We start from the raw sequence: 122,765 nt of genomic DNA, 5'->3' as shown, positions 1-122,765 counted from the left end.
GGGTGGACTCACGTCGCATTCCATTAGGATGTGCTGAGTGGTCTCTGGATCTTTATTGCAGCATACACATGTCTCATCTAGTTCCGAATATTTGTTCCGATATGTTTTCGTCCTTAGGCAACCGGCTCGAGCCTCAAATAGCAAGGCACTGCCCTTTGTGTTATCGTACAGATTTTCCCTTCTAATTTCTTTCTTCTCATTCTTGTAAATCTCCATTGTCCTTTTTGTTTCCATTCTTCTAATCTGGTAGGCACCAGATTCATGGCACCAGCGGGAAGTGCCACCTGGTGAGCAAAATTCAAAACACTTTCGCTACTCTCTGTGGCGTTTCAGGCATAACCGCGTCAAAACAAACAAATGAACTCAATAATGACGACGAAGAGCGAATTAAAATCGAAGCGGGTGGGCTGATTGTTGCCATGTTGTTGCGCAATCACTCTGTCCCCAGCGGAGGCCTCCACGCGGATCATCGCGATGCAAAGGACATTTTCTGACTGATCAAGAAAAGGTGACGGGACAAGCGACTGGGAAGGATCGCCCTCACTAAACCGGTTACTTGTCGCCGTCCCTCGAAAATCGTGCGCATTTGACATGTACGCCACTACATGCAGGCGTGACGATAATATCCTACGGTCCTGTTGGGGCTTGCATCGGAGCCAGCCCGTTCGTGGTGCCCTCATTGAAGTGTTCATCATTGCTTTGTGGAATGGACGCCCTTAGTTTCGTTTCTCTGTTAGCTATGGCATATCTTTAGCCACCTTCCTCTGATTCTACTTGTTCTTGAAGTCCTTTTCAAGCTTCCCAAGCTATTTGACTAGCTTATCTTGCTCCTGCTTTAATTGTGACCCTAGCACATACACGGTACAGATAAAAGCCACCCCGTCCACCTTGCCAACGGGTAGTGACGCTCGCACTCCATCCAACGCACGCCTGGGTCCTCCTACTAATCATTATCTTGTACTAACAAGGCACCGTATAAAATAAGAATTCCAAATAAAATGATAAGAATTCCCATTATTGCATACCTACAACTGACAAACGAAGACCAAGAACCTGAAAACATGAAAAAAAAGAACCGGATTGCTAGTTTCAACCTAACAGCTCTAAACAAAAATATGGAGGTCGCTTAAGCTTCGCCTTCAAGAGTGGAACGCGATAGCATTCAAAGATCCCTGGCTACTTATTGGGCTTTTTTTTCTCGTATATTCAAATTGCAATCCGATGCGATCACGTCTGGAGTATCTGCTTAAGGTGTACTTTAGGATTGTCTGACGAATTTATGGGTAAGAAATTCAGTTTTTGTTGACTAATGCCTTGTGCCACTCGAAGGGCCTGCCCGGTTGGAGTGGTTCGGGATGACGCTGTTCGACATGATTATTTCCCCCAACGACGCTAGCGCTTAGGCCGACGGCGGATTTTCTGTGATACGAGGCCCTTAACACTATCGCGTTGAAATGTGCTAAAAATCAAGTGGGCATGTCAGTTCCCTTCGGCGTCATTCGAGGGAGTCTCCATGGCCTCGGTCATGTCATTCACCGCAAAATTGAAAAGTCGGGCTAAATAAGACCATTTACTATTTATGTTGTGGGAGTTAGTTGAACATGTTATTTATATAACCAGATAGGACAAATAAAACACAAACAGACCCAATTGTATTTACTACTCCATGGTGTTTGTTTCTGGCAGCAATTGGTATAACACCTCAACATGGGTTAGTTCGTCATGTTGTAAACAATTAAATGAAAAAAAAAACACAGAGAGCATATGACATTTCTCAAGGTGAATAAAACCGTGAATTTATTGCTACATATGTACATCATGTTCTCCAACAAACTAACAGAACCAAGTGTGACGTGACGGTTTTCACACTCGCGCACTAGTCACAAGTACGAAATTCGGTGCATTTACAGTCCTCTCGTTGGATTTTGATGGAATGTTCATTTCTTGCCGGACTAGTCGTCGGCCATCGCCATGATCTCATCTATGAACCCGTCCTCCGCGATAGAATGGCGCCATGTTCAGGCTCTGTTGGCACAAGACACCAGGTCGTTGTTGACATGCAGCTTGTCATCACGTGACGACGTCTCGGTGTCGCTTCTGATGCTTTCACCACCAGCAGCGTTGTCGATCCGATGGCATCGCTTGAAGCGCTTGAGAGGAATACCTGCGCATAGCAGATGAAATGGAAGGCAGGTGATTAGCCTTCTAAAAATGCGAATAGTAGAAGTGAAGACAGTAACATACAATTCCAAAGGCACAAGAACTGCACAAAAAAGAAACAAAGAGAACTGTACAGAAAATAAAAGAAAATTGCTTTTCCGTCAGTAGTAACATCCTGTCCATTTTTTCTCTTCGCCCAGTTACGGACAACACGGATGGTTTACCATTATGCACTACCACAATGTTAGGCTGATTAGCAAGAATAACACGAGGAAGCACGTGCTCTGTCCTTAACGAGGATTGTGCGTCGAGTCCAGCACTTCCATCTACAGTTTGTATATTCGGTTACAGGTATAGTAAAAACAATCAGTGAGGCAGACTAGTTTCTTAAACATGAATTATAAAGGCCTCTTGACAACCTTTGAAAAATTATATGTGCCCTATGCCTCGGCTCTGCAGACTGTGTTGGAAGAAACCACAAGCAAGCAATAACCGTCTGTGCATCTTCGAGTAAGCCCTTGTAATGCAAGTGTATAAACTAATTTAAATTCACCCTAAAGTCAGTCGTCGCATTTTTTTAAACCGAAGAAGCAATATAAGTGGCTGAAACAACATGCAAAAATAAAATATTGGCCAACGATTTTGTAAGAAAGAGAATATGATGACAGGAAATACCCCTCGGAATTATTGGAAAGCAAAGGCGATCGCGCTTCATCCCTGCTTGTGGCACAAAACTTGAGGGGGAAATGTAGTGAGTGGACACGAGCTGTTCTTTGAAGAACAGCTTGGCATGGCGACTGACTTGTACGTAGTTTGTACGCGCTTCACTTGTGGCCCAAGTTGGGAGAGTGCTCGCCATTACAAGCTATCTGGCTGTTCGCCGTGTTGATGATTGGAGCTTCCTTTGCGGGTGTTGATCATGCCGTTCTGCGCAATTTTCGGTTGCCATAAAACACTGCCAAGAAGTCAAACTCCACAGAACACGGCACATACATATGCCTCCCCTGTTTACCAAAAGTAATAAAATAAACGACAAACACTGCACATGCACTTTGTGTTTTGGTGATCTTTTCAAAAACATCACCAACATTATTCTGCTCCAACGCTGTACTAGTCGCATAGAAAATTTGTCATACACACATTTCGTAATTTGAGAAAGTGTGCAGTGACTGGGTCGTTAAGGAAATGGCGTCGCTAACGGGCTTAGCGCCGGTGTAAACAGAAGCTCCTGTAAATGCCTGTATTGTGCTTTTACACGCCTGGCCTGACAGCCTTACCTTCGTTTTTTTGGACTTCATTCTTTTTATCGGGGGTTTGCCACGGAGCATAATATTGTTAAATAAACGCACGCATACCAATTGTTGTTAAGGCGGTTCATAAGCGTCGCGTGTAATTTATCGTCCGTAATTAACGGTTCTTATTGAAAAACTGCTTAGTTACTAAAGCTGGAATCGTGAAAAAAGACGTCAATGTTAACATTCACATAACATCCGAAGCGGCGTTGAAAGCCGATAAGCTCAGCCTGGGTTGAACGCCGCTCATTGAGAAAACGTGCTTGACGTCCTCCTCTCTCCCGACCCACTGTGAAACGAGCGGCCATCACGTGATCTACCCCTATAGGGAAATAAAAATACGTCCATGAGGAAATATCATGAACTAAAGGAAAGAACCTTAGGTAATCTTTCTGCTTTCATGAAGCACTACAAGTGGCAGTGAAACCAGCAAACTTTCTCTAACCTTTAGTATAGTTTCAGTACCTTACCTCTCAAGTGACAACTCGCAAGAGCTCTCGCATTCCAGGCTGAGAATTTTCATTCCCTTGTGAAGATTGCACTCGTCGTCGGCCATCGCCATGATCTCGTCCATGAATCCGTCACACGCGGTGGAAGGGTGCGACGTCCCGGAAATGTCGGCGCTTGACACCAGGTGGCGGCAGGCATCCAGCTGGACATCACGTGACGATGTTTCGGGGCCACTTCCGGTGCTGTCTCCACCAGCAGCGTCTTCGATCCGATGGCACCGTTTGAAACGCTTGAGAGGAACGCCTGCGCATAGAACAAGAAACGGCAGACCGTTGGTTAGGCTCCTGGAAGTTGCAAATTTTAGCAACCAAGATAACACGCGATATAACAGGAACAAAATTACGAAGAGTTAAAAGTAAGTTTATCACGGCCAGAAGGTTGCTGGAAATGCAGTAAACCATGCTGCAGCAGTATTTGAAACTATACGACTTGCTGTGCTTCGACATTTGAAAGATATATAGAGAGAGATTCGAATAAAATCAATCTATAGCGTCCTATAATAGAAAAACAGTGTTTCAAGGCGCAGAAAACAAGGCGTATGCAGTTTCTTTTGAATATTAAGTTTATCCCGTATAATTAAACGAGCTTCTAAATAATTCATCAAACTAGGGGGTTTTACTTGTCAAAGCCACGATTTCATTATGGGGCACACCGTAGTGGTATCCTGCGAAGTAATTTCCACCTACAGGGGTGCACATAAATATCCGTACACGATAGTTACTGCGTTTCGCCTCTTGCGAAATACAGCCGCCGCAACGGAGTTTGAACCCGCGTCCTTTAGCTCAGCAACACAATGGCATCGCCACGAAGCTACCGCGGAGGGTCAGCTCGCAACTTCTGTATCGTATATGCTCGCACATAATAGCGCATGGGCAAAGACGTCACGCTAATTATTTCACACGCAAAGGCAAGGACACGGCCGTTTTTGGTAAATGAGTGATGTTCACTATCAGTGTGCGAAAGAAAACGCAAAAATTGTATATTATCAATATAATTAGATAGTTTGGAACATATCAACATCTGAATATTGTGTTTTTTCTTTCTTTATTTTTTTGTCTTGCTATAATAGCAGAACTAGGGGCCATATTTTGTAAAGGTTCATTGCAATTGATGAATGACAGATGATCAACTGTGACGCCGAGACCTTTCAGAAGTGCTGGCAAACATAAGATACGAAATATGCTCACAACAATTAATCTGAATCCACTCAATCACTTCTTACAGTGTTTCGCGGCCAGCTATCGCGTACCAATGGGAAAAATACCAAACACCTCAATAAACGTCAAATATTCTATGTAGATTTGAAAACTATTTATTAGCAAACAAATCTGTAAATCCTAATTAATAATATATGTTTTAGGACAGATGCGGACACATCTTAACACTTTGTGACAAACCGCTTATTGCATGTGTATTTTCTCTGCGTTAAAATGAAAGCCTGCGATAAACAAATGCCCCCGGGACGATCTGAGTAGCTCTCCAAAATAATGCCTGGCAAAATAACACTTGGCTGTTGCATGAATTTTCGGCAGACGTTCGTATAGGCGTGGGCGCCAAATTCCGCCTAGAAAAATCCACGCGTCTATGTGCACGGCTTTTGTTTACAGCGGTATAGCACTCTGCCAAAGCCAAGTCATCCAAAATCGCATCGTAAGCTATTGATTTGAAAAGAAGGCAAGCCGTAACGTGGAGCAATAGAGAAACCACGTTGAAAAATCTGACACGTCGTAATGCTGATAGAAATGTTTCATTACAAGATGAAATTAGATCCTCTATCGCGTGCTTGAGAGAAGCACTCTTCGGCGGGCAAGCGATACACCCGGTGGGCTATTTGTTCCCATTTCGTGGACTTTCACTGATATATTGCATATGATATCTGAGACACCCGGTATAGCACTGGCACGTCTAAAAACACATTATAATAAAAGAAAAAAAAGAAAAATGCGCACTGAATATGCAGCAGAAAATCAAGAAATATCAATGGAAATAAAAGAATGCTCACCACCACGGGATGCATGGCGCTTCTGTGCTACGCGTGCTGGCGAAGTTCCCTGTACGAGAGCAGCGTCCGCCGGTGCAGCTCGCTCGGAGACCGCAACAGCACCGGTAGCCAGGACGACAGCATTCCGTGCAGCCAACTCCGCTATTGCTTGGAACACCACGCGGCCACTGGGCAGGGTGAAACGAACTCGCCGTGATTTTCGAGTGGACGTCGGTTGACCAGCGGTGGCGACAGTTTCCATGGCGGGCCGGAGTTCAGGTGCCGCTGGCATGGCTTGCTTTATCAGAGCAGGGACTGCGGTGCACAACCGTACCGGAGTAAGTCGGGCGTGGAAGTGAAATTACACTGTCGCCCGGGGACCGAGGGGTGTCTTTCTTGCCCTTTCCCTCGCCCACATCACTGACCACTGAGGTGGCTTTTGACCTTGCATGTCAGGTTCGCCATTCATAAAAGCTGTCATCATAGATTCCAAGAAGATCACCTTTAGTAGACGTGGCACTCTTTTTTTCAACCCCTTTGTCCGAAACCTCAAGCTCCTAAACATTGCTTCCTTTGTTCAATTCCCCCTCCATGTCTCGCACTACCACCACCACCTTCAACATCACCTTGCACCGCGCTTTTGTCCTACACTGAAGGATGGTTCTCGCCTCCCCGCACGTTTTTTCTCCCTCCCCGATCTTTATTATTATTATTAATACTACTACTACTACTACTACTACTACTACTACTACTACTACTACTACTACTACTACTACTACTACTACTACTACTACTACTACTACTACTACTACTACTACTACTACTATTATTATTATTATTATTATTATTATTATTATTATTATTATTATTATTATTTCCTATGACTTTATGGGGACGAGGTCCTTGTACGGTCCTGTTAGTGTCTTCTGAATAAAATTAGAGAGATCGTGCGGAATAGACCCTTGCATGTGTCTATGGCAATCCAATAGGCTGTCAATCCAATTGGTCATCTAGTATATTACTTTCTAATATTAGCGCAGAAAAAAATAAAATGTGCGTAAACAGCCGAGGGCAGTAAAAAAAAAGAAAAACACATACATGTGTTTATGTGGGTTTTATTTCGGAGCTTTAATTATAGCAAAAGTACGCTCGACAAACTATATTATGTAATACAGCCATTTATTGAGTTTATTTAGCGTAATATTTTATCTCGTGTTGCGTTTGCTTTACGCCCATGTATTGAGCATCTCGTCCACGATCACTGAGAATAGTTCTGCTATCCTGCTTATGCGACGCAGTTGTTACTTTCCAGGTAAGAGAAACGGCATGCTAAATAATAATAAAGTTACCGTAAGTTTGCTGCTTTCACTGCCACTTGTAGTGCTTCGTCAAAGCAGAGATATTACCTAAGGTTCATTCCTTTTATTTCATGGTATTGGCTCAGGGAATTATTTTTATTTCGCGATCACAGTAGTTAATTTTATGACCGCTCGTTTTACAATTGGTCGGTAAGAGGAGGACGACAAGCCCTCTTCCTGAATCAGCTGCGTTCAACCCAGGCTGATCTTATCGGCTTTCAACGCCACTGCGGATGGTATGTGAATGTAAACATTGACGTATTTTTTCACGATTCCAGCTTTAGTAATTTAGGCAGTTTTACAATTAGAACCGTTAATTATGGACGATAAGTTATACGGGAAACTTACGCACCGTCTTCACAACAATTGGTTTGCGTGCGCTTATATAATAATATTATGCGCGCGGGGCAAAGATTGAGACTAAAAAATATTAATAGAATTAAACGATGGTGAGGCTGTCAGGCCAAGCATGCGAAAGAACAATACAGGCATTGACAGGAGCTAGGGTTTACACGTGCGCTATGCCTGTTAGCGACGCCATTTTTCAGACAACCCTGTCACTGCGCACTTCTCAAATTACCAAATGTGTGTATGACGAATTTTCGTGTGATTTTCTATGCGACTAGTAGAGAGTTGGAGCAGAATATTGTTGGCGATTTTTTGAAAGGATGACCCAAAGACATAAGGAATGCACCGTGTTTGTCGGTTGTTTTATTACTTTGGTAAACTGTGCAGGCATATATATGTGCCGTTTACTGTGGAGTTTGACTTCTTGGCAGTGTTGTGTGGGAACCGAAAATTTCGCAGAACGTCATGATCAACACCAACGAAGGAAGCTCCAATCAGCAACAGGGCGAACAGCCAGGTAGCTTGCTATGGTGGGCACGCTAGCAAGTTGGACCACAAGTGAAGCGCGTACAAACTACGTACAAGTCAGGTGCCATGCCAAGCTGATTTTCCACGAAAATCTCGCGTCGACAGATTACATTTCCCCTTCCGGTTTTATGCCCCAAGCATGGGTGAAGTGAGTTCGCCATTGCTTTCCCATAATTACTAGGAAGATTCCCTGTCATCCTATTTTCCTTCTTATAAAAGCCGTGGCCAATATTTTACCTCTGCATGTTGTCTCAGCCACTCATATTGATTCATCGGCTTAAAAAATTGTGACGACTGACTTTAGGCTAAATTGAAAACCTGTTTATACTATGCAATTACGAGGGCTTGCTAGAGATGCACAGAAGGTTATTCCCTGCTTGTGATCTCTTCCAAGGTAGTCTGCAGAGCCGAGGCATAGGACACATGTAATTTTTCAAAGGTTATCAAGCGGCCGTGCTTATTCAGATTTAAGAAGCTAGACTGCCACACTGGTTGCTTTTACTTTACCTTTATTCGAATGTACAAGCAGCAGATGAATGAATGAACTTTTATTTCCCTTTTTAAGAAAGGGGAGAGGCCGGGGGGGGGGGAGAGGGAGGCCTGTGTTCTCCAGTCTTAGCACTTTCTGCTGTCAGACGTCCGCCTACCAGTCGTGGTAGGCCTCCGCTACCTACTCAGACCACCTCAGGACTCGGTCCTGGAGGGTGGGATCGGAGCTGCGCAGGGCATCTCCCACAGCTCCTCACTACTAATTAATGGTTTGAGTTTGCGGGGGGGATATTTGATGGGGCATTTCCACATGATATGGGAGAGATCTGCTGTCTGGACAGGGCAGAAGCGACACTTGGGTGTCGGGTATGTGTCGGGAAAGAATAAGTGCAAAGTGCGTGGGGTAAGAAATGTGCGAGTTTGTAGTTGGCGCCACAATATTTCTCCCTGGCGCGTGCTCGACACAGACAGAGGTGGATACGTTAGGCGTTGGTGTTTGTAATGTGTGAAAATTTCATGGAATGTGGTCTTTATTGCTCTCTTGTTGGGAGTAAATGGGTTCAAGGGTAAGGCCCAGATTTCCGTCCACTCGGTCCGTGAATCCTCGAGCAGCGGCTTGAGCCATTTCGTTGCCTGGTAGTCCTTGATGTGCTGGAGTCCAGATGAGAGCGATGTCGTTTTTCGGCGGGTGAGTGACAAGTAGAGAGTGCGCGAGGTTTGGGATGTAGCCGCTACTGAAGTTCCCGATAGCAGTCTTCGAGTCACTGATGATGACATCGCAATCAGGTAGCCCCGATGCGAGTGCAATGGCGGCCTCTTCTGCATCGCCCGCTGAGCTGGTCTTGACTGATGCTGAACGAACAGTGTTGCCATGCTTGTCTTCGACCGCTAGAGCATAACGATGTTTAGTTTTATAGGCTGCGGCGTCCACGTAGTAAACTCCTTCCGCCTGTCTATAGCTGCGTTGTAACGCCTTGGCTCGAAGTTCCCGGCGTTCGACGTGAAATTCGGGGTGCATGTTTCTGGGTAGGGGTTGGATGTGGTAGTGGCCGTGTATGTTCAAGGGAAGTTGATGTCGCTTGTTCTCGTTGAGTGGTGGAGCGTAGTGAAGTTGTCTCAGGATCTCACGCCCAGCTTCAGTGGTGGAGAGTCTGTGATATTGCGTTAAACCCTGTGACAAAAAAAAATGAACTGGAAAAAAAAAACGAAATTAAAGCTGTCGGGCCAGGCGTGCGAAAGAATTACACTACAGGCATTGACAGGAGCTAGGGTTTACACGTGGGCTAAACACGTTAGGCGACGTCATTTTTCTAACATCCCTATCACTGCGCTCATCTAAAATTACGAAATGTGTGTATGACCAATTTTCGTGTGATTTTCTATGCCACTTGTACAGTGTTGGAGCGGAATAATGTTGGCAATGTTTTTGAAAGGATGACCCAAAGGCACAGTTTATGTGCCGTGTTTGCCGCTTATTTTAAAACTTTTGGTAAAGAGTGCAGGGTACTGTGTATGTATGTATGTATGTATGTATGTATGTATGTATGTTTGTATGTATGTATGTATGTATGTATGTATGTATGTATGTATGTATGTATGTATGTATGTATGTATGTATGTATGTATGTGTGTGTGTGTGTGTGTATGTATGTATGTATGTATGTATGTATGTATGTATGTATGTATGTAGAGAGAGAGAGAGAGAGAGAGAGAGAGAGAGTGAGAAAAATATTTAATTATTTATTGTATGTATGAGAGAGGGGGAGAAATATTAATTATGTATTGTATGTATGTATGTATGTATGTATGTATGTATGTATGTGTGTGTGTGTGTGTGTGTGTATGTATGTATGTATGTATGTATGTATGTATGTATGTATGTATGTATGTATGTATGTATGTATGTATGTATGTATGTATGTAGTATGTAGAGAGAGAGAGAGAGAGAGAGAAAATATTTAATGAAAGGCAGGGAGGTTAACCAGGACTGAGCCCGTTGGCTACCCTACATGGGGGAAGGAAAAAGGGGAGAGAGAGAGATTAAGAGAAGATATGTATGTAGTATGTATGTATGTATGTATGTATGTGTGGTGGTGTGTGTGTGTGGTGTGTGTGTGTGTATGTATGTATGTACGTATGTATGTTTGTGTGTATATACAGGGTGTTTCAGCGAACACTTTCAAAAATTTTTAAAGGTCGCCTATGGCAGACAGCACAATTGTAGTTCATGAGATGGTCTACTCGAAGAGGCGGACATTACTTGCACAAGAAATTGAAATGCATAATTGAATAATTAACAAAAATTCACTAATTAAATTTTAACTAATTACATGATGGCCTATATTGCAATTTACAAATTGTAGCCGTAGAGTTCACAAGGCGAATCCACTTGGAACGAATTCTCGGGATGACACCAGTTTCAAGATCTTAATTCCCGAACTTTGCGGAGAAATGCATTGGCGTTCCAGTTAGTTTCTTAACAAAACGCCGCTTTATGCATTGAAGCACAAAATTAACTGGAACGCCAATGCATTTCTCCGCAAAGTTCGGGAATTAAGATCTCGAAACTGGTGTAATCCCGAGAATTCGTTCCAAGTGGATTCACCTTGTGAACTCCACGGCTGCAATTTGTAAATTGGAATATGGGCCATCGGGTAATTAGTTCAAAAATTAATTAGTGAATTTTTGTTAATTAGTCGAATATGCATTTCCATTTTCGTGGAAGTAATGTCCGCCTCTTCGAGTAGACCAGCTCATTAACTAGAATTTTGCTATCTGCCACAGGCAACCTTAAATAAATTTTGAAAGTGTTCACTGAAACACCCTGTATGTATGTGCCTGGTACTGTGGATTTTGACTTCTTGGCAGTGTTGTGCGGCAACCGAAAATTGCGCAGAACGTCATGATTTTGGGCAATCGACTATATGGTGTCCAGCACACGAGAGACTGCAGGGAACGCGAGGGCAGATCGTATTGCTCGAGGATGAAACGTCCGAGCAACGGCAGGGCCCAGCGACGACCTTCCACCGAATTCTCGTCACATCCTTTTACAGCAAAGGCATCAGCGGAGACGTTTTGGATGTCCTCACTCGAGTTTGAACAGCCAACAGAAGAGGGACTAGCGTCGTATTCAGACGAATACAGACCGCAACCCTCACCATCTTCACAGAATAAACCCCACAAAGTTCATTGAGTAGTGCGCGTGGTACACAGAAATACCCACACTAAAACGCATCACACGGGAGTGTCCCAAGAGGCCTCCGCACATAGACCGCCCAATAATACCGAAACACTCACTCATGAGGAATAGGCAGTGGGAGGCTTGGCTTGCGGACGAGGGCCGGGAGAGCCAAATGGCTCTTCTGGACCAGGCCCAGCGAGCCGCTCGTGCCATTGGAGCCCTGGAATAGGAGCCCTAACCAGCATGCCTTCTTTTATTTATTTATTTTCAATAAAGTTTTTACTCACTCACTCATGATCAACACCCGCGAAAGATTTTCCAATAAGCAACAGGGCGAACAGCCAGGTAGCTTGCAATGTCGGGCACGCTCGAAACATGGACCACAAGTCAAGCGTGTACAAACTATACGCACAAGTCAGTCGCCATGCGAAGCTGTTCTTCCAAGAAAATCTCGCGTCCACCGACTACATTTACCCTTCCGGTTTTGTGCCCCAAGCACGGGTGAAGCGCGATCGTCATTGCTTTCCAATAATTACGAGGGGTATTTCCTGTTTTATATTTAATTTGTTTCCGAATCAATACAATCGTGCGCTCGTACCATGTTTTTACCGTTGCGCTGTACGCCCTCGAAGATACCACGCCAACTTGCCTAAGCTAAAACAAGTCGCAATATAGAACGAGGCCAACGTTTTAACTAATGATCTAGATTTAAGATGCTGTTATCGCTAGCGAAAATCCATTTCATGGCACCAGCGGGAAGTGCCACGGTGCCACCTGGTGAGCAAAATTCAAAACACTTTCGCTACTCTCTGTGGCGTTTCAGGCATAACCGCGTCAAAACAAACAAATGAACTCAATGATGACGACGAAGAGCGAATTAAAATCGAAGCGGGTGGGCTGATTGTTGCCATGTTGTTGCGCAATCACTCTGTCCCCAGCGGAGGCCTCCACGCGGATCATCGCGATGCAAAGGACATTTTCTGACTGATCAAGAAAAGGTGACGGGACAAGCGACTGGGAAGGATCGCCCTCACTAAACCGGTTACTTGTCGCCGTCCCGCGAAAATCGCGCGCATTTGACGCGCACGCCACTACATGCAGGCGTGACGATAATATCCTACGGTCCTGTTGGGGCTTGCATCGGAGCCAGCCCGTTCGTGGTGCTCGCATTGAAGTGTTCACAATTGCTTTGTGGAATGGACGCCTTTAGCTTTCGTTTCTCTGTTAGCGATGGCATATCTTCAGCCACCTTCCTCTGATTCTGCTTGTTCTTGAAGTCCTTTTCAAGCTTCCAAAGCTATTTGACTAGCTTATCTTACTCCCGCTTTATTGTGACCCTAGCACATACATGGTACAGATAAAAGCCACCCCGTTCACACTGCCAACGGGTAGTGACGCTCGCAATCCGTCCAACGCACGCCTGGGTCCTCCTACTTATCATTATCTTGTGCTAACAAGGCAGCGTATATAATAAGAATTCCAAATAAAATAATAAGAATTCCCATATTTGCATACCTACAACTGACAAAAGAAGATCAAGAACCTGAAAACATGAAAAAAAAAAGAACCGGATTGCTAGTTTCAACCTAACAGCTCTAAACAAAAATATGGAGGTCGCTTAAGCTTCGCCTTTAAGAGTGGAACGCGATAGCTTTCAAAGATCCCTGGCTACTTATCGGTCTTTTTTTCTCGTATATTCAAACTGCAATCCGACGATATCACGTCTGGAGCATGTGGTTAAGCCGTACTTTAGGATTGTCTGACGGATTTATGGGTAAGAAATTCAGTTTTTGTTGACTAATGCCTTGTGCCACTCGAAGGGCCTGCCCGGTTGGAGTGGTTCGGGATGACGCTGTTCGACATGATTATTTCCCCCAACGACGCCAGCGCTTAGGCCGACGGCGGATTTTCTGTGATACGAGGCCCTTAACACTATCGCGTTGAAATGTGCTAAAAATCAAGTGGGCATGTGAGTTCCTTCGGCGTCATTCGAGGGAGTGACCATGGCCTCGGTCATGTCATACACCCAAAATTGAAAAGTGGGCTAAATAAGACCATTTACTATTTATGTTGTGGGAGTTAGTTGAACATTTTATTTCTATAACCAGATAGGACAGATAAAACACACAGAGACCCAATTGTAATTACTACTTCATGGTGTTTGTTTCTGGCAGCAATTAGTATACCACCTCAACATGGGTTAGTTCGTCATGCTGTAAACAACTAAATGAAAAAAAAAAAACTGAGAGCATATGACATTTCTCAAGGTGAATAAAACCGTGAATTTATTGCTACATATGTACATCATGTTCTCCAACGAACTAACAGAACCAAGTGTGACGTGACTGTTTTTACACTCGCGCACTAGTCACAAGTACGAAATTCGGTGCATTTACAGTCCTCTTATTCGACAGAATGTTCATTTCTTGTCGCACTAGTCGTCGGCCATCGCCATGGCCTCCTCCTTGAACCCGTCCTCCACGGTGGAATGGCGCCACGTTCAGGCACTGTTGGCACAAGACACCAGGTCGTGGTTGACATCCAGCTTGTCATCACGTGACGACGTCTCGGGGCCACTTCTGATGCTTTCACCACCAGCAGCGTTGTCGATCTGATGGCATCGCTTGAAGCGCTTGAGAGGAATACCTGCGCATAGCAGAAGAAATGGGAGGCAAGTGGTTAGGCTTCTACAGGATGCGAATAGTAGCTAGCAGTTAAGAGAGTAACATACAATTGCAAACGCACAGGAACTGCACAAAAAAAAAGAACTGTACAGAATAAAAGAAAATTGCTTTTCCGTCAGTAGTAACATCCTGCCCATTTTTTCTCTTTGCTCAGTTACGGACAACACGGATGGTTTACCATTATGCACTGCCACAATGTTAGGCTGATTAGCAAGAATAACACGAGGACGCACGTGCTCTGTCCTTAACAGCGATTGTGCGTCGAGTCTAGCACTTGCAATGTCGATAGCACTTCACCCGTGCTAGGGGAGCAAAACTTGAGGGCGAAATGTGGTCTCTAGACGTGATTTTTTCTTTGAACAGCTTCGCATGGCACCTGACGTGTACGTAGTTTGCACGCGTTTCACTTGAGGTCCAAGTTGCGAGCGTGCCCACCATTGCAAGCAACCTGGCTACTCGCCCTGTGGCTGATTGGAGCTTCCTTCTCGGGTGTTGATCATGCCATTCTGCGCAATTATCTGTTGCCGTACAACACTACCAAGAAGCCAAACTCCACAGAACCCGGCACATGTAGGCTTGTACTGGATACCAAAAACAATAAAATAAACGACAAACCGTATGGGGCGCGCACAATGTCTTTAAGTCATCCTTTCAAAAACATCGCCAACTGTAGTCTGCTGCAACGCTCTACTGGCGGCACAGAAATCACACGAAAATTGGTCATATACACATTTCGTGATTTGAGAAGTGCGCAGTGACAGGGTTGTTCAGGAAAGGGCGTCGCTAACGTGCTTAGCGCACGTGTAAACCCAAACTCCTATACACGGTGTAAGAAGAACAGGTGATCCGACGACTCGAGGGCCGCTGGGGAGAAACGGCTCTCACTAGTGGTGGTGTTTCACGTCTGCACCGCTGCACGGCAGCACATGTTAGAAGGCTGAAAAGCTGGAAATTCAAACGTGTAAGTAATTGTAACTGTACGTAAAGTGAGTTAAAAAATTAAAACAATTGTTTCTTTTTTTACTTTTTGTCTACCACTATAATAATTCAAATCCCTTAGGCACCGAAACAGACGATAATGACTCCGACAGTGCGGTCGCGCCGCATGCTCTAGCTGTCGATCCTTGGCACCGGTCACCGACAAGCGGTGTGGGCAGACGATAAACCCTTAGTTAAACAATGTTCACTTCCTTCAATCTATCGTCGTCGTTCTTGGTAAGCACTTAAATATTGAGAGTCTGAATCTCAAGAGAGGAAAGAGGGGTCTGCATCTCGAGCTGCGAAGTTGCCTGGCGGAGACGGATTGTAGGCAAGAAGTGATTCGCACCAAATTGTAACCGTGGGTCTTGCATGTGGAAAGACTGAGTTTCCATGCTCACTGATTAGAGCCGACTGCATGGTTCGTAGGATGTTCTCAAACGTGGAGACCACGACCTGCGACCAGGAGGGTACGGCAGCCAGAAGCACTTTGACCCGACGTGCGTCAAAGGTTCATGGACAGCAGTGCACAATAAATTTGTTCTCGTAAGCACGTCCAGAGGAGCTAATTTGAGAAATCTGGCTGAGATTGTGTGAAACTATGCTACGAGACGTACTTGTCTTCAGCATATCGATTGACATCTTTTTCTCTTTCGTTTACAAGTTGTATTTTTCTCTAGTCTTTTTTCCGTCGAGAATGTTTAATAACTGTGAGTGAGGCATTGAGAGAAATACTGCTTTTGTTTATAGAAGGCAAAGAGCACTTCAGCAATTAAAAAATATCATTTTATGATTGTGTAATCTAATTACAGTGGCTTAGGGTTTGTCGCTTAAAACAATAGCAGGCACTCTAAAAATGCAGTCTGCAAAGCGCGCTTCCAGCACGGTGGGCAGAGAATGTCTGCAGTAACAGCTGCATTGCATAAGCAGGATAGCAGAACAGTTAATAATGATCGTGGACGAGATGCTCACAACGTGGGCCTAAAGAAACCACCACACAAGATAATAATAGGCTAAATTACCTCAATACCTGGTTGTGCTGTTGAATATAGTTGGTTGAGCGTTCTATTGCTACAAATAAAACTCAAAAATGAAACCCACTTAAGCACATGATTTTTTTTTGTTTTTACTACACTGGGTGTGTTTACGCACGTTTTATATTTTCCCGCGGTAATGTCAGAAAGTATTATACTAAATGACCTAAAATGAGCGAGACTTGCTTTGAAAGGCTATAATGAAGAAAAAGGACACGTATTGCACTGCGGAAACTGAAGGAATGCTCCAATTTATTGGACGATGTACAATATGTCAACATTCAAATCAAACAGTGAAAAAACGCAATACGACACAGGAATCAAACGTGACACTCGCATTTTCATGTCCTAGCACATGGATGACATTGCACGGCCAATGAGTTCCCACAGTCCAGGCTGAGAATTTTCATTTTCTTGTGAAGATTGCACTCGTCGTCGGCCATCGCCATGATCTCCTCCATGAACCCGTCGTACGCGGTGGAAGGGAGCGAGGTCCCGGGAATAACGGCGCTTGACACAAAGTGGCGGCTGGCATCCTGCTGGTTCTGGTTCTCTCTCCACCAGCAGCGTCGTCGATCCGATCGCACCGTTTGAAGCGCTTGAGAGGAACACCTGTGCACAGAGCAAGAAACGGCTGAGCGTTGGTTAGGCTTCTCGAAGATGCGAATTTTAGCAATCAAGATAACACTCGATACTCACCGCACCAAAATAAAGAAGAGATAAAAGTAAGTTTTCATCATGGCCATAAGGTTGCTGGAAATGCATTAAACCACGCTCCAGTTGTTTTTTTAATATTTTGTCTTGCTATAATGGCAGAACTAGGGGCCGTCCTTCCTAAATATTCATTGCAATTGCGTTTGATTTTCGATGGCCATCTGTCAGGCCGAGACCTTTCAGAAGCACTATCAACTCAATCACTTGTTACACTGTATCCCGGCCAGCTATCGCGTACCAATGAAAAAAAAACAAATAAAAACCTTAATAAGCGTCAAGTCATGTATGTATATTTCCTAACTTTTTAGTAGGAAATAAATCCAAAAGTACTAATTATTACACTGTCGGTATATATGGCGACAGTATACGTTTCATAACACATGCGAAAACAATAATTTCTACGCTTTGCGACGAGCCGTTTCGTGAGTGGGTATTTTCTTTCCATTAAAATGAAAGCCTGCGACAAAGAAATGCCCCCGCGACGTTATGAGCAGCTCTCCAAAAATGCATGGCAATATAACACTTGGCAGTTGCACCAATTTTTGACAGATGTTCGGATTGACATGGCCACCAAATTGGAAAGAAGCCACGCGTCTATGTGGGCTACTTTTGTTTACAGTGGTATAGCACACTGCCAAAGCCAACTCATCCAAAATCGCATCATAAGTTGTCGAATTCCATCAAAGGCGAACTTTAACAATAGAGAAACCACGTTGAAGAAACCTGACACGTCGTATTACTGATAGAAATGTGTCATCGCAAGATGCAATTAGTTCCTCCATCGCGTGTTTGATAGAAACACTGATTCGGCGTGCAAGCGGTACACACGGTAGGCTAGCTATTTGTTCACATTTCGTAGACTTTCACTTAAACGCGGTAAAATTGGTCATGCAAGAAATTATCACCGCAAGAACATTTGACATTGAAGCGCTTGAATTTGTTCTGAAACGTAGTACAGACATATCTGTTGTAGGGTAATGTGTATTATTTCAAGAAAATTTCAAACGTATTAATCAGGAAGTATAGATAAATACTCGACGCTTCTTGGGATTTCTGCGAACAAAACACTGTTGGTTTTGCATTATTGATAAATGTTTGCAGATGATATCTGATACATCCGGTATATGACTCGCGCTTCTATCAACACATTATATTAAAAAAATTACGCATTGATTATGTAGCAGAAGATCAAGGAATATGCATAGAAATAAAAAAAATGCTCACCACCACGGGATGCATGGCGCTTCTGGGCTACGCGTCCTGGCGAAGTTCCGTGTCCGAGAACAGCGTCCGCCGGTGCAGCTCGCTTGGAGACCGCAACAGCGCCGGTAGCCAGCACGACAGCATTTCGTGGAGCCATCTCCGCCATTGCTTGGAACACCACGCGGCCACTGGGCAGGGTGAAACGCACTCGCCGTGATTTTCGAGTCGACGTCGGTTGACCAGCGGTGGCGACAGTTTCCATGGCGGGCCGCAATTCAGGTGCCGCAGGCATGGCTTGCTTGATCAGAGCAGGGACTGCGCTACACAACCTTGCCGGAGTAAGTCGGGCGTGGAAGTGAATTCACTGTCGCCCGGGAACCGAGGGGTGTCTTTTTTGCCCTTTCCCTCGCACACAACACTGAGCAATGAGGTGGCTTTCGACTTTGCATGTCAGGTTCGTCATTCATAAAAGCTGTCATGATACATTCCGAGAAGATCATCTTTAGTTGATGGGGTGCTTCTTTTTGCAACCCTTTTGTCCCAAACCTCAAGTTCCTAAACATTGCTTCCTTTGTTCAATTCCCCCTCCATGTCTCGCACTACCGCCACCGCCACTACCATGCAGCCCCCAGCTCAAGTATTACACAAAAGGACGGTTCTCGCCTCTCCGCACATTTTTTTGTCTCCCTATCCGATCTTTTTTATTATTATTTTTTTATGGCTTTTTGGGGAAGAGGTTCTTGTACGGGCCTGGTCGTGTGTCCTGAATAAAGTTAGAGAGGTCGTGCTGAAGAGACCTTTGTACGTGTTTATTTCAATCCAATATGCTGTCAATGCAATTGGTCATTTTGTATCTTACTTTCTGGCATTAGTGCCGAAAGAAATAAAAAAAAATTCATAAACATCAAAGTGAAGTAAAAAAAAGAGAAATAAATATACATGTGTTTAGGTGAGTTTCATTTTTGCGATTTAATTGTAGCAATACAACGTCAACCAACTATATTCTGCAGCACAACCATGTATTGAGTTAATTTAGCCTATTGTTCTCTCTCGTGTAGCGGTTGCTTTAGGTCCACGTCGGGAGCATCTCGTCCGTGATCATTGAGAACACTTCTGGTATCCCGCTTATGCGATGAAGATGTTACTTGACAGGTAAGGGGAAATGGCATGCCTAAACAATACTAAAAGTTGCAGTAACATGGCTGCTTTCAGTGCCACTTGTAGTGCTTCGTCAAAGCAGAGAGATTATCTAAGGTTCATTTGTTTTGTTTCATGGCATTGGCTCAGGGAAGTATTTTTATTTCGCGATCGCAGTAGCTAACTTTATGACCACTCGTTTTACAATTGGTCGGGGGAGAGGAGGACGACAAGCCCTCTTCCTCAATGAGCTGCGTTCTCCCCAATCTGAGCTTATCGGCTTTCAACGCCACTGCAGATGTTATCTGAATGTGAACATTGACGTTTTTATTATGACTCGTGGTTTAGTAATTAGGCAGTTTTCACAAGAAGAACCGATAATTAGGGACGATAAGTTATACGGGACACTTATGCACCATGCATCTTCACAACAATTGCTTTGGGTGCGTTTATATAATGATATTATGCGCGCGGGGCAAAGATTGAGACAAAAAAATTAATCGATAAAATAATGGCGATGCTCTCGGGCCAGGCGTGCGAAAGAACAATACAGGCATTGACAGGAGCTAGGGTTTACATGTGCGCTATGCCCGTTAGGCGACGCCATTTTTCACACAACCCGGTCACTGCGCACTTCTCAAATTACCAAATGTATGTATGACGAATTTGCATGTGATTTTCTATGCGACTAGTAGAGAGTTGAAGCGGAATAATGTTAGCGATGTTTTTGAAAGGATGACCAAAAGAGCCAGGAAATGCGCCGTGTTTGTCGTTTATTTTAAAAGTATTGGTGAATAGTGCAGGCATATGTGTGTGCCGGGTACTGTGGAGTTTCACTTCTTAGCAGTGTTGTGCGGCAACCGAAAATTTCGCAGAACGTCATGATCAACACCCACGAAGGAAGCTCCAATCAGCAACAGGGCGAACAGCTAGGTACATTGCCATGGCGGGCACCCTCGCAAGTTGGACCACAAGTGAAGCGCGTACAAACTACGTCCAAGTGAGTTGCCATGCCAAGCGGTTCTTCCAAGAAAATCTCGCGTCCCCAGACTACATTTCCCCTTCCGGTTTTGTGCCCCAAGCACGGGTGAAGCGCGATCGTCATTGCTTTCCAATAATTGGGAGGGGTATTTTCTGTCATCATATTCTCTTTCTTACAAATTCCGTGGCCGATATTTTATTTCTGCACGTTGGTGAGCCATTTATATTGCTTCTTTGGCTTACAAAAATGCAACGACCTACTTTGGGGTAAATTCAAGTCTGTTTATACTCTGCAGTTACGAGGGCTTAGTAGACATGCGCAGACGATTATTCCCTACTTGTGATTTCTTCCAACGCTGCCTGCACAGCCGTTGCATAGGAAACGTGTAATTTTGCAATGGTTATCAACCGGCCTTGCTTATACATGCCTAAGGAAGCTTTACTGCCTCACTGATTGCTTTTACTATATCTTTGACCGAATGTACAAGCTGTAGATGGAAGTGCTTGACTCGGCGCACCATCCCCGTTAAGCACAGAGCGCATGCGTCCTCTTGTTATTCTTGCCAATCGGTCTAGCATTTCTGTGGTGCATAACGGAAAAAGCCACCGTGTTCTCAGTAACTGAACGAAGAGAAAAAATGGGCAGGATGTCACTACTGTTGGAAAAGCAATACAAAAAAGTTTCTTATGGTGGACGTTTACCCTTTATCGTAACATCGTTACAGTCAAAGAAGATACAACAGTGCATCGAAGTTAGAAACCGTGCTAATGAAGCACATTCACCTTACAGAAAGCAGAAATATACAGTCAGTCAATTACATATGGGACAATAACTCAACTTTCAGAAAACGCTTATATTTACCAGTTTTTTCCTGTATAATGAACAGCCGTCACAGATGATTTAGATGTCATGTGCGTCACGTTATTTTCCACTGCGGTCCTATCGACAAAATCAGAAAAGTTTAACCAGCCACAAACGTTTTCAGAAGATTGGTTTGCTACGTGAGCTCGTATTTTCTTCTTGAGATGAGCAGTGCTGTGTTCGTCTTCCTTGCCTTCGTAATAGGTTCTTATTTTGTACGACTCGCCGGAATAAGCTTTTCAGTGAGGTTAAATCCGGTTTGGTGTCACATTAAAGATTGGCGATTCATGCGGCTATTCCGACAGCGGCATGATGCGTTTTCCACCGTCGACACTGGTGGGAATGCCAGGACCGTGATAATCTAAAACTATCCCGATCAGGTTTATTCTAAATATTCAATCAGCGCTCTGTAATAGGTGAAAATGTCTCGGGCTCGGCCCATATGGCTGCGGCACCCACCCACATGGGCGGAGCCTGAGCCATATTGGCCTATAACGGAGGGCTGATTGCAAAGGGCTGATTGCACACCTCATCACTCGAAGTAATCGCTCAGTTGATCTCATTCTAAAGTCCGGCGTTGTCGCAAATTAATAGGTCATGAAGAGCCGGTAGCTGTTCTTACTCTAACTCCATAGTCGTAGTATACACTTCAACATGCAACATATGCAGTGCGCGTAAGTCGCATGTCGGCAGGTTGCGCATGCTGTTGTGCGACACTGCGACCCCCACTCCTCATCCCCCCTCATAGCACCACAAGGACGCTTTCAATCCGCATTAGCAAACCACATTTTCAATTCTCAGAACCACGTGCAAGAGTGTATTGCACCACACTACCACTATCTTTAGAGAGTAAATAAAAACCGGATTATGCAATATACCTTCCCCCCGAAACACTATTTCAACAGTAGCAAAAAAAATTGGACAGAGATTTGGGGCAAGTGGAAGGTAGAAGCGTTTGAAGGAAGGGTTCTGACGAGCATGAAAAGGAATTGAAAGGGCATGCAAGCAAGCGTGTCTAATTATTTTATTTCTTTATTTATTTACATTTTTTGTGATTAGGCAACACACCTAGGTGGCGCCATTTGCAAAAATGGTAGAGAGAGACTGGTAAAGAACAAGAGGTAGACTGTTTGACGAGCTTCCTGTACAAGGGGTCTTAAAAAATGAGCACTGATTAAAGTAGGAGTGATTCCTTCGTAAGTATCATAAAACCGCGTCCCGAAAATATCATTTAACTTACAACAATAATAATAATAAATTTATGGGAGGGAGAGATAAAATGTGCACTGGAAGGGAGAGCCGTTCTTCCGGGTAAGAATAAGCCGCGGAGTTTGGTGGTGGTGGCGGTAGTGAGGGAGGGGGTGGGTGGCGGGTGGGGGTGGATAAAGAAAGGAATAATTTAGGGGCTTGAGGTTTCAGACAAAGGGGTTCCAAGAAGGAGCGCCACCGGAGGTAAGAGTGGACTCTTTCGAATGTGTCATGAAAGCTTTTATAAACGACGACCCCGAGATCCAAGGTCAAACCACCTGATTGGTTGGTGGAGTGAGAGAGGGAAAGGGAGAAGGCACCCCTTGCCTCTCGGGTGATCGGAGATTTCATTCCGCTCCTGACTTCGTTCGGTACTGACGTGCACCGCAGTCGTTGCACCGAGCAAGGAAGCCATGCTAGCTGCACCGGGACCGGTACCCGCCACGGGAAGTGACATCACCACTGGTCAAGCGACATCCACTCGAAAATCACGGCGAGTGCGTTTCACCCTGCCCAGTGGCCGCGTGGTGTGCCCGAGGATAGTGGAGCTGGCTGCACGAGACACGGTCATTCTTGCTACGGGCGCTGCAGTGGCCTACAAGCGGGCTTCACCCGGCGAAGCTGCTCCCGATCTCGTCCCTTCGTCAGGACCCGAAGCCCTGAAACGGATCGTCTACCGTGGTGGTGAGCATTTTTTTTACATTTCTTCATTTCTGACTGCATTTGCGGCTGCTGTGATATGTTTAGGACTTCCTTTATTCGCGTGGATTGTAATTTGTTGCTGGACGAGCAAATCATAATGTGGATGTATCAGTTATTATGCTTTAAGAAAATTACGTCGCCTTTGATGCGGATAGAACCAACGGTATTTTGTTCGTAGCAGCCTCGAGAAAGTGTACATTATTTTTGGGTGGTTCCTAATTAGTAGATTTGTAATATTTATAAAAATTTTTAAATATTGTACTATGCAATGTCTTTAAATATATTACTGTGCAATGTTTGTGGTGCGCATATCTCGCGCGGCTCTTTGTACCACATTTATAAGAAAGCCCCCGAAAAAAAAAATAAGCTTTCTGCTTGCGTGCCGCCGTGGTGCTGATCTCAAACATGCGGTGAACGAACTAAATTTTAGTAGTGTAGGAACTTAATCGGTTGGTGTAGCATACTTCAATAGTCCAATGTTCGTGTCTTTATTCTCTGCGGGTTTCGTCTAAGCGCTGGTCTCCCACAATTTGAAGTAAATTTTTTTCTGTACTGCAACATTTATATCCGCAATATGACATCCTCCGTTTCTTCAATGTACATCTTCCATTCCAGGCCATGTTCGAGTTCAGTTCACATTAGGTGGAAATGTGTAGCTTCTCACGCTGCGATCTTTTATGTCGTAGCATTGGCATTCTGCTTAAAGCTCTCACAAAACGTTTGCACAAACGCGAGGCTTTCTCGACCACAACAATATTAACAGTCTGCTTTATCGATGCAATAGCCTGGGAAGCATAGAGCGCACAATGCCTTTGAAGCGCCGTTTTGGAGGGCAGCGCTGCTGCGACTCGCAAGCACCTCGTCGCGTTGTTTTTAAGCGAAGCTTTATAAGGCTCACAAGTGTCGGCGGTGGTGGATGCATTTTGACAGTGATAGAAACCTAATTCGGCTAATAAAATTGTTTCCTTCTCTGTTGTTTCTTCTGTTCGATTCCTGTGATTTGCGAATTGTATGTTACTGTCTTGACTGATATTAGTCGCTTCTTTGAGAATCCTAACCACCTGCCTCCCATTTCATCTGCTATGCGCAGGTATTCCTCTCAAGCGCTACAAGCGATGCCATCGGATCGACAACGCTGCTGGTGGGGAAAGCATCAGGAGTGGCCCCGAGACATCGTCACACGATGACATGCTGGATGTCAACCGCGACCTGATGTCTTCTGCCAACTGTGCCAGAACGTTGTACCATTCTACCACGGATGACGGGTTCATGGAGGAGATCATGGCGATGACTGACGACTAGTGCGACAAGAAATGAATATTCTATCAATATCGAATGAGAGGACTGCAAATGCACCGAATTTCGTACATGTGACAAGTACGCGAATGTGAAAATGGTCACATCACACCTGGATTTATCAGTTCGTTTATTGTTTTATTTGTTGAAGAACATGATGTATATGGACCAATAAATTCACGCTTTTATTCACATTGAACAGTGTCGTGTGGTTTCTGTTTATTATTTTAGCAATTCAACACATGCCGAACTCACCCGTGTTTAGGTGGTATACTAATTGACTCCATTACACCAGAAACAAACACCTTGGAACAGTACATTTAACTTTGTCTATGTATGGAGAGGCCTTCGTCCTGCAGTGGACATAAATGTAGGCTGATGATGATGATGATGCGTGTGTTTTATTTCTCTATACTGTTTATAGCAATATTATGCTAAGCAAACTCGTACAACAGAGATATTCAATGAGCTTATTAAGCCTGACTTTTCAATCTTGCGGTGGATGAAATGTATTGACAGCATGCGCATCTCGTGGACATTCATTGGAAGTATATATAGTCAAGCAGTAATGCCATTTGCAATACAGGTTTTACATGACAGGTAAGAGAAAATGACATGTTTACACAATACAAATGATTACGAAATGACTTCCTCACAAGATAGTCGGTTATAGTACTTCGCCAAAGCAGGGAGAGTAGCTCCACTTGGCGCCCTAGAATACATAGCATTCCTTATAGCTGATGGCATGTGACGACAGGCAAATTTCTGATTCCGTGATCACAGCGGTTATCTTGATGGCTACGTGTGTCACAACTGTGAAAAGGCAGGAGGGTGACAGGTACTTTTTCTCAATTAGCTGTGTTCTACTCAGATTAGCTTATTTCCTTTCGACGCCACTGCTGATGTCATATGAAATAAAACACTTGATGTAAGGTAGAAGAAGAAGGAAAAAGGAGAAGAAGAGAAAGAAGTTACAAAAAACAAAAATGGCTCCCTTGTAAGACTGATTATCTCAGTTTTATTACAAATTTGGCGCAGTCAAGGACAGGATAGGAACCTATGTTGTGCACCTCATCCGCGTCGTTTTACCGAGGACCATGTGCTTGGACGTCACCGAAACCTGCGCGGACGACGACAGGCGTGCGAGCGTGGCAAGCTTTTTCCACGGAAGATGGTTCGCTGTTACGGGTGAGCACTGATCCCTTCTTCAGAACGCTCACACACACAACGTTTTGCTATTGGTGGTAGTACGTAACTGTGTACGAGCAGCATGAATGAACAAGACCGGAAATATGAGAGTGCGAAAGACATTTTTCACCATATAATGGAATTAGAGCAGACAAACCGTGAACACCAGCAACAAATACTAGAGCTCCTGACGAAAAGAATCCTCCAGCATTCTCGGAGGCCGTCGTTGGAAACTGTAAAACCGTATGTTTATGACGGTTCATCATCTGCAAACGCTCAAGCCTGGCTGAGTTTCTATGAGTACGCGTGCGACCAAAATGGTTGGCGACAAGACCTTGACAAGGTTATGAATATGCGCTTGTACCTACGAGGCATAGCGAAAACCTGGCATGACTTGAGAATCACGGAAAGAGGGAACCGGCCGTGGGCTGAGTGGAGAGACAGTTTTTTGACGTCTTTCTCCGAGAGTAAGCTCCAGAGTTGGGATAGAGCTATAACCTTCAAATATAGTTCCGGCCCTCTGGTAGAATATTTTTTTGAGAAGAGAAGGCTGCTACATGTTGCTGACTCCACGTCATTGGACTCGTCGCTCATACCTCTTATTATATTAGGACTTCTTAAGAACATGCAACACGATGTCCAACAACGAACTCCGCATACTGTGGATGACTTGCTTAAGATTATGAAAGATTTATGCACTCTGCAGCATCAAGAGAGTGCTTATAATGGCTACAGTACTTCATCTACTGAAGATTGCAGTGTAAAACTGTGACCAAGTTGACATCGGAAGGTCACCCGTTCTCATTTCAAGAGACCATCTTCCTTACCGATCGTGCCAAGCTTGTGTACATTTCTGTGCAAGCAAATGGGAAGGACGTCGAGGCTTTAGTAGATAGTGGAGCTTCGATAACAGTTGTAAACAAGATCGAAATTCCGGACCTAAGCATCGTGGAAGATTGTCCTGTGACAGTGTATGGTTACGACGGCAGGAAACAGTCGTATAATGAGTGGGCAGAAGTGTTAATCACATGCAAAGAAAAAAGCACATTAACTAAGGCTCTCGTACTCGACGGAGTAAAATATCAGTTGCTCTTGTCTCGCCCAGTCATGCAACAGCTGCGACTAAACCTTTACTGGGATGGGGAAGTCACTACTCGAGATGACCGCCAAATGTCTTCGGTTTCACTTGCTGAACTTCAACGGAAGCCTACCACAGCAGCGGACGTTATCAAGTTGTATCCAGAGCTAATATGCGTCGGGGGCTATCCAAAGGCCACATCAAAGTTTGAAGTACCGTTTGAACTTCGCGACCAGACGGTAGTGAAACGCAAGGCCTACAATATGTCACGAGATAAGAAACATTGGTTGAAGGAAGAACTACAGAAGATGCTCGACGCCGGTGTCATCCGCCCATCAACCTCTGCCTTCGCTTCTCCGATCACCATTGCTCCTAAAGGAGATGGCACATTTCGTCTCTGCACTGATTACAGGCAGGTCAACAAGCAGACTGACTTATTTCCGTTTCCAATGCCACTTATCGACGAAATTATCAACGAAACTGGGGGCTGCAAGATTTTTTCTCGCTTGGATCTGTGCACAGGCTTCTGGCAAGTGCCACTGTCAGAGGAGACAAAAAGATTTTCCGCCTTTGTGACGCCATTCGACATATACGAATATAATAGACTACCTTTTGGCTGGAAAAACTCACCTGCTTGGTTTCAAAAGATGATGAACTGTGTTCTTAAGCCATATCTCGGAATTTTTTTGCAATGTTTACATTGATGACATCATCGTGTATTCGAGATCTAAGCAGGAGCACACCGAACATTGGCGAAGGTCTTACAAGCACTCAGCAATGCCGATCTGAAGATTAATGAAAAGAAGAGTGATTTCTTTCAGCCGAAGGTCGTTTTTCTCGGTAGAGTGTTCGACGGTGCTACCAAAAGTACCAAGCAAGAGTCTGTAGATCGAATTTCCACGCTTACGAAGCCGCATGACCTTCATTCGTTGCGAGTTTTCCTTGGACTAGCAGGCCACTTCAGGTCTTTCATTAAGAATTTTGCAAAGATGACAAAGTGCCTGACCGAGCTGACAAAAAAGGATGCTCCTTTTATTTGGTCTGATGAGTGCGAAGAGGTATATCAGGAACTAGTGCGCCGCATCTCGTCTGACCCAGTATTAACTTTACCGGACTTCAGCCTGCCATTCGAGATAAACACTGATGCATCACGCTATGGTACAGGGGCAGTGCTGTATCAGAGGGACTGCAGTTCTTCCCTAAATCGACAGCTCCGAGTCGTTGGGTACTATTCCTACACGTTCAACGCTACTCCGCTGAACTACTCTACTACGGAGGAAGAGGCCCTTGCCGTCCTCATGGCCGTGCGATACTTTAGATCATACATAGAGGGGAGAAAATTGAAACTGTATACAGACCACCAGGCTCTGACCTATCTCCTCAGTCAGTCGGAGCCAAGAGGAAAGCTGGCGCGCTGGATAAACGAACTGCAGCAGCACGATTTTGAGGTTATCCACCGTGCAGGCAGCGGGTTGACGGATGCAGATGCGTTATCAAGACTGGCGGTGGAAGTTCCACATGAAGTGTTAAACGTGACGAAACTATGGGAAGGATGCGAAGCTCTACAGTTTGCCAATGGAAGGTTCGTCGTGCCGGAGACCCTAGTTCCAAAAGTGCTCCACATGTACCATGACACTCCCGACTCTGGTGGTCATGATGGTTTCTGGAGAACCTATAATAAGCTTCTGCAGAGGTTCACGTGGAACAATATGAAGAGAGATGTAGATAACTATGTTCGATCATGCCACTTGTGCCAGGTCAACAAAGCAAAGTACCGCCCACGACCAGACGCACTCGTATTACCGCTTCACTCAGACACACCTTTTAAAGTAGTGCATGTGGACTTTGCCGAGTTGAAAAAGAAGAGCGAAGGTGTGCGCCAAACACAGTCATTTGTAGTGGCAATCGACCAATGCACAAGAATGGTAGCTGCACGCCCTGGAAAAGAAGATACAAATAGTGTCATTGCCCTTCTTGACCGAGCGATGTTTTCGGAGTTGAAGGTCGTAGTCTCTGATAATGGACGTGCATTCATGAGCAACAAGTTTCAGCAGTGGGCAGACAGTCGCGGGGTTGTGCTGTGGCGCTGCTCTACATATCACCCCCAAGCTAATGGATTGGTGGAGAGAGTTATCCGTGACATAAAGCAGTTTATGTCAATGTACCCAAACTTCCGAGAAGGTTGGAAGTGCTGCCTAGAAGCAGCCGTTGCACACCATAACAGGACACATACCACAAGCCTCGGATGTAGCCCACATTTCGCCGCGTATGGAGAAGCGCCGAAACTGTTGCCGACCAGGAGCTTGGAATTTCGCACAACCAGGAGCACCAGGAGCTTGGAATTTCGTCGCACAAACGACCAAAAACCATCGAGGAGCGCAGCAGGTATCGCGCAGCGATGAAACGCCAGTTCGACAAGAGACATCATGGACATATACCGGATATCAAGCTAAACGACTTTGTGCTTGTCAGGAAGGGACTACCAGGAACTGACGTAAAAATCCTTGGTCCATTCCAGGTCGTGAAAACGTGTGTGCAGCAAGGCCTACTCAAGATTGTTGGGTATATGAACAGTGGACAATTAGAGATTGCAGCTGTGAGCAACATCATTCCTTATCACCCCAGGAGGGGTGAGACATAAAAGAGGGGGAGTGTAAGGTAGAAGAAGAAGGAAAAAGGAGAAGAAGAGAAAGAAGTTACAAAAAACAAGGATGGCTCCCTTGTCAGACTGATTATCTCAGTTTTATTACACTTGACTTGCTTCACGATTTCAGCTTGCGTAATTAGGCAGTCTTAGGCTACGAAGATGTATTTATGGATGATGAGTTTCATAAGCCATTTATGCAGCTTTACCTCAAAAAATAATCGCCGGCAAATTTGTACCCATAATATGACGTATGGCAAATGACACAAGATCACTAGAAAGGAAAGGCTCTGAGGCCGGACTTGCGAAAGAACAAAAAAGGCATACACATGATCATTGATTTGAATACGAAGCATTATATAGAAAGCACTCGGCAAGGTCACTTTAAACTTTTTGGCCCAACTAAAAATTAGCTTTCCGCTTACAAACTGACAAAATAATATTACAATCCTAAAATAGATCAGATATTCTCGATAACCCCCAAACATTATGAGGATACGTCAAAGCACGTGGTTGTGCTTTGACGTGTGCGCCATTACTTGTACGCGTGACAATTGTGGCCTCCGGTCTTGACGCCAGCCCCGTTCGTGGTGCTCGCATCGAAGTGTTCACCATTGCTTTGTGAAATGAAAGCCTTAGCTTCGTTTCTATGTCCCTGTCGTCATATACCATCAACTATAAAGAATGACAAATTCTAGGGCGCAATGTGGAGCTAATCTCCCTGCTTTGGCGAAGCCCTATAACCGACTGTGAAGTGAGGAAATCATGTCGCAGTCATTTGTGTTGTGTAAACATGTCATTTTCTCTTGCCTGTCTTGTAAAAGCTGTATTGCAAATGGCAGGACTGCTTCACTATTTCCAATGAATGTCGACGAGATGCGCACGGTGTCAACACATTTCATCCACCGCAAGATTAAAAAATCCGGCCTAATAAGATCAATTATTATTTATGTTGCAGAAGTTGGTTGACAATTTATTGACTATAATCATACAGGAAAAATAAAACGCACACAGACACAGTTGTATTTACTACTCCAGGGTGTTTGGCTCTGGTGCATTGGCAGCAATTAGTATACCTCAACAGGGGTTATTCCTGCATGCTGTCAAGTGATAAATGAAGAAACGGAGACCATATGACACTTTGTAAGGTGAATAAAACCGTGAATTTATTGCTCCTTATACATCATGTTCTCCAGCAAATAAAACAATGAGCGAACTAACAGGACCAAGTGTGACGTGACTATTTTCTCATAATCACACTGGTCACTTGTACGAGATTCGGTGCATTTATAATTCTCTCATTCGATATTGATAGAATGTTCATTTCTTGTCGCACTAGTCCTCGGCGATTGCCATGATCTCCTCCATGAACCCGTCATCCCCGGTAGGATGGTGCAACGTTCCGGCCCTGCTGGCACAGGACACCAGGTCATGGTTGACATCCAGCATGTCATCACGGGACGGTGTCTCGGGGCCACTTCTGATGCTTTCTCCCTCAGCACCGTTGCCGATCCGATGGCATTGCTTGAAGCGCTTGAGAGGAATACCTGCGCATAGCAGATGAAATGGGAGGCAAGTGGTTAGGCTTATCAAAGAAGCGAATATTACTAGTCAAGATAGTAACACACAAGTCACAGGAACAGCACAAAAAAAAAAAACTGTAGAGAACAAAATAAAATTACTCGCCCGAATTAAGTTTCCACCGCTCTCAAAACGCATGCTGGCTATTATGTGAGTGTTCACATATTTTTATAACATTTTTTGTATGCTGCCTTATTGCATATTTACTCAACGTTAATAAACGAGATTCACAAGTATTGTGATTAGAGAAAATTTTTCAATGAGAAAGTTCTAAAGCGTTCTAGAAAAGCTTAAGGTTTTCTTAGCTGACTTCACACTGGTTTGGCGTATCTGGGAAGCTTCTCACCAGTTGCAGAAAAAAAAAGAGACGGTCCTTTCGTGCCCCCAAAGCCTTAGAGCGTGTCGTATAACGTATCAAATATAGGCCTCAACGAGACAAAAAGCGATTATTAATCTCAGGAAAGGTAAAATTAGCGGTACGGGCGTTAATTACCTTAACTATTGTAAAAAAATAGCAACAGCACTCTATATTCCTGTAAAGGGTGACCTGTTATTGATATAGGCATGTTCAGGCAAAGCCACTAAAACGGCACACTTTATGAAATGTAGTGAGTTCGCTTGGACTGAGCAGGGCTTGCGCGAGGCAATGGTGACTGGTAGTTCCCACTAGAAGTGATAATTTGTCGCAGGGTACACAAAAAAGTGCTACGGGTGTAACTACCACCAATATAATCAAATCTTATCCACAATGATATGAACTATATAGTGGACCAGACCACCTGGCCTCATAGTAAAAAAAAAAGTCGATGCTCTGCTTTGATGCTGAAGAATACAAGGCCGCCGTAATTGAGCGTGAATTACAATACAAATACGACTTGAAATGTGTCAATACTGAGCATGAAGATATAGGAAATAGAGACCCAGTCGATATAATGAACATTTAATCACCGAATCATTCGAACCACCATGAACGCATCGACGTTGTCTTCTTTAGTGTCCTCGCTTGGTTGACTCTTTCTTGGAAGTTCTTTACCAGCGGAGTCAAGAACTTCCATCTCCAGTTTGTACATTCGGTTAAAGGTAGAGTAAAAGCAATCAGTGAGGCAGTATAGCTTCTTAAACATGAATTATAAAGGCCTGTTGATAACCTTGGAAAAATTATATGTCTCCCATTTCTCGGCTCTGCGAACTGTGTTGGGAAAAACCACATGCAAGGAATTAGCATTTGTGCATCTTCTAGCAAGCCCCTGTAATGAAAGTGTATAAACTAATTTCAATTTACCCTAAAGGCAGTCTTCGCATTTTTTGACACCGAAGAAGCAATATGGTTGGCCCAAACAACGCGCAGAAATAAAATATTGTCCACGGATTTTGTAAGAAAGAAAAATATGATGACAGGAGATTCTCCTCGTAATTATTGGAAAGCAATGGCGATAGCACTTCACCCGTGCTAGGGGCAGAAAACATGAGGGCGAAATGTAGACTCTAGAGGTGAGTTTTTCTTTGAAAAGCTTCACATGACAACTGACGTGTACGTAGTTTGCACGCGTTTCACTTGAGGTCCAAGTTGCGAGCGTGCCCACCATTGCAAGCAACCTGGCTGCTCGCCCTGTGGCTGATTGGAGCTTCCTTCTCGGGTGTTGATCATGCCGTTCTGCGCAATTATCTGTTGCCGTACAACACCGCCAAGAAATCAAATTCCACAGAACCCGGCACATGTAGGCTTGCACTGGATACCAAAAACAATAAAATAAACGACAAACCGCATGGCGCAAGCACAATGTCTTTAAGTCATCCTTTGAAAAACATCGCCAACAGTAGTCTGCTGCAAAGCTCTACAGACGGCCCAGAAATCACACGAAAATTGGTCATACACACATTTCGTGACTTGAGAAGTGCGCAGTGACAGGGTTGTTCAGGAAATGGCGTCGCTAACGTGCTTAGCGCACCTGTAAACTCAAACACCTATCCACGGTGTAAGAAGAACAGGTGATCCGACGACTCGGGGGCCGCTGGGGAGAAACGGGTCTCACTAATGGTGGCGTTTCACGTCTGCACCGCTGCACGGCAGCACATGTTAGGAGGCTGAAAAGCTGGAAATTCAAACGTGTAAGTAATTGTAACTGTACGTAAAGTGGGTGAAAAAATTAAAACAATTGTTTTTTTTTACTTTTTTTCTACCACTATATTAATTCAAATCCCTTAGGCGCCGAAACAGACGATAATGACCCCGACAGTGCGGTCACGCCGCATGCTCTAGCTGGACCACGTGTGTCGATCCTTGGCACCGGTCACCGGCAAGTGGTGTGGGCAGACGATAAACGCTTAGTTAAACAATGTTCACTTCCTTCAATCTATCGTCGTCTTTCTTGGTAAGCACCTAAATATTGAGAGTCTGAATCTCAAGAAAGGAAAGACGGGTCTGCATCTCGAGCTGCGAAGTTGCCCGGTTGAGACGGATTGTAGGCAAGAAGTGATACTCACCAAATTGCAACCGTGGGTCTTGCATGTGCAAAGATTGAGTTTCCATGCTCACTGAAAAGAGCTGACTGCATGGTTCGTAGGATGCTGTCAAACGTGGAGAACACGACTGGCGACCAGGAGGGTACGGCTGCTAGAAGTACTTTGACACGGCGTACGTCAAAGGTTCATGGACACTAAATTCGGTTCGTGCACAATAAATTTGTTCTCGTAAGCACGTCCAGAGGAGCTAATTTGAGAAATCTGGCTGAGATTGTGTGAAACTATGCTACGAGACGTACGTGTCTTCAGCATATCGATTGACATCTTTTTCTCTTTCGTTTATAAGTTGTATTTTTCTATAGTCTCTTTTCCGTCGTGAATGTTTAATAACTGTGAGTGAGGCATTGAGAGAAATACTATACGCTTTTGTTTATAGAAGGAAAACAGCACCTCAGCAATTAAAAATATCATTTTATGATTTTGTAATCTAATTACAGTGGCTTAGGGTTTGTCGCTTAAAACAATAGGAGGCACTCTAAAAATGAAGTCTGCAAAGCGCGCTTCCAGCACGGTGGGCAGAGAATGTCTGCAGTAACAGCTGCATCGCATAAGTAGGATATCCGAACTGTTATGAATGATCGTGGACGAGATGCTCACCATGTGGGTCTAAAGAAACCACCACACAAAAGAATAATAGGCTAAATTAACTCAATACATGGTTGTGCTGTTGTATATAGTTGGTTGAGCGTTCTATTGCTACAAATAAAGCTCAAAAATGAAACCCACTTAAGCACATGTTTTTTTTTGTTTTTACTGCACTGGGTGTGTTTACGCGCGTTTTATATTTTTCTGCACTAATGTCAGAAAGTCTTATACTAAATGACCTAAAATGAGCGAGACTTGCTTGGAAAGGCTATAATGAAGAAAAAGGACACGTATTGCACTGCGGAAACTGAAGGAATGCTCCAATTTATTGGACGATACACAATATGCTAACACTAAAATCAAACAGTGAAAAAACGCAATACGACACAGGAACCAAACGTGACACTCGCATTTTCATGTCCTCGCACACGGATGACATTGCACGCCCATAGAGTTCCCACAGTCCAAGCTGAGAATTTTCATTTTCTTGTGAAGATTGCACTCGTCATCGGCCATAGCCATGATCTCCTCCATGAACCCGTCGTACACGGTGGAAGGGAGCGAGGTCCCGGAATTGACGGCGCTTGACAGCAGGTGGCGTCTGGCATCCTGCTGGTCGTCACGTGACGATGTTTCGGGGCCACTTCCGGTTCTTTCTCCACCAGCAGCGTCGTCGATCCGATCGCACCGTTTGAAGCGCTTGAGAGGAACACCTGTGCATAGAACAAGAAACGGCAGAGCGTTGGTTAGGCTTCTCGAAGATGCGAATTTTAGCAATCAAGATAACACTCGATACTCAGCGGACCAAAATAAAGAAGAGATAAAAGTAAGTTTTCATCATGGCCAGAAGGTTGCTGGAAATGCATTAAACCACGCTCCAGTTGTTTTTTTAAATATTTTGTCTTGCTATAATGGCAGAACTAGGGGCCGTCCTTCCTAAAGATTCATTGCAATTGCGTTTGTTTTTCGGTGACCATCTGTCAGGCCGAGACCTTTCAGAAGCACTGGCAACTCAATCACTTGTTACACTGTATCAGGGCCAGCTATCGCGTACCAATGAAAAAACAAAAACAAATAAAAACCTGAATAAGCGTCAAGTAATATGTATATTTCCTAACTATTTAGTAGGAAATAAATCCTAAAGTACTAATGATTACACTGTCGGTATATATGGCGACAGTATACGTTTCAGAACACATGCGAAAACAATAATTTCAACGCTTTGCGACGAGCCGTTTCTTGATTGTGTATTTTCTGTGCATTAAAATGAAAGCCTGCGACAAAGAAATGCCCCCGCGACTTTCTGAGCAGCTCTCCAAAATAATGCATGGCAAAATAACACCTGGCAGTTGCACCAATTTTTGACAGATGTTCGGATTGGCATGACCGCCAAATTAGAAAGAAGCCACGCGTGTATGTGGGCTACTTTTGTTTACAGCGGTATAGCACACTGCCAAAGCCAACTCATCCAAAATCGCATCATAAGTTGTCGAATTCCATCAAAGGCGAACTTTAACAATAGAGAAACCACGTTGAAGAAACCTGACACGTCGTATTACCGATAGAAATGTTACATCGCAAGATGCAATTAGTTCCTCCATCGCGTGTTTGATAGAAACACTGATTCGGCGTGCAAGCGGTACACACGGTAGGCTAGCTATTTGTTCACATTTCGTAGACTTTCACTTAAACGCGGTAAAAATGGTCATGCAAGAAATGATCACCGCAAGAACATTTGACATTGATGCGTTTGAATTTGTTCTGAAACGTAGTACAGACATATCTGTTGTAGGGGTAATGTGTATTATTTCAAGAAAATTTCAAACGTATTAATCAGGAAGTATAGATAAATACTCGACGCTTCTTGAGGTTTCTGCGAACAAAATACTGTTGGTTTTGCAATATTGACAAATATTTGCAGATGATATCTGATACACCTGGTATATGACTCGCGCTTCTATCAACACATTATATTAAAAAAATTACGCATTGAATATGTAGCAGAAGATCAAGGAATATGCATAGAAATAAAAAAAATGCTCACCACCACGGGATGCATGGCGCTTCTGGGCTACGCGTCCTGGCGAAGTTCCGTGTCCGAGAACAGCGTCCGCCGGTGCAGCTCGCTCGGAGACCGCAACAGCGCCGGTAGCCAGCACGACAGCATTTCGTGCATCCATCTCCGCCATTGCTTGGAACACCACGCGGCCACTGGGCAGGGTGAAACGCACTCGCCGTGATTTTCGAGTCGACGTCGGTTGACCAGCGGTGGCGACAGTTTCCATGGCGGGCCGCAATTCAGGTGCCGCAGGCATGGCTTGCTTGATCAGAGCAGGGACTGCGCTGCACAACCTTGCCGGAGTAAGTCGGGCGTGGAAGTGAATTCACTGTCGCCCGGGAACCGAGGGGTGTCTTTTTTGCCCTTTCCCTCGCACACAACACTGAGCAATGAGGTGGCTTTTGACCTTGCATGTCAGGTTCGTCATTCATAAAAGCTGTCATGATACATTCCGAGAAGATCATCTTTAGTTGATGGGGTGCTTCTTTTTGCAACCCTTTTGTCCCAAACCTCAAGTTCCTAAACATTGCTTCCTTTGTTCAATTCCCCCTCCATGTCTCGCACTACCGCCACCGCCACTACCGTGTAGCCCCCAGCTCAAGTATTACACAAAAGGACGGTTCTCGCCTCTCCGCACATTTTTTTGTCTCCCTATCCGATCTTTATTATTATTATTTTTTATGGCTTTATGGGGAAGAGGTTCTTGTACGGGCCTGGTCGTGTGTCCTGAATAAAGTTAGAGAGGTCGTGCGGAAGAGACCTTTGTACGTGTTTATTTCAATCCAATATGCTGTCAATGCAATTGGTCATTTTGTATCTTACTTTCTGGCATTAGTGCCGAAAGAAATAAAAAAATTCATAAACATCAAAGTGCAGTAAAAAAAAAGAGAAATAAATATACATGTGTTTAGGTGAGTTTCATTTTTGCGCTTTAATTGTAGCAATACAACGTCAACCAACTATATTCTGCAGCACAACCATGTATTGAGTTAATTTAGCCTATTGTTCTCTCTCGTGTAGCGGTTGCTTTAGGCCCACGTCGTGAGCATCTCGTCCATGATCATTGAGAACACTTCTGCTATCCCGCTTATGCGATGCAGATGTTACTTGACAGGCAAGGGGAAATGGCATGCCTAAACAATACTAAAAGTTGCAGTAACATGGCTGCTTTCAGTGCCACTTGTAGTGCTTCGTCTAAGCAGAGAGATTATCTAAGGTTCATTCCTTTTATTTCATGGTATTTGCTCAGGGAAGTATTTTAATTTCGCGATCGCAGTAGCTAACTTTATGACCGCTCGTTTTACAATTGGTCGGGGGAGAGGAGGACGACAAGCCCTCTTCCTGAATGAGCTGCGTTCTCCCCAATCTGAGCTTATCGGCTTTCAACGCCACTGCAGATGTTATCTGCATTTGAACATTGACGTCTTTATTATGACTCGTGGTTTAGTAATTAGGCAGTTTTTGCAATAAGACCCGGTAATAATGGACGATAAGTTATACGGGACACTTATGCACCATCTTCACAACAATTGCTTTGGGTGCGTTTATATAATGATATTATGCGCGCGGGGCAAAGATTGAGACAAAAAATTTATCGAAAAAATGATGGCGAGGCTCTCGGGCCAGGCGTGCGAAAGAACAATACAGGCATTGACAGGAGCTAGGGTTTACATGTGCGCTAAGCACGTCAGCGACGCCATTTTTCAGACAACCGTGTCATTGAGCTCTTCTCAAATTACCAAATGTATGTATGACGAATTTGCGTGTGATTTTCTATGCGACTAGTAGAGAGTTGGAGCGGAATAATGTTGGCGATGTTTTTGAAAGGATGACCAAAAGAGCCAGGAAATGCGCCGTGTTTGTCGTTTATTTTAAAAGTATTGGTGAATAGTGCAGGCATATGTGTGTGCCGGGTACTGTGGAGTTTCACTTCTTAGCAGTGTTGTGCGGCAACCGAAAATTTCGCAGAACGTCATGATCAACACCCACGAAGGAAGCTCCAATCAGCAACAGGGCGAACTGCTAGGTACATTGCCATGGCGGGCACCCTCGCAAGTTGGACCACAAGTGAAGCGCGTACAAACTACGTACAAGTCAGTTGCCATGCCAAGCTGTTCTTCCAAGAAAATCTCGCGTCCACCGACTACATTTCCCCTTCCGGTTTTGTGCCCCAAGCACGGGTGAAGCGCGATCGTCATTGCTTTCCAATAATTACGAGGGGTATTTCCTGTTATCATAATCTCTTTCTTACAAAATCCGTGGCCAATATTTTATTTCTGCACCATGGTGAGCCATTTATATTGCTTCTTTGGTTTAAAAAAATTCAACGAGCTACTTTGGGGTAAATTGAAGTCTGTTTATACTCTGCAGTTACGAGGGCTTAGTAGACATGCGCAGACGATTATTCCCTACTTGTGATTTCTTCCAACGCAGCCTGCACAGCCGTGGCATAGGAAACGTGTAATTTTGCAATGGTTATCAACCGGCCACGCTAATTCATGCCTAAGGAAGCTTTACTGCCTCACTGATTGCTTTTACTATATCTTTAACCGAATGTACAAGCCGCAGATGAAAGTGCTTGACTCTGCGCGCTATCCCCGTTAAGCACAGAGCACATACGTCCTCGTGTTATTCTTGCCAATCGGTCTTACATTTTTGTGGTTCATAACGGAAAAAGCCACCGTGTTCTCCGTAAATGAGCGAAGAAAAAAAATGGGCAGGATGTCACTACTGTTGGAAAAGCAATACAAAAAGTTGCTTATGATGGACGTTTACGCTTTATAGTAACACCGTTACAGTCAAAGAAGATACAACAGTGCATAGAAGTTAGAAAGCGCGCTAATGAAGCGCCTTTACCTTACGGAAAGCAGAAATAAGCAGTCAGTCAATTTACAAACCGGACAATAACTCAACGTTCAGAACATGCCAATATTTACTCATTTTCCTTTATAGTGAACAGCTGTGACAGCTGATTTAGATGTCATGAGCGTCACGTCATTTTCCTCAGCGGTGCTATCGACAAAGTCAGAAAATTTTAACCAGCCACAAACGTTTAAAGAAGATTGGTTTCCTACGTGAGTTCGTATTCTCTTCTTGAGGTGAGTAGTTCTGTGTTCGTCTTCCTTGCCTTAGGAATAGGTTCTTATTTAGCAATGCTCGCCTGAATAAGCTTTTCAGTAAGGCTCGTAAGCACGAGCCTTAATCTTTAAAGACAGGCTTGGTCTCATCTTAAAAACTGACTATTCATGCGTTTATACCGAGAGCGGCATGATGCGTTTTCGTCTTTGGTCTTGTCAACCGTCGCCACTGGTGGGAATGCCAGGGTCGCGATAATCTAAAACTATTCCGATCTGTTGTTATTTTAAACATTCAATCAGCCTTCCGCGAATAGCTCAACATGTCTTGAGATCCGCCCATATTGGTGCAGCGTCCGCCCACGTGGGCGGAGCCTGAGCCATTTTGACCTATCACGGAGGGCTGATTGCAAACCTCGTCACTCGAAGTCATCGCCAGTTGATTTCATTCTAAAGGTCGGCGTTGTCGCAATTTATGACGTCATGAAGAGCCGGTAGCTGTTGTTACTCTGACTCCACAGTCGTAGTATACACATTAAGATTGAACCTATTGCAGTGCGCGTAAGTCGCTTGTCGGCAGGTTGCGCATGTCGTTGTGCGTCACTGCAACCCCAACTTCCCCTTATAGCGCCACCAGGACGCTTTCAAACCGCAGTAGTAAACAACTTTTTGAATTGCGACAACCGCGTGCAAGAGTACGTGTTTTCCACCACACTACCAGTATCGTTATCGACTTTATAAAACCGGATTATGCAATATGGCTTCCCCCCGAAACACTAATTCAATCGTAGCAAAAAAAAAAAAAAATTGGACAGAGATTTGGGGCAAGTGGAAGGTAGAAGCGTTTGAAGGAAGGGTTCTGCCGAGCATGCAAAGGAATTGAAAGGGCATGCAAGCAAGCGTGTCTAATTATTTTATTTCTTTATTTATTTACATTTTTTGTGACTAGTCAATACACCTAGGTGACGCCATTTGCAAAAATGGTGGAGAGAAACTGGTAGAGAGCAAGAGGTAGACTGTTTGACCAGCTTCATGTACAAGGGGTCTAAATATGAGCACTGATTAAAGTAGGAGTGATTCCTTCGTAAGTATCATAAAACCGCGTCTCGAAAATATCATTTAACTCACAACAATTAATAATAATAAATTTATGGGAGGGAGAGATAAAATATGCACTGGAAGGGAGAGCCGCTCTTCCGGGTAAGAATAAACCACTGAGTTTGGTGGTGGTGGCGGTAGTGAGGGAGGGGGTGGGTGGCGGGTGGGGGTGGATAAAGAAAGGAATGATTTAGGGGCTTGAGGTTTCAGACAAAGGGGTTCCAAGAAGGAGCGCCACCGGAGGTAAGAGTGGCCTCTTTCGAATGTGTCATGAAAGCTTTTATAAACGACGACCCCGACATCCAAGGTCAAACCACCTGATTGGTTGGTGGAGTGAGAGAGGGAAAGGGAGAAGGCACCCCTTGCCTCTCGGGTGACCGGAGATTTCATTCCGCTCCTGACTTCGTTCGGTACTGACGTGCACCGCAGTCGTTGCACCGAGCAAGGAGGCCATGCTAGCTACACCGGGACCGGTACCCGCCACGGGAAGTGACATCACCACTGGTCAACCGACATCAACTCGAAAATCACGGCGAGTGCGTTTCACCCTGCCCAGTGGCCGCGTGGTGTGCCCGAGGATAGTGGAGCTGGCTGCACGAGACACGGTCATCCTGGCTACGGGCGCTGCAGTGGCCTACAAGCGGGCTTCACCCGGCGACGCTGCTCCCGAACCCGGCCCTTCGTCAGGACCCGTAGCCCAGAAACGCATCGTCTACCGTGGAGGTGAGAACTTTTTGCATTTCTGCGTTTCCGGCTGTATTTGCTGCTGCTGTGATATGTTTAGGGCTTCCTTTATTCGCGTGTATTGTAATTTGTTGCTGGACGAGCAAATCATAATGTGGATGCATCAGTTATTATGCTTTAAGAAAATTACGTCGCCTTCGAGTTGGAGAAAACCAACGGTATAAGTTCGCAGCAGCCTCGAGAAAGTGTACATTATTTTTGTGTGGTTCCTAATTAGTAGATTTGTAATATTTATAAAAAATTTAAATATTGTACTCTGCAATGTCTTTAAATATATTACTGTGCAATGTTTGTGGTGCGCATATCTCGCGTGGCTCTTTTTACCACATTTAAAAGAAATCCCCCGAAATATAAAAATAAGCTTTCTGCTTGCGTGCCGCCGCTGTGTTCATCTCAAACATGCGGTGAACGAACTAAAATTTAGTAGTGTAAGAACTGAGTAGGTTGGTGTAGCATACTTCAATAGTCCAATGTTTCTTTCGTTATTCTCTGCGGGTTTCGTCTAAGCACTGGTCTCCCACAACTTGAAGAAATTTTTTTTCTGTACTGCCACATTTATATCCGCAATATGGCATGTGGAATTTCTTCAATGTCGATCTTCCATTGCAGCCCATGTTCGGGTTAAGTTCACATTAGGTGGAAATGTGTAGCTTCTCACGCTGCGATCTTTTATGTCATAGCATTGGCATTCTGCTTAACGCTCTCACAAAAGGTTTGCACAAACGCGAGGCTTTCTCGACCCCAACAATATTAACAGTCTGCTTTACGGATGCAATAGCCTGGGAAGCATAGAGCGCACAATGCCGTTGAAGCGCCGTTTTGGAGGGCAGCGCTGCTTCGACTCGCAAGCACCACGTCGCCTTGTTTTTAAGCGAAGCTTTATAAGGCTCACAAGTGTCGGCGGTGGTGGATGCATTTTGACAGTGATAGAAACCTAATTCGGCTAATAAAATTGTTTCCTTCTCTGTTGTTTCTTGATTCTTCTGTTCGATTCCTGTGCTTTGCGAATTGTATGTTGCCGTATTGACTGATATTAGTCGCTTCTTTGAGAATCCTAACCATCTGCCTCCCATTTCATCTGCTATGCGCAGGTATTCCTCTCAAGCGCTACAAGCGATGCCATCGGATCGACAACGCTGCTGGTGGGGATAGCATCAGGAGTGGCGCCGAGACATCGTCACGTGATGACAAGCTGAATGTCAACCACGACCTGGTGTCTTCTGCCAACAGTGCCGCAACGTTGCATCATTCTACCGCGGATGACGGGTTCATGGAGGAGATCATGGCGATGGCCGAAGACTAGCGCGACAAGAAATGAACATTCTATCGATATTGAATGAGAGGACTGTAAATGCACCAAATTTTGTACATGTGACAAGTGCGCGAATGTGAAAATGGTCACATCACACCTGGATTTATTAGTTCGTTTATTGTTTTATTTGTTGTATATGGACCAATAAATTCACGCTTTTATTCACATTAAACAGTGTCATGCGGTTTCTGTTTATTATTTTAGCAATTCACAGCATGCCAAACTCAGCCGTGTTTAGGTGGTGTACTAATTGTCTCCATTACACCAGAAATATACGCCTTGGAACAGTACATTTAACTGTGTCTATGTATGGAGAGGCCTTCGTCCTGCCGTGGACAAAAATGGAGGCTGATGATGATGATGTGTGTTTCATTTCTCTATACTGTTTGTAGCAATAATATGCTAAGCCAACTCGTACAACTGAGATATTCAATGAGCTCATTAAGCCTTACTTTTCAATCTTGCGGTGGATCAAATGTATTGACAGCGTGCGCATCTCGTCGACATTCATTGGAAATAGTGAAGCAGTCCTGCCATTTGAAATACAGGTTTTACATGACCGGCAAGAGAAAATGACATGTTTACACAATACAAATGATTACGACATGACTATAACCGACTGTCTTGTGACAGTCGGTTATAGTACTTCGCCAGCGCAGGGAGAGTAGCTCGACTTTGCGCCCTGGAATATAAAGCATTCCTTATAGCTGATGGTATTTGACGACAGGCGTATTTCTGATTCCGTGATCACAGTTGTTATCTTGATTTCTACTTGTGTCCCAACTGTTGAAAGGCAGGAGGGTGACAGGCACTTTTTTCCAATTAGCTGTGTTTTACTCAGACTTACTTGATTTGCTTACGACGCCACGGCTGATGGCATATGAAATAAAACACTTCACTTGCTTCACGATTTCAGCTGGCGTAATTATGCCGTCTTAAGCTACGAAGATGTATTTATGAACGATAATTTCCATAAGTCATTTATGCAGCTTCACCTCCAAAAATAATCGCCGGCAAATTTGTAACAATAATATGACGATGGCAAAGGACATAAAAAATAAGTTGATCACAAGAAAAGAAAGGCTCTGAGGTCGGACTTGCGAAAGAACAAAAAAAGCATACACTTGACCATTGGTTCTAATGCGAAGCATTATATAGAAAGCACTCGGCAAGGTCACTGTAAACGTTTTGTTCCACCTAAAAATTAGATTTCCGCTTACAAATCCATCCAAAAATAGTAAATTACGACCTACCTACAACCTACAGACTTGATAGGGACGTACTGTAATTTGAATGTACGAGAAAACAAAATTCTGTTACGTGGAAACTCAAGCACACATCTCCTTTCCAGCATTTCTGCCTGCAACAACAGCGGAGCGCTCTAGTAGGTTACTTGCGAAAACCCCATCCAGATGGCGCTCGCCTACTCGGCAGCGTAAAACGGTAGCGTCGTTCAGAGGCGAAGGTGAAAAAAAAAAAGAAAACTGCAGTGGCCGGAATACTTGTACATCTACATCTAAGCCTCACCAGCATTCAGGGATCTTTGAATGCTAAAGCATCCTCCAAATTTTGGACACCCGTGCGCCTCGGGGCAACAGCAAACAATTAATAAAAAAATGTCCTAGGGCCTTCACATTTTGATATGACGTCTTATATTGCCTCAGTATAAAATGTCTTCCCAGCAATGCATTTGTGTTTAAAAGTGAAGTCGACTGGAAGGGATAAGTGTGAGCTTGGTCTTTGTAAGCTGGCTTTCCCACGTTGTGTGTTGCAGTGAAGCCTACTCACAGAGAAAAATGCCATGCGAACGGGGCCCGATAACGCTATCGCGTTCCACTCCTAAAGGCGAAGCTTAAGCGTTCTCCAATTTTCTCGTGTCAGCTCGAAAGGCGACGCTCGCAAACGCATGAACACGCCAAGGCAGAACGTTGTGTAGAAGAGGAATATGTCTTATAAGCCACGTCTAAAAACATAAATTTAACAGAAGCGTATCGTATCTACTTGGCTACTGCTAGACATGGCAACAGTTGCAGACAAACTGAAAACATGCAACTTCAAGGTATGGTGCGGTACGTTTACGCTATTTTGGAATTTATAAACAGCATGCAAGTTTGTCCATGCGGACAAATGGCGCAGGACATGAAGACGCAAAGCCGCATTAAAGAAACTTAGGTGACAGCCGTAGGAATATTCGGTGCATTTTTCAGCACGACACTGCAAACAGTTCCACACGAAAGTGAGAGTGCTAAGTTTCGAACGTGGCTCATGGCTGTGCCAGCTTGCTGGACCAGCAGGATGCGCATTCATACGAACGTTGCGAATTCTTCCTTTGTGGCAGTTCGTAGGGTGGTAACATTTGCACATGCTGCGGCACCACAAAGACTAAACGTTATGCAGCCGTCCAGTGCATCGACAGTTGTACAGTCAGCCGCAAAAGATTACGGGATGCGGTTTCCCCTGCAAATGTGGATATACTGCACTGTTAAGACATGACATTTCATATCTAATTAATCACTGTGTAGGTGACGAAGGCTACTATATGCTGGAACATTTAGTTTGAGGCTGTGTGACCACGCTTCGCGAGAATTCAACTTCTTGGCAGATGCTGCGTCCTGTAAACGTTTGCGGTTGACGGTACCACGAGAGTCTGTGTGAGGCGGTAACAGTGCAAGCCTTCTTACTGGCTACGAACGATGGATCACAACAACGTCGTCTCTGTGCGTTCTGCCCTGTGAAATAATTGACACCACTAAAAGTGGACGAGGGTGCCAATCGGCCTGTAACTCAGACCCTTACACCCTTTTTGGATATAAGAGTGCCAGTTGTATAGAACAATTTACAGCCTAATTCGCTTTTAAGGGCGCCAATTATTTTACAGTATGTGTACTGCGCATAGGCAAACATAGGGCTGCGCCCGAGATAATGAAATAAGCCCGCGAATACAGGAAAAGTACCCCACGACTGGCCGCTCGAGGCGCTCTGCGTGTATTCGCGGGATTCTTTCACGCTCGGAAAAACACCTTTATGTAGCACGTATTGAGCAACAGAAAACTATATCTGCAGTTTTTCATGTTGCTCGACAATTTTCTCTTTGACACCTTTAATCTAATTATGATATTTGAGATGTTGAATAATAAATCAAGACTAATAATCTAATCAGGCGGAATGTAAAAAAATAATGATCTGAGTATCTCCAAGCGATGGCAAGCAATATTACATTGTTTCTCTCCAGCTAATTGGTGTTTGCATATTTTTAAATGTTGGTGCACGATTGTTGGGACACCCTGTGTAGCTCTAAAACGTCCTCCAATCGCTTTCTCTCTGTTTAATTAGCCGACTCAACTTCAACATTTCGGCATAATTTTTTTTTCACCGCTTCACAATCATTCACGCGTGTTCCCATTTATAGCAGCCAAAGCGCGTGTGCGGGTGCTACACAACACCGTCAATAATTGCAGACAATGATACTAGATCATAATGGGGGATTGACTAAGAAGCTGGCGGTAGAACATTGTTGTTGTTGTTGTCGTTGTTGTTGTTGTTCTTCTTCTTCTTCTTCGTTGTCTGAGCGCTCGTGGTGCATAGCAGCAGTGGAAGGCTGACCATGAATGTTTGGTAAAAAAAAAGAAACAAGGAAGAAGCTATTTAACAATTTGAAAGTTTCAACCCAATCATAAAAAATATTGGAAGCGGAAGAAACTAAAAAAACACACGATCAACACAACACACTGAAATAACAAAAAAAGAAGACCATATATCTGGCCCGGTAGTTGGATTACACTCAGGCAATTAGAGAACAGGGTAAGCGCTTCTTCCTCGTTGCGATGGCGCTTTTCGATAACGTTGTTGTTGTTGTTTTGAGGCAACAACAACAACGTTCTCCGTGCGTCCCTCTTGCGACGTTAATGCTCTAAGTGTTCTCGTATTCGACGTTCTCGGCATTTTAATTCCCCCTTTTTCTTTGAGCTTCCCGTTTATTCTCGTTTCCTTGCGCTGTCCGTGTTATGCGCGCAGTTTGCTTCGTTCATTTAACGAAGATGACCGTCCGGGTCCCCCGCCCTCGGAGGCCACGAACGCGTGACTCGAGCGTGAAGAGGCAGCGAAGAAGCAGAAGAAGCTCGAGGCCCGCTCTAGCGCGTGGTCCCGCACCTCGTTCCAGGAGCTCGACCCTTCGGCGGTTCAGATCTCTCCGCGTCGGCACCTCAGAAATATCGCCAAGGTGAGCCCGCCAAGGGCGTTTCTCTTCTTTAGGCGAGACATTAGCGATGAATACCGCGAAGGTCGAGCCTCCAGCTGTGAAAAGCTGTGTTTGTGCTCTTTTACAGTGAAGTTGTTAAGGGCTAGGCTCCAGGAGATCGCGTCCGTGTAGTAGACCGACCAGCGTGTACAACAATTTCGGTTCCATGTGCGCGGCGGTTTCTCACCAGTTGTGCCTTAGCACAGGTGTCAAAACGCATGACGGATGACCCATTCTTATACCCCTCGCCACCGGCGATGCCTTTTTCACAAGTGTCGCGATACTCGGTGACGGCACGTCCCACCAATCGTTGTGCCCCTTTGTCTCATGACGTAGAAATCGCGCTGTTATCAGCAGTGGCCCTTTGGACTCGCTATGGGACAGAGCTCGTTTAACCACATCTTCCAAGATCCTGACGATGCCGTGCAGTGTGCTGCGGTTATGGACGCTGTGGCGCATATGCTAGTCTATGACGATAGGGCGGAGTTGGCGCAGCAAACGCACTACTTCGCCATCGCGCTGGGCGAAAATAAGACGCTGGTGTCCTTGCTCTTTGACGAACACGCCGAAGACGCTCAATATAGTAAATAATGATGCATATCTGTATATAAATTCACTATAGCAATATTCACTATAGCAGACCCATCATTGTCACGGCTTCGCTGGCTTACATCTTTGCAGTATAGTGGAAGGGTTCTGAATTTTTTTCACACCTATCTTCGCGTTCTGTCTTTGCTGCGGAAGAGCTTAAAAAGAGAAACCTAATGACAGCACGTTTGGTGAAAGCCATTGTATAACAGTCATTACGGGTAATGAACTCGCCGGTGATAGGTAATGAGAGAGAGAAAAAAATTTTTTCCTGAATTATCTTGTTACTGCATTAGCTGAGCATATCAATGGATACTATTAACTTTATACTGGTTCAAACCTGTTATATGTGGTGAGGTAAGTTGCAACTGTAGTAGGTGAAGTCCAAATTGAGGCTATCCAATGCCACGCCGAAGGCTCGGTTCCGTAGCGTCACCGTGACGTCATGGCACTGTCTATTCTTCTCATACCCGGGCTCCTTTTCGGCGTACGAGAAGCTTGATAATTTTCCACAGTTTATCCTTAATTCCTAATTTTAAACTGAAGTGCCCTTTGCCGATGATAAAAAATCTGAAGCCGTGTAAACGCTGCCAAAGTCCATCACGCTGCGGTGAGCAAGTACACGGTAACCTCAAAACGGCGCCGGCATTCGGTCTTGCACTACTCACTGCTGAGATCGTTGGACAGGTTTTACTTTGGTTCGCGCCTTTCCCACCGCTAGAACGATTCAAGCTTTCACTCGGGATTTTTTTTCTGGCAGATCAAACCTGCTCTCGCCTTTGTGTTATTACATCAAAGCCCAATTTAGTAGTACAGTTTAAATTATTGTTCACCTTCGCGGTACCTGTATGCGTATAGGTTGGCAGAATAAGCCGGCACTCACTCACGCTCGCTCCCGAATATTTTTCCAGGCTAGGTACTCACTCAGTCACGTGTACTCACACTCGTCGATACTCTCATGTTCCTACCACGCCCACGCATATACTGACGACAACACTCGCTCGCTTTCATTGTCTCTTTGATTGACACTTACAGGCACCAACCAGTGGTTACATCGACGTCCACAATACCACTCACCGACACTCGCTCGCTCATACACTCCCTTACCCTCACGCTCGCTGGCGGTCAGCCACGTTCCTTCTCACGTTCACTTCAAGTCACCGCTCTCCAACTTCCGTCCATACTGTCGATCGTTAACTGGCACGCGCTCTTGTTCATATTCACGTCTATTCAAACTCACTGGCACTCACTCTCGTTCATACTCCTGTCGACACATGCCGTTCGTCATTCGCGAATGCTCCGTCACGCGCCTGTGAATCAGTATAGGCAGCGATTACGAGTCCGTGTCGATATATGCCGTTTAGAACACTGCGTAGCCATTCCTTCCTGGAAGAAGAGCCGCCGTCATTAGCTGTGACACATATGTAATCGGCGTTTCAGCTAATTTTTGCAAATATTTGATGTGCGCAATACGCGAACGCGGCCCAGACACTTGTGTTTCTCTGTCCCCTTATGTTAAATGAGGCTAATTGTTAAACCACATAATCGAATAATTATGAACGGTAACATCAATTTATCGTAAACCATTACGTGTAGAGCGTATTCAGAAACAACCCAGCTGCTTCTGTCAATGAAGAAAGCTGACCTGGTTTTAATTTCTCTGAACTGAAAAAAAAGTGTCACGTAGCAAGGAACAAGTGCGCAAAATGCGAAATGATGGTACTGTAATCTTCATCGCTTATGGGCGGGCACTTGAGGCCGTCAGTGACGTAGGCGGAGTCGTAGTGCCATGCGAGATACCAGCGAAGTGGGAATGACTGACAACTCGGGAGGCCGTCAGTAATTCACACCACTGCCGACCAAGGAGAGGTTGAGGAGGTTGCGGTGGTGGCTAGAGTGATGCATAGTTTGCTACAATAATTACTATAGGTAACTGCTGCGTTGCGATCGTTCAGCCATCGTGAAAATGATCGTTTAGTGCGGGAATTTGTATTGTCTTCAACCTTGTGACTTCAGATGTCGCTATGGCTACATTTACTATGCTTTACCTGCCTTTATTCGCCTAAGGTTTGAAGGAATTGTATTTTCGCACAATCACTGCACATTGTCTCGTTTATAAGGCAATATGTTTTTGTAAATCACCACATTGTAGAATCTCACGAAACTGTTTGGAAGGCGTAATAAATAAGTTTCTCGCCACTACATCTACTGACCATCATTGCTTGTTAGCTGAATCGCCATGCTAGCAGCTACCGCAAACACCAGCGCCCGAGTTATATCTAGTTATTCTATTACTCAATTCCATGTCGCAATGCGTCTGAAAAGGTAGGTGACGCCTCGGGAGAGGCGTTTGCGGTTATGGCCTTTTTGTACGTTCACTGTGCATGTAACGTTGATTGTTCATTCTAAGTTTTTTTTTTTTTTTTGGGGGGGGGGGGGGGGGGAGGGGAGCTAATATCGCCACACTGAAGCGCGTCGTTACGCGCTAATTTCTTGCGGTGTCGCGCGCGTGCCCTTGTCCTCGGAGGAATTGTACTTACGATTATAGTTTCATGAAAACAGTTTGATTGGATGTTTCTCACTGTGGTCGATATTTTGTTGATGGTTTCATGTTTAAACTCTAGGTAAAGAGTAAAGTAATTTAGCTTCGTGAAAGGGACCGACAACCAATGTTTATTGTACCAGTTATTTTTAGTGCAATGAAAGTTTACCAGTCATAGTGTTGAATCCTACAGCGGCACGCGGAAAACGATGTGGAACATTTTTTTTTCTCAGAATTTCTTCGATCTCCAGTGAGGATGTATAGCCATTGACTGAAATCATGCGGGAAACGGCGATAGCTGAGCGCTACAGCGATTACACGCCGGTATTAGTGGGCAGCTGACGACAAGTGCGGTCGTATCAAGGAGAAATTATTATTTTGCTTATCAAGCCGACGTTACTGCGATTAAAGTTTTCCGAAGTGTTGAAATATGCTTACGGTAGGTAATACCTACGTGCTTTCGTGTTTCCATGTGTAACACCATTAACAAGTCAAGGATGTTCTTTAGCAAAGCCAAGTTCTCTAAAGTAAAATGACGCTTTTGCACGTTATATGCAGTTGCGCGTGTAGCCGTATCCACGCGTGCGCATTTGATTTCCAAAGCGTCTAGAAGACCTGAGCGAGCTGAAACAAAGGATTTAAGCTCGTGTGCAATCTCAGATGTTAGCGCGCGTACAAGTGGAATCACGTGCGTTGCCATGCATTGACGGACGCAAGCGCCGCTCGCTAGCGTGGACGTGTCTTACTTCGTAATACGCAGCCAACTTGCTATTGGTCACCTTCCTCTTGAGTAACTCAAACTACATATAGTATGAGTTGATGTAGTTAACAATATTGAATTGACGAACATTTAATATATAGCTTAAATTGCAACGTCCTCAATGGAGAAGCAGTAGAGCATATATTAGAATATTCGTATAACTTCCTTCTGCACTGACATCATCCGCGGTTAATTTTTTTCGGGCTACAAAGAAAGCGTGAGAGATTTGAAAAAAAAAAAAACACACTATACTAGGCGCTGGCGATCAGCGGCATTAATGCCCTCGGATATGCAACCAACGAGTGACTTACGCTGCACGCAGACCGAAAGCATCAGCAGGCCTTAAGCAACACAAATGGATCGAATACAGTGGTGTTGACTTCCACTTTTGCCCAGACATCGAGTCGGATAAAAGCAACGAAATAACTAGAGTCATGGGAAATGCTTTTTGAATTTGTCAGTATTCTTGCGGTCGACAGCGTAAAGGGCGAGGGAGTTTCGGCGGAGGATTTTGATCAATCGGAGACAACGGATTTGGCCATCGCCTATCGTTTTGCCTTTCAGCCTATTGTCAGGCGATTGGGTCAGCGTGAAGAATCGCTCATTCGTCGGTTGCACGTTTGGGAGCATTACTATCACTTCCGCCGAAGCGCCTAGTCCCCTGGTACTTGTTCACCCTAGTCGATGTCCTCTTGCGCGTACGTTTTGCCTTTGTGTTAGACATCTATGTGTTTAATAACACATAGAGCCCTCAAACCTACACTCAAACAGCCTTGCGAGTCGTGCCGTCCATTCGCTGCCAGAGACAGCAGCAAGTGAGCGTCATTTACGACGGCAGCATCCGCCGAAGTATTCCCATATCCCAAAGCCTGTGCCGTTGTTGCTAACTGCACTTCGCTTCTTTTACAGATGGGTGACAAATCTGAGATGTCGATGTCGGTCCAGAGCGCCTGGTAAAGTATTTATTGTCGACTCTCTACTATTTCTTCAGCATGGTGCGGGTGTAGCACTGCGGAAGGTGCCACAGGGGGCATAGATATTCTCAACACTCGGAACAACAGGTGACAGGTGTATTGTAGATCGTCCCTCACCCTTTAGGCTTTGCCTGCTCTCCTAAACGTAGGAGAACGTCCCAAAAAAGTGTGGCTGTCGCCCACTACATGGTCAGACAAAAGTGTCAGCATCGTGCTAATCCGCACGCGATATTTAAGAATAGGCCTCGATAAACCGATGACAAACTGACAGGCAACTGACAGGCAACTGATGAAGCTGACAGGCAACCCATATGTACCTGCAAGTATTCCATATATATAATGAAACTTTGCCAATTACGCGCTTTATTCCGTTTTGACACACAATCCTGAAATGATTCAATAGTTTATTCACTGGCTCTATACACTATCTTAATTGCGCCACTTGGACACATATTCTGCCTTCAGAATTATTCGGACATTTCTTTGCAACATCAACCACCGTTGATTCTTGTATTCAGACGTCATTGAAGGTTTATGCCCACCCGAATGCACGCGCTCGCGCTTCCCACTTCTCTAGCAACTTACTCACCTCAGATTTGAATAGTTGCGCTTTATTACCCCCGTAACTATGTGCATGCACGTGCCATGCTACTTATGAGTCTCATTTCAACTTGCTTGCGCGTGCCGCTTTCTTTTAAACTACCGCTCCTCTGATTGGCAGGAAATCTTAATGCTCTGATTAGACAATCACTGAATCGATCAGAACAACACATATTACGATAAAAAAATTATTGTACCGACTGTGTGCAGTAGGGGCCTTAATTTTTTTTATTTCTACAAATATTGTCCAAAGTAGCCAGCTTGAATCCATAAATCAGCATCCAAAACATAATTACAGTTTGGTAAACTGCATCTGTTGAAATATAACTAGCAGAAAGATTGTATGGGAGCTTACATCTTAAGGGGCATTGCTAAAAGGATTCTGAAAATTTTGCAGGAGTCTCCCTCACAAATCACGGGTATATTACAAGTGATGTACGTATATACGGCAGTTTTGTCCCCTTTAGATTTCTCTATAGGTGTAATTATAGAATTGCGATTTCGTTTTTCATTGGTGAGTTGGTTTTAAATTTCATACGTAAATGGGATGATGCTTTGCGATTTTCAATAATTTTTCAACACAAATGGCCCAAATAAAGATTTGCTGCATACAGTAGGTATATTGCAATTTTCTTATTTTTAAAAGGGGCAAAAGCGTCTTACTGGAGAACCCACCTGATTGCTAAAAATAAAAGGCAATTCGTCATGCAGTCGATTTCTCGCGATGGTGCCCCGAATTCGAGACTTCGTTTTTAAGAATTGACCTGCGAAATTTTTTTCTCGATCTGAGCGATTGCATATGCATCGTTAAGAAATATTTGGAAACGAGTACATAACGTATGGCTATGTCTGAGCGTGTGTTCTGTTCGCTACAGGGAGGATCTGGTGGTCGAAAACCCGAACCGCCGGAAGCTCGAGGCGTGCCTGGTCACCACAATCATGGTTGTAGTTGTGTGCATCATGGGCCTGCTGCTCTTCGTGGTCATCGAGCTTCAACCTGCTGGTGAGTAATGTGCTCTTTGTCTCCTGAAACATGTAATATGACAGGAAGCCTGGTAATTGAAAGGCTGGCCTTAACATCACGTGACCGACCTAAAAAGAGAAGTCGGTGAAGCCAACGTTTCCACAAGTGAATTTGTGTTCGCTAGGGCAAGAACTGGCGAAGTCCTATTTTGAAATTTGGGCCCCTGCGCACCCTCCCTCTGGATCCGCCAGTGCCTGTGCCACAGTTCACGCAGAACATGGGACATATGATGCTTACTCATATACTGCTTGTTTTGTCAGCATACACGAGCTACATAACCCCGTTTTCCGATACTAGCATTCAGATCATATATAAACTTTCTGTATATATCGGCAAATATGTCCGCCGAGATACCGAATGACCCAGATGCAGACAGAAGCTACCTGCAGCAGCCACGCAAAACCCGGGATGTTGGGCAAGAAAGATTCTGCTGAAGAAAACTGCGAGGTTGCGTAGTTGGCGTCTAGGTAGTATAATGGCTGAGACATTTTTTGTAGTATATAAATGCTATAAATCATTGTTATATTCGTCCGAAACGGATATTATATTCATGTTTTCCTTGTGTAGATGCTCTATTCTGGCATACATGAAAGGTAAATTTTGTCTCCTATAAGTATTGGCCACTCGAAATTCCATTTCATCCCGTTAAATCTGGCGGACGATAGAATCATTGTATTAGGTATAGGTATAATGTTTGTACACAACATGAACAAGAAAAAAAAAGCGTATTAGCAAAGTTCTCAGCGAGCATTGATATATACTAAGTTGTTCCTTTTTGATGTTCGCGAGCGTATTCCGCCTCTGATCGAATGACGCAGTTTCTGCTTATTGCGAGCGATTTCGTATCTGTCTTTATTAGATCCTTGAGTAAATTTTCCATCCCGATGTCATTGTCCTTTAGGTGTTCAGACCTAAATTCTCGTCTTCATGAAGTACTTTTGCAATGTTTGCAAAAGTGTCACTCTCGTACGTTTTCACTTTCCGCAATGTGGTCAGAAGCAAAACTGCAACTTTAAATTTATAACCACAGTTCAGCGCTGTGACCAGTAACGCCGAACACGCTTTGACCACCTTTCCTGTTTGTTTTTTGAATGATTCAGCCACCTCCCAGAATGTACGCTGTAATCTTGGCAGAAATTTAGGTTGTAACCAGGGAAAATATACATTTGGACAACTAATGTTCTCTCTCCGATTTCAGGGTGTTCTTTTGGGAGGCATTATTATTTTTCCTTCTGAAAACACCATCAGCTAAGTCGCCCGCATTCAATTGGTCCTATCTTTGGTCAAACCTTGCCAAACGCGGTTGTAACCTCAGCGAGCCGCAGTGCGCTCAGCCAGAGGACTCGTCGCGACACCCCGCTGGGGCCCTGGTATCCATATACATGCAACTGTAGTGCGCATGCGCAGCATTTCCTTTGTGCACGGCATGGCTTTGTGGGCGCGCCCACGCTCCAGTCTGAACGTGCAACGTGGTGCGGGCCCACTTTCTCATGCACCAGCTTGAGCGACGGATAGTCGCCACATACAACTTCATACTTTGAAGCGCTATCGATAGCTCAATACGAGGCGAAGTCTGCCAAGACCGTCTAACATGGAGCGGCCAGGACCGCGTGCTGGCAAGCGTGCGTGTGGTCCGACCTTAAGGTGCGCGTGGTTCGAGGCTTATTGAGCGTTCAAAACTAGTCTTAATTAGCGAGACCCGACGGTTACAACACCAATAAGCAGGATGGCCAAAGTTTAATCCCTACGCGGGCGGCCGCGGCCGAGCGTGAGCCGCGGATAGCCGGCTTCTTCCGGAAGTACGTAATTATCACCGAAATTCGAAAGCAGATTTTTGCGTGCTTCAGCCTGTTTATTAAAGTTTCTCAATAAATATGCACAGTAACAGTAGGAATAAGTGTACTGATCCAGACACCCTTCTTGATGGTTGTCAGCTATTGGTACACAACATGAACAGCCACTTATGGGAATCTGTGATATTACGAAATAAAGTGTCCAGGAAAGAGTGAGGACTAGGCTTGTGCTGAAGAGAAATCGTTTGAGAAAAAGGTGACTTCGCGCTCCGCTTGCGAGCTCCAGGCATCGCGCACGGGTACAATATTTGGCTGAGATGTTCACCGCAGCGCATGTAATCCGTGCACTGTGTTTTTTTTACCAAACCCGAGAGGTGGTTCAGTACATCTTTAAAATATCCCGTGGTTTGGCTGTAGCACCAGGGATCTCGTGCCTCAGCAGCCGAGCGTCTTAACCATTTGCCTACGTGCACAGGCCTTGAACGCATGAATAAATTTGAACCGTATGCATGAATCGCTCGTAAAGAAAGAGAAAAGTGCAGTTGAAGTGACGTAAAGTCTCGTAGCCGTTTCTCGTAAAAGTGCAGAGGCGCTTACGTAACGGCGGGTCTGCATGTAGCGAACAAAGGCATAGCGAGCGCAGTTGGGGTGACGTAGAGTCGCGTCATATGAAATGCTTCATATCAACTTTGGTTATGATCGTAGATGTCTTCTGCCATCAGCTTTTATATTCTGTTGAGTAGTTGGAACCATCAACTATAAATATAATGTCCGTAAATAAATGGTGGGTAACAGGAACAGCTGGAGGAGTCAGCTATAGTATGAGATCTACAAATACTGAGGAGACGAGGGCATCGCATGCACACACTTAACAAGAAAAACAAAGAAACAAAAAAAAAGGCTTAGGCATTACAAATAACATACGAATATAAAATTTTCTACGAACAGATATGTTTATCCGTGCGAATTGTTAACGTGTGTAGGCGTCACCGTCTGAAAGAGGGGCCAATCATCACACGTTGCTGCCTTATAGTACAAAACGTGCAAACACCCGGCTGTTGCCTCACGAACGTCGTTCGTGAAGCGTTGTTCTGACCGCGTACCTCTGCCCCCGGAATACTAGAACCTCGAACAACTCGAATTACCGGAAAGTCTTGCTTTTAATATTCCTGTTCAAACTACATTGAGTGTAGTAGGCTTACCATAACATTGAGGGCCGTTTGAATTAGGATGAATGGTCCACCGTTCGACTCCAATTATCCCGAGCTCACTACTTGCCCAGCGTAGGTGTATTTGTGCTACCTTCCTTTCGCATATAAAGCAACACAGGTCACGTATGATACGGACCCACAAAATGCCGCACACGCATGCAAGTGTGTGTGTGTGTGTGTGTTAAGTATGCGATTCGATGCGCATACGCTCAAAAGCGCGTACCTTCTTGTAAACAACACAAACAAGCACGTGCGTGTGGTGTGAACATTAGACGAAGCACCCGGCACACTTTCGATGAAGTGGGCCATGTTCACCTTCCTTGATGCGTTGATTCACGCTCTCGATTCTCGCAGACAACCTGAAGAGGGTTCAGAGAAGACCGAACGTCGTTGACTGCAACAACGGCACGTGCCCAGAATTTGGTGAGTACTGCCACTGTCTTACCTCTGCAGCAGGGGACATGCGAAGCTCCGTGAGGCGGCTTTCCCGCACACGGACGTCAGTTGCGCAACAAGGGCATCCCAGTTGAAGTGTTGCACAATCTTGGAGTTTTCATTTTTTTTAAATATTTTGTACTGCCTGTCATACCGTAGTAATCGTTGTCCGTAAACCTTTCCTTTGACCAATGAGCACGCTCAATTCGCATAATTATAATAATGCGATGTGCTCTATAATAATGTAATGTACGCAGTACATAGAACTTGAATTGAGGGCGGCAGAAATGGTGCCGCTGGTTCGTGTACGCAAGGCAACGCGTACTGATGGCCCTTTTCCAATTTCTGGTACGACGAACTTGCGACGGAGGTATGCGTCACTTACGCTGCATATCAATACGCATAATTAGCTAATTAAGAAAACTTCGCTAATTATCTTTTCAACAATTTCCTTGAGCGCCGCACCAGCGCCTCCTCTATTTTTTTCAATGCCAGTGCAATCGCCCGCTCCGCAACGGGAGCTGCTGGTCCGCTTTAGTTCAGTGAGTTGCCGCGATGTGACGCTACCCACAGGTATACGATTGCTTGCGTCATGCTACGACGGTTGCGTCACGCGTGCGTCTGAGCCAATGAGCGAGCGCCGCGGCCGTTCCGGAGGAGATGCGGTAGACGCTTCACGCGGATGTCAGGATTACTTCCTCCGACTTCCGTCGTAAGGCGCCACCCAGAAGGTACTCTCCCCCACGACCGTAAAGCAGGCGCGAGCGCTAGCCGACGGGAGAGAGTAGGAAAGGGTAATCGGAGAGGGTGGTGAACCGTTGGATCGGCCGTATCTGGCTGGCATTGAAAAAATAGAGGAAGCGCTGGGCGCACATACCGCTACAGAGGAATTGAAGTCATGGCAGTGATTTCACAAGACACATCACTTGAACGCATTTTGGAACTAGCATCAGTTTTGAGATAAGCGCAGTCAAATTGCCGCAATAATGCACAGGTGCTCCATCCACTTTATTGACTAAGCGCTTTTTTATACGCTGGAACTCAAAACCTACTCGAACGCCAATGCATTTCGTCGCAAATTTATTTATTCCTATCTCGAAACTCGGGTCCTCCAACTCAGGAATTCGTTCCAAGTGGATATGACTTCTAAAGTCACCAGATATAATTATGAATCACAATACATTGCGTAAAGTCATTAGTTTTAAACTTAATTAGCAAAATTGTAATAATTAGTCATACATTCTTTCATTTGCAGTGCGAATAATGTCTCCCTCTAAGAGTAATCTTGCTCAAGCAGTAGAACTGTGGTACATATCACGGATGACTTTTAAAAATTGTGTGAACGATAACATAAAACACCCGGATATATATATACTAGAACTATATATACACAGACACGCACGCACGCACGCACGCACACACACACATGGTAAGAGCATCGCATGCGTAATGCGAAGACGTGGATTCGTACCCCACCTGCGGCCAGTTGTTTTTCATCCACTCTCATTTCTTTTTATTTATAATTTCTTGATTAATTTAAGAACAAGTAATTTCCCCTATGCTGTTCTTGGATGTCATGGTTTGTTGGGCCCCTCGGACTCCTTATCTTCTCGTTCATATATATACTGTATATATGAACGAGAAGAAAGGAAACCAAGGGGTCCGATGTTTATTAGTCTTATCACAAGAAGCCAACAATCACTGACACCAAGTGTGTAAATATATATATATATATATATATATATATATACACCACGTGACCGGCTTCCCACACTTCGCATACACACACGCTTTTTGACTTTGACACTCCTAAGGATAACGCATTAAAACACGGCTGTTTTAGGCCGGGAGCGTGGCATAAACAAATCTAGCGCAACTGACAAATTCACGAGTGATGACGTGGAACACAGCTCAATGACATATTGCACCAAAAAACGTAACTGAGCCATCAACATGACAACCTGTACTTTCCTAAGCTATTGCCAATAAATACAACAAGAAACGATGAGCGAGTGACAGAAATCTTGATGTAATACAGCGGTCGAAAGCGCGTGTCAGTGTGTCTCGGAAACTTGGAAAACAGTTTCTAGCACTGCCTCTTATTCTGCGCCAGTGCTCGCTTCATTTGGACAAAGCGTAATGAGCTCGAAAAGGATAGATATGCGACAATTACAAGGTTTTTGAAGCTCTCGCCATAGCTTTGTGCCGTTCACGCAATCATTGTCAGTGTCAATAACGCCCAAACAGCATCTTGCGCTGCGCCACACCGGCGGCGTGCGCTTCCGTTGTAAACAGATGCCGCGGAGGTCGGCTGAGGCAACCAATGAATGAGTCCCCACGTGACCAAGCACGGCGGCACCCACAGGAGCGCAGTGGAAATCGCGTTGGCAGGGAGCTTGGGTTCCTGGTGGCTACGCTTTCTGCCGCTTCTGTCTTTCTGCCGGAAAAGTCTGAAAGAATGATTAGGCGTTGCTTCATTCTAGTATTTAAGGGTTGTAACATTTCCCCATTTTTTTTAGTTGCAGTGGTTCGCGATGCTCCCGAATGCCAGAATTTGTGAGGACACTCGCAGTGTCAGCGGAAGTATGAAAATTGCGTGGCCATAACCGTGTTTTCTGTTTTCAGTTTCCTCGCGTATAACAACCCGTCTGCAGTAGTTTAATACGAGCAATGTGGTGGTCATAGCAGTCCACGATCGGTCCCTTCTCCTTGCTTTTAATTATTTATATTATTGTATTTTGTTGAGCTTCTCTTTCTCGTTTACATGGCACTGCGCAAAAATGTTACACGCGCACACCTAACGGTATGTCTCCTGCCCCAGCACACCGAGTGTTGGGCTGGATCAACTTCCAGGTGAAGCCTTGCGAAGACTTTCACATGTGGGTGTGTCAGGGACGCCTTACGGACTCCCCCGAGGATGCTTTCCAGCAAGACGCCCAACGATCCGGCACGTACGCCGCCAACGCTCACTTCTACAACCTGCTCATGAGAAACTACCATTACGAAGAGAGTAAGTTCCATCACTTCCTCTTTACGCCTGTGTATAAATACTCTACAGCGCTTTATTTATCAAACTTATTTCGAGGAGTACTCACTTCATTTGTACCTCTTTTATTTTTATTTTATTTTTTTTTTTTGCTTTTTGATGTAGCTGTCAGCTCCATATTTATCGTATAAGATGCCGGCATTCCTCGAGAGCACCGCAAATAATGACCGCACCTATTATACGACCCGATCAAAACGCGCGTGGCTTCGGTCATGAGAAAGAAGACTCAAGTCGTCGAGACCGGACGTGGCGGTCACGTGGTAATGCGAACTTAAATAGGCGGCCATTGGTCCCGATGCAGTGGGATTGAAGGCCGTGCAATTGGCCCCTTCCATTTGCTCGCTCCTCTTGGAAACGGAGGGGGACACGATGTCCCCATCAGTGCCCCGCCGAGGGCTGAACGCACTCTGCTTTTGGTGACGTGTCCATAATGTGTGTGTACGCGTCGGTGTCATCTGGTACCACGAGATCGCCACAACAAGTTTTCATGACGTGACAAGTTTCATTTGCTCAGCTTGGAAGTCGCGCTGTCTTGGTGCGTGCTTTTAAACCGGCGGCAATAAAAGGGAACGTAATTGCATCTTGCACTGTCGGGGAATTCAGGCTCCATAGCGTAACTACTGGGTCTACCGCCATCCAATAAAGTTATAAAAACGATGCAAAACATTTGTTAGTACTTTTTTAACGGTTGGTGGGGGTCTCATTTAGTTTCGAACAGCACCAAGGACCATAAGTTACAGAATGTTCGAAAAAGGCCCAGGTTGCTAATATTGGGATTCGTGACGCCACATGGCTCGGTTCGAAAGTTTTAGCGTTTTGACGCATCATCATCACCCCATTTATGTCCACTGCAAGACGAAGGCCTTTTGACGCCAATGGTGGCGACACGAAAGTGCCTTTGGGAACCCAGAAATTTACATTAGAAACACAATAAACAGTACGCCGACCAAACTGACGCTGTCGACAAAGGTATAAAAATTTCAGCTAAAGCCTTGTTTCAAGCATTCCGTGTGGATACCGAAACGTCTACCCGCTTCGACAACGCCATTTTGGCCCGCGTTCAGCTTATCGTGTTTCTAATAATAATCTACTTTCTGACCAGACGAGATGTCGCCCATTTATTGATTTGACCCTGAACATCATTGTTGGTCTCCACTGATTTGCGCGTATGCTGCGTTAGTATTACTGCAATCGCAACCCATCGAGGGGTTTTTTCAAGGACTGTACAGTACGAAATATTTGTGAGAGTGTTAGCTTGTCGACACTATGCCTCATTCATTCACCATATGGCGTTTCAGGGGGAGTTCTTGAAAGATTATCTAAAAAAAGAGAACGCAGGTGGCGTGTGGCGAGTTCTTCAAGAATATGTCAAAAGTGAAAGGCCTAAATAGGTGAGAATTTGTACAGCACGGGAGTGACGCAGCAGCAGCTTATGCTTCATCTGACATATAGCCACCGTTTCAGTGCTGGCAAAGAAATTACTCGCGCCTTTTATTTTTTCACGACATAAAACTTATATTTTCGATGTTTCGGCTGGTTCCCGGTCGAAATATCAAAAATAAGTTTGTTTTTCAACCTGGATTTCTTCAGATATATATAATATATAAAATGTTACGGGGAAACAGAAGTAAGAAATATATTTACAGGGTATTTACAGTAACTGTAGCGGCTGAAAAGATCGTAGTGGACCCGCCGTGGTTGCTCAGTGGTTATGGTGTTAGGCTGCTGGGCACGAGGTCGCGGGATCGAATCCCGACCATGGCGGCCGCATTTCGATGGGGACGAAATGCAGAAAACACCCGTGTACTTAGAGTTAGGTGCACTTTAAGGAACCCCACGTGGTCTAAATTAATCCGGAGTCCCCCACTACGGCATGCCTCATATTCAGATGGTGATTTTGGCACGTAAACCCCCATAATTTAAGATCATAGTTAACTGGCGAAGTTAAGAGCGTCGTCTTCTGCAACCCGGTGCTGGTTAGGAGGTGGTCGAATGATACGGCTTAAGACGCGCGACATCGTCTACGTCAGAGTGAGGCTGAGCCACGGTGGGGTCAAGAGGGGCGATTTAGCAGGTGAGGTCGGTTACTTGACGCAAAAGCGCGGTAAGGGTCAGAGTAGCGTGAATGTAACTTCTCCAAATGGCCGACGCGTCGCCACGGTGACCAAATGAGAACCAGGGCGCCCGGTGTGTAGTGGGCGTCACGATGGCGGGTGTCATATAAGAACCGCTGATTTTCCTGCGAGTCCACAAGTCGACGTCGGGCAAGTTCAAACATGCGAAGGGAACGGTCGGGCGTCGTTGAAGTCAGCCGTTAAATAAGGTCTTTTAAGGAGGCGTCCCGGCGTTGTTCCGCTCCGATATCGCGAAAGCACTCAGAGAGAATGCTGACAGGTATGCCGGCCGCAGAAACGTCAGGTGGGTCGACAGGATCGCGCGACAAGCAGTCCGCATCTTGATGTAACCGGCGGTTTTGCATACAACTGAGTAGTTGTATTCTTGAAGGTGCAGAGCCCAGTGGCTAAGGCGGCTAGGAGGATCTTTAAGGGAAGAAAGCCAACACAGAGCGTGGTGATCAGTGATAACTGAATTGCAGGCCGTAGAAATAGGGCTGGAATTTACCCACTGCCCTAAACGAGAGCCAAGCACTCGCGCGCATTGTGATAGAATATTTTGTTCTCAGCAGGGCAAAGAAGGCGGCTGACGTAAGCAATAACACGTTCTTGCCCTTGTTGTTTCTGGGCCAGGATAGCTCCAATACCGATGTCCACTGGCACAGGTACGGACTTCTGTTGGAGCCGATGCATCAAAGTGAGCAAGAATGGGAGGGGAAGTAAACAGTCAGATCAGCTCGGTGAAAGCCCCAGCTGGCGCACGGTCCCAAATGAAGGCAGCTGAGTAAGAGGGCATGCAACGTCCGCAAAACTTCGGCAAGACCGAAGGAAGTAGGAGCAGAGGCCCAAGAAGTTGCGAACGTCCTTGGCGTACGGGGGCACGGGAAAGTCCTTCACTGCCCGTATTTTGTCTTCATCAGGGTGTGCACCAGAAGAATCGACAAGATGTCCGAGAACAGAAATTTCACGACGATCGAAGTGGCATTTGGATAAATTGAGTTGCAGCTCCGTCTGACGGAAAACAGATAGGACCTTTGATGGGCGTTCGAGTTGCGTCGCAAAAGTCGGAGAAAAAACGATCACATCATCCAGGTAGCAGAGGCCGATGGACCACTCGAAACAGTGTAGGAGGGCGTCCATCATTCGTTCAAATGTGGCCGGAGCATTACATAACCCAAATTTAAGGCATTAGTTTGAATTGATAAAGGCCGTAGGCAGTAATAAAAGCCGTCTTCTCAGGGTCTATGTCGTCGACAGCAATTTGGCAGTACCCGGAGCGAAGATCTATGACCGAAAAATATTGTGCTCTATGGAGGCAATCCAGAGTATCGTCAATGCGTGGTAGGGGATAGACGTCGTTGTTTGTTACCTTGTTTAGGTGCCGATATTCCTCACAAAATCGCGAACTGTTTTTATTTTTTTAAGCTAGTACAACAGGGAATGCTCATGGGCAGCAGGAAGGTTCAAGGATGTTACGAGAAAGCATCTTACGAACTTCGTGTTGGATGATGTCTCGCTCACTAGGAGAGACGCAGTAGGGTCGCCGATGGATCGGGCTCACATCCCTGGTGTTAATTCGATGTTTGTAAACAGATGTTTGTCCTAGAGGATGGTCTCCAAGGTCGAAGATATCCCAGTACGAAGCAAGGAGGCAACGTAGTTCATGGGCACGCTGGGGCGGAAGGTCGGGAGCAATCATTTTCATTAAGGCATTCAAATTTGAAGGGGCAGAAGGCGCAGGAAGAGTTGCACACGAGGAGTTGTCAGAAGTTAAAGCCGAAATGTGGTAGTCTCAGGCCGGCGCGTTTTGCGCAAGTGATATGCCGCTCCGGAGAACTTGTGCATAAAGTCCAAAGTTCTCTAGCGGAAGAAAGCATGCGTTGTCCGTAATGATAATGATGGTGTGAGGAAACGCGACGTTATGCGAGAGCAGGATATCCGGATTAGGGGATACGCTGTAGTCACCGTCTGGAATGGGCGGAACGGGTGAAACACCTATGTAGGAACGGCAAGGTGAGGGAGGCGAATATGCTCTGTGGAACATAACGGGATCGGAGCACTATCGGGGGGATCAGTAGCAACATGTAGAGCGAGTTGCACAACACCAGCAGAAAACAATCTTTCAAGGCGGAATGGGCTGGGAGAAAGTCAAGTCCCATGATTAGTTCGTGAGGGCAGTGTTCCAGAACATAGAATAAAACAGAAGCATTGCAGACCGGCGACACTCATACGCGCTGGACACATTCCAATAACGGCCGGCGTTCGCCCGTCGGTGACTCGGAGCACAGATGACGGGGCAGGAGTGAGGACTTTCTTGAGACGATGGCGAAGCTGAGCATTCATCACAGATACGTGCGCGCCAGTGTCAATCAAAGCCGTAACAGGTATACCATTCATGCACGTTCACTTTGATGAGGTTCCGATGTGTGGGCAGGGTCAGATGAGGATTTTGGCGTCGGGTCCGTATAGCAGCAATATATAGCATCACGTGGCTCAATGTTACTGAATTGCGCACTGCGAGTGGGTACTTTTTGTGCGATGCCCCCATGCCCGTCTTTGCCGCTCGGCCATCAGATTGACATTGTGGAAAATTCGTATGAAATACGTTATTCAATGAACTTTGGGTTCTGCGTGTCAAAACCACATTTTGGTTATGAGGTCCGCCGCAGTGGGGAGACTCTGCATTAATTTTGACCACCAGGTGGTCTTTAACGTGCCCCAATGCATGGGACACGGGCGTTTTTGCATTTCGCCCCTATCGAAATGCGGCCGCCGCGGCCGGGATTCGATCCCGCGACCTTGTGCTTAGCAGCGCCACACCATAACCGATAAGCCACCGTCGCTGGTGAATGCCTTCTTCAAGCCTACATCTCGAGCCACCGAGGAAGGAAGCACAAAAGGGAGCAACGCCTGACGGGGCCCTCCCACCTGGCACGACAGTTGCACACAATCTCTGGCAGCGAAACCGAAATGTTAATGTAGTATATTTCGGCAAAATATATTGATATGCACGATGATAAAACGGATAAAGATAAGACTGCAAGCACGCATACAGATCAGAAAACGTATACTCAATATGAACTGAAATACGCATACATCATTATAAAAGAAAGCGAAATACTAAACACTAGAAATTACTGGGACAATGATGTTTTCCATGAGATTTATGACTTACACAATACGCGATAACTAACACTTATTCTCGCTTTAATAGGTTTTTCAGGTTGCGGTGTCTAGATATACCTTCCATATATGTGTTGTAATTTAAATGACTTCTGATCTGGTAATGCAGCGATCGGTAAGACAGGTGACCGCGCTGGTCCAGTCATTGGTGCGCGGGGCGCGGCCGCGCGCGCCCTCTCTTTGAAGTGCTCTGAGGCGGGTGCAAAGACTACATGGAGCAAGATGGCCTGTGGCTTAACGTGCGCTGTGTACTCGCGTGACTAGTTGGCGTTGAACTTAGCAGCACTAAGCGATCGTCCACCGCTACTGCCGATGTTCGTCACACCAGCGTCATACATGAATGCGAATGTCAGGGCTTATCGAGTGAGATCTGTTCATGTTTGCATGTGCGCGTGTGACACCATGGTTGTTATTTTAGTTAGTAAGCGAATTACATGGCCGATAAAGCTACTATCTAATCGCAATCAATGCTTCACCTTTCGGACAGTACTGCGACACTTTTTAAAAAATAAAACTAGTGATTGTAAGTTTTTTAAGTACGGAGAGCTTTAGGGGCCCGGGATGTCGTCCCACGTCGGAGGGTGTCAACACAAGGTCTACGTAGGACATCAAATTCTCATAAGATTCCCCCAAAAAAGGATAACATTGAACCAAATAAGTATAAAATAACATAAAAGAAGGGAAACATCATGAATTAACGCATCCATTAACCCAAATGAATAAAAACTCCATCGAAAGCGTCAAGCTGATACCGAAACTATACTCAAAAGAGGGCGCCTCAGCCTCACAAGTGGAAAGATTCCGCTAGGGCGCGCTGAAAGAGAGCCGTTCCAGAGCTTCTGGACGCTCTTTCCCGCCATGGACGCCAGCAGCAAGCACGCTCGGAGCGACAGCAGGTGCTCGCCCCTGAAAGACAGCGCCGATGCAGGGCTGATCAAGCGGTGCGCGCCCGAGAAGCTGAAGTTGCTCGCCAACGCAGGCAAGCTAATCCCAACATCGGGAAAATAATAGCTAAACACAAGATTAACACAGGATGAAACAAGATAAACACAAGGAAAACACCGGCGAATCACTGTTCCGCACTTCCCCAGCTTTCACGTTGAGTGGAACTGCATTACGCCGAGTTTACCATTGCATTACCGCCGAGCTTTTTTTCTTGTGTTGTGCTGCCCCAGACTAAAGAGCAATAATGTAGGTATGATTGTTGAACAGCAGAATAAATTGCTTCTCATTTCGTAGATTATCCCAACTGAACCAAAGACCTTCAAGCGTACATAATTAACATGATCGCTTCGTGTTGTTTATAAGTACGACTTTTAAAAAATCGTATTAGATGTACACAACAAAAAACACAATTGCGGAAAGTGATAATGGGTTCACTGTATGGCCGTGTTTTTGGTCTCAATTACATGAGCTTTGTCTTGCGCACATTAGGTTCATTTTTATTCGCTGTCAGCCATTTCGACAGCTCAGTCAGCCGTACGTTTGTGTCTCCCACTACATAATGTAGATCACGCACAGAAAAAAAAATTGTCATCTGCATACATCCCCATTATTAGTGCGTGAAATGTTGACGATGCCATTGATATGCAGGAGAAACAGTAGCGGACCCAAAATTGAATACTTGTGTCGCATTTGCCAATAGTGAGAAAGTGTAAGTTTATTTGATTACGAAAGTCCCGTGTACTTCATCAAACCACCGTCTTGTATTTCGTGCGAAGCTTTTTGTCCGTTTTAGAAATAAGGCAGACCCGTTTTGTCCCTTTCAGAGATAAGGTTATTGAACGCTTTCCATTTTTGTCGGGGCTCAGTTATTTTTAGAAAATATCTTTACATATTATTCCTCTGTCGCTTTATTTATACCTAATAACATATCACGGAGTTTATTTTAACTAACAATTCGCTTGTACAACTCCTTACTTATCCAAGGTTTCTCATATTTCTTCATATTTCAAGCGGTGTTTCAAAGAACTTGAAAGGTGGCTTGATTTACCTCGTATAATATTAAGCACCATTCCTCACACTTCCTCGGTACTTAAACAAATCGCTTGCCCCTTTTCATTGCCCGCAGGTACAGCAAAGAAGGTCGTGGAGCCTGCCTTCACGTACATGGTGAAATTATTCGACATCTGCGTTAGGGGTAAGCTCGCCTTCTCTATAAAATGCTTATATAGAAGTCGTGCTTCGCTGAGTACATTTGTAGCTTTCTCTAACACTCAAGTGTACTCCAGAGTTCATATAAGTTGCACCCATTGTCTCGTTGACCAGCAGGAGAAAGGAACGCGGAACACGGTATTATTGCGGTCCAAGTTAAATGTAGTTGTTCACAAGCGACCCCACCTTGACTACACAAACTCCTTGAAGCCGAAATTTAGCACGAGTGCACGAACGGATTCAGTTCCGCACCTAGCGCTCCCAAAGGTATGAATTCTACGAACACTGTAAGATTGTTTTCACCATTCCTGTGTGTATACTGGCTGCCGACAGCTCTGACGTGCCAGTATGAAGGTAGTGTGGCGTGCCACATCTAGGAACGTCGAGCCACTGTTTAGAGAGAGGCAAATCCAAAAAGTGTCTGCGAGCACCACGCACACGTGTAAGGTAGATGACACCGAACAAGAAACAACCACCGCAGGAAAATAACCTGTATGCTGGTGATATTCAACAAGATCACGAAAAATAGAAGCAAACATCCGAGCCTCCAAGCAAACATCCCAGTCCGCCTCGTAGCGTTTCTTCATGTATGTTCTTTCTTTCAAGCGTGCCCCAAGAGGCTATGGAAGTAAGCGATGATAAACGCCCATTAGTGTTTACCACCCAACCTCCAGTACCCGCGACGTGCCCTCACAGGCTGAGTGGGAACGTTTGAAGGCAAAGGAGCAAAGCGGCAACGAAAAGAAAGCAACTCCAGAGACTGAAATGCTCCATGATTTATCAGTACGCAGAGGCTGAAATGAAGAGCCAGAATGAATGGAAACACTGAATGGTGTAGCAGTCAGCACTGCGCCTACAGAGAATAATTATTCAGCTGCGAACAGCTGGAAGAAAGGGACAATTGGTTGGAACTCTAGGTCAAAGGATGACGCAGCCAACAAATAGGCAGTATTTTGTTTTATAACGAATTTTGATAAATATTACGTATACGAAACCAGATAAATGCATTCCTTATCGGGTGTGGTACAGCTTAAAGCTTTTTGCATGAACTAGGACATCACATTTCTCAACGCGTGGGGGTTTTCTCACCGCAGTCGGAACAAATCGTTTGTTCCTCCTGCGGTATCACAATTTGACCGATACGCCCAAATAGATTCGATGCTTCTAGCAAATTCTTCTGGTGTATGTCTTCTGGCATAACGCTTCTGGTATTGGACCCAGAAATGCGAACAGTGATATTCGACTTCCTGTGCTGTAGACATATTAGGAACGCATTGTTGACACTCGCATCAAGAAGCTATCTAATCAAACTACTCTAGCTGGGCAGCATTCGGCAATGTCTCGGTCGTCTTTTCGCTCCGCTCAAGTTATCCTTGTACGGCAAGCCATAAATGTTAGTTTACCGTAGCTTCCCAATCGCTTTATTTCAGGTATCCTTTTACGCGTTGCTCGATTTTCACGCCGTGTGCAAGATACTAAAAAAACGTTTGTTCCTTTCTATTGAACGATAACCTCACAGTCAGTCAGCTCTGTATTCAAAAGCTGGCAAATGCGTTCAAAATAAGTGCAGAAAATTTCTTGAGCACTGCACCAGTCTATAAAAGGCACTTTTAGAAAAAAAAAAAAAAAAAAAAACGGCAAAGCTTGCACTAGGCCGCGCAAAGCTCGAGACTCAGCGAAGCTGGCCGATCGATTGCGTCGTAACCTAAGAGATACCTGGCATAACCAAGCTCAACTCGGGCATAACCAAGGCCGAACCTAGCTGCTACAAAGTTCAACCCATAGGTATACTACCAGGAGACGCAATTGATCGGCCAGCTTCGTTGTGATTCGAGCTTTGCGCGCCCTTGTGCAAGCTTTGCCTCCCCATTACGACGACAGAAGAGACGTGAAATTGCACGCTGGAATGATTAGTGGCCACGCAGCCAGCTGTGGAAGAAGACCACGACGCTCGAGCCAATGCTGATGATGATAGTTTCGTGAAACGCGCACTTTTGGCGGCTGGCCTAAACAGCTTCGCTCTTAAAAAAAAGCAAGAAAGCATTTCATCTCATCTGTTTAGGCACTATTCATTCTTTGTGCATAGCGGTTGGTGTTTAGAAGAAACTTGACGATTTCCTCGGTAAAAAATAATAATGTACTTGTAGCAGTCAACATTTTTTTGATCAAATGGCCTGCTACAGGAGCTAGGCACTTGGAGAACGCGTTCAGGTCACGCTTGCGCCTTCCCTTACAACATTTTACCTTCAATTCACTAGGAAGCCGTGATATGTTTGCCTTCCTCACTGCACTGCTAGACTTTGTCGGCTACTTCAGTCACACATATGCTGTCCGATGAATTTTCCATGCTTATTAATAGCTGGTCCTCTCGTCTGTTATTGTCGCTGCGTGATTTTTAGGTGACATAATGGTGACAGTTGCGAGGACGTCGTCACTAGCGCCAATTTAGTTCAAAATGACGTTAAGCTTTGTGGAACGTTGCTTGGCGTAAAAAAAACTGGACCAGAAATATCTTGCTTCCCAACGAAACGACGCATGATCGCTCTTCGATCGTACGTCCACGGCACACCCATTACTCTCGAAACCGCACCCCATCTGTCAGTGTCCTACATGTCGTATTTGAAACGTCGTATGTGACGAACTTTTAAGCATTGCCGGGTGGTTTACCTGAACGGATAGTACCGTGGTAGCTTGGCCAGCGGGCTGTCGTCTTCTTCTATGTAGCTTCGTCGATGCTGCTGCTTGGTTTGGTTTGGTTTTTTGTTTACTGATCGCGGTTCATGTTTGTGTTCCTCATCACAAACACCGCCTGACGACTCTAGCTATTGACATGAGCAGCTCATGGTACGTAGAGCTTGAACTGATCGACATTAACAAGGTCGAGTCCACAGTGACGGGTAGCGGTACGACAGAGGTAGTTCACCGGCGACGTACGCTCAAAAATGCGATACGCTCCATGAAACCAGGGTATAAAATTACGGAGAGGCCAGCAGGTTGACTGGAAACTGACAAGCAGACTAAATCTCCTGGAGTGACAATAAATGAGAGCGTGGCCGTCGTGGACTCGTTTGTATACCGCTATTGCTCAGTGGTGGTATAACATCGGGCTAAGTGTCTGCACTCCTTAGCATGACGATCACCTGTGTACACTGGTGCACGTTCGGAAGCATCAGGGTGGCAGGGCACTATGGCGCCCATGGTAAGGAATGGGTGGCGGCCGTAGAGCAGAATATGAGGAAAAAAGCCTGTAGTTGTCTGAGTAGCGGTGTTGAAGCAAACGTCGCGAATGGCAGAATGAGGTCCCAATTTGTGAGATCAGGTGCGACCGAAATGACAAGCAGAGCACTCAAAGTCTGGTTGAAACTCTCGGTGAAAGCCATGTGTCCGAGGCTGGTATGCCGTGGTGACTATGAATAAATTGGCACTGAGTGAGGAGGGCTTCGACAAAGTTGAGAAAAAAGGCGTGCCCTCTGTCACTCAGGTTAACTGTGACGTAGAATGAAACAGTGGAGCAGCAATGACGCGACATCGCGCACCTTGGAAGCTGGAACAGCTGTGCTTTCGGCGTGCAAAATAAGATTGTCAACATCGACGATGACCTACGTGTTACCAGCAGACGTTAGAGGAAGGCCTCCGTAAAGGTCAATGGCCACGCAGACAACATGCCGCTGCCAGCGTTGTCACTGCCGTAAACCAGTAGTGGTGAGAGGTTTGCGGACTAACTAAAGCTGTCTGTTACCATCCGTGACCATCAACCGTCACAGTCAGCACCACGAATCTCGGGCACCTTGAACCGCAAGCCACGAGAATTAAGACACGCTCTCGTTCTCGGCTTGGCCTGGATGCCGTAGCCACCGCTCCGCTAGCTATTCGCTCTTCCGAATATATGTGAGCATGACAGCTCGCAAAGTCGCCACCGTCACGTCGTCTTTGCAGGTGCAATTAAATGTAACTGGCTATTATTTTTCTACGTTTCAGGCTTGGAGAAAGACAACGGCACACATCCTCTGAAAGATTTGCTGGACCAAACTTTGTGGAGTGGGCCACTGAAAGGTTTTGCTGGAGCGTCTCAAGTCTCCACCTTCATGGATTTACACGTAGACCTGGTAAAAAAGTTCAACTTTCACCCCTTTGGCCGCCTCATGAGGAACGATGACATCTGGTTTGTAAGTAAAGCTGCAACATCGTTCAATGCATGCTGAGCTTACGTTATCGAAGTTGAGGGTCGGCTCCACGCGCTTTTTTAGAGGTGTTCAGCTTTTCTTTGAGGATGGGCGTTTGTTTCTTGCTATTTGGTATATTTGGCAGAGCCCTACGGGTGCGTTTTTCGGCACTTCGAAATTAGTGGTCTATGCTTGGGAGTACATCCGCGCAGGTCATGCGTCTCAATCGCAGTAACATCCAACGATTCGGGAACACCACAGGCTGTGAGCTCCACGAACATTATTAAACCAAAGGGACATATTTTCATGCAAGATTGCTAGATACCGAGAGGATCCAACGGTCATTCGTTTTTTAGCCATTCTTTGTACAACATTCTCAAAATATATACCTTCTCAAAAATTTTACAAAACATGGTCTATTTTCACATGGTTTGCAGAAAGAACAATCTTCGCCACGGTACTATAAAGGCGTTTTCGTTCAAATATTATTGCAACTTTACGACAAGATACGCAAGGGAATCTTTTAAATTTGGTCAATTATATAATTGCACTGAGTATTGTTTATTTAGCATGGGCACGTCATTTCCGTTCATCGTGAAGCACCACGCCTCGCATGAGTGGCAGCACCACACAGTACAGCTGAACTTTCCAGGCAGTATGGTTTGATGCCTCAGTACCAAACGTGTGTGTGCTGACGCTTCTTCCAAAGAACTAGGCGCGGAGCAAAACGTCGCGGGTGCATTCTTGGCCACGGCGGCCGCATTCCAATCAGGGCAGAATGAAATAACGCTACTGTACCGTGCATCCGGGGCATTCAAGGTTATTCCGGCGTTCTTCATTACAGCGTACCCCGTATTCACATAGTGGTTTCGGCACGGTGCTTCCCCAAGAGTTTGGTCGGTGAATGTTTGAGACTAGTGCCGCAAAAGGGCATGCGGGTAAACTGATAACGGCCTCGGTGCGAGGTGGCCGCGGTTTTCTGCGCATCAGCCGGCTTGGTGTGGACATGCAGGTAGTCGCGGTTAATGTCCAGGGCGGTGAAGTAGCATGCATCACCGAGATTAGTCACAATTGAGTCAACGTTAAGCATAAGATAAGCCTCTTCCCTCGTCACCTCGGTCAGGCCGAGGTTGTCCACGCAGAGTGGAAAAGAGCTGTCTCTCTTTTAGAACAGTCGACCCTGGAGAACCCCAGAGGCTGTTTGAGCGTTGGAAAATACCAGTATCAATCAACTCATCTAATGCCTGGTTAATTGTCTGCCTGTTGGCCGCACTATAGCGGGGCAAATATTGATTTATACTGCAGTGCGTCGCCTTTGTCGATCCGATGACGCATAAGGGGGGTGCAACCCCATCGTTCATTGAACATCGCGCGGTAGCGAGTCAAAAGCGATTACAAAAGTGCCTCATCGTGCATCGACATGCTACCAAAGGCTGCAGCACACGGGCGGACCACGACCACCGTGGCCACCGCAAATGTAGCGAAGGGGTTGCAGGAGGTTAGAAGGCCATGCCCTGTAGTCTCCGCTTGTGACGTCAATTACGACACCCATGCGCGCGAGGAAGTCACGGCCGAAAATCACAAACATGGACCCTGGAGACGCACCATGTGCTGACGGCGCACCTGATTCTCCCAGCCCACAACCAACCGCGCAGAGCTGCACGAGGTTGCCGTAACGCTGGCGACCTGGAAGGTAGTGTAGTAGATGCCTTAATGCGGACAAAACGCTTGCGAAAATTAGCCTTTACATGTTGGCCGAATGCCGAGGCCGAGGCCCCGTTATGCAGCAACGCTGCAAAATTATGACAGTGATCGTTAGGGCGACGGAAGGCGCCGGCGTGTTTCAGCGCAACATGCCATTGGAGCCAGAGGTTTCGTTTCACGACCGTGCGCTGCTATTGCCACCGCCAGCGAGGAGGAAATCACCGGTGACTGACGCCTAGAGATGTAAATTGTCGAAAGAAGGGCAAACAAAAAAAAAGACATGTTTTCTTTTGCGTTTCTATTGATATAAAACTAGAAAAAAAAATCTGAACTTTCGAGCGGAATTTTATCAGTGCCATCTTGTTATTCCCAGTAAGTACTGGTTCATCAACTTCCAGAGCACAGGCGTTTCAGTGGAACCTTGCCCATAAAAATATTAAAAAATATCACGTGTTGCTTTTGTTAAATGCGTATGCATTTCTGTGCTTATCCAACGGGAAGAAGTGTCCGTCCGTCAGTCCAGTAAGACCATCGCCATTGAAAACAAGAGCGGCAACTTCCATAGAGCCCAGCGGCCGAATTGACATTAGCACACCAAGCCGCCGGTATTATTACCTGAGCCACACTTCCAGTTTCCGTTTCGGGTGCGCGCGTTATGAATGCTTGCTAGCCCGCGTTACGCCGGCTGCGCCGATCGGCGCGGCATTTTTTTCTTTTTCGCTTCTACTTTTCATCCCTGCGGTCTCTATTGCGGAATCGTTTTATTATTTAGTAATGATTGCGGACGATATTTGCAAGCCTCCATCGAATTTGTGCCACGTGCAATTTCATAAAGTAGGCGCAAGACGCCTTACGAAATTAGGAAATGTTTATTTTGCTCTATATAAATGTTCTTTCCGGGCTTTTTGTGCATTCATCCAACGTTGTGGCACCAGGTAAGCAGCAGTAGTGCCCGTTCGAGGCTCCACAGGACGGCATCAGCTGAAAAAAGCAAATTACAAGCATGTGTCATTTTGGTATTTAGAAGTTATTGGAAAATTTCTCGTATAGGCGAAACGTGCGAATGTGGTGAATGGGTGGCATTACAAACAAAAGCGATTCGCTTTTACATAAACTGCGTAGCAAATGCCTGACTCATCTCATAATACCATAAAATATGGTAAAAATGGTAAAAATACCTTTTCCGGGCCTTATTTTCTGCATTTAAAGAGCACAACTACTCGGGATAATGCACATTTTCGACACAACTTGGCATCAGCCGACGCGATGGCACGCAACGTATACAGAGAGGTGGCCACAACACAGGCTCCCAGGCAGACCTTGCTAGACGGTCACAGAATGCCTCCTACTCGCACTGAAGACAAATGCGGTTGTGGAAAGCCTGTTTTCAGTCGACCAGAAGACGAAATTTTTGAGTTAGAAGTTCCTAGTATTTGAGGTATTCGGCGTCATCTTCTGCGCGTTCTGCCAGCGCAAGCAACACACTCCCGTGTAATCAGTCTCGGCAATCGCTCGTCGTGTTTTCGACAATTAAGTGTCAGTTCCGGAACAAGTTATACGCTAATGCGGAGTCATAAAAATGACCGCATATCTGCTTGCATCCCTGCAAATGACGTCGAAAGACGATAGTCTTCTGCCGCCCCTGATAATGTAACACCCTCTCTTCTCCCCGCATCCACCCCTCGCGCTCTTCCCCTCCCCTCTCACTCCTCCCATGGTGGATGCAATGGAGGTTTAGCTGAGTTCAATTCAAATTTCGCGCGTTCGCCCTGCTCTCGCGCCATCTGTTGGGAGCTTTTAATACTGTTGGCTTAAAGCCGGCTACAGAGCCTTGGCTACAGTCGGCTTGTTCTTAACGCGTAGTATCTCTTCGACACCATTTATAGCGTGTTGATTGTTTCATTTGCAGCGTTTCATTTCTCATTTCTTTCTGTCTCTCTCTCTTTCTCTCTCTCGCATTTTCTCTTGCACTCGCCCATAGCAAGTTCTGTTACAATCATTGGTAGAACGCAATCATATGGTTCCCATAAATTCGTGTCGGTAAGCGTGGGTATAGCCTAGTGGTTATGACGCTCGCCTTCGGGCCATGGGTGCCCTGGCTCGAATCCGGCCTTGCCAAGAAATTTATTTTATTTATTTATTACTCTCGCTCTGTCTGTCTCTCTTTCTTTTCTGTACCTCCTGTCCTCATGCTTGGTTTTGGCCGGCCGTTGAATAGGTGGATAGCAAAATCTCGATTGTCGCAAGGGATTGTGGAGTACGGCGTATTCTGCCGCAACTTCCGGTTCGAGACCCCGACGCCGTGTATGCCACCGTCACTTCATGTCCATGCTTCACGCGCTTTGTTTTTATATACTGCGGAACTTTGGTGAAGAACCACGAAAAACCACGAACCTGGGCAGTTCCAAAACGTAGGTGTGAGCTATCGCTTCTTCGTGCTTACGTTGGCGCCCTTAGACTCGTGTATTTTTGTGTGGCAGGTATTTCCTGCCCTAACGTGTTTGTGTCGCGTCAAATAGTCATATAACGTTCATCTCGCGAAAACGTTTGTCGAGCGCAAATAAACGTTCGTTAACTTATGATGTAGTCTTTAATAAGTGGTAAGTCAACCTAATAAGTGGCTGTTTCTGATGCTTCCCATAACAAACGGTGCAGTCGATCGCTTCGTCCGCTGTTTTGTCTGCAGCGGTGCCCAGCGCGCGCCATGTCGTCAGCTGCTGTGCCTTCGCAGTCCCCCGTTTTCTTTCTCAAGAGACGCATGTCGTATATAACTGCAGAGAGAAAGCACTGATTTAAGTATCTGAAAAGTTCACGAATTATTTTGAGGTTACCTCTCCTCCATCTTTCGTGCAGCCTCAGTTGCGTTTTCGTTGTGCCGGAATGAAGACGGCATATAATCAATGTGCTGAGGATCCTTGCAGGGCAGGGGCGTAGCCAGGGGGGGGAGGTGGTTTCAACGCCCCCTCCCCGAAATTTTTTGCGCACCCTCCCCCCCCCCCCTCCCCCTTACCCATCCTTTGTTCTCGTCGCTTCGCGCTGACATAAATCAAGAAACCGGTGCTACTATCACAATTTCATTCCTGGGCGCTTCCGTTTGGGTTGGTAATTTACAGCGAATCATGTCTGCATATAGAAAAAAAAACTGTCAAGGTTTTTGTAAAGGCTTTACACTCTCTGAGATTTTGGGCGACAATGTGGCGCAACAAATGAAGCAACAAATGCGGCAGCCGCATTTTAGATGAAGGCTAAAATGCTCGAGGCCTGTTTAGATTTAGGTGTGCGTTAAAGACCCCAGGTGGTCGATATTTCTGGTACACATTTCCGCCGCTTCCCTTCAGGTGCCGGTTACGCCGCGCTCGCGCAGTCTGTGCGCGAAACGTCTCTTGTTTGCGATTGCGGCCCTACGGAAGGCTGGTAGTTACTGTTGTGTTGTGGAATCCTAAACCAGCAATGTACACATGAAGGGGTTGATGCCAGCAGTGAAATTCCACCGACTCGCAACAGAATGCACGAAACAGACAGCCGACAAGCATGGATTACTGCTGTGCGCAGTACAGCGTAAGTAAACTCTTGTTGCAGGCGCTGACAGTTCTCGTCGGAGTTCACGCGTCCTGAGAAATTGATTATGTGCACTATGCACTGAACAAGACCTGAGTTCATTCCTGCCTCACTATTACACCAATCAGTCGAGATTCTGTGAGGTACAAGGCCGCTTCCTGTTTCCACCGGCCTAAGTGAAGCAGAAATGAGTTGCACGCACTACTTAAACTGCGTACACATGCCATATTGTAACGGATGGGATGGCTTTATTTACAAGAGTGATGGATGGTTAGCGTAGCGCAAGGGACAGGACGGTCATCCAAGCATAACAGGCAGCGGCCAGCTCCTCGCGCACCCTTCTACTTCCTCTTTCTTCGGCTGTGCCGTGCAGCGTGACAATTTCTCCGCGGGCAGACGAAGCTCGTCGAGCGAGTTACATAGCCCGATGGTGGTACAGTTTGAGTCGGGCGACGTGCACGACTTGCGTGTTACGTGACCGCCGGTTGTGCGAAGTCACTCTTGCGATGACGTAGGTCACGTCACTCAGTCGTTTCAGTACAACGTATATGTGTCAGTGCATCGAGGCAGAACCTTCGTGCACAGCCCCCTTTTCCGCAAAGGTGTCCAAAGCCAAACAAAGTCCCCAGCAGCATATGTGACGAGCACATGTCGAGCGTCATAACAAGTCTTGGCATGATCTTGAGAGGAGAGAGTCCTGAGGCGGGCCAGTCGACGCGCTTCTTCGGCACGACATAAAATCTGGCTGAATGAGTAGTCATCATGTGGGGACCAGGGAAGGATGGTGTCGATAAAGCTTTGGGGGTTGCGAGCGTAGAGAAGAAAGAAATGCGCATAGCCAGTGACTTCGTGCTTGGCAGTGTTATAAGCATACGTAACAAATGGTAAGATTGAATCCCAGTTTTTGTGATCGGTGGAGACATACATGGCAAGCATGTTGGTCAGTGTACGATTCGTGGGCTCAGTGAGTCCGTTTGTTTGTGGATGGTAAGGGGTCGAATGCCGGTAATCAGATACACAAAGACGTAGTAGTTCTTCAACTACGTCCGCGGTAAACTGCCGTCCACGATCACTAATCACAACGCGTGGAGCACCATGGCGCAGAATGGCGGAGTACAGCAGGAACGATGAAACGTCTGCTGCTGTAGCCGAAGAGAGCGCCACCATCTCAGTGTATCGAGTCAAATAGTCCACACATACAATAATCCAGCGACGACCGGAAGTAGACTTGGGGAAGGGACCTAGCAAGTCGACACCAACTTTTTCAAATGGCACGGTTGGCGGTTTAACTGGCTGCAAGGCACCCGCAGGAGGCGTCGTTGACTGCTTATGGCGTTGGCAAATGGCACAGCTGGAAACGTACTGCTTCACCGTCTTCCAGAGCTTGGGCCATTAGAAACGCTGGCGCAGTCGGTGAAGTGTCCGAGCAAAGCCAAGGTGGCCTGACATGATGTCATCGTGCATGGCAGGAAGTACCATAGGCCTCAACGTCTGGGGAACCACGAGCAGAAGTGGAGAGCCTTCAGCAGAATAATTCTTCTTATACAATAAATCTTCGAAAATAATGAACGGTGAGCCGCGTGCAGATGACCGAGCGGCGTCAAGAATAGCTCGAATAGAAGGGTCATGCTGTTGCTCACGCTTGAAGGCGGTGGCATCAGGAAACTCTGCGGAGATGGAAAGGAGGTATTCAACTAAGTCATCGTCCGTATCTCGCGTGCTTGCTGACGGAAGGCGAGATATAGTCAGCATCGGTGTTACAGCGACCACTCTTGTAAGAGATAGAAAAGTCGCATTGCTGAAGCCGTAATGACCACCGAGCTAATCGGCTAGATGGATCGCGTAGTCCAACCAACCAGCAAAGAGAATGGTGGTCTGTCACAATCGTGAAGTGGCGGCCGTACAAATATGGTCGAAACTTCATTGCATTTCTGTTACGGTGTAATTCCGCTCAGCCTTGATAAGCTTGCGTAGGCGATGACTTGTTGGCGTCCGCTGTGTATCTGTACGAGTACAGCTCCAACACCCAGACCACTAGCACCGGTATGAAGCTCAGCTGGGGCCTCTGGGTCAAAGTGGCGCAAAATTGGAGCTGAGGTGAGCAGAAATTTTAGTTCACTGAATGCAGACTCACATTCAGTAGTCCATCTAAACGGTGAGTCCTTGTGAAGGAGTGATGTGAGAGGGTGAGCTAGGCGTTCAAAGTCCTTAATGAAACGGCGAAAATACGAACATAGTCCCAGGAAGCTACGAAGGTCTTTCACCGTCTTCGGCTGTTTGAAGCCACGAACTGCCGCAAGCTTCTGGGGGTCTGGGCGGATGCCTTCTTTGTCGACGAGGAAACCCAAAACAAGCGTTTGACGTTCGCCAAAGTGGCACTTTTTGGAGTTTAGGATCAGTCCCGCTCGCCGTATGCAGTCAAGCACAACTTCTAGTCGTTGTGCTCGTGGAATGTCTTGCCGTAAATGACAACGTCGTCCAGGTAACACATACAGATTTCCCATCGAAGTCCCTGCAGGATGGTGTCCATGAATCGCTCGAATGTCGCCGGAGCATTGCACAAACCGAAAGGCATTACGTTAAACTCCGTCCGGCGTTACGAAGGCAGTCTTCTTCTTGTCTGGCGGGTGCATCGGTGTTTGCCAATAGCCTGAGCGCAGATCGGCAGAGGAGAAGTACGAGGCAGAATGTAAACAGTCAATGGCGTCATCTATACGTGGCAGAGGGTACACATCCTTCTTCGTTACTGCGTTTAGGCGTCTGTAGTCGACGCAAAATCGCCACGAATTGTCTTCTTGACCAATTTGACTGGAGCCGCCCAGGAACTATTGGACTCCTGGATGACGCCTTTCTGTAGCATGTCTGTAACTTGCTCGGCGATCACTTTGCGCTCGGCAGGAGAGACGCGGTATGGTTTCTGTCGTATTGGCTATGCTGTTCCAGTATTGATGCGGTGGTGTACGCGGGAGTGCGGTGGTGACTGCAGATGCTCTTGAGCAAAGTCAAACACTGACGCATAGCGGGCAAGTAGCTCTTGGAGCGCGCGTTGGTGAGAAGAGGGGAGCGATTTATTTATCATGCTCCTAAATTTTGAAGAGTGGTCACTGAGTGGCGAGCTTGCGTCCATAGAAATAGCAACCGCACGAATGCTCGCAACACTATCTTCTTCAAAGCGTGCTACCTTCAGTCCGGAAGGCAAAACAACTGACTCGGAGGACACATTCACCATCCAAACGTGAGCACAACCTTCTCTGACTTCGATCAGTGACCGAGGGACAAGTACATTCTTCTTTAGAGTGTTGACGTATTCAGCTTCAATTTATCCACAGCAGGAACCAGTACGGACGCGCGACGAGGTCACAGGGATGAACATTGCCGTCTGCGCAGGCAAAAGTACATCAGTGGACACGGAAAATACTTCTTGATGATCGGATGGAATGTCGTCTAGCGCGGGTGGTCTGGTATCGCTGCTGAGTGAAATTTCACCAGCCCTGCAGTCTAATGTTGCTGCACTATCCCGTAAAAAGTCAATACCAAGAATTATGTCATGCGTGGCGCGTGCTAGTACAATAAATTCCGTTCGAAATGCCTTTCCACCAACGAATATCACAACAGAACATACTCCCACAGGACGTAACAGTTCACCGCCAACTCCGCGAAACGTGGTACTTCCATCCTAAGCAAACATCACTTTCGGTCCAAGGCGATTCTTGCACGCAAGACACACAGACACAGAAGCACCAGTATCTACTAACGCCACAGTATTAACACCATCGACACAAACACACACTTTGTTCTTCACCATGACGACAGACGGAGGCATTTGAAAAAGTGACCGTCCAGCGACCTCACCTCCATCGGTCGCACCAGCTAGTTTCCCAGCTGGGGCGGCGTAGGCGCGCGGCGACGTGGAGATGGCGATCGACGTGTCCGAGTCGGCGGTGGAGTCAGGCTGCGGTCGGACACGGGGGAGTCATTCCTTGGCATGTACGCGTAGTATCGACGTGGCTGGCGGAAAGGGACAAATGGTTGCCAGGATGTAGCTTCTTGTATGCAAGGCGCATACGCGCGATTTAGCGGAGCACGCTGTGGGCGACGGTGGCAATACCTCGCGATGTGTCCCTGAGCCCCGCAGCTGTAGCACACAGGTGGGCTGCGATTTTCATTGATGTTGGGTACAAACATCCAAGGCGTATTGTAGACGGGAGACTACCCACGTCGAGGCTGTCTGTCATGTCGCCGTTCAAAACTCGTTGCTTGTGGCTGGATCATGGTGCTCTGGGCATGGGCGTTGTCGGAAACGGGGCGGTCACCGCAGGCAGGTCGCGGCCAGGCCGCCGGTGCCTCCAAGTAGCGCTCATCAACGGAGCATTGGTGGCACACGTGGGTGGCATCTGGGCCTTGAAAAATGAGCCAGTTCAGCTCTAATAACTTGCCGTACCAAAGCAGCCAGGTCATTAGAGGCAGATACGTCCACACTTGCTATGTTGATCACGTTGTCCAGCCGACCAAACTTCGGAAGAATGCGGCGTGTCTTCAGAGCCTCGAACGTACGACAGTGAGGCTTAAGTCGGACGGGGTAGTGAGGTCTTCCTTAGAGATCAAAAAGTTGTACACATCTTCGGCAATTCGTTTGAGTAGGTGTCCGACCTCGTCCTCGTCCGACATGTTTGCGTTCACAATTCCGCAAAGCTTCAGGATTTCTTCAATATAGATGGTACACGTCTCTCCCGGTAACTGCGCTCGTCGTGAAAGTGTCTGCTCAGCCTTTTTCTTTTTCGAAAGCGAATCGCCAAAGCATTTCTTTATCTCTTCGACGAAGCTGTCCCAAGTTGTGAGCAAGCCCTCATTATTGTCGAACCACATGAGGGCAGTTCTCGCAAGAAAAAAGACAACGTTAGAGAGCCGCGCATCCGCGCTCCATTCATTGTGGAGGCTCACCCTCTCGTAGTGTCTCAACCAGTCCTCGACGTCCTCATTCGCTTTGCCTGAGAATGTGCGTGCTTCTCGATGAGGTGTCCAGTAACCGGCTTGCGGCGGGCGAATGTTTTCTGCCGCGATTTCCTCGCGAACGTCGCCACCGTCCGAATCGCTCATGTCGACGTCTCCCGGTGGTAGCCCGGCCAACCGCTTGCTGCGTCTAAGGGGTCGTCCAGTGTGATGTACCCAGCACCTCCACCAAATTGTAACGGATGCGATGGATTTATTTACAAGAATGATGGATGGTTAGCGTAGCGCAAGGGACAGGACGGTCATCCAAGCCAACAGGGAGCGGCCAGCTCCTCGCGCACCCTTCTACTTCCTCTTTTTTCGGCTGCGCCGTGCAGCGTGACAATATCTATGTAGTGCGGTGAAATACTCTGTACAATTCTGAATCTGTTGACGCAAATGTAAATGACGGCTGCACGCTCGCACACAGCGGAAGACACAGCGGCCCATGCACTTGCCGCAGGAAATGCAACCCTCTCGTTGAGGGAGCAGGGCGACGAAAGCTTCGAAAAAAGAAGGCATTACGCGTTTTTGCACGTATTCTAGCGCAAAGACGCAGCGAAGAAGCTATTGCTATGGGAGTAGGTATAGCCTGGTCACATGTGCATTTTCACGTGTATAGCCGTCCTTGACTTGTTAAACGCACTTCGCCCCGACGAAGACGATGCGGAAACGGAAACGCTTAACGGAAATTAACAATTAATCATGTCTGCTCCGATCGATCGGGTCGTCTCAATGATGCGTTTTCGAAGACTGGTTCATTCAGTGGCGCGATTAGAGACCGTTGCACCGTTGCTTCAAACGCCCACTATACCTGTCGTACTTACTGTATTTTACTGAGCTCACATTTTACTTAATTTCTTCACAAGCACACACACACATGCGAGGAGGGGGGAGGGTACCATGTCTTTGATATACATGTATAGAGTCGGCCTAAACGACCGATATTTATTATTGATCACGTCACGTAGAGCAAAGCAGACGCTACCCCCCCCCCCCCTCCCCCGGTTGGGCCAAAACACGTGCCTGCGACGAAATGATCTTCACATATTCTGGCTCTTACGTTCGGTACTCACAGATCGCCGTTCACGCTCGCTGGTTTGACGGCAACTGCCCATTTACGTTTCTGCGCTTCATTTCATGGAAAACGAAACATTTTTTTTTCCTTTCACGGAAGAGTTCGCGCACCCTAATGCTGAACAGCTAACCATAATCACGTTGCTGAACTGTTTTTTTTTTTTTTGCGAACAGCGGGAAATCCCACTGTAGAAACTGCTGACAAGGCTGAACGAAGCAACAGAAGCGCTAGCTCTCGAACCGGAAGTCGCTACCTGACGACATCATCATTTTGCTATCCGCCTATTGAGTGACAGACAGACAGACAGTTTGTCGCGTTTAGGTAGCCCAAGAAAGACTATCATCTTTAAATGCATCAGAAACTTGTCCCACAAGACATACTAACTGGGCACTATGACCGAGCTCTTTTTCGCAAAGTGCATCATAACGCCGGGTGTAGCCGACGGCCTCAAATGTACCCCAAAAAGTAACGAAATTAGTTACAATAATGTTGAGGGTCAGAGAAAGCACCCCAAATTTGTCCTAGTAAGATTCAGTACACGCGAAACTGTTTTTCGCTAAGTGCGTCACAACGCCGGGTGTAGCCAACGGGCCTCAAATGTATCTCAAAAAGTAACGAAATGAGTTACAATAATGTTGGGGGTCAGAGAAAGCACCACAAACTTGTCCTAGTAAGATTCAGTACACGCGAAACTAACTGCTTCAAAATGCCAGGTGCGGCAAGCGTGCCCAAAAAGTACTGAAATAAGTTACAATGATGTTGGGGCTCGTAGAAAGCGTCGCAAACATGTCCCAGTACGATTCAATACACGCCAAACTAGCTGTTTTTCGCTGCGCCACACGGCTTAGTGCCGTGCCGTACGTAAGCCTAAATTACTTTGAATGCAGCGCAGACTGTCAAACAAGATTTTTGACCTTTCCGTAATCCAATAGAGCAGTGGTGCTGCATCTAAGTGCAGAAGGGATGCAAGAATCCGGCGAGAGCCCAAGAAACCAGGCTGCATCAACACAGAGAGACAGATGTGTCGCCCAACAGGCGAACGGTCACATGCGCAGCCGGCCTCGCTCGCTTCGGTAGCGTGTCTGGCACACGGCGAATGAATCTGGCGTATCTGGCGTACTGCTACCTGTATCGACACCCCTCCTCCTTTGCTATCTTGACGAGTTAAAAAGAAATGACTGTAGCGAGGTAAAACAAAACGATCAGAGTTGTCATTGCACGAGGTCTCGGTGAACATGATTACATCAAAAGAGATCTTGAATGACTAACAGAACAGCGATGTCATCGTGCTTTTGTTGAACAGATCTTGTGTTCAGGTGAAAGAGCTTAAACAGTTTGTGTGGCTCACAGGGTACGGCATTTGTTAGAGCTTCCGGAGAATACAATTGACAGCCATCCTAGTATTGGCAAGGAAACCAGGCTGCGCAAGAAATGCGCCTTTCTCGTCGCCCGCGCAAATTTTGCCAAGGTCGATTTCACGCTTTATCGCTGTAACTTGCGATTTTCCGTCGCAACGTGCGAAAATGTTGCCGTTTTTCACCCAAACAAATTTCCATCCCGCTTCGCGTTTGCGGGCTACTGCCATGCCTAACAGCTTCTTCATAAATTGGCAGAGGTGCTCATTTGTGTAAATTAGCTCGTCTGTTGATGAATCCAAAGACGATTCAGTCGGCAGGCCCAACTTTGTGCTTGTGAGCTTTGTTTTGCGTTCTTTTTTTAAGAACCTTGTCGCACTTATCTCGCCTCACGAACTCGACAACAGTTCCCGGTGGACGAAACAGGACGCGAGATGTTCTGGATATACAGTGCTTATTTAAAGTAAAAGTGAATCAAGCTGAAATAGACTTGAATGCGCTCAATGTGCTGTTTTATTGCTGGAGACCAAACACGGTAATTTTGTCCAAATGAAGAGAACGGGTCCTTTGCGTCAGTGAGTTCTCAGCGACGAAGCGTACCAAGTTGGCGAATAGCAATACACAATCGTCGTGCTGCGAACGACTGCCTCATCCACTTACTTGACGAGTGCATAAACTGTCATATAAACATGACAGTGTGCATAAACTTGACTGTGCATAATGAAAAATACACAGCTCATTGCGGAAGACCCTTCAAACGTATACTTGTAAATGGGGTCGAGTAAAGGGGTGATGGAGAAAGGGAAAGGCTATATATGTTGTGACGGTCGTACCATATGGTGTTCTTATGGGTACTAGCTGCGGTATGGAATGAGTAAAATTTTGACTTTACAGCTAATCCTGCGCACGAGTTCTTTTTCATGGAATCTTTATCACTTTTCTTGCTTAGGTTATGCCCATGTCCCTTTTGGGCACATCGGAACAGCTACAGCTTAAAGGATTCAGGTCAGAGTTTATTGCTGCATACGACGCATTTGCAAGGAAATACCAGAAGGGGACCGGAGACGACGCAGGGGCAGCCTTTGATGTAGAAAGCAAGATTGGAAAGGTAAGTAATGTTTATGTTTCGTGCAGAATACAATAACAATGAAAACCGCAAGTACTAGTGAAGGCAGATAAAGTGCAACTATACTGTATAGAAGAAGGCAATAGGATATATTAACTGTCACGTGCCAACTATTGACATGCAGCAAAGCGTCATCCGCCACCATGGTTAACTCACGGCCAAACAAAACTGCTCGCTTGACAGCATAGTTAAACATATAGCTGCTGCTTTCATCCTTGTACTATGGTGTCCTCCTACTGCTGTTCACTGCTATATGTGGAGCGAGGGACTCGTGGTAACGCCGACACCAAGCTGGGCCGTGCTCTTTTCGGCAATAAGGAATGGCAAAATTGGCGAATAAAATGCATTCCGCGTGCTAAACAGTGACCAATCAGACGACTCCCATCCTTCCGTTGTACGTGTTTACTGCAGCATGTTTAAAGAGATCCCCCCCTCCCCCCTATTCATCGCGTCAGCTTCCTTCAAATTTGCGCTCAAAAGCAACGCTTGCTTCAAAAATTTCTTGAGAATGTCTATTTTATTTTTTAAAACACACAACGACGTTAAAGCACAAAGAAAATTCCGGTAACGTTCTAGTGCTTATAGACTCGTTGTTCTAGTGCTTATAGACTCAGTGAGATGTGACTACGCTGTACATTATTGCCATGACCATAGCAGCGCTAGACCATAGAGCTCCGACCAATCGGTTTGGCTCTTCTGCGGAAGCCGAGAGGTCGACGACGACGAAGACGCACTCTCAGTGACGGTATCGGAGGGAAACTGTTCTTCCATTAGATTAAACTCAATAGATTTTGCCATATATATAGTAACGTGACTATATTATTTAAAGGCATTCACTACGGTGAGGGGACCCGTCTTAATAGAATATGCACTATTTTGTCCCGCCCCCTCACTTTTTATTCCATCGCATGTTCTGCGCACAGTCTTGCAAGTCAGTGGATGGGGGTCACCGTATCACTGGGGCGCACAGTAACAACGTAACAACGCGTCATTATTAATTGGTCTGTCGCCGCCAAAAAGGCATGAACCTAAGCCCCCCCCCCCTACTTCTATAGGCTACGCAACGAGTCCCTTCGCTCCTCTTGGCAGGAGCGCTCCGAGTCAGGTTTGGTGGTGAAGCGTAGGACAAAAAAAAAATGTCACAGTTTCGCCCTAAGGGCGAAGCAATGAATGCGATAGCAACACAGCAATGCCATACGAAGTAAGGTGAGCGGCTTTGGTAGCAACAACACGCAGAACTGTTGTCGACGCCATCGGCGTTTTGCCCGCGTTAGCTCAAAATGCGTGCGGCGTTGGTGACTGTTGCTGGAGCCTCTGATATAAATAGGCACTTGGTGCCGCAGCTAAACGTCGCCTCCCTTCCCTCCCCCTCCCCCACGGCCTCTCGCGCGTCCGAAGAAGGCGCGTTTGCTCTACATATATGGTGATTGTAAAGGAGAAAAGAGACGCCTACTTCTGCAGCCCTTAAGCGAGCACGGCGCAGAACGCGCGTTTGTTCTCCGCCGTGCGTTCACTCCCCGTGAAAGACGCGCCCCTCGCGCCCTTTCACTCGCACATACAGCGTTCGGCGCGCGGCGACGATTTCATCTCCAAATTACGTCATACGGAACCTCACGGCGACGGCGACGCCGACGGCAGAAATCTGCTTTTGAGTGTCCATATAATTGCTATCGCAATAACATGTACAGAACATGTCAAACCACAACAAAGTGTCACACTTTCTTCATGAGAGCGAAGCAATGAATGCGGTAGCAGCATGTTACAATATTACACAATACGAGCTGTAGTGGCAGTATGAATTGAAGTGAACGTAAACTGAGTAAGTAAGAACCAGCTGTTGTACTAAGAGACCTCTGTTTGAATTACTGCCATTGGATATTTAATTTAGGTTTATTAATTAAACTCAACGTCTTGCTTAGCGACTATACCACCACTTTTCGTATCGGGTATGTTCCAAACCTCTTCCCTGGATGGATCCCGGAGGTAGTGCACAGCCGCGCCAGCAAAACTACATGATTTTCATGTTTACGCTCTGTTATTATTTCGCACCTTTAATAATTTAAGTCTGTGAAGATTTAAGATAAAAGGCATGTGCTCTCGGTGTGTTCATTCATGACATTTGTTTGTGGGCTGCCATTCTCAGAATTGTGAGGAACACATTTTTCGAGATTTAACACCCGGCATGTGCAATATTAGAATATAGTAGAATGGTGTGGATTCATAACCCGCATATACGGCATGTCATATCGCATGGTATCGGATAAGGGTTTATTACTTAACTTGTCCCAATCTTATAAAATATGCAAATGCTACGTAGCTGGACAGAATAAAGGTACTGTTGTTTGCCGTCGCTTGGAGACGCCCAGATTATTATTTTTTTTGCATTCCGCCTAATTAGATAATTAGGCGGAATGCAATATATTTTGCAAAGAGCGTCACTCTCTACAATTTACTGCTTAAACTAAAACCCATTTTAAAGAACGACACCTTAGTTAACTGGATTAAAACATTCCTTTCATTAGGGAAACAACGTGCTCAAGTCAAGGATGCAGCTTCGACACCCAAAGCTGTAGGCTCAGGCATTCAACAAGGATCACTGTTAGGCCCGCTCTTCCTTCTCTCCTTTATACACGACGTCATCAGTGAAATACCCGTCAAGATTAAGCATTTTGCAGATGACTGCATTTTGTTCAACAAAATACGCAATTCAAATGATGAGGAAATTTTAAAGACCTCGCTGTCTAATGCAAACATGGTGCTCGAAATGGCAGAACACTATTAATCTCAAAAAGACTGTTGCAATGGCCATTACTCGCAAAAAGAATCTCTTATCCTCTATTTATAGCATTAACAAGCAGTCTTTATCTGTTGTGTCTACATACAAATACTTGGGAATAATAATTGCATCAGATCTCAGGTGCACCGAACATGTGACATACATTTATAATCAATGAAACAACTAGGCTTTTTAAGGCGATCAATATGAAATAACCTGAAATAAAACCTTTGGCGCATAAAACATTTAGCCGACCCATACTATATTGTGCTGCGATTGTCCGGAATCCACACGCACAAACCAACATAACTAATATTGAGAAAGTCCAAAGAAAATCACCTAGGTTTATGTTTAATTCGTAGAGCTGACGCACATCCCCATCATCTCTTTTAGAAGCTGCAGAACTGGAAAACCTTGCAATAGGCGTTACCGGGAAAGAATGAATTTTTTCTACTTAATTCATACCAGTCAATTAGGACTAGATAAAATATGATATATTCTACCGGCTAGCCGCAGCTGCACGCGCCCTTAATAACAACAAAAAGGTTAAAGATTTTTCCTGCAGGGCCAACAGATTTAAAATATCCTTTTTCCTCCCCACACGATTTCCGAGAACGCATTACCCGCCACAATTGTTGACTGTCCAATGGTTTAATCATTTCTTTCGGCACTTCTGAATAAACCATAGCGTTCATCCCTCGTCTCTACCCGTCAAATCATGATGATGCAGTTTCTTGTTCACTGTCTAGCTGCTATCTTATTTGACCTTCTTTGATGTTTATGTTTTGTTCAAAATGACCGCTGCTGCCCAAGGCCTGGTAACAAGGCTCGCAGTACTTGTAAAATAAAATAGTCAACTAATTATTCAACTTCTGAATTATTAAAGTTACATGAAAGTGAGAATCAGTAAATTGTAGAGAAACATGAAAAACACCCGATACTGCTTTCTGTTGCTCAATACGTGCTACATGAGTGTTTTATTGAGCGTGAAAGAAGCAAGCGAATGCACGCAAAATTGCCGCGCGAGTGGCCGCTCGAGGCACTTTGCGTGTATCGGCGGGCATCTTTCACACTCGAAAAACACTTTTATGTAGCACGTTTCAGCAACAGAAAGCTGTATCGGGTATTTTTCATGTTTCTCTACAATTTTCTCATTGTCACTTTTCATCTAATTATAATAATTGAGAAGTTGAATAATTAAGACTATTTATCCAGTTAGGCGGAATGCAAAAAATAATAATCTACCTCCAAGCCACAGAAAACATTACCTTGGGTCTGTCCAGCTACATAGCATTGGCATATTTTTAAAGTTTGGCCCAAGTTAACTGAAACACCATGTATAGCATAGATATACCTAAATTTATACGGAACCTCACGCCGACACCGAGGGCAAGAGAAAGTTGAGTCACTTTATCATTCACTGCGCGCTCACGAGGTATTCATTAATTTACTTGACATTCTCATTCGAATGCGTTGTTACTTTCTATTACTTCTTTTCTAGCACTAAAGGCCGTCGGTTCGAGTGCCTTAATTAACTAAATCTGAATTAACTGTGCCTTAATTAACTCGCCGTATTTAACACATAAGGTCATGGGTTCGACTCCCAACAAATGTCATGGGCTCGAACGCCTTAATTACCTCAATCCTAATTATCTGGACATTAATTACATTTGCCGTTATTAGCACCAAAGGTCGTGGGTCTGTGGGTTCGACCATCAATGGTGCCACCATCAGTTTCGGTGCCATTGAATTTTCCGGACGGTCAAATTTTCGACCCACGAGCCATCTAAGGCTCTCGCCCTCAAATTCGTTCGGATTGTCCATATAATTGCTATCGCAATAAAGAAAGATCCGCTCCCATTCCACCCAGTGAAAGTGTACGTACAGCCAAGCTGTTGTCTACGTTAGACAAACACGAGCGACGTTAGACAAGCACCACCACCACAAGCGACGTACGTCACACGAGCACGCACGCGTGTGGAACTGCAGCATACTTGCTTATTGCCGCATACTTGCATACCGCAAGCACAAGTGCCTGTTGAACTAATTCGAATTATCAAAGTACAAATTGCTGCTGAGGATTCGCGAAGTGCGACTTACACACAAGCTGGAGACATGATAGCTTCGGATTGTAATTCGAATATACGAGAAGAACGGCATCGTCGTGGGGCGATATCGCCTGATGACGTAATCCGATGACGTCATCACGTTTACAGTGACGCCATGCAATGTCTTCGTCAAGTGATGTCCCCTGATGACGTCGTGTGATGGCGCTTGGAGAAGCCGCAGACAGTGCTGCTTCCCGCTTCTTTGCACAGTCTCCGGGACCGGCCCACCTTTTGTGTCATAACCGTGCACGCGGACACGAAAACGCCCGATCAACTAGAGGCTAATAGCTTCGCTGTAAAATGTGGCCGACTGCTTCTCACGCTTCCCAGCAACTAATTCGTGCGCACAGCTCAAAATGCGGCGCTAGTGCCACGAGCAGCAGCGAAGGAGCACGCAGCCGCAATTAAAAGAAGAAAAACGAAGTTTGCGTAGCTTGCACTAGTGGCGCAAGTCTAAAGAAACAGCGGAGCTGGTCGGCACTTAATTGGTCCTGGCCTTACGGACTATGCTTTGCCGGAATTTATTGATTATTGATCGATTATCAGTAACCTATTGATTGGCTATCGACTGTTCCCGTACTTGGGCTAGGCACTACCAAGTCATCCCCACCATTTTCCGGGATTTGATTATTGATCGATTATCGATTACCTATTATTGACTATCGATTGGCTGTCGCAAGGTACTGGCCACGTATTTGGGCTAGGCTAAGCACTACGAAGTCATCCCCAGTTTTCCGGAATGTATTGGTTATTGATCGATTATCGATTAGCTATCGATTGGCTATCCCAAGGTGTTGGCTACGTATTTGGGCTAGGCTAAACACTACTAAGCCATACCGAGCATTTTCCGGAACTTATTGATTATTAATGGATAATCGATTAACTATCGATTGACTATCGCAAGGTGAAGCGAGGCGCAACTGTGCGTATTGACGTCATCGCTAGCGCGGCGGCGGAGGAGCTAGGCGGAGCGAGGCGCAGCTGGGCGCAGTGACGTCATCGCTAGGCTACCTTTTACGAACGCTACGCGGGGAAACGAAAAGCTTAAGCAGCACCACTGTTAAAAATGTGGGCATATTACACTAGTGGTGCAAGACTGGAGTAAACAGCGGAGCTCGTGATCAATCTAGCTTCTTTCCAGTTTTACTAGGCTTAGATAAGTCTTGCTAGGAAATAAGTGGAATAAGTGATAGACACGGTATTCGTATTCCGAATTCGGCACGCTGCCCACGCGCACATTATCGCCTGGTCGAGCGACGCGCATCAAGATGAGCGGCGGCTTCTTCGGGTGTCCGGATCTTCTTTGGTCGTCCCATGTCAAGGCTACATGCATTTGCCACAGAGTCAAAGAAAGTTGTGCCGCCGTCGCGGCCGCTCCGAGCTTTTATTTCCCGGTGATGTCACGACTAAGCTCTGCCTCCACATTTTCCGGTTCCGGCTTCCGGAAGGCGGAAGCCGGAAGCCCGCTTCAGGCGTTGTGCCCGAATGATCCCCCGGTGCTTCGCCCACTCATCATCATTCACTTCGTGGATATGCGGTGTTTTTTGTCTCCGCCTACCCGGCGGAGCGAGGAGGTTTTGGCGGGAGCCGGAGTTCCGGTGAGGTCACGTAATACCTCGGCGGGCGCGCTGTGTCGGTGTGGCAAGGCGAAGCATGTGCGCGGCAACTGGAAGGGCGGCGTGAAGAGCTTGGCGAAGCGATGGCACGCCTTGGCGAAGCGGGGGAGCAGCTATGCCTGTTGCTTTCTATGCGACGCGAAGTGACGTCATGGCTAGAAGGAGCACGTGCGTGGTCGTAGCAGCTGGCGCGGCGGCAGAGGAGCGCTGTCGAAGCTAGGCGAAGCGAGGCGCAGCTGTGCCAAGTGGCTGCTAGGCAACGCACGGTGACGTCATCGCCAGGCGCAGTTTATGGTCTATGCTACGCGGCGCAACGAAGAGCTTAAACAGCTCCTCCGTTAAAAAGTCGAACTTTTGCCCGTAATGTGAAGCATCGATTGCGATAGCAAATTACTGGACAGCTACACGAAGTTTATCGGCCGTATGAGCTTGTAAGCATAGGCATACTAACTAAATTACCAAGCACGGTGTCACGTGCGCACAAGCAAACATGAACGCATCTCACTCGATGACCGTGGAATCTCGCTGTCAAAACGCTTTAAGCGTGGCAGCAGCAGCGAGCGAATTGACCTTCGTTCATGGCTCTCGCATCAACGCGAACTCAGCGGAGTGCGGACCCTGTCCCCGCCGCATATGGCTTGCAAAGTACAGCGGGCCTGGACGGCCGCAGCGTCGAACCCCCCCCCCCCCCCCCCCCTCCCTGGATTCTGGGAAAGCCTTGCGGCCCCGCCGGGCGCGCGCAGCTGCTCGGGCCGCCCGGAGTATATAGAATGCGTCCCCACTCCCTATCTCCCTCCGGTGCTTTGCGCGCGACTGGAAGACGGAGCGCTTCCTTCCCGCTTCTCTCCCTTGCGTGCCCCAGGTCGAGCCGCGATCGCCGGCTCACCCTCGCACGCTTTCACTCGCACATACATCATACGGCACGTGGCGTCGATTTTATCGCCCTTGTACTTTATACGGGACCTCACGCGACTCCTACTACGGCAGAGACCACAGAAATGCGCCTGGAGTTTCCATATAATTGCTATCACAGTAAAACCGCCGATGGAGTGCCGTTGCTACCGCCGAGGTGAATTTTTCAACCAAGGGGGCGCTTTCTGCACGGCACGTGCAGCCATAAAATTAGAACTGTCGAAGTGGGTGGAGGAAAACGGTGTATTGGGGGAACTACAGAATGGGTTCAGGCCAGGCAGACGCTTAGAAGACAATTTGTTTGTACTAACTCAGTGCATAGAGATTTCAGTAGCTCAGAAAAGACCTTTATGGGTAGCATTTCTAGATATTAAAGGAGCTTATGACAACGTAGACAGGGAATTGTTGTGGGATATTCTTCAATACGAAGGCATAGATGACGATTTCGTGGAGCTGCTGAGGGAGATATATCGAGACAACCAAGTACAAGTGGCATGGGAAGGCCGAAAGGGAAATGAAATGGTGGGAATTCACCAAGGATTGAAGCAAGGATGCCCTCTGTCACCATTGTTGTTCACGCTTTACGTCAAGGGCATAGAAAGACGACTGGAAAACAGCGAATTAGGTTTTGATTTATCCTACATGCGTAATGGACAAATGGTGCAACAGAAGGTCCCTGGATTGATGTACGCAGACGACATTGTGCTACTAGCGGACAATAAAAAAGATTTACAGATACTTGCGAATATCTGTGGGAACGCAGCGACAAATCTAGGCCTTAAGTTTAGCACAGAGAAATCAGGGGATTATGATCTTTAATGAACACACGAGTAACTTCGTGGTGTCAATTCAACAGCAAGTAATACCCATAGTGAAGCAATATAAGTACCTCGGCGTACACATAAACGAAGGAAAGAATTACTCAAGCAACCACCAAGATAATCTGAAAATAAAGGGGAAGCGGAATGCAGCATTAATGAAACACAGAGCACTGTGGGGCCACAATAAGTATGAGGTGGTGCGTGTAATCTGGAAAGGAGTAATGGTGCCAGCGCTAACATTCGCAAATGCCATTATATGCTTAAAATCGGATATATTGGCGGGTTTAGAAGTTAACCAAAGATCAGTAGGCCGGTTGGCTTTGGGAGCACACGGTAATACGACAAATGAGGCAGTGCATGGAGACATGGGTTGGGCCTCTTTTGAAGTCAGAGAAGCACAAAGCAAAATTAGTTTTGAAGAAAGGCTCAGGAACATGGATGAAAATAAATGGGCGGCTAAAGTGCACAAGTATCACTACATGAAAAGCGTGGACACAGAATGGAGGAAGAGGTCAAGGAAGTTGGCAACCAAGTACAGGATAATCGAAACTGTAAATAGACAACCAGGGGTCATCAGAAAGAAAGTGAGAGAAGTAGAGACCGTGAATTGGATGCAAAGAATGGAAACGAAAAGGACAATGGAGATTTACAAGAATGAGAAGAAAGAAATTAGAAGGGAAAATCTGTACGATAACACAAAGGGCAGTGCCTTGCTATTTGAGGCTCGAGCCGGTTGCCTAAGGACGAAAACATATCGGAAGAAATATTCGGAACTAGATGAGACATGTGTATGCTGCAGTAAAGATCCAGAGACCACTAAGCACATCCTAATGGAATGCGACGGGATCCACCCATCGAGAACTGTAGGTAACGTGCAACTCTCAGAAGCGCTTGGGTTTAAAGTGGAAGGAAACATAAACAGATCAGCCGTAGAGATCAGCAAGAGACGATTAGAGTACTGGTGGAAAAAAAGCAGGGAAAAGATGGATACGACCTGATCTCTTAAAATCATAGGCAGCGGTACAAGCTAAATTTTTGAAAAAGGTATACAAAAATGCGAGATAAAGAACATGTGTAGTATACCTGATTAAATCAAGCAGGCTAGGTGACTATTTGTCGCCACCCCGTTTCAAAGGGGATGCCAATAAATCATCATCATCATCATCGTGCTGATCTCTACTTCATGTGCATCTCCTTGAAAACGTGGCGGCGACAATTGCTTTTGTTGCCTGCAGCGTCCACCTACAGTACTGACATTGTAAGCTTGGCATTAAACCAGTAATTATAAAGTTTGATTATTCTTGGCTAATTAGGAAATGGACTGCGGTGGCTCCTCGGGCATGTAGTGTCCGCTGTGCTGGAAGAACGAATAGTCAAAAAACCGTCATTGCATCTGGTAAATTGTACCTTTAAAATCTGATTCTTATGAAATAAATCACCCTACCCGGTACACATATACATTACAATAGGAAGGCTTGCGGCTTGCCGAGGACGAGGTCACCCGCACTGAATTGGGCACCCCTGTGGTGGGTGTCATATCAGGCACTTCTGGCATGTCCGCGGTGCGAAAATTCGAAGGCCGGCAATCTCACGTGCCTTTCCCGCTGCAGCAATGGCGTCGCGAGCGTATTGAGGGGACATCTTTGCAGGGGTTGGACGAAGCGTGTCAAAAGACGGGGCTGGTTCTCGCCCAAGCAGGAAACAAACAGGACAATCAAATCGAATAACAGCACAGGAGACAGGACGGACAGAAAGAAACAGACGAATCGCTAAATGGAAAGGGCAAAAGGGATAGCAGCCAGCAATCTCAGGGAGCGAGGAGTCATATGCAAAGGTTACAGAACGTAGCGCGACGTAAAAGTCTCGAATCATCGGACAAAAGGCACATATTTTCTTTTGCACCAGCAATCCATTTGTTACGAGCATTGAGATAAGTGGCAGGTGTCCGAGAAAGTCCGAGCCAGGCCAACATGGAAAACTGGCTCAACGGGCACATCAAGAGGCTGGAAGAGCCTAGCAGGAAGCAGAGCTGTCAATTTCTGGCGTTTGCACGACTCGCAGGCAGCGACATCGCTACGTTACAAACCGGTAGAGAGACAGGGCCAGAAAAGGTGTCGCCGGGGAATCTCGTACGTCCGGGAAACGCCGAATGGCCGGCTGTGGGCACTGTTGCTAGAGGACAGCACCCAGAAATAAGACGTTAGGCAGTTCCTGCCCCTCGGGGTGCACGTTCCGGGGATATCAAGTGCCGCCCAGGATGACAAACCTATTGCGAGGCGATCGACAAATAATGAAGAGATCACCTGCTGCGACGAAGCCGAAGAGGTGCCTCTTGGCGCGAGGGAGCTTCCACCTCTGCCTCTGGAGGGCCTGCTCTTTTAAATATGGGTTAAATGAGCTCTTTCTTCACACCTCACCGTGGAGCTTGGAGGTGGAGGCACATTGAGCGTGCCTCCATGCTTCTCGAAGAGACCCAGGCCCGTGGCCGGGGGGCGGGGGGCGCCTAGGGGCCCGCCCCCCCCCCCCCCCTCTCAAAATTTTGATGGGGGGATGGAGGCGTTCCCCAGCAGGGCTCGTGCCACCCCACTGCTCAGAGAAACTTCTCAACAGCTGCTCACCATGTGCAAGACTGATCAGGTCTTTCCGTGCCCATGTCCCACGGCGCTGAGTACATCGGCCGAACGGGCCGCTGCGCAAGCGACCCGGAGCATCACAAAAGAGCAGAGGATTCCACACCAAAAGAGCAGAAGATTCCCATTTCCCACACAGTCGGGGCCCGATAAACGGAGAGGGGCGGCTGCGCTGCGCTCCCGACTTTGCCGCCACTGCGACCACTCCCCCCCCCCCCCCCCCCCCCCCTTTCTTCAGCCACCGTCGCCCCGGTTAGCCGCGGTACCAGCCTTGTACCGCGGTAGACAGCTTTGTGGCAGATTCCCCGAAAAATGCGCACAGGGTTCGTCGACAAGTACGGACACAGGATTTTTACCGAAACTAAGTACTAATGATAGGTGCTTTCCTCAAATAGTCAAGGCCGAAAAAAATTCCTGGCTACGGGGGGCCTGAAGAGAACCCATCAGCAACGGCCACGACTCGTGAGACTCCCCAAATCATCAGGCATGCCTACCTTCGTGATCTTGGTGTGTTATGTGGCCGTGACGCAGCCGACGTTGACGAAGAAACTAACGCGCGTCAGCGCTAATAACAGGTATGAGCCAAAGACTATGCTCGCCAACATCACCATTCAGCTCAGCGGTACCACACGCATGTGGTTCCTAACGCATGAAAGAGAGTTAACTAGCTGGGCCATTTTCAAATAAAAGCTACGCCACCTGTACAGAGACTGCTTTGGGCTCAAGGTTGCCGCGAAAACAGGCTATTGGAACGCATTTTGAGGCATCTATTGAGCCATGTGTTTCATACACACGAGACGTCTTGTATCTTTGCCGCAAGGCTGGCGAGAAAATGTCTCAAACAGACCAAGCAGCTAGCATACTGAAAGGAATGACGGACGCTGCTTTTAACTTGTTCTCAGGAACGTCTCGATTATTGACGCACTTATAAAATAATTCTGCTAATTTTAAATAGTCAGGAGCCACCGCATCACGCACCGTATCGCGCGTCTGTCCAATACGACTGCGACGTTGACTTGTGAGGATGAAAACTCAGCCAACCACTTGTGAAAACGTATTACGCATCGTTCGCCGTGGGCATGAGGCCGCCTGTATGCCACCTTTTTCCGCAACGCCTAGCGATCAATCACCGGCCACGATGGCGATAAATTGGGCCATTGTACGACACAAACTTTAGGACATGCATGAGTCTCAACTCCGTGTGCTCGTCGACGCATACCAGCATGCACCACGTTTTTCGTGGCCTTCTTCCTCGGCCCCGGTAGTCCTTTCCCGACACATTTCGCAACCCGAATGAATGCCGTACTCCTGACGACAGGTGTGTGCCTGATGACTTGGCGAGTCTCACGATTTGTAGCCGTTGCTGATGGGTTCTCTTCAAGAAGCATGGTGGCGCGCTCAATGTCGCAAGCGCTGCGGAGCTTGACGGTGAGGTGTGAAGAGGCGCAGAGATATAGCTCATTTAAAGTCTATTTGGAAGGGCAGGCTCGCCAGAGACCAAAGAACAAACTCCCTCGCACCAAGAGGCACCTCTTCGTCTTCCTCGTGGGAGTTGGTCTCTTCAGTATCGTCTCGTAATATGTTTGTCATCCTGAGTGGCCTGGGTGGGCAACGCCTAACTTGTGGCGGCATCACAGGTGCTACATACGAACTCCGAACTCGCAGAGCGTATCCGGATGACCAGTTACACTGTATTGAGCACGGAAGACGCGGACATCGTCTTCCTTGCTTTACTCATTAATCAGTGCTGACCAAACACATGATGTGCCGAGCGTACGTTACGAACAAATTGCCCTTAATTTCGTCAGGACAACAGACGCTTTGATTTACATGGTTTATAAAGACCATTCTCCTTGAAAGACGCCGCGCGCGGAATCGCAACCAGAACTTTTGGAGAAGCCGAGTGCAGGAGAGCATCGATATACCAATTAGCACAAATGCAAGAATTTTTTATGGCATTTCCTAAACACCGAGGGCAAAGAAAGTTTTCTAGCCTAATTTTTTAAAGACCCGATAAGAAAGACCCGATAAGAAATACCCGATACTAATGAGAAATAGCTCGACTCTTTTGTTGTTGTTTTGTACTTTTCCAAACCCCCTTTCTTACTCCCACACTTGACTTTGTACCCACATCACCCGTTGCCGCACATCCGATATCCCCTTATTTTCTCCCGCTAAATCTTCCAAACGATTTTCGTAGACTTATTAGCAGGCGTTTAAAGAGGAAGTTTCCAAGTTTAATTATCTAGTTGCAATAGCTGGTACTAGTGAGCCTACATGCAACGCAGCGTCGCATGTAGGCTCCCTAGCTGGTACGCTCGGCAAGTAATTTGTTTACCACAGTGATGAAGTTATGCTTCAGTTCACTGACTAGTCTTCATATATATCCGCTGAGAGGAAGGGACAACGACACTTATTCAAACACAAAAGCCACCTCCTTCGTGACTCACTGTGGGCAGCTTATATCAAATTAGTATCTTGACACGAGGTATTTAACAAGCTGACTTAAATCGTCTTTCGGTCCAGAGCGGGCTTTAACGGTCAAGCAGACCATAGTGTCGACAGTTACGTTAATTAGTTCTTGTTAATAGTAATATGCTGGCATCGTCTACTTGCACTACGTTACACTGCTTACAAGCGATATCAACGTGAATTGTTATTGTCGCTATGGTATTAATAGAGTGCCGCGAATGCGTGTTTCGGTTCACGTAAATATATGGTGAGGTGACTATTGCTGCTTTCTGTGAACCAATGTCTTGCAAGTGGTTACAGCTTTTCGTATAGAAGATGCCATGAAGCTACATGACTTCAAGAGCAGGGAGACGCTGACAATGAAAGCTGTCGTTCCAAGAAGTATCGAATTTCTTGTTTCAGTGCTCTTTCTGTATACCTTACTTTGTGAAAGCCATGCGAGCATGTGTAACTACAGTATACGTGTGGATTTGCACAGTGTCCATATGATGCTCACTTGCAGGCTATGGAAGGCAAGGACCTGCAGACCGACTACCCAGGCAGTGTCGTACTCGGAGTAAAGACAACTAACGTAAGGCTTACGCGAAAATGCACGCAATATCGTGTCAATATTGTAATATTGCCCCCGTGCGTTGTATTGCTCTTTTTGCCGGTTACCACTGTCACCCGCATTTTCACCTATCGTTATAGCGCGTGCCGCGCTTTTTGCGTCGAGCAGTTGTCGAACGTCGTCGTCACTTTACTATAAACTAAAGTTTTTCAACGCTTGTAGGGGCAGCCATATTGTTATTGGAGCTTCGGGAACCGGCGAACAAGCGAGAGGGATACCACTCGGCGTGTGCTTGCAAGCACACATGCTTTTTGCGCAGCATGCTCAGTATGTTCTTAGCATGCGCCAAGAACATTTGGAACTGTATATCTTTCGCTTGTTTGCCTGTTCCCGCCGTCCCCTGATCAAGATGGCTGCCCCTTGCAAGCGCCGCAATAGTCGGGGGCCGAATTCACGAAGCTTTTGGTTTGTAAGTACGCTTTGTCATTGGACCGGCTCCCTTGGCTTATAATATGCCCAGCATTTGTATTGGCTGAAACATTCTGTTACTAACAATTCTAGCGTGAGAGCATTCTGTGAATAGAGGCCTTGGTCTATAGCTATGCGGGATTCATGATCAGATTTATGCGCGTTGCGAAGAGCACTGCAGTATATCCTGTATCCCACGGGAGCACCGCCAGCTCCAAAGTTCGGAAGACTTGGAATGTATTGCGCGTGGCGCCATTGCCACTTCCACCTCGGGTTATCACATTAATGATAAATGACGAACAACACGATATCATCATGGCGTCATGCATCATCATTTTTTTATATGCATCAGGCGGGGAGAGTGGGGCTTGCCGCTCAAGCTTACGTTCCTCGCGCCACATGTGAACACGATTTGTTTGTATATACCGGGTGTTCAAAATTAAGCTTTACGGAATTTTTAAAAATCACCTGTGGCAGGTAGCATAATTCTTATCGCTGAGCTGGGTTATTCGAAGAGGCGGACATTAGCATCACGAGAAATCGAAACACATATTCAACTAATGAACAAAAATTGACTAAGGGACGTCTTAGTTGATTAGTTTACGACACATATTGCAATTTACAAATTGTAGCCGGTGAGTTTGCAAGACACATCCACTTGAAATGAATTTCCAGGATGGCACCAGTTTCGAGATATTATTTCCTAAAGTGTGGGACGAAATACATGGGCGTTCCAGTTACTTTTGTGCTTCAATGTATAAAACAGCATTTTGGTAAAAAAGTAATGAAACAACACGGCTTTCTTACGGCGAGTTTGATGGCGCATATCTCCGAACTGGTATCATTCTGGAAATTCATTCCAAGTGGATGCGCCTGACAAGCTCACCCGCTACAATTCGTAAATTGCAATATGTGTCGTAATGTAATTAACTAAGAAGTTATTTAGTGATTTTTAATTAGTTCATTATGGTGTTATTTTTTGTGCTACTAATGTCTGGTTATTCGAATAACCCAGTCCAATGATAAGGATTATGCTCCCTGCCACAGGCAATTTCTAAAAATTCCGTAAAACTTAAAAATGAACACCCCGTATATTGTTACGCGAACGACGGATTGAACACTAAAGACTATTCACAGTTTATATTGCTACGACCTTGACACAAATGACAGCCGCTCGGGGCGATTCGGTGCAACATACCAGACATGTTGGATCGCTCCCCGAAGAAGACAACGACGAAGGTGCCAGGACAGCTTCGTACCGAAGCCTTTGTGGTTTTGTCTGTGACATACTGGTGGAGGTGCTGGGTACGCGTCTATGTACTCTGACCCCCAGGAACTGGAAGCGGACAACCTACGCAAAAGCTGACGGCTTCAAAGATTGCCTCCGGAATACGGCCTGCAAGATCTGCCGAGGATGTCGACCACAACTGCAAGCCGGACACAGGAGACATACGGTACGGGACAGCTTCCTGCGTCGCCGGTTCTCCACACGCCACGCTGGCCGCGGCCGTTCCATGGTGAGCCTTTTGAGGACGTGGAAGACTGGCTCGATGACTTCGATCGTGTGGCCGAGGTTAATGATTGGGGTTAACTGAAAAAGCTAAGGAACGTGTGCTTCGACCTAGAGGACTCTGCCCGAACATAGTTGGCTAACCACGGGCCATCGATCACCACCTAGTAAGAATTTCAACAGCAGATACGCGATACGTACAGCAGTCCCGCAAGAAAAGAGCCAGCAGAGCAAGCCCTTCAGAGTAGGGTTCAAATGCCGAATGAAAGCGTAGCCATGTTCATAGAGGACATGTCGAGACTTTTCAAGCGTGCTGACCCTGACATGACAGATGCGAACAAGGTCCGCCTGCTGATGCGTGCAGTCAAATAGCAGCTGTTTGCTGGACTGATGCGAAGGCCTCCAGCTACAGTAGCTGAGTTCGTCAGTGAGGCGACAACAATGGAGCGAGCCCTTCAGCAACGCTCCTCGGTATACAATCGTCAAATCAGCCTGGGATCAGCATCTTCTCTCTCGTTGCCCTGTGACACCAATGCGCTTCGAGAACTTGTGCGTAGTGTCGTGCGTGAGGAGCTCGATCGACTACAGAGAGTGCGATTTCAGCCGACCGTAACATCTCTCACAGATATCGTCCGCGAAGAAGTCCGCCAGGCGGTACAGCCATTCGTGCAAACCAGACGTGAAGCCGCCCCCGTGATGACTTATGCGCAAGCAGTGAGGCTACCTGCGCAGCCCGTGAACCATCGTAACCCGCGTTCTTCTGAAGAACTGATGTACCACTTCCAGGTCCAAGCTTCATGTACAAATATGTACGAGTCCATGAGCCCCCGAATCAATACGCGAAAGTCAGACGTGTGGCACACACCTGACTATCAGCCACACTGCTTCCACTGTGGCGAAGCGGGCCACTTGTATCGTGCATGCTACTGCCGAAGAATAGGACTCCAGGGATATCACCCCGGCGATCGTCGCCCACGTGAGGGAGAGCGCCCGAGAGAAATCCAGCATTATCTGGCCAGTCAACATCCGTCGCCGTACACGCAGTTCCCACCGTTTGAACAGTCTCTGCCAATGACCCGATCTCCATCTTCGCAGAGGCGCCAGTCACGATCAACCCCTCCTCGACGATCGGCATCACCTAGTCGCTATACTACGACTTAGTATGACTAAATCAGGGGTCAAAGAATGGTTGCCACGCACTCACACAAATAGATTCCCTCGACCGGCTTCGACACTTATTGCTTTTCCACAATGGACTTAAAAAATGGATATTGGCAAATCGAGGTGGACCTGAGATACCACGAGAAACCAGCTTTTGTGACGCCAAATGGACTGTGTCAATTTAAAGTTTTGCCCTTCGGTTCGTGCTCTGCGCCCGCTATTTTTCAGAGGCTCATGGATACTGTGCTTTCGGGCTGAAGTGGAAAACGACTTGGTCTATCTTGATGACGCCAATGTGTTTTCGGCGACATTTGACCAGCACCTGCAACGGCTAAAATTGGTTCTGGAAGCCATCCGTCCGCGGGCCTCACGCTGAAGCCAGAGAAATGTCACTTTTGCTTTGAGGAACTGCCGTTTTTCGGTCACGTCGTGAGTTACGCTTGCGTTCGGCCCAACCCCGAAAAAATTGTCGCCATTGAAGAGCTCCCCCTACCGACCAATAAGAAAGAGGTCAGGCGCTTTCTGGGCCTCTACGCGCATTATTGTCGGTTTATCGCAGATTTTGCATGCATTGCGTCGCCATTAACTCACCTTACGAGAGACGACATGGAATTTGTGTGGGGCGACACACAGCAAACAGCATTTAATGAGCTAAGGAAACGGCTACAACATCCCCCCCCCCCCCCGCCCCGCCCCCCCCCCCCCCCCCCCATACTTGCCTACTTTGACGAAGCAGCCCCTACGACGATTCACACTGATGCCAGTAATGTGGGCCTGGGAGCAGTCTTCGTGCAGTTACAAAACGACGCTGAAAGGGTGATTGCCTATTCAAGCAGAACGCTCTCGCGCACAGAAGCAAATTACTCGCCAGCTGAGAAGGAATGCCTTGCCGTGATATGGGCGGTTATGAAATTTCGCCCATATTTGCACGACCGCCCTTTCAATGTTATCAGTGATCATCATTCACTTTGCTGGCTGACAAACATGAATGATCCTTCTGGGCGACTAGCACGCTTGAGCCTCAGGCTACAAGAGTTCGACATGACGGTCATTTAAGGTCGAGGAAAAGGCATAACGATGCTGATTTCCTGTCGCGGTTGCCGATAGAGTCGACTGCGTCATTCTATGAGTACGAAATGCCATTCCTCAGTGTGGGGAAAGGACGCAATGTTTTTTTATATATTTTTTTACGTGTACGCCGCGACTTGTGGACTCAGTGGAAGTGCATACCGAAGTGAAGGAGAGCTGAGGGCAGGTGGCATGGGAGTTGGAAGGAAAAAAAGAACAAAACGAAGGGGAAAAGAAGCGCTACGTGGAGAACGTGCGGAGGAGCTCGAGCGGCGAAGCCAAGGTGGCAGCAGATCGGGTGCAACGCTCGGGAAGAAGAGCTCGGGCCGTTTTTCCTGCTGCGGCCGAGTGACCAAGGCGTGACTACCCGGGCCAGATGCGGAGACCTGTTCCGGGACCAAGGACGAGGCATGCTGAGCGGCTCCTGCCAGGGCGCAGTTGCTGAGGGCCGTTCTTGGTCGAGGCCTACCGAGGAGCTGTCCGCGTGGGTCGACCCTGGGTCGCGGTCCTCGTGAGTTGCGGCCGGACATTGCAGTGGTGTCCTCAACATAGCCAGGCGCCGCACACGGTAGGGCAGCCGTGTGCGGGCGACGGTTCCAGCAACATCAACCATGCCACCTCTGCCTCGGTGAAACCCGTTTGAAATCAAATTCGGTTGCCGCGGCGACCCTACCGCGGCAACGGCAAGCGAGTCGATCGTCACGACCCAAACCGTGAGATGGTTTTTCGGAACTCTTGACGCGCCGAACGGTGGTGTAGAACTGAGCGTCACGTACATCAGTGTGCACGTTAAACTTTCTCTATGACATTGTTTTGTTTTCTTTTCATTTCCTTTCCTTGCCCATCGTATGTTTGAAAGAAAAACTTTTTTTTGCCTACTAGGGTTTCTTGTGCATCTTTTCTCGTCTTAAGACACACAAACAAGTGACGAACGTCCATAATCATCACAATTTCTGGCATCCACGAACAGGACGAAGCTCTGTTTTTATCTTAGAGCCTCACGTTGTTTGTGTGCAATAGACGACAATGGACGAGAAGAGAACGCTAGTGGAGCTAGGGAAGGAGATGGGGCTGAGTGGAGAGACGTTACAGGCATGGATGAGTGCTGAGCAGAAGGAAATGAGGGACCAAAGAGCGAAAGAACGGGAAGAGGCGCGCAGAACAGCACAGGCAGATCATGAGTGGGAGCTAGCTCGCATGGAGGCTGAACGAGCCCTCCTTGAGGAGTGACGTCGAGCTGCAGAGGCGCAGCGTCCGAATATGTGTTCTGTAGGCGACGGCACAGGTGGTGGTCAGAGTTTTCGCAGCCCGCACAAGATGATTCCGCCGTATAATGAGGGCAGAGATGAATTGGATGCCTACATAGAGATTTGAGAGGGTGGCCACAAGCCAAGGTTGGCCAACAGACAAGTGGGCCTTGTCGCTAAGTTTGTGTCTCACGGGACAAGCATTAACGGTGGTAGGACGAATGTCTGCTGAAGACTCTACGGACTACGCAACGCTGAAGCAGACGCTCTTACAGCAGTTCCGTTACACAGAAGAGGGATACCGCGTGAAGTTTCGGGATGCCCGGCCCGAAAATACAGGACAAAGACAGGACGACCGTTCGCAGGGTGCGTCTTGGGATACTTCGACCATTGGCAAGAGCTAGCGAAGACGTCGAAGACTTATGAAGCTCTACGAGACAAGATGGTGTCCGAACTGTTTATAAGACGGTGCGACGAGAAGTTGGCTATCTTTCTGAAGGAAAGAGGATGTCGTAATCGGGACACGCTGGCAATGACGGCAGACCAGTACTTGGAAGCCCAGGTAATCGTGAATCTTGCTAAGGGTAAAGAAGAAAAAGAGAAGTCTATGGTCGCTGGTAAAGTGGGCACTACAAACGAAAGCAAAGGAAAACTGCTTTGCTTTCTGTGCAACAGGCAGGGCCACAGAGCTGCGGATTGCTGGACCAAGTCCCGAGCACCGAAGCCGCCACAGTGCTGGACGTGCAAGAAGACAGGACACAGATCCGATAGTTGCCCCTCAGACTTTGGAAAATGAAGGGAAGCATCATGCTCTCTCTTAGGATCCCAGAAAGCGCAGCATGAAGAGTTAGTGGAACCTGGACATAAAAAGAAAATGGTAACCCAGAGTCATGACATTTGCGACTGTAAAAAAAGCAATGCGACTTCTGATGGTGGGTCGAAGCAGATGCCAACAGCAAAGGGCTACCTGGAAGGAAAATTAGCTTACCATATTACGGGATACCGGATGCAATACAGTCGTAGTGAAAAGGTCGTTGATTCCCGACCCCAAACTGGTAGCATCCGCAATATCCGCTTATTGGATCAGTCTACGAAGAGTTTACCGGAAGCAGAAGTGTGTATTGATTCTCCGTTTTTCAAGGGACAAGTTCTTGCTGTTTGCATGGAGAACCCTTTATATGAAGTTGTGCTAGGCAATGTTACCGGAGTAATTTCAGATACACCCCATATCCCGATGGCGGTGCAGCGACCTCGGTCCACACTGGTCCGCACGGATCAGGTTAACCGTCAAAACAAAAGTGAACGCATAACTTCACCGAATAGAGGACGGAAAGAGAATGTGTCAGCAGCTGTAGGAAGAGAAGACAAGCAACAAATATAATTGTCAGTTCCATGGATTAATCCATTGGACATCAGCCCGAAAGAGCTGCGGAAATTACAGAGCACCGATCCCAAGCTATAAACTTGTTTCGCAGCGTTGGGGAAGAAAACCACATCCAAGAAATCAGCAGTTACGGAGGTTGTGTTAATACGTGATGTTCTGTTCCGGCCATACCACACTGTAGAATGGTGAGACTTGGAACAACTTGTGGTCCCCAAGGATCTCCGGGACACAGTGATGAAAATGGCACATGAAGGTCTTCTGTCTGATCATCAGGGGAAAAGAAGGACTACAAACCGTGTCCTTGAAGAATTTTATTGGCCTGGTGTACAGGCGGATGTCACACGTTTTGTAAAGTCGTGTGACATATGTCAAAGGACAGTACCAAAACACCTCGTTGGTCGAATCTCTTTGGGGAATATGCCCATGATTGACACACCATTTCAGCGGGTCGCCGTCGACATTATTGGCCCCCTGTCCCCAACTTCAGCTAAGGGAAACAGATACGTGCTAACGATGGTGGACTTTGCTACGAGTTATCCGGTCGCGGTAGCACTGCTGAGCACTTGAGACTGAGTGGGTAGCAGAAGCACTGTTAGAAATGTTTTCCCGGGTTGGAGTCCCACGAGAAATAGTGAGCGACCGTGGAAAGTCGTTCACATCCAACCTTATGCAAGAACTCTGGCGACTACTTTCATTTCGTCAACTTCCTACAACTCCCTATCATCCCATGGCAAACGGACTAGTGGAAAGGTTCAATGGAACTATCAAACAAATGGTCCGCCACATGTGCCAAGAATGCCCTAAACAATGGGATAGATACCCGGCTCCCTTACTTTTCGCATACCGTGAAGTTCCTCAAGCAAGCCTTGGATTCTCGCCATTCGACTTCCTTTACGGTCGATTCGTCCGGGGACCGATGTCCGTTCTGAAGGAACTGTGGACAGGCGAAAACGTCGATGCGGAAGCTAAGACAACTTATGGATATGTTGTAGAGCTCCAGGAGCGCCGGCAAAGCACCTGCAAGGTAGACCATGAAAAACTACAGAAGGTTAAAGTTACACAAAAGAAGTATTACGATAAAAAAACAAGAGTTCGGCAACTATCGACAGGTGACGATGTATTGCTGCTCCTACCATCAGATAGGAACAAGCTGATTCTGACATGGAAGGGGCCTTTCACAGTCGTCGAAAAACGTAATGAATATGACTATTTAGTAGACCTTGGAGGTTGAATGAGCCTATTTCATATCAACCTCCGAAAGAAATACAAGGAAAGGGAGTCCACGGCTGATGTTGTGCAACACGCCGCAGTTGTTGTTCAAACGGACACCGAACAAGAGAAATAAATACCTTTTGTTGGTCTACACAAACGGGAAACAACCAAGAAGCGAGGTCAAGACAGGGTCACGTGGGAAGAATGTCAGCAACAAGCTTTTGAAACGTTGCGACGCCTGCTATCGTCTAGTCCTGTTTCAAGATCACCGGACTTACAAAAGGCCTTCATATTACGCACGGACGCATCTTCGTCCAGTATTGGTGCCGTCTTATTGCAGCATCACGACGGGGTGCTACTTCCAGTAGCCTATGCCAGCCGCAAACTCCTCGTACGGGAAACGTGCTACTCAACTACCGAGAGAGAAGCCTTGGCACTTGTGTGGGCTATTCAAAAGTTTCATGCGTACCTCTTCGGCAAACGTTTCGTGCTGCAAACGGACCACCAGCCTCTCGCTTACATAAACTCTGCCAAACATATATGACTAGCCGAGTGCTCCGCTGGAGTCTCTTGCTAACCGAATACGACTTCGTGGTTGAATACATTAAGGGCGCCGAAAACATAGGTGCCGACTACCTCAGCCACGTTTGACTTCTGGACTTCTCATACTTTATTATTATGCCTCATTATCGTCCATGGCCAAGCTCGCTTTGACTAGGCGAGCGCGGCGCTCCTCTTAGCCAGGCGCGCGGAGAGCGCATGCGCCAAGCCGGTGGCGGCGGCTAGCGCACGCGGCGGCCGCGGAGCTTGGCGCGCTAGTCACGTGATACGTTGCCAAGGCTATGGCGCAGCAGCGTTCAAATAAAGTTCAAAATGCTGGCGACGGCGAAACTCGCCTCGACTAGGTTAGTAAAGCTTTCGCCTTAAAAATACAAATATATGATTGGATGCATAGTCTGGAGTGGCCAAGCTACGCTGAGAGATGGGTCCTGGAAAGAGCGGCTCCATATAAAACTGGTGAAGTATATTAGCGGCACGAGCAGTGAGTGACACTCTTTGTTTCTTAAGCAGCGACTCCCGGTTTGTGAAAAATTTTTTAAAATGTTTCTAAATTCAAATAAATCATTAAACATAAAAAATAGCGGCAGCTTCACAATAGTGGTGCGAAGACCGGACAAACGGCGAAGCTGGCAACCAGAACTACCTTTATCTTGGTTCGGCAAAGTTTTTACGAGGTTATGCTTCCAGACTCGGCCACGTTTTGTGCAAGATCTACCCGGAATCAGCCCCCTTAAGGAGCAATGAACACTCAGTCATTAAAGTATCTGGACGCTCAAACACTTTTGCTCGGTTTTTGGAGCGCGTAACTCCGGATCTTCTGCAAATCGCCGCCGCTTCGGCGGCGCGATACTCGGGATCGGATCGAAGTCGTCTCACTCGCTCTCGAGTAGCGGCGCAGCGGCTTTCGCGCCGCGCTTCCTCTGCTTCGGGAGTGACGCTCTGCTTCGGCCGCCCTATCTTCGCGGCGATGTGCTTTGCCCGGAAACGATGGGGCGTTGGTGACGCCGCCGACGCCGCAGTGGCCACGTGGAGCTGTATATCTCGTGGGCCGGCGCAGTGACGTCACGACTTAGCTCTGTGTCTGCGCAACAGCAGCAGCCACTCCTCACTGCGCGGTGCCTTATGGCTCGGCAAAGCTAAGGCGAAGTGATTCGGCCCGCACGATGACGTCATGGCTTACGCAGCTGTGGCGAGGCTCTGCGTGGTCGGCGTCGCTGGGGCGAAGCGTTGCTAGGTGACGCATTGGTACGTCATCGCCAGACGGGGGTTTAGTGGCGTACACTCGACGGACCATCCTCGAGCTTAAACAGCTTCGCAAGTTCACAGGGGTATAGTATGTGCCATTGCCCTTGGACCCTTTCTATATATACTACCTATAGTTTTTGTTCGCACTACGCGGCCTAACCAAGAGCTTAAAAAGCTCTGCTGTTGTAACTGTACTAAATGGATGGTTCTTCTTAATGTTGATGATAGATATGACATCAGAGGATAAGTTTACTCAAGACTCATTCACACTAGGCCTACACGACACTGATTTCGGTCTGCCGACTGTTGGAGGCAGCAGTTTACAGGACGGAACAAGCTGTGACCAACGGCTTAAAGGAAGTAAAATGCTGTCACCAACAGTCGGCAGACCAAAATCGGTGTCGTGTCGGCCTAGTGTAAATGGGCCTTTGTACAAATTGAGTTAAATACAGGAATGATTAGCAAAAAAGATTGGCCGCATTTCTGCTTGCTTCGCTGCAAATGACGTCGAAAGACGATAGTCTTCTGCCGCCCCTGCTCTATCCCACCCCTCATCCTCACGCTCTTCCCCTCCACTCTCACTCCTCCCACGATGGATGCAATGGAGGTTTTGCTGAATTAAATTCACATTTCCCATACTCGCCCTGCTCTCGCGCCCTCTGTTGGGACATTTTATAACTGTTGACTTAAAGAAGGCTACAGAGCCGCGGCTTCAGTCGGCTTTTTGCCGCGTAGCGTCTCTTCGACACCATTTCTAACGCGTTTTTTCCTTTACTACGCAAACATTAGTCTAATGAGCATTTTTAATTAATATAATGCTGTGGATCACGTTTATGTACATATATTTAGGTTTCCTTTGCGCCGTATGTTGACGTGTATGACCCCGTCCCACCAGTGCTAGTAGATTGGTTGGTTTTGGCAGGACGGTTGATTCGAGTGATAGACAGACAGACAGACAGCCAGCCAGCCAAAGTTTTTCGCGTTTAGGTAGGATAAAAAGACTGTCGTCTTTAGTAATTAGAAATCACGAATTGCCGCATAGGAAATGACGGAATCTTACAGTTTAGATACCAGCTACGATAATACAACTTAGCCCAAATTTGCGTTGTCATGCACAACCGGAAGTGACGTCAGTGACGTCACACTTAGAACGGGGGTATAGTAATTAACAGGCTAATTACTAGTAAGATGGGGGGGGGGGGACAATGTCTGTCTCACATAGAGTGAACCCCTGTCTTGCGGAGTGGAGGGCTCACGTCACGTACTGCTCTTCCCCTACCCTCTCTCCACTGCTCCCTTCGCATGCGCTTGCTCGCGTGCAGGGCTGCAGAAAATAGCGCCTCTTCCTCTTCACAACCACAATCTCTCAATCTACTCGCGCGCAGCTGTGGCGCGTGCTCCTTACATGCTCTGACGTCAGCGTCAGAGGAGCGCGTTACGTTGCGCTTCGCACGCCACTCGCAATGGGACTAGGCGTCGCTCCCCCCTCGCCCTCCTTCGATCCCTAGCCCCCATGTAAAGGCGCGCGCTGCGCTACGTCATCAGTTGCTCCTCTGTGCTTGTTGGGCCAGGACGTTCGCGTGCTTCGAGTTCGGTTCTCTCGTCGCGTTCGCTGTGGCTGTGTCTCTGTTGTACTTTAATTTAAAGGGGTCCTGAACCACTTCTTATCGAAGAGGAGAAAGACATTTGAAGTGAAAATAGACTATTTCAGAATCACTTTGCCGCAAAAAGTACTTCAATGCGTTCAGCAGAAGTGGAGTTATTGACAATCAAATACGGCCTCCACTGTGCTCCCCTTTCCTCCTTCAATGCCTTGCACTGCGAAGGCTATGGCGAAGATGGCGGGGCCGCAACACTTGTGCCTCAAAAACGTCACCGTGGCGTGCAGTTCAAGTTTCCTTTTGGACTTCCGATTTTGGTGCCTACGAAGCGCTAAACGTAAGCCAAACGCGGTTGTCCTCAGCGAGCCGCAGTGCGCTTAGCCAGGAGACTCGTGGCAGCACCTTGCGGCGGCCGTGGTGTAGCCGATCGCAGCGACCAATAGCAGCCGTGTATTGGAGTGTGCTTTATTACGAAATAAAGCACACAGAAAATAGCAAGGATCATGGGTCTTTTGAAACGAGAGTGTTTGAGAGAAAGGTGACTTCGCGCTCCGCTTGCAAGCTCCACGGACCGCGTACGACAGCAGAACTTGGCTATGTTCAGTCGCGTATGCTACCCGTAGACTATGTTAATTCACCAAGCCAGAGGGGCGGTTCAAGGCCCCTTTAATAACACAAAGTTAACACAAGGAGAACACAAAGTTAACCAAAGGGAGAGCTGGAATGCTCCAGGCACCAACACCAACGCCGACGTGGGAGTACCAATACCAGACACCTAAGTCAATGAATATAGTCGCTTCAAGCTTCTTGGACTTCTCATCGGACCATCTTCCGAAGATGCCGAAAAGTCGAAACCGCAAAATGTGTTACGAGGGCTGCAAGGTTGAAAAAAAAAAAAAAAAAACGTGTTGTGCACGAAATGCGGGTGTCACCTACGCTTTACCGCTTCACCGCTTGGCACGTGTGATGAAGCAGTTCCTGGTCTTAGTTTCAATTTTGTATCCGATGAGCGCCACTGTACTGAGAATTTATTTTTTCAGACACAATTCCTGGATCTTTTATCTTTGAAATGTATATACTCAATCTCCTCTGATATTATTGCTGTTGTAGATATCATGTTTCTTGCCGTGCGCGACTGGCCGCTCGAGGCACTTTGCGTGCATTAGCGGGCTTCTTTCACGCTTGGAAAAACATTTATGTAGCACGTATTGATCAAAAGAAAACTTTATTGGGAGTTTTTCATGTTGCTCTATAATTTTCACATTTAAACCTTTCATTTAATTATAATATTTGAGAAGTCGAATAATTAGGACAAATGATGTAATTAGGTGGAATGAAAAAAACAATCTTGTTTACCTCCAAGTGACGGCAATGTTACCTTAATTCTGTGCAGCTAGGTGGCATTTGCATATTTTTAAGGTCTGGCTCAAGTTACGTGGGACAGCCTATTTATGCGTAGAAGCATCGAAAAACAAAACTTTATATTAAGCGGTAGGGGACGGAAGAGCCGTAATAGGAGGAATATGTGAGCTTAGGAATCGAAGTTAGTCGGTGGTATACCGTGTTTTTGGGGTCACTGGTAATGATGTGAAAATTTTGCAGTTACGTCACAGCATTCAGTTTGGTGTGCAGCGGCAGTACGTCACTCGTTTGTTCAACTCTACGCTTCTCTGCCATGTCGCAACGCGACGCAGAGAAGGGCCCATTAACCTGATCTTCCAGATTATTCCATCGAGAGCCTTGGTATTTGGCAACACAATCGTGGTGTGGCCTGCGACCACGACACTGGGCTGTCTGACCCCCAGTGACATAGTTTTCCAAGTCAGGCGACCCGGACCGCTGATTTGCGTGAAGTAGCGACTGGTGTCAGATTCATGCCCGAAGCGTCACCACACTAGGCATGCTGGATGTATGTGCATGGTTGCGCTTCTAAGGTATAGCACAAATAGGCACCCGTAAACACAAAACGAACACGGATCTTGAGGCCTTGGCACTCCTTGAGAATTGGTCGCATAGAAAGCAATGCATCGAAGAAAAGAAAAATTGGACACAAATAACTACTAACACCCCCCCCCCCCCCCCTCTTACCTCTGTTACTTCTTTTCCATCCAGCTCTTTTCTCTTTGACTTGCAGCTAAAGCTTCCGGAGCTCATCGAACAAGCGTACGGTGTAACCGTCGCCGGAAAAATCATGGCCCGACATCCAGGACAGCCGGCTGCTATAGCAGCTTATGACGCAGGGTAAGTGGGAAGATGACGCACAAACTGGGCGGTAGCATTGCAAGTCTTGTCAAGGGCTCTCTACTCTTAGTAACCCCCGTATTCTTAAACGATCCTTGACTCGAAGTTGTTCTTCAACTCCACCGAGTTGAGCAACTCAACTCGACTGGAGAAGTAGCTACGCTTCCCAAGGATCAATGTGGTTTGCGTATTGAAACGCAGTGAACACTTGTTTTGTGGGATGACGCCGGTGGCTGTTCGGAGCAACCGGCGAAAGCATTCTGGGCCATGAAACGGTTAATAAACAATTCATGAGCCATTCCACTCTGTGAAGGCAGATGACCAGCAAAGCTGTTCAGCACACGACACAGACATCACACAGACATCACACAGACGACGAAAGCGCGAGGAGTGGCACGAGCGTGTTCGCGCCGGACCTGAGGTTTTGCTTATACACACGAAAAATCCACGGAACCCTAGCCATAAACAGCTTCGTTGTATAAAACTTCCACCACCATTCCACCCTTTGAAAGTGAATGTACAGCGAAGCTGTTGCCGATGTTGCGCAAACTCCACCATCACAAGGCGTCGCACCGTCGACATCAACGTAGCGTCCACACCCGCCGTGGTTGCTTAGTGGCTACGGTGTTGGGCTGCTAGGCACGAGGTCGCGGGATCGAATCCCGGCCCCGGCGGCCGCATCTCGATGGGGGCGAAATGCGAAAACACCCGTGTACTTAGGTGCACGTTAAAGAACCCCAGCTGGTCAACTTTCCCGAGTCCCCCACTACGGCGTGCCTCATAATCAGATCGTGGTTTTGGCACGTAAAACCCCGTAATTTAATTTTTTTTTAATGTAGCATCCACGACCTCGTCTGCGCCCTTCCTATAGTTGGTGCTTCGACGCCGCGGTGCACGTTCGTGGCGTCCATACGTTTGCGTGTAGTCCGCGTTCGTGAAGTGAACGTCACTGTAATGTCTTAAGTCTTGCCCTGATGTCAATTACGGTGGCAGAGAGATGAAGACGATATTTTTGGGGGGTTACCAGAAAATAGCGTCTTCGTCCTCTCTGAACTACTATATATATATATATATATATATATATATATATATATATATATCACTTTTGCATTGAAAGGTCATAAAACAATTTTGTTTCAGTAGCACACTCTTTTTATTAAGCGTTTCGTGGCCCAGAATGAAGTTGCCATTCGGCCCCTGAAAGAAAAAAAAAATATTACGAAGCAACCATCGATGCTTATTTAAGCATACGCAAATAAATTTTGATCCCGCTGAATGGTCCACCGATGAATGAAATGCAATGAACGTGCTAACAGTCTGGATACATCCCGCTTAAGAGCTCTATAATTTTTTATCACACGTGCCGGAATTTGTTGCGCAATGTTTTGGGTAAGTAAAGGCGAAGGTTTTCCTGGTACAATCAATGATCTTAACTTATTAATCCTAGCTCTTCCTATTTCTTAGCTCGATCTTCTTATAGCTTCTTCCCTCAGAGCAATACATGTGCACGAAATTTGTGGACGCACATGCGGATTGAGATGTCCTTACGAATTTATTTCTGTGGTAGAGGATAAAGCAACATGTGCGTGTTTTGGTGGCCAAAGCATAAGCATTTTCATGCCAAGAGGAGCAGACGGACGCATTTCGGTGCTTCGCGCCGTGTCCCCGAACGTGTCCCAATTTGTTAGTATTTATCTCCAATTTTTGACCAATAATGTTCTTGTTCAGGTTCACCCAACTCGCATAGAGTCCTCACCGAGCTCCACGTATGCATCGGGCAGGCACACAGACGCTCAGACACATGGGCTAACCAAACTCAATGGGGCGCAGCCATCCGGGACAAAAATGACTTCAAGTCGGATGTATCCGACTGTAGCCTGGCCTGGCAGCCTGGCCTTCAGCCTGGCAGTGATGAAGATTGTTAGATATCGCTCTAAACTTTATGAATCTGGAGTGCGGGTCATTCTGCGTTAGTTATGTAGTACTCACTCCTAGCTCATTCCTAGCGTATTGAGTTAAGCGTTAGATGCTCCGGCGCTCCGCGGCTGTATAGTCCACTCGGAACCTTCGTACATTAACAAGTCGAAACCTAGTGCAGTGGAATCTGGCACGCAGGAATGCCCATGTCTCGTCAAGAGCAAAGCGGAGATAGGCAGCTGTGGCGGCGCTAGAGCAGTGCACGGGCTCGGGCTTACCCGAAAGCCCGGGCCCGGCCCAGCCCGTGTGCCGGGCCGGGCCGGGTAGAGCAGTTTTTTCACGGGCTCGGGCCGGGCTCGGGCATGGGGTGTGCTTTTTGACCCGGGCCAGGGCCGGGCTCAGGTTTTTTGACGCGGGCCCGGGCCGGGCTCGGGCTTTCTGGTGGTGCGCATGTAACGTGCAGGGAGTTATTATCGGGCGTCTCAAGTCTGAAAAACATGTATTTTTCTGTCTCGGTTCGGGTTCGGGCCGGTTTCGAGCCAGGCTCGGGCCGGGCTCGGGCCTAAGGTAAAGGGGTGGCGGGTCGGGCCGTAGATTATTTCCGGGCCCGGGCCGGGCTCGGGTCTTGCCATAAACGTTTTGATCGGGCTCGGGCGGGCCGCCCAATGTAAAAACGGGCCCGGGCCGGGCCCGGGCCGCAAAAATCGGCCCGTGCAGTGCTCTATGTGGCGCTCGCATACCCGGAAACTTTTTCGGGGACAGTAATATCCAGTTGTGTATTCCCCGTAAAATGAAATTGCCTTACCAATGTTTTATCAACCGCCTGTTCCAGAGGCTACGCGTCGATGAACCTCGCCATGATGAAGTTCCTGCTGAAACTTTCGCTTTTCATGGACGAAGACGAGCCTGCGCTTGGCCCGTTCTTCGCATTCGCCAACAAGTACGAATGGGGATCGAAGGTTCTGCCCGTGAAGGTGTACCGTTGTGGCACATTCATTGAGGACTACTTGAAGCCCGCGATGATGCAGTTTATATTTCATTACGACAAGGAGCGACTAGACGCTATCAGTACAGAGGCAAGTATTACTTATCTTGCGAGAATCTTTTGTTGATCTATTTTAAAGTGGCTTCTATAAGGGGGTTTATTTACAAACAGCTAGGGCTACGCAACAACCTTGGCCCAAGAGCGTCGGTGTCTGTCTCGCGCTCTCCGGGCTGCCTGACTTCGTCGTCTTCTCTCAATGGTTCCGGGCTCTCTTACCCACTACATTATTGGCCCCGGCGGCGAAGAGGAGCCATCCTGGTGACTCAAGACAATGAAAGCATAAGAGGGTCGTAGTAGGGCTTTAGGCGGCTCATGTGGACTGTTTCACGACCACGGCAGCGTTTGTCGGTGGGAGGTGTCACAGGCTCGATGACGTGTGTACCGGCGGCGTCTATTGAACGATGGGGTAGGGACCATGATATTTCGCTGCAAACTTCCGGGAGAGACCAGGGGTCGAGCATGGAAATGAAAGCCACACGAACGAGCCAACAGGGAAAGTAGGGGCAGGTTTAACTGGGTCAAGGCGCTCTTTTTGAAGACCTTGTGTCACGGATGTAAATGAGCGTGCTAGTTGGCGGCACTCTTTCGAGTTCTGAGGCTGGGCGGTATTCGGATGCATCCGGGCGGTATGGGAGCATAGTATTCAATGTGGAAGATGGGTCACGTCCGTATAGTAGAAAGAAAGGGGAAATCCAGTGGTGGTTTGCGTTGCTGTGTTGTATACATAATTTCGAATATCCCTTACTTTCTTCTTGTTGATCAGTTTTGACAGTTCAGCGAATTCTATCTGATCTCTTGAGTTGGACACTTTCATGTTTTGCCTTCGTCCGTTCGAGGGAGAGGCCTTCGTCCTGCAGTGGACATAAATATAGGCTGATGATGATAATGATGATGATACATATGTCACAAAAGCAAGCACCAAATCCCAATTAGAATGGTCGGAGGCGATGTACATGGAGAGCATATCACCGAGTGTTCGGTTAAAGCGCTCCGTCAATCTATTAGTCTGCGGATGATAGCTTGTAGTGGTGCGGTAATAGTATTGCACTCACTGAGCAGCTCTTGGGCGACTTACGAAAGAAACACACGCCCTCGGTCGCTAGGCCGCTCGCGCGGCGCGCCGTAGTGAAGAACGAAGCTGCGCAAGATGAACAAGGGAACATCACGAGCTGAAGCTGTTCGAAGAGCAGCGGTGTCGGCATATCAAGTGAGATGATCGACGGCCACAATAATTCACCGATTGCGCGCAGGGGTGGAAGGAAGGGACCCGTACAGGTCTATGCCAATTCTATCAAACAGGCGAGCTGGACACGGCAAAGGTTGTAATGTTCCAGGCGTGTGACAAGTTGTTTTCCGGCATTGACACTCAATGCAGGAGCCAATGTACTCGCGGATGAATGTGTACATTCCACGCCAGTAGAATTGTTGGCGAAGTCTATCATACGTTGTCAAACGCGAGCGTGCGCGTTTTGTGGGTCTACGTGGAAGTGTGTGCACAGATCGGAGCGCGAAGGGCGAGGTATAACAAGAAGTCATTTTCGACCATCGGGATGATTGTTGCGGCGGTACAACGTGGCGTCCCGGAGCGCATAATGAGGTACTTGGCGACGAAGGGTGCGAGAGAGCTGTGGGGCTGGTGTCGTTCAAGACATAGAGAGAACGTTGATCAGCGAGGCTATACAGGAATCATTGCGCTGTTTTGAAGGATTGTCAGTGATATTGGTAGTAGTGAAAGAAGTTGCGGAAATGGGAGCAGGCGCGACGTCATAAGGCACGGGCGAGCGGGAAAGTGCGTCGGCGTGCTTGCGTCCTGAGCGGTCAATGACGCGAATATCGAATCCTTGTAAGCGTAGCGCCCAGCGTCCAAGTCGCCCCGACGGATCCTTCAATGAAGCCAGCCAGCAGAGTGAATGGTGATCGGTGACGACATCAAACGAATGGCCGTACAAGTAAAGGTGAAATTTCTGTAGCACCAAAACAATTGCCAAACATTCCTTCTCGGTAACCGATTACTTGCACTCTACCTTGGTGAGGGCACGACTCGCATAAGCAACTACATACTCAAAGAAGCCTGGCTTGCGTTGGGCAAGGACAGCTGCAAGTCCGATCTCACTAGCATCCGTGTGTACTTCAGTCGGAGCGGTAGGGTCGAAATGACGTAGAATGGGCGGTGAAGTCAAGAGACGACGTAACGTTGCAAAAGCCTCATCACACGCCGGTGACCAACCAAACAGATAGCCATCACCGGTGAGCAGCTTCGTCAGTGGTGCTGTTATAGAAGCGAAGTTCTTCACAAAGCGGCGAAAGTATGAGCACTGACCAAGGAAGCTGCAAATCGCTTTCACGGTGGTAGGTTTCGGGAATTGGAAACCTACCACCATGACTGTGGATGCGGAAGCTTTCAACAGTGCTTCTATCTTGTCTGGCATTGTGCTGACACCTTCTGCACTAACATGACCCAGATACTCTAATTCCGTTTGAAAAAACGCGCACTTTTCTTTTGTTACTCGAACCCCGCGCTCAGTCAACCGCTTCAGAGCCGCTTTGAGGTTATCAAAATGCTCGTCCGACGTCTTGCCGGTGATGAGAACGTCATCCAAAATGCAGCTGATGCCTTTCAGGTCTTTCAACATTGTGTACATACAGCTTTGTAAAATGGAATGTGCCGAAGAAGCCCCGAACGGTAGCCTGTTTACGGAAAAAAGTATTTTTTGAGTATTTACTGTCAAGTACTTTCTTGACGACTCCTGCATTTCTACCTGCTGATAGGCTGGATTGAGGTCAATCTTAGAAAATTCTTGGCCCACTGCGAGTGCTGTGAACAACTCGTCGACTCTCGAAAGTGGATACCGGTCAGTTTCAAGACAAGGATTTAGTGTGCTCATGCAATCGCCGCATAGTCTTATGCCACCGTCCTTATTTGCTACTGGCACAACCGGCGTAGCGTAGTCACTTGTCACGACTGGTGAAATGACTCCCATGTCTTCCACCTTCTTAAGCTCAGCCTCGACTGCCGGTTGCAATGTAAAGGCCACACTTCTTGGCTTCATAACTTTTGGCACGCTACCTTTCTTTCTTGGACAACTCCGCTCTTGCTTCTGTAATTGTCCCCAGTTCGTCCTGAAACACTCTGGTACCTGTCTGCATGTTCTAGACTGTACGCGTACAGCCTAGAACATGCAGAATCGTCCAACCTGGGAATGGCGTTGAGCTTGAACATACGGCTCCACTCGAGTCAGATGGCGTGCCACCATTGTCGACCTATAAGAGGGGGTCCCTTTTCTCTCGTGATGTAAAAAGGCAGTTGGACCCTCTGCTCTTCGTACTGCACGGCAACGTGAGCAACTCCGACATGCTGGATGATGGCTCCTTCGAACGTCCGTAGCTTGAATGTCGTTGGCATGACCTTTATTGAAGGAAACAGTTGATGAAACTGATCCAAAGACATCACGGACACAGTAGCGCCAGTATCCACCTCCATTTCCAAGGGTATGTCTTGTATGTGCATTGAAATTTTTATGGGCTGCAGACCAGGAGAAACGATTTACTTAACGCTAACAGAAGCTTCAACGGGACTCAACACCTTCATCGCGTTTCGACGCGCTCCCTTCGTCGTCCTCTGCTTGTTAGCTTGGCACACTCTTTGAATGTGTCCTTTTTTATCACATTTGAAAGAGATGGCCACAACGTGCGGGCACAGTCTACTTGCATGGTTTGCAGACCCGCAGCGTTAGCAACTTCCCAGCTTCATATCAGTTTCCCCAACCACTCCGACTTTGTGAACGTCAGGTACGCTCAATTCCGAAGTGTACGCTTCTGTCATGCTTTTTTTCTTTCGCCGCTTCTATGACTAGCGCTCGTTCTGCGGTTTTCTGGAAGGTTAGCTTATTATCCGCCGTGTTTAACACAAGCTGTATATCTTCTCGGCACAGACCGCAGACAAAACGGTCCCACAGTGACTGATCGAGGGCGGATTCAAATTCGCATGTATGTGCCAATTTACGCAGCTGCGCAACATATTCCGAAATTGATTCAGTCTCAAGTTGCGCTCTTCTGTGAAATTTCGTGCGTTCACTAATGACCGACGGCTTCGGTGACACATGGTGACCAAGAAATTTCTTTAAAAACCCTCAACTTTTAGCTGGCGGCAATTCTGGCGTGGTCAACGACTTGAGGAGACTGTACTGTACATCTTTGGGCCTATGCGACTCAAAAAAAAAAAAAACGAGTACCTTGTCGTCCTCAGGGATACGGTTGACCTGAAGAAACGACAAGCGTTCCTCGTAGGACGGCCAGCCGCTTGTAGACTTGTCAAAAGGCTCGATGTGTCCCAGTCGACCCACGACCTGCGTCACTGCACCTGCCGCTGCCGGACCTTCTGTTGGCATGTTAGCTTGCCGCAGAATCGATCAGGAACCTATACTCGTCGCCAATGTCGTGTTTCGGCAGGGAAAACAGCCGACGAAGGAAGAATGCGGAAGCAAAACCCAAACATGGTTTATTCTATAACGGCTAGAAGTGGAATGCAGCTCGGTGGCCGCATGACAGGGTTTATATAACGAACTGTCGAGATAGTCGGGCCGCCGCTATCGCTCTAGCGGCGATAACACAACAGTAGTGCTTAGCCTAGCGCAAAAGCCAGGACAAGCTAGGTGCCCATTAGCTCCGCTGTCTCTTTAGCATTGCGCCTCCAGTGCAAGCTACGTTATTTTTTCTTGAATAGAACAACCGGGAACGACCAGGGACTGCAGGACGGCTGAATGGTGCCGCGCTGAAACATGTCGTCGACTTGGTCGGCGATCACACGATGCTCCGCAGGGGATAAACGGTAAGGGCGCTGTCGCAGAGGCGCTTATGAGCCGCGGTGTCAATCGGATAGAGAACAGTATGCGTGTGTCCTAAGGACGGCTTCTGGCAATCAAACGAGCCACGAAACTGGTATTTTTGCGGTGCGCCTTTACAAGTTCGTCGTCGATTGCGGAGCCAACCAAACTGGAAGGTGGGCGATCAGGCGTACGGAGCAGAAGGTGTCAGCGCACTAAGATGCAAGTTGTCCGCGTCGTCAAGGTAGAAGATGGAGGATACGGCGAATGCCTGAATAGTGCCTATACGCTTTCCACGGAGTAAGGTTGAGGGAACTGGCAAGGGATTCGTAACAAACAAGGATGTAGCGCCGTTGAGCGTATCGAGAACTGCAAATGGCAACGTGACATTCCTGCGGTGTTGAACGGTCTAAGAGGGTGTAAAGAGAACTGTGGACTCACCAACAGTGGCACAGGACACGGGGACAAGGGCTGCACTACTGGGTGGGATGTTCGTATCATCGGCGACAAACAACTTATCCATCGCAGGTGCAGACGACGTGGAACACAACGCAGAGAACTGCCACTTCGGCACGAGCACAGTCAATAACAGCATGATGGCGAGAGAGAAAATCCCAACCAAGGATGACATCAAGCGAACAGGCTGGTAGCACAAGAAACTAGATGGAATAAACACATCTTGAATTACGACGCGGGCTGTGCAGGCGGCTGACCGGCTGAATATGGTGTGCGCTGGCGGTACGGAGGGACAATCCTGTTGACGCCGTGGTAACCTTACGAAGCAAGTGGCAAAGTTTTAAATCAATCACTGAAACGGCAGCACCAGTGTCCACAAGCGCAAGGGTACGAAAGCCATCCACAATAACGTTGATGAGCTTTGCTGAAGAAATTCGAGGACTTGAATTCTTCGACGACGACGCAGTTCGTGCCTCGGGAACTGCGACATTTAGTTTTCGGCGTCAGAAGGGCAGGGTCGACGACGCATAGGCGACAGAGAGCGACGTCGGGGGGATGGAGATCGGCGGGTAGCTGAGGGCAATGCGCTCGGGCGAAGAGGATTGTTGTAGCCGCGCTGTGCCGTCAAAGCGCCCGGGATCGTAAGCAGACGGTCGCATGACATCTATTGGAACAGGCGGGCGACGGCGACAGAAGCGTGCCACATGTCCTGCATAGCCGCAAGAATAACATATAGGGTGATTGTCCGCAGTGCGCCATGGATTTGTGGGGACTGGTCGGCTGAACGGAACTGGTGGGGGCCGAACGGGTGTCGACGCGCAAGAGTAGGTCGGTTGACGAGGCGGCCCTGGCAGCGCCGACTTGCGCATACGACAAGGGCGCAGGCTCGGAGGTGGCGGACGAGCGAAAGGCAAAGCGTCAGTGACCTCTTCCTGTATAACATGTCGTAAGACGGGGGCCAGATGTGCCCGTGCTGGCTCGGGCGTGCTCGATAAAATGGAGAACTGTCGGGCGACCGCTTCACGCATGAACTGCTTGATCTGAATCAACAGTACATTCTGGTCGCTCAGAGCCAAGGCTGCGATCGAGTCGTTCTGTTCCAGAGGGCGTCAAGTTTGGGCGCTGTTAGCCGGTGGAAAGCGGCCACCGGTGAAAGATAAACATGTATACGTGTCAATATTAAGTGGCGAGAGAATGGTGCCTGGAATTTGGCACACATAGCTCTCGTGCTCGGGGCGCCCAACATTTCTCAATACGAAGACTCTTTTGAAGTGCTAGCACTACTGCGGTTCATAACTTCCGTTCATTACCCGAGATTCGGCTCATTACCAGGGTTCGCTGCGAGCTCAGGTGGCCAGACAAATCGAAAGGTTTGCGAGGTGGATGATAGGAAGGATTCGAATATGCACGTTGTGGTAAGATGCATGGCGTTGAAACGAAAACGCCTACAAGCTGCCTGGGAGTCTGAAAATATGGTCGGCGGTGTGAGGAGGGAGAGAATACATCGAAAGGATTGCCATAGCAATCACACGTTCTTCCAGGACAGAAACATCGGTTAATTCACGTTCCGTGGCTGCAAATACGTTCATGAGAGCAAGACTCCACTACTACCTTGACCCCTCTGCGTTCATCCTCTGGGCCGCAAGTAGCGCGACCGATGGTCGGGTAGTATGGCGAGTATAGGGTGTATAAGGCGGGGAATACCGAGAGTTTGGCACGCGCTGCAGGGGGTAGG

General features: G+C 46.9%; 2 protein-coding genes across 2 annotated transcripts; both read left to right on the top strand.

Moving 5' to 3' along the window:
• The first annotated feature begins 40,968 nt into the window (after positions 1-40,968).
• On the top strand, positions 40,969-42,695 carry LOC125944388 (uncharacterized). The gene is made up of 2 exons (XM_049664809.1): positions 40,969-41,239; positions 42,352-42,695. Exons 1-2 carry the CDS (start codon positions 40,969-40,971, stop codon positions 42,561-42,563), a joined length of 483 nt encoding a protein of 160 aa, XP_049520766.1. The 3' UTR covers positions 42,564-42,695.
• A 4,006-nt stretch (positions 42,696-46,701) lies between these two features.
• LOC119444946 (uncharacterized) lies at positions 46,702-115,840 on the top strand. Its single transcript, XM_037709284.2, has 11 exons — positions 46,702-46,791; positions 51,609-51,652; positions 53,149-53,276; positions 56,656-56,724; positions 59,558-59,746; positions 67,151-67,219; positions 71,212-71,399; positions 85,030-85,188; positions 99,044-99,112; positions 112,683-112,789; positions 115,539-115,840. The coding sequence occupies exons 2-11, from the start codon at positions 51,609-51,611 to the stop codon at positions 115,816-115,818; spliced, it is 1,302 nt and encodes a 433-aa protein (XP_037565212.2). The 5' UTR covers positions 46,702-46,791; the 3' UTR covers positions 115,819-115,840.
• Positions 115,841-122,765: the final 6,925 nt, after the last annotated feature.

The sequence above is a fragment of the Dermacentor silvarum genome, chromosome 3 (genome assembly GCF_013339745.2).
Source record: "Dermacentor silvarum isolate Dsil-2018 chromosome 3, BIME_Dsil_1.4, whole genome shotgun sequence".
Classification (NCBI taxonomy): domain Eukaryota; kingdom Metazoa; phylum Arthropoda; class Arachnida; order Ixodida; family Ixodidae; genus Dermacentor; species Dermacentor silvarum.
This window is presented reverse-complemented; position numbering and strand designations above follow the sequence as displayed.

Coding starts and splice junctions, on each gene's coding strand:
- LOC119444946 (XM_037709284.2), top strand. CDS start 51,609: ATGGGTGACAAATCTGAGATGTCGATGTCGGTCCAGAGCGCCTG. Junction 56,725..59,557: donor CGGCACGTGCCCAGAATTTG/GTGAGTACTGCC, acceptor CTCCTGCCCCAG/CACACCGAGTGTTGGGCTGG. Junction 112,790..115,538: donor ATAGCAGCTTATGACGCAGG/GTAAGTGGGAAG, acceptor CGCCTGTTCCAG/AGGCTACGCGTCGATGAACC.
- LOC125944388 (XM_049664809.1), top strand. CDS start 40,969: ATGCTAGCTACACCGGGACCGGTACCCGCCACGGGAAGTGACATCACC. Junction 41,240..42,351: donor ACGCATCGTCTACCGTGGAG/GTGAGAACTTTT, acceptor TGCTATGCGCAG/GTATTCCTCTCAAGCGCTAC.